General features: G+C 41.4%; 10 protein-coding genes and 4 long non-coding RNA genes across 34 annotated transcripts; 5 read left to right on the top strand and 9 right to left on the bottom strand.

Moving 5' to 3' along the window:
- The first annotated feature begins 3,805 nt into the window (after positions 1-3,805).
- On the top strand, positions 3,806-14,729 carry LOC100694551 (testis-expressed protein 2). 3 transcript variants are annotated; one of them, XM_025906603.1, is made up of 14 exons: positions 3,806-4,522; positions 6,080-6,332; positions 7,415-8,769; positions 8,853-8,879; positions 9,774-9,974; positions 10,279-10,561; positions 10,757-10,944; positions 11,528-11,728; positions 12,527-12,626; positions 13,068-13,200; positions 13,295-13,432; positions 13,552-13,761; positions 13,886-14,006; positions 14,184-14,729. In XM_025906603.1, the coding sequence occupies exons 3-14, from the start codon at positions 7,561-7,563 to the stop codon at positions 14,328-14,330; spliced, it is 2,958 nt and encodes a 985-aa protein (XP_025762388.1). In that variant the 5' UTR covers positions 3,806-4,522; positions 6,080-6,332; positions 7,415-7,560; the 3' UTR covers positions 14,331-14,729. The 3 variants fall into 3 exon arrangements, with proteins under 3 accessions (XP_025762388.1, XP_025762387.1, XP_003456397.1); XM_025906602.1 differs by lacking the exon at positions 6,080-6,332; XM_003456349.5 differs by lacking the exons at positions 6,080-6,332; positions 8,853-8,879 and having other exon boundaries at positions 3,811-4,522.
- Positions 14,730-14,779: 50 nt separating this feature from the next.
- Positions 14,780-18,752, bottom strand: LOC100694819 (60S ribosomal protein L3). 2 transcript variants are annotated; one of them, XM_003456350.5, is made up of 10 exons: positions 18,632-18,752; positions 17,668-17,860; positions 17,152-17,320; positions 16,906-17,041; positions 16,069-16,255; positions 15,812-15,972; positions 15,547-15,648; positions 15,300-15,395; positions 15,089-15,208; positions 14,780-14,892 (listed from the first exon to the last, which is right to left on the bottom strand). In XM_003456350.5, exons 1-10 carry the CDS (start codon positions 18,695-18,697, stop codon positions 14,833-14,835), a joined length of 1,290 nt encoding a protein of 429 aa, XP_003456398.2. In that variant the 5' UTR covers positions 18,698-18,752; the 3' UTR covers positions 14,780-14,832. The 2 variants fall into 2 exon arrangements, with proteins under 2 accessions (XP_003456398.2, XP_013120246.1); XM_013264792.3 differs by lacking the exon at positions 17,668-17,860 and having other exon boundaries at positions 18,632-18,735.
- Positions 18,753-19,661: 909 nt separating this feature from the next.
- Positions 19,662-22,364, top strand: ndufb10 (NADH:ubiquinone oxidoreductase subunit B10). The gene is made up of 4 exons (XM_003456374.5): positions 19,662-19,897; positions 20,174-20,312; positions 21,831-21,970; positions 22,220-22,364. Exons 1-4 carry the CDS (start codon positions 19,750-19,752, stop codon positions 22,306-22,308), a joined length of 516 nt encoding a protein of 171 aa, XP_003456422.1. The 5' UTR covers positions 19,662-19,749; the 3' UTR covers positions 22,309-22,364.
- Positions 22,365-25,863: 3,499 nt separating this feature from the next.
- Positions 25,864-30,597, top strand: LOC100695077 (beta-1,3-galactosyl-O-glycosyl-glycoprotein beta-1,6-N-acetylglucosaminyltransferase). Of its 2 annotated transcripts, none has more exons than XM_005461100.4 (5): positions 25,864-26,280; positions 26,901-27,364; positions 27,474-27,567; positions 28,424-28,828; positions 28,948-30,597. In XM_005461100.4, exons 2-5 carry the CDS (start codon positions 27,057-27,059, stop codon positions 29,431-29,433), a joined length of 1,293 nt encoding a protein of 430 aa, XP_005461157.2. In that variant the 5' UTR covers positions 25,864-26,280; positions 26,901-27,056; the 3' UTR covers positions 29,434-30,597. The 2 variants fall into 2 exon arrangements, with proteins under 2 accessions (XP_005461157.2, XP_005461155.2); XM_005461098.4 differs by having other exon boundaries at positions 25,867-26,280; positions 26,980-27,364.
- A 4,219-nt stretch (positions 30,598-34,816) lies between these two features.
- LOC102080623 (transmembrane emp24 domain-containing protein 6) lies at positions 34,817-78,540 on the bottom strand. Of its 11 annotated transcripts, none has more exons than XR_003219826.1 (5): positions 75,309-78,540; positions 63,873-64,035; positions 39,565-40,215; positions 36,023-36,073; positions 34,817-35,571 (listed from the first exon to the last, which is right to left on the bottom strand). XR_003219826.1 is itself a non-coding variant. In XM_013264794.3 (3 exons), exons 1-3 carry the CDS (start codon positions 39,601-39,603, stop codon positions 35,338-35,340), a joined length of 324 nt encoding a protein of 107 aa, XP_013120248.1. In that variant the 5' UTR covers positions 39,604-39,655; the 3' UTR covers positions 34,817-35,337. The 11 variants fall into 11 exon arrangements, 3 of the variants coding, with proteins under 3 accessions (XP_013120248.1, XP_013120249.1, XP_005461158.1); XR_003219828.1 differs by having other exon boundaries at positions 40,139-40,215; XR_003219825.1 differs by having other exon boundaries at positions 34,817-36,073.
- Positions 35,485-36,553, top strand: LOC112846709 (uncharacterized). The gene is made up of 2 exons (XR_003219844.1): positions 35,485-35,594; positions 35,721-36,553. It is a non-coding gene; the product is annotated as an uncharacterized LOC112846709 (long non-coding RNA).
- LOC109201964 (uncharacterized) lies at positions 44,801-62,553 on the top strand. Of its 4 annotated transcripts, XM_025906610.1 has the most exons (4): positions 44,819-46,643; positions 47,343-47,577; positions 55,594-55,773; positions 60,152-62,553. In XM_025906610.1, the coding sequence occupies exon 4, from the start codon at positions 60,499-60,501 to the stop codon at positions 61,753-61,755; it is 1,257 nt and encodes a 418-aa protein (XP_025762395.1). In that variant the 5' UTR covers positions 44,819-46,643; positions 47,343-47,577; positions 55,594-55,773; positions 60,152-60,498; the 3' UTR covers positions 61,756-62,553. The 4 variants fall into 4 exon arrangements, 3 of the variants coding, with proteins under 3 accessions (XP_025762395.1, XP_025762393.1, XP_025762394.1); XR_002061920.2 differs by lacking the exon at positions 60,152-62,553 and adding an exon at positions 55,878-56,943 and having other exon boundaries at positions 44,801-47,577; positions 55,594-55,835; XM_025906608.1 differs by having other exon boundaries at positions 44,819-47,577.
- Positions 78,541-79,935: 1,395 nt separating the features above from the next.
- On the bottom strand, positions 79,936-82,961 carry LOC109201783 (uncharacterized). Its single transcript, XM_025906607.1, has 2 exons — positions 80,649-82,961; positions 79,936-80,019 (listed from the first exon to the last, which is right to left on the bottom strand). The coding sequence occupies exon 1, from the start codon at positions 82,469-82,471 to the stop codon at positions 80,858-80,860; it is 1,614 nt and encodes a 537-aa protein (XP_025762392.1). The 5' UTR covers positions 82,472-82,961; the 3' UTR covers positions 79,936-80,019; positions 80,649-80,857.
- A 710-nt stretch (positions 82,962-83,671) lies between these two features.
- Positions 83,672-85,469, bottom strand: LOC109201962 (dynein regulatory complex subunit 4). Its single transcript, XM_019358035.2, has one exon. It carries the CDS (start codon positions 84,479-84,481, stop codon positions 83,744-83,746), a length of 738 nt encoding a protein of 245 aa, XP_019213580.1. The 5' UTR covers positions 84,482-85,469; the 3' UTR covers positions 83,672-83,743.
- Positions 85,470-86,161: 692 nt separating this feature from the next.
- LOC112846710 (uncharacterized) lies at positions 86,162-89,678 on the bottom strand. Its single transcript, XR_003219846.1, has 2 exons — positions 88,451-89,678; positions 86,162-87,844 (listed from the first exon to the last, which is right to left on the bottom strand). It is a non-coding gene; the product is annotated as an uncharacterized LOC112846710 (long non-coding RNA).
- Positions 89,679-90,109: 431 nt separating this feature from the next.
- On the bottom strand, positions 90,110-93,253 carry LOC109201963 (uncharacterized). Its single transcript, XR_003219845.1, has 2 exons — positions 92,122-93,253; positions 90,110-90,476 (listed from the first exon to the last, which is right to left on the bottom strand). It is a non-coding gene; the product is annotated as an uncharacterized LOC109201963 (long non-coding RNA).
- A 532-nt stretch (positions 93,254-93,785) lies between these two features.
- On the bottom strand, positions 93,786-96,161 carry LOC109201961 (uncharacterized). The gene is made up of 3 exons (XR_002061911.2): positions 95,703-96,161; positions 95,164-95,264; positions 93,786-95,006 (listed from the first exon to the last, which is right to left on the bottom strand). It is a non-coding gene; the product is annotated as an uncharacterized LOC109201961 (long non-coding RNA).
- A 145-nt stretch (positions 96,162-96,306) lies between these two features.
- LOC109201960 (puff II/9-2 protein-like) lies at positions 96,307-105,516 on the bottom strand. Its single transcript, XM_025906612.1, has 2 exons — positions 105,466-105,516; positions 96,307-97,771 (listed from the first exon to the last, which is right to left on the bottom strand). The coding sequence occupies exon 2, from the start codon at positions 97,766-97,768 to the stop codon at positions 96,980-96,982; it is 789 nt and encodes a 262-aa protein (XP_025762397.1). The 5' UTR covers positions 97,769-97,771; positions 105,466-105,516; the 3' UTR covers positions 96,307-96,979.
- On the bottom strand, positions 98,750-102,199 carry LOC109201959 (zinc finger protein 609). 4 transcript variants are annotated; one of them, XR_003219834.1, is made up of 6 exons: positions 102,065-102,199; positions 101,678-101,955; positions 100,155-100,456; positions 99,175-99,400; positions 98,946-99,065; positions 98,750-98,838 (listed from the first exon to the last, which is right to left on the bottom strand). XR_003219834.1 is itself a non-coding variant. In XM_025906614.1 (4 exons), exons 1-4 carry the CDS (start codon positions 102,125-102,127, stop codon positions 99,324-99,326), a joined length of 720 nt encoding a protein of 239 aa, XP_025762399.1. In that variant the 5' UTR covers positions 102,128-102,199; the 3' UTR covers positions 98,885-99,323. The 4 variants fall into 4 exon arrangements, 1 of the variants encoding a protein (XP_025762399.1); XR_003219832.1 differs by having other exon boundaries at positions 98,946-99,400; XR_003219833.1 differs by lacking the exon at positions 98,750-98,838 and having other exon boundaries at positions 98,885-99,065.
- Positions 105,517-109,876: the final 4,360 nt, after the last annotated feature.

Here is a 109,876-nt window from a genome sequence, read left to right as displayed (position 1 = left end):
AGATCAAAATAATAAGGAGCAGTTATGTGAGGCTGTGGATAGCATCAAGGAGAGCGCTCTCAGTGGTGCTTAATGGACTAGTTTTGAGGGAATTGCTGTTTAAAACTGGCCCCTGGGCTCAGAAGATTACACATGAAAGAGAGGGTCATTTTGATAATAGTTTTTTCAAAGCACTTCTTGACTGCAACAAGATCAAAAAAGCATGAACACTTTATAAGTGTAGAAGAGCTACTAAAGGCACACAACAGCCTAAACACATTCACAGTGTTAACTGAGTGTTGTATTTTGCCCTGGCTCATGTTTCTTATTAAGTGCACCCACCTGGTTAAAACCCTGTTTGCCTTTAGAGCTGCTCAAAGTCACTTAAATCACCTTTCTTCATCTTCCTGATGCTCATTTAGAAACTCATGTTGCAGTTTGAACTGGATTAAATACCCTGATTATTAATTTTCAGTTGGATGAATGAAACACAGAACTTTGGCCCTGCAATCTCTCTCCATTTGGTCATCTCCAGTGAAGGTGAAAGATCAGAAGGGTTATGACGAAATAAACCTGACCTCTCAACTGGAGCAGCTTCTGACAGTGCACGGACTATCCTGTCTTTGCACCTTTGTTAAATGTAGCATTTAGATTACTCCTGAATCACTGAATGTTGTTTTTATATTACACCGTGGGTCTGTTCTCGTATGACAGGGGTAGGGAACTCCATGCGTCGAAAGCGGGTGTCCTACAGGTTTTAGATGTGTCCTTGATCCAACACAGCTGGCTTAATTACCTCCTCAACATGTCTTGAAGTTCTCCAAAGGCCTGGTAATGAACTAATCATTTGATTCAGGTGTGCTGACCCAGGGTGAGATCTAAAACCTGCAGGACACCTGCTCTCGAGGCCTGGAGTTCCCTACCCCTGTCCTATGAGCTCACAGGAGGGGCCGTAGGGCTTTGGTGCTTAGTGGATTGGGTGGCAGTCGGAGGCAGAGGTCTTGGCGCTCCAATCTCTGGCCTCCAAAATTGGCTTGTGGTGCATGGAATGTCACCTCACTGGTGGGGAAGGAGCCCAAGCCTGGTGTGTGAGGTTGGGAGTTAGCAACTATATATAGTCTGGCTCATCTCAATGCATAGCTCAGGCTCTGGAACCAGTGTTCAGGAGATTGGTTAGACTCTGTTCCACTCTGGAATTCACTGGCTGTACATTGGGACACACATGCACAGACAGTCGACGTACGTAGTACCAGAAAGCTACACCGCTGCTGTAACGAAGCAAATAAAAACATACAAGTAAAATATTCACAAAGCATTTTTGCGACGTTTGTGGTAAGACTTTTTGCAATATGCATGGACTCCAGACTCATAAAAAACACACACACACATTAGTGTGCCAGGAATGTGGCAAAACACTTCACCGCAGAGATAATCTCATTGTGCATGTGAGGACCCAATCTGGGGAGAAACCGTACCACTGTGGAGAGTGTGGCATACTTTTTTCCACAAGCAGTCGCCTCAAAATACATATAAGGTACCATTCAGGAAAACAAATGGACCCCATTTTGTTGTTCATTTAAACATTCCCTTGCCAAAAATATATATCACTGTGAAGTACATCCCTACAAATTCATATGCAGTAAGGCCAGCCAGCATGCTGCGTCCATGCTTTTCAGACCCAGAGCTGATGCTGCACCTCGTTACTGAATCCAATAATAGCCTTTTAATGATAAAAGAGGCTTTTTCTGCCCCGTGGACACACTGTATTTAGATTTCCCCTCAGACCCTGCAGGGGAGGTCTGCATACAAGATGCATGCAGACAATCATTTAGCTCCGCACCACCACAAATCATCATGTACTTTGTTTTCCTTCTTCTGTCAGACGTGCAAAATACAATATCGAAATATCTGTCAGATGTCTGTCCAGTACTCTGAGCTGTCAGATATAGCTATAACTTTGACATGAAAAGCATAAGAATTCATAAGTTAAGGTGAGAGTGCATGCAACTATCCCTTAAGGGGGGAAAAGGAATAAGAGAGAGCTGATGAAGATTCTGTTTAGTTTTATTTATATAACCCCAAATCACAGCAACAGTCGTCCTCAAGGTGCTTTATATTGTAAAGACTCTATGGCCCTCTGTGAGCAAGTGCTTGGTGACATGGGGAAGGACAAACACGCTTTTTATGGAAAGAAAACTCCAGCAGAACCAGGCACAGGGAGGGTCAGCCATTTACTGAGACTGGTTCGAGGGTTTGATGAGGAAGGACAAAACACACAACATGGAAGAGAGCCAGAAAAATTATAATAACTAATGATTAAATGCAGAATGGTGTATAAACATCAACTCAGAGAAAGTGAGTGAAGAAGAAATGATAAGTGCATCACTGGAAGCTCCCAGAGGCCTGGGCCTATTGCAGCACAACTGAGGGAAGATTCAAGGTCACCTAATCCAGCCATAACTATAAGCTTTATAAAAATGGAAAGTTTTAATCCTAATCTTTAAAGTAGAGAGTGCATCTGTCTCCCAAATACGAACTGGGAGCTGCTTCATAGAAGAGGAACCTGAAAGCTGAAGGCTCTGCCTCCCATTTTACTTGTGAATATCCTATAGAACCAGATGACTTTATGTTCCTAAAGTTAATCTGACATTTGATCATACTTGCTCAGTTGTAGCTGAATAACGTAAAGTTGACACTTCGGTGAAACGCCCTTGGAAACATATTACAACTCAAAGGATCCAAGAACCTGATCACAGATCTTTCACTCATTACATGAATGTGTAAATTATTAAAATGTGAAGACACATCTTGTAATTATGAACACAAAAGTTAAAGTGATAGGAGACTAAGAAAACAGTAAATGAGTTAAACTTTGCATTTTGACTTGACTGCCTGCTGCCAGCAAACAACAAGTTTTTAAATTTGCTGAAGTCAGGATAAGGTTCACTCAGGACCAGAAACTTACACTTCATTTAAAGACACAGATGAGTGACCCTATAAAGGCGTGGAATTTTCTTAGACACGATGTTCATTCAACAACGCTGCTTTAACCTCCTAGGACCTGGCGTCCACATATGTGGACATCACATTTTGGGTTATCCAGAGCAAAATACTAAATTTTGCTCTACAGGGGCCTGATATCCACACATGAGGACATTGTACTGCCACTGTCCTATCGAAATTTAAAGCAAATGTCCTCATATGTAAAAAATCAGGTAAAATAAATAAATAAAAAAAATCACGTAATTCTTTGTTTTGACATTCATCAGGTCCCAATCAGCCCAAATAGAAATTAAAAATGCATGCCATTTAGGTGTTAGGAGGTTAAATACAGAGCAAATAATGAGTTCTGCTGTTTTCCCAACAGGTGGCAGCAGACACTAAATTTAGGACTTGTGCACTATGTCGCAACACTGTTGTCTTTATAGGCGGTCCGTGCCTCAATACTCCAAGCCTTTAAGACCCCAGTTACTTATAGTTAATGATTGTCAGTGGATTACCCGAAAAGCTATATTAAGCTAGCATCCACCCTTGGTTTGTTTGCATGTTTCCGTACAGGACCCCAAAGTAACTGATATCTGAAGCACAAAAAATAATTAAAAAAAATAAATAATACAACCGTCAAGCACAAATACAGCTGGCAGCCTAAAAGCAGTCGCAGGAAATCAGGTTATTGCCTCCCGGCTGCTCTCGGTTAAAATGAGCAGGAGTTTAATCCTAAACGGAAAGCTTCTCTTTCTAAATGTATATTCCTTTAAATCACACAAGCACAAACCCAATGATGCAAATCATTAATATGGAGCTTTAAAAAAAAATGTTAATGATGTGATCGACTCCATAATTTAAGTCCATTAAGTAATTAGTAAATTAATTAGAAGGGAGTCATGAAAAGTTTCCTGTTTGCACGCACAGATGAGAGCGGGGCTTCAATATTAGCTGGATTGCCATAAAAACAGTCCTTTGAACATTAATCCCGGCGTGAGTTTTCCAGGTCGCGCAATTACATAAGTGTGCGTACAGCGGGGACTGCGGTGTGGAGCGGAGAGGAGGGTTGAGCTCAGGCTCTGTTTTGACGCTGTGGGGAAGAGCAGAGAGGAGGAGTCATTCCGCCAACTGCTGGCCTCTCAGATCTAATCTGGATTACAGTTTGCTCCACTCTGCAGCCAGGACACCAATAATCACATTATTCTGTTTCGGCCTGACGCCTCCCGAAGCGGGCGGAAGTGGCGATGTCAAGTCGTGGCACCGCCGCTGGCGCGCTTGTCTCTCAAAGCTGAACTGCGCGTTTAAACACCAGTCATTTGTTCTCGGGAGTTTGGATGGTTTCCCCAGCGAAGGTGATGTGAGTGAAGTTGGGTGAGCGTTCCTGCGGGAGGTGGTTGGCTGGGTGGCGTGCATCCCCGTGTGCAGAGCACGCATTCTGCAGCACATCCAGACCGATCACTGCAGCCTGCGCTGGAAGCGCAATAAATTACTCTGGACCTCACCCAACCTCTGCCACTGATATATTAGAAGGGCAGATGGTCAGTCATGGCACGTTTAGGTAAGTACTAACGCATTGCTGTTTTTCTTTTGTTTAGGAAAAAATCTCTCTGTCGGTGCAATAGAATAGATTCTTTTGCTACCAAAAAATCAGAGTTGTAGGATTTTGTCTTGAGACACTGATTTTCTCATCCTCATCATGCACTGGTGAATTTGCTGTCTTTTGAAATAGCTCTACTTATCAGGGGGGGACGGTTTAAAAGCTAAAAAACAAAAAAGTTTTGAGGGAGGATGTGCTGAACAGACTCTTTAAGCTCCTGAGGTATTATCTTAATAACCTGCTTCAGTTCAAGTCCACTGATACTTACCGTGTGATACCCAAACAAACACCACCCAGTGCCAAATGTGTCACCGTGGTCAACTGGTTGTTTGAGGGCAAGATTAAGAAGCACAGCGATGGCATGGAAATAAAGGTGTGTGATGCCAGCCTCTAGGGCCAGTCCTCAAATGATCCCAGGTAACAGTTCAATCTATTTTATTTTAATGAATTAAATCCTTCTCAGAAAAAAATAACATTTGAAATATTATTTTGTCTCCTCTTTATCCTATTCCCCCCCACTTAATCCAGGATAAAAAGGCCAAGAGGAGGACAGAGCAGGGGAGACATGACACTTTGGCAGAATTCAAAACCGTTTTGACGTCAGGGATAAAAGTGGGACTCTCTGCTGGTGCCATCATTATTCCCTCTCCGCATTAATCCATTCTGACTCATATGTTGCTGTCTGCTGATTTGAAGAATATACTGGAAGAATCTATCACATGCACAGCATTTGATATCGCTTTTAGTGTCAAACGTGAACTTTGTCATCTCAGCTGTATGCAAGTGTTCAGAGAGATGGAACTGCAAATTTCGGAGACCCCAGTGCATACACATAGTGCAAATAAAACAAAACATTTTGCTTCAACATGAAGAATAGTGCAAATACTAAATACACACAAGTAGACAATATGCCCCTAAATTTAAACTAAATGATGTGGTTAATATTTACAGAGAATATAGGACGATGGTTGCATTGACCAAACATGTTCTGAGTGTACGGGCAGGTCTAAATGACGTGTGCAATACAGAAGAAACAGAAGCTTAACCTGAAGATAGAGTCTGAACTTACAAACCTATGAAATACGACATGTGCATTCTTAGAGTTCAGTGTGTGACTTTTTTCCATCAGTGTCCTTGTGCGCGAGTATAAGATCTTTTAGCTTGTGACATTTTTAAAAAACACATTTATAGAAAGTTTTCAGGTCTGATAGTTTGTCATGGTTTAGCCTTTATGCTGAAAGGCCGGGAGTCGCCCAGCTGTTGACAGCTTTTTAAAGAACTGCATTTTCAGTTATCAGTTCTCTATTATTTTCTTAACAAGCTACTAAACTGTTATAACAAAGGATTTATTGCTGTCTCAGTTTCTTTGCATTTTACTTTCTCTTACAAAATGAGCTTGTTTCCTTTGAACCGTGTTTTTAGTTCTTTTTTTCTGCTCATTATTTCTTTCCTGTGACAGAAAAAATTTTGGTGTGTAGAATCTAATTTTAGCTTCTAATCCTTCATATTTTTTTCCAGAGGAATATCTGCTCCACTTTCCACTCCCAAACGACAAACCAAGAACACGAGGTCTAGGCTTGCCCGTACCTTTGTCTCCAGTCCTCTGAGGGTTACACCTCCTCACTCTTACTTGTGCAAAATTTCATCCACAGTCCTGCCTGGAAAGCTGCCAACTCCCTGCTGACTCTATATTCCACTGAGCAGCGGAGGTTTTCCTCCTCCTGTCAGCACGAACTGATCCAAATTGACTTGCAAGTGGAAATTGATTAGGGTAATGCAGTACTGTCTAGGGCAGCTTAAGCACTCACAGAGCAGCACTTTTGGTTAATTAGATTTGACAAACAGCCCGGGAGCTTGGTGCTAAAATTAATATCTTGCCTTATGAGCGTCGTGCAGAAACGCGGAAAGATTTGGTGGCACCCAAAGCAAGTTAACCGGTTTCTTTTTCAGGCCCTGAAAATTGGTTTCATCAAGATCATTTATAACACACAGGACCAATTACTAATCACGTTGTTCAAATATTGCTTCTTATTTTGCTTGCATGAGTGTATTTGCTCACTAATAGCCACATTTCTTAGTTTATTATGATGCAGATGAGCAGGGTCACATTACATTGCTCATAAAGCTTGACTGATACTGCAGATCACACTGTGTTGTGTGTGTAAGCTAGTTTATTGATGCATTTGAAACTGACTGATTCATCAAATGCAACTTGTGCCCTGAGTGATTTAGTTCCCTGTTACAAAAGCTTCTTTAATCAGGAAGATTACAGCCGCTTGATGTGTTGACTCTCAGTGAATTAGACTGTACAGTCTGCCTGGCAATGATATATGCTCCTGATTGATTTAAAGGGTTTTTAAAGATTGTTGAGAATTTAAAGCTCTAGCTTATGGAAGGAGTGTTTTATTGTTGTGCTTTTAAGGCAAACTGGGCAGTGGTTGGAAAAAAATAGCTGTATTGTAGAAGACTGTTATTGCGTTGGGTATCTTTCAGAGCATCTTAAAAGCAGGACTGATGTCTCACAGTGGAACACTGCATCTAATTTGGGATTAGCTGACACTCTGTGCTGATAACTCCTTTCCAGAAACGAACCGCTCGTCCACCCTCTCCACATTACTAGACTCAGACATTATGTGAACTGACATCACAAAGTGAAGCCGAGTTCCCTTTATGCCCGCAGAGGAGTAGTTAAAGACGAAGGAGAAGGTGCAGAAAGGACTGAGAGAAAAAACAAGTGACAAGAGAAAGGGGAGAGAACCTTTTAAAGGTTTTGAAGAGTGGAACAGAGAGAAAGGAAATAAAGGGCAGGTCAGAGCAGGAGATTTAAAAGTATATTTTCACTATTTTTTTCAGGGTCCAACACAATGAACTGCACCCACCCTGAGAAGGATTTTCCAGTTGTCCATGCAGTTACAGTCTCCCATGCATTCGTGTCTCGGAGGGCTACAACTCCATCTGTTTGACCACATCCTCATCTTCGCTCCTCATTAATAGCCATCATGGAGGACAGCAAGCTGATCTTCAGTCTGGACCGCCATGAGGAGGGTCCTTCTGTGACCTTTTCCAAAGACAAACCAGAAAGCAGGGAGAGCCAGCCTGAACCCAGTTTGTGGATCAATCTGGACCTTAGCCAAGGGCAACGCTCCCAGCCTCTCTTCCTGCCTCACTCCCCCTCTTCCCCAGGCTCGTTAGCTGATCTATCAGAGTCATCAGCAGGCCTGCCTGTCACCACCAACCTAGTGAAATCTTCCTCCACGGATCTGGAGCCAAGGGAGAGCAGCTCTTTAAGAAGCAAGCCCCTCCTCAGTCTGGTCAAGTCTCTGAGCACAGAGATCTCCCGCCGTGTAGAGCCAGAAGTCAACCTCTCCAAGTCTGACTCCAAGCTACATTTGCATCCTTTTAAGCAGCTTACATATCCAAAGATCCTGGAGGCCAGACCTGAAACAGGAGGAATGGATGAGAACGACGCCTGGGTTTCACCTCCCTCCATGGGCAGCATGTCTCCCACGGAGCCACGGGGCAGTTCGCTTATCGCTGAGCTGGAGGACACACGGCGGAAGTTCTCGGAGGCCATGCAGGACCCACTGAGCATGCTGAGTAAGATTATGGGGGATGAAAGCTCTGGAAGCCCCAAGCAGGGGAGGACTTCTGGTGCAGGAGAATCACCAGCCTCCCACAGCACTGGTGGAAGAGATGGAAGCAGCGACGAAGCAGGCCTCAGGTGTCGGAGGAGAACTGATGGTGAGCACAAAGGGGTGTGTGACACTGCCGTCAGACGACTCCAAAAGGATTCATTAATGAAATCCTCCATCTCCCCAGAACGGCACACCCACAGCAGAGACAAACATTTGGAAATCTGCACCTATGGGGATATGATTCAGGTGGTGGAGCGCCAGAACAGCTCCAGAGAGACACATCCTAGAACTTACCCTCAGTGTCAAGTGACAGTGCCGGGTTCATCTTTGCCTCTTCACTGGCTCTTTCCTGTGGGCCTTCTAGCTTATGGTTTCTTTGTCCTGCCTCTTCCTCCCTACGTGACAGGTCTGTCCGTGGGGATTGCGTGTGGCTTTATGCTGGGCTTGGTACTGGTGTTCATGTTTGCCCCACAACGCTCAGCCGCCAAAAGGAACTGGGTCTTACATAGCAAACTCAGTGCCATGAACGACAATCCACTGGACGGAGAGCTTGCAAATCTACACAACCTACAGGTAATAAATGAGTTTTAAAAATTACTCTATACATAAGCTTGGAAGTAGACTAATCTAAATGTTACCTCTAAATCCTTATGCAGTCTAACTGTGGCAGATCAAGACGACAGGTACCCAGGAGGACTGTTGTTTTCCCTCTAAAGGAAATTGTGCAAAGTTTGTATCATCACAATCAAGCTGTTTTAATAGCTTTCCACCTGCTTTTGCTGTGCTTTGTGTTCATTTGCAACCATTAATATGATAAAGATTAATACAGCATTTCCATCACAAACATGTTGCAGTTTAAGAAGCCATTGTTGTGATTACGCACACTCCAATCTGGCTCTGTATGCAAAATAATCTCTGCAGCCACTCCTTTTCTGTTTTCCCTATTGCTAATTTGGCTACATGGAAATGCTCAAATGTTTGTTTTGCAGGATGAGAGATCAAAATATCAAAGATCAGCAGGCATGTGAGGCATTAGATAGCATCAAAGAAAGATAGTGCTTTGAATGGTGCTTAATGGAATCGTTTTTAGGTAATTGCTGTTTTAAAAGTAGCCCCTGGGCACCGATTATTATCCATGAAAGAGAGGTGCAGTCTGATAATAGCTTTCTCAAAGTACTTAAGTGTCAGTCTGACTAGAACAGTGATACTTAAAAAGATTTAAAAAAGACAAATTTTATCAGGATAGAGGACCTACTAACAGCACACAATAGTCTAGACTCATCCGCGGTGTTAAGTGAGAGTTGTATTGTGCCCTGGCTCGTGTTTCCTCTCCTGCTGAGCTGTTTGTCACAGTTTGCACCACTTGCTGTGGATCTAATTTGCCACAGTACAATCTTTGCCTCGCTTGCCGTATTTAACGCTTAAATGTTAACTCTTAGTTAAATGCAGCCTCAATACAAATACAAATATAGATGTAGTTTAGTTTTACCAAGAAAACATAAAGTGGTTTGTGGCTGCAGAGGTTTCTGCTTGAATTCTGTCCTTTTGGATTATATATTCTTATTACTCACTTTCAGGGCTGGATGAATGAGACACACAGCTATGACCCTGAGACTTTCCACCCCTCCATCACACACTCTGTCTATGTTACACTGGAAGGCAGCCGGCTGCAACTAGCATACCCACGTGCCAACATCGCCCGGTGGGCTTCTTTCGACGAGACACCCCACAAAGCCGTGTTTCTGCATTCACGCACTTACCAGCTGGCTAACTGTAAGGTCAGTTCATTTGTGAGAAAGCAGGCCTGCCTTTCAGAGGGAAATTAAAACCACCTGAACCCCTTGCTCTTATTTCTCTGCAACCACTGAAACAGTTATGACTAAAACGAATAAACCTGACCTCACCTGCCCACTGAGGCAAGCTAAAGTAGCTCTCCCTGTATGGTAACAGAGTAAAGTTAACACACATTCACTGGCAGTGCTTTCAGTGCTGCCAGTATCTCTTTTGAGTATGTTGTATAAATGCAGATAGAACAGAAATGAAATGAATAGTTTGTCCTTCTGTTGAAAATTTTTACTTCAGGTGTCTCTGGTGCCTCCTGGTTTGGCTCGTAAGAGGGTATGGAACAGGAAGTACCCAATCTGCATCACTCTGGCTGAGGGGGAGGAAGGGGAGGAAAGCGTGGTTGAAGGGCAGGAAACCGAAGAAGAAAGGGCAGAGAAAAACACAGATCCCCACCAGCAGTTTCCCGTCACCCTCTACCTGTTTGGGCGCACTGGAAGAGAGAAGGAGGAGTGGTTCCAGCATTTTGTGTCAGCCTCCAGAGCCGGAGCCCAGACCAGTGTGAGCGATGAAGGAAACACAGGTAAGAAGACGTCTTGTTTGAGTGATATGGAGAAATTCACCTGGTTGCGATACTATTTGTAGCCCGGAAATGTCACGTCTTTCATTTAAAATACATGTACTACAAGTTACTCAATGCCAAATTTGCCTTTTTCTATCATTCTTTCAGCAGTATTTTTAGATTCACCAACTCTTTACTTTCAAATGTGTCACACAGAAACACTAAGCAGTGGAGAGACCATTAAAGAAAGCACAGAGGAGCTGCCTGATTTCCCAGGAGCAATGAAAGCAAGAACCCTACTGGACTACAGCTCCTACATGATTCAGCTAATGGGCTCAGAAAGTTGCAGTCCCACCCCCAGCCCCTGCCACAGTGACAAGGGAAGCCCCACGACTTCCAAGAAGGTCAGTGAAAAAGCTTTAGATCGACTATCATGCATCTCTCCAAGTGATGTAAACTGTAAACTTCCCATCACTGTTTTTCAGGTTCCATTTAAATTGGGGGGGGTTTTCCATCGGGGGGAGATATAGCAGTGTTTCTTAGCCCTGTTTAACTCATGTCACAATACCCCCCACTGATCAGAGCTGCTTTATGTCCACTTTTCTTTTATAATGTTCTCTGTGCTCACATGAGCTTTGTATAGAATGCTGGCTCAGCTAAATACATCCCTGCTGACTGGACCAAATTTTTCTATTCAGCAATATCAGATATCACCTGGCTGGAAAACTATAAATAGTAACTCATTGTGACTGGAACATACTTGTCTGTGCTTCTAATGCTGGCTTAGGCGGTTTGGGATTGGAACCCCCACAGAGGGACAGTCTGTTCAGATGTTTAGAGGAGGTGGCACAGAAAGTGAAAGTGGGGTTTATTTTAGAAGACAGTGGGAATGTGTATTTCGTTTCTCAGTCCTATTTGGTCATTTTACTCCTGAACAATGTTTGTGCCAACATATATGTCTCATTTTTAAAAAAATATTTCCTGCAGATTGACGCCAAAGAGCATGGTTCTGGAGGTCAGGGTGGAGCTGAGGCTGGTGCAGGTAGTGGGCCGGGGGAATGCTCTGCAGAGAGTGAGCCCACCTGGGTTAACTGTCTGGTGGGAAGAATCTTCTGGGACTTTCTCCGGGAGAAATATTGGGTCGATCAGGTGGCGCACAAAATCCAGAAGAAACTCAGCAAGATCAAGGTGAGGGTGTATGAGAATGTGTGTAAGTTAGGTGTTTTTTAGCAAACTAAAGGAAAGAGAAACATAAAAAATCAAATGTTTGGCCCCTGCATGCTACCAGAACTGCTGTGATGCATCACGCCTGTGGTTTACTGCTCTATAAGGGGATGTGCACCCCAATCATACTAGCAAACAGAGGTAACAGATACACTAACCATAGAGGTTGAGTGTTGCTCATTCTGTGCTGCCTTTCATGGATCACAAAAAGATAGCAGTTGGCACGGGGGAGCTGAAAATGTTATTTATTTTTTCAAGCTTAGTCAGATACCACAGCATCAGCAGTGTCACTGTGACTAGTGATGTGGCTACTTAAAGAGATGGAAACTAAATAAACTGTAGGACAGCCTGAACATCAGGTCAGAGGTCAAAATACATGACATAAAGTGCACAAACGCTGCATTTCTCTTTTTCTGTGTGTGTGTGTGTGAGAAAGAGAGTGAGTCTGCTGATAATGCACTCCCTCTGGCTCCCAGGGCAATGGGTGGAGAGTGCTTAGAGGAGCACTGATGGTCCTGCAGCATCCCATTGCTCATTGCATGCACTCCTCTGTGACCCAGACCTTCTGGGTTTTTTCTCTTTTGCACAGACACACACATATTCACACAGTGTAGTTTCCCCTACTCGCTCATTTCTTGGAGGTAATTAGCGCGCCTTGTAATACTTCTGCTGTGCTTTTGCCTGACTATATTTTAAGAGGTTTCTGTTACTGACGTGAATGCACTAATAAACTAATAAAAGACTCCCTTTGTCTCATTATAGCTGCCGTACTTCATGAATGAGCTGACTCTGGCTGATCTGGACATGGGCACCTGCCTACCTCATATCCTTAGCACATCCAAACCTACGCTGGACTCCAGAGGTACACCATGGTTGTGTTCATATCCTTCATTTGTCAAGTACTTTCTAATGCACTAATTTTAACTGCACGCGAGGAGTAGCCAGACACAGGGGTTACTTAACAGCGTATACCCAGATCTCTTTCTCAGTCGCATTCCTGCTGTGAGTACAGGCCAAGATCTCATTTGTTTCATTACTGAGTTTGGTTTGTCATGGCCGTCCTAAAAGCTTTCCATTGTCTCCCGCTGAAGCGATTAGCAATCCTCTTAGCCCGAGCTATCGTCGACCAACAATAACCAGCCGAAGCTATCATCCACCAGTCTAATGTCCCTTCTGCACAACACTGTGCCAAACCGGATTAAGAAGAGAGACCAAACCAAACTCAGGGTTTTGAACTAATTAAGAATTCAGCTGCTGTAAGCTTTAAGCCCTTCCTTTTTTTCTCCACACCTTTATCCCCAAGGTCTGTGGCTACAGCTAGAGTTGGTGTACACCGGCTGCCTTCAGATGACCCTGGAGACCAAGATGAACCTGTGTAAGCTGGGTAAAGAGGGAGAGGATGAGGCTCACAGTGTACCAGAGACCCAGAAAGTGGGGTGAGACCCACTTTAGCATTTCAGTGTTTGCGAAGAAATGTGTTTTTAACCTATGCAGGTTGATATGATGACTAGAACTGTTATGTTTTTTCAGCTCTAAGATGAAGCTGTGTATACTGGCCGATAGTGATGAAGAGTCATCCAGCGCAGGGTCATCTGATGAAGAGGAGGTGCCTCCGTCTGAGCTACAGGGATGCGTGGGAGACAAGAGTCCTGTAATGGCAGCCGAGGGGTAACTTAAAAACTTATTTAGAATGTTTCCACTTAGAAATATCAAGGCATGGTGATGACAGTTCATCACTACAAGGCAGTCCCTATTGATTTGTGGTTCTTGGTCTTTATCCCTTACAGGCACACAGGTGGCAGGACAAGCAGGAAAATCTTGAGATTCGTGGACAAGATAGCAAAGTCCAAATACTTCCAGAAAGCCACAGAGAATGAGTACATAAGAAAGAAGATATCTGAGGTCTCCAACATGCCCCTGATGCTAAGCGTTGAGGTCCTGGAGCTTTCTGGGACACTGGCCATCAACATCCCTCCTCCTCCTACTGACAGGATATGGTGCTGATTCTCTTTGCTCTCTTGGCACTTAATTAAATTTAATTACCATCGAGAAATTCAATGCAAACTGCAGGTTTTGTTTCTTTATCCATTATACACCATGCTGATAGCCGCTCTCTTTCAGGTACAGTTTCCGGTTGCCTCCCAGGTTGGACCTTCACGTGCGTCCCATGCTGGGGGAGAGGGAGGTCACCTTCACTCATGTCACTGAGTGGATTGAGAAAAAACTGCAGTGTGAGTTCCAGGTCAGTCCATCAGTGTTTCCGTTTGCTCACAGGGATGATTCTGATTAATAATTCATGCATTTATGTTCTGACAGATTGATATCAGCGTGAGCAGAAATTTCCTGTGTCTTTGACAATAACATCTAATGATTGCATTAATAATTAAATATGGTTGTGTTGTCCTTTGTCTCTCAACAGAAAGTGTTTGTCATGCCCAACATGGATGATCTTTATCTGCCCCTCATGACATCTGGACTGGACAACCCACCCGCATCCCACCATTCCTCAATCCATTCCTCATCCCAGCAGTCGTCCATGGAGTCTCAGGAGTACCTGTCAGAGTAGGCGCGGCTGACGCCTCAGATGTTGAGGCTAAATTGCTGATGTTCAGCTATTATCCTGAATCTCTAATGGATTCAGAGGCTGCTGCAGCTGGGTCCCAGCTTGAGTGGGTTCTCTGTTACCAGTGCAGGACAAATGTCTCCTGAAGCCTCGCTGAGCTCAGCAGTGACCTCGTGACTGTGAGAATGATGCTGCAGTGCCCCCTACTGTGAAGTTCATTACTGACAAGAGAAGTGTTTTTTAAAATGCTGACAACCGCTAACTGCACAAAATTAAAGGGTTATTGATGTATTTTTAAAAGGGAATGCTGTTTGAGCCAACTATCATCCATCCATCCATCCATCCATCCATCCATCCATCCATCCATCCATCCAAGAAAGAATAAAATTTGATGAAAACTTCCATATGTGTTCCTTATTGATTAGAAGCAGAAATGCAGTTAAAACACAAAATTCAAGTATAATTTACATATTTTATTATTTTGTAGGGTTCATAATCCACACTTTCAGGCCTCCTCTGGCAGAGGACCTGGCATTGTTTTTTGGGTGTCTTTCTTCAGAGGCCCCTGCAGGTAAACAAGAGGTCAGGAGTTAAAATACAGCAGAATAATTACAGATTTTATTATGTCATCAGTGGATAGTTTGAAAATTTGAATCGTATTGTGCAGTTATTTTGCCTCACTCGTCCAAAATCTTTGCTTCCTGGTATTCAGTTGGGTTTTTTTCTTTGTTTTTTCTTTTCGGTTGTTTTTTCACACTCACCATAAATGCTCTCTTCTCCTGGGCAGTCTGGAAGCGCCCATGGCCAAATTTGGAAGTGGTGTCAATGAACTTGAGCTCGATGCCTTCCTTGTACTTGCGCGATGTTTGCGTGAGTAAAGACTGTGAGGAAGAGCAGCCAAAAATGTTAAATAGTACGCTTACACGAGTGATACCTGTAAGAGATGAAGACTTTTTAAATTCCTCACCCTACCTTTCGAAGGGTGAGGACACGTTTTTTAGCCCCAATAACGCAGCCTTTCACCATGACAAAGTCATTATTCACTTCACCATAGCGAGGAAAGCCTCCCTATGACATAAATGTAGTAATAAAGGTTAAAATATCTCACCTGATGCAAACACTTTGTTTTACATTACTGCTGATACATTATAAATATCGACTTTGGATACAAGAAAACTTTCATGCACAGTATGACATTGTAACACAAAGGTGGGAGTACCATGGGGGTAATGGTTTTCTGGCTGATGTCATAGTTTGTAGACGCATTGTTCCGGATCACTTTTCCATCCTGGATGTGAAGACCCCTACCAATACGGTAGATCTGAGAAAACAAAAGAGGACATCAAGATTTCAATTATGGAAAACCCCTCATACTAACCATAATAATTCATAATACTCCTTATTTAAAGAGATGTTTAGGCAGCTGACAAACATTTTTAGAAATGTGACTAGGTGTGCACAAATAAGTTCTTAAAGCTATAAACCTTTTTGTTGATCTCAGTGCGGTGATGATAGCCTTTCTGACCAGCACGAGCTTCAGTGAAGCCCACACGGGCAGGATGCCAGGCTCCAATACAAGCCACCTTCCTCAGACCCTTATGAGTCTTCCGTGGGAGTTTCTTTGTGTGCCAGCGGCTTGTTACGCCTATCAGCCCAAAGATGTAAAAGTCATGGTTGGACCTTAGGGTTTATTTCTGATTAAACTTTTCAACGGCTGGGGCTACCACAGCACATTTCCTACCTTTGAAGCCGTGACCTTTCGTGACACCGATGACATCAATCATCTCATCCTGGTAGAAGACGGCAGACACGGGCACAGCCTGCTCCAGGTGCTCCTTCGCCCAGTCCACCTTGTCTGAGATGGTACCCCCATTTAGCTGCACCTCCATGACGTGAGCTTTTTTCTGTCTTAAGGGCAACAGTCGCATCTGGAGGCAGATGAAAACTAATTAGGGAAGCCTGCAAGCTGCAAACAGAAGCAGCTCCCAAATCTAAAACAACTATGTTGTTAAGTGCAGAGCTTGAGAAGCATACTGAAAAGCATCTTGCTTTCAAGTTACTATAATTAGATTTATTATTCAGCATGTGGCCATGTTTGAACTCTCAGATGTAACACCAGTCACTCGGAACAACTCTGATATTTAAATGTGCATGTTAATGTTTTTCTTCATGAGCTGAGGAGGCTTGATCTTAGCAGGATTTTAAGAACTGAAATCTTGGCTGATCTTTGGCTTCATGCTGCCAACATAAAGGCAAAGACTCTGTGAGTGGTCTTCATCCCCCGTGAAAATTATTTATAAACTGCTATTTGAAACTGCCCTCCAGTGCTCCCCACAGGGTGATCGTTGTAGTCAGAGCCATCCAGCTACCGACAGCCAAGAGCTTTGGGATTTGGAGGCTTTTGTCTCTGTTGCATGTGGGCAGTTGGATAACTCTGACACCTCTGCCCCCTCCAAGAGAGAGATTTAACAGAAGGAGATCAAGTAAATAACTGTCAGTGATTATACTAGCCGATGAAATCAGATGGAAAACTAAAAACTGAGCTAATGTGATACAGGATGGTGATTTTAGAACCTACCTGTGAGTGAACAATAACCCTGATAACTGAACAGTACTTCTTCATGGCATTGAAGTCTTTGTCAAGCTGCTTCTTGCCTGTCTCGTCCTGCCACTTCTTAGCATACTTAGTGAAGGCTTTCTTCTTGCTCTTATACCTGAAACACAGAAAAGCTCAGCACATATTGAAGGAACAACAGTGTGACAAGAGCGTATGTGCGGGTCAATTACTTCTATGCACAGGAGAGCTTTAAATGATCACACATACCAGTTTTTATAAAATCTGCGCTTGCACTCGTCACTCAGGTGCTCAGCAAAGATGGTTTTCAGGGCGCGCAAACCACGGATCGTTTTGATGTATCCCACAACACCCACCACAATGACAGGCGGAGTCTCGATGATGGTCACCGCCTCAACTTCTTCTCGTTTTGATTGCTCTGTGGGAGACAGAAGGAGGCAGATCCTGCTAGGAAAACTGCCAGATTCAAGTCAGTGAAGCATGCAGCAGGTAAACAGAGGGTGACAAAAAGGTAAAAATATGCAAAACAAAAGAGACATGAAGGAATGCATTTTAAGTTTAACCTCAGCACAAAATCAAAGCAGGCTTTCAGTTTTTAACACTAACAGCTTGAAAGCAGCCTGAGCAACGCTCAGTTTATTCTTTCTGTGTCATTTGATTTTATTTAACTTTCTATTTCTATTTACATCTCTAAAATAATGCATGCTATATACTAAATAGACAGCAGATTTTTCTAACGTCTTGTATTCATCAATGTTTACATACTGAGGCCAGTGCGGTGCACCTCTCTCAGCGTGTGGGTCATGCCTGCCTTATATCCCAGGAAGGCAGTGAGGTGGACGGGATGGCTGGGGTTATCTTTGGGCCATGAACGCACCCTCCCCCTGTGCTTCTTGCTTCGTTTGCAAGGCAGGAACCCCATGTGCCCGTGGCGAGGAGCGTGGAATTTGCGATGAGACTGAAAAGCCACAATGGAGTTGGTGCAAGCCCAATTTGATGACATTTAGATAATCCATGGGTGTTTAGTGTTACTTTCATTTTTAGTTACCATATCCTTTGGATTATTTGTCAGGTCATAAACACACTGCCAGTGTACAACATAAGCCGATGTCCACACGTGTCCAGATGTGTACATTTGAATATACACATCAGTGGTGGGAGACACCCACATCACTCTATACTAAAAATGTAGGACACATTTACATACCAAAACAAATTATTCCTTATAGTTACTTATTAAATGGTGACATCAGTCATGTTTTTGAGCAACTGTTTGCAATCATTTCCTCATTTTCTTTAAATTCCTCCAAATCTTTAACAGTGTTAAGTTAGCGGAACACAAAAAGAGTCATCTTCCATGATCTTCCAATCTGTTGCCTTTGTATTCAGGCCATGTGCTTCTGCTTCACTCTGTTTCTGTTTCATATCTCATGTAATTCAGAAATCCAAATAAAATAATTAAGAAAACTTGAAACGATGGTGTCTTGTTATAGAAAAAAATGGTCACCAGCGCAGTGTTCCACGTGCTCTCCTAAGCGTAGCCATTACTAGATTTCAGTGTGCTTCATACACTCTTATAAATTCAAAAGGTCAAAGAAAGTGATAAATCATCAAAAAAACACACACACACACACACACACACACACATGTAGGAGGCAAAGACATGCCAAAAGTGCAGCTTTAACTATCATTTAAAAAAGAAAATGACCAAAACACAAGGAGCACTGACCATGTCTGCGGATTGTCCCAGCGACAGATAGAAAGAGACAGAAACCAGTGCAGATGCTAGGGTCATACATAAGATGATACACAGGGCTCTAATTTGGTGTTTGGCCCAGATGAGGGGACGTATTCGCTTTCAAACAAGACGATCTCTGCCAAGTCCTGACCAGATAGGAGGAGGGAAGATGGTAATGTCAGAGGTCTGAGGTGGTGGGGAGGCCTAGTGGACAGGAACCGTACAACCAAGAAAGGAGAGGAGGAGGAAGAAAGTCTTCGCTGTCATGTGATCATGTGACCAATGTTGACCTGATTTAGTTTTTTCAGGCCAGGACCACTCCACACCGATGATTTCAGAAAGTCATGTCCTTAAGAAACAGAGGGGGCAAGGGGATCCAGTAAAGAGCTGACACAGGACCTGAGAGATGCATCTGGCCCTTCAGCTAACCCATCTACTGTTTGCTGAAATGGTCTCAGTGGAAGGGGTGACTGTCAAGAGGTTATTTTTAGTTAAGGTAAAAAAAGGTTGAGGTATGCCAAAATACACGAGAACTGCACTAAAAATCTGTGGCAACAGGTCTGGAATAGCATAGAATCCAAATCTGAAATTCTTGTTCAAGTCAGGTTCAAATCTTGGTTCATCAGAATAGACTGGATAGAAAGCTTACCTAAGAAAGTTCAGACTATGTTAAAGAATAAAAGTTGTCATGCCAAGTACTGACGAGTACAAGTACTTTCAAGCACAATTTCCAGTTTTCCTAGCAAAATATTAAGAAAAGAAGGGTGGTTCAAGACTTTCGCACCCCACCTTAAGTTATCATAGTCGGCTCTCTGCCGCCCCCTACTGTAGCTAACTAGTACAACAGTCCAACCTGCGACCTTTACCCTTCGATCTTCATATTTTAAGAAAACCGAAGTGAGCTCGTTCCAAGTTTTCCTTTAAGTTTTTCTTATTTGTAATAATTCTAATTCAATAATAAAGACTGGCATAAGGACGTTCAAACACTTATTTGCTGACCTCTAATTCGCCATGATGTTGCTTTTCCTGCGCATGCGCTCCGTCTAAAGGAGACCTGTCGAGGTCGAATTGTAGGGTTTTTTCAGTTTTGCTCAAAACAGGGCACAAAAATGCCTGCAGACTACGATAAAGGGGCATACCCAGAGCCTCCTCGGCAGACTCCGGTTGTGGACAAACAAACAGCACTGCCAAACCCAGCTCTGATTTTGTCTAAGCTCTTCTATTACTCCGTGGACCTGCCTGTCACCACATTTAGAGGTAACTGGAAGCTAACTAGGCTAACAGGGTAGCTCAACAACATAGCATAAGAACTGAGGACGCTGTATACGCATGCTGGTTTATTTAAAGTGGTGCTTTTTCTTCCACTGAATTATTTAAATCTAGATAAGTTACAAGCTTTGTTTTGTGCGAGTAGATGTCAGGTTTTGCGGTAGAAGTCCGCGGTTAGTGAGATGTTTATGCTAGCAATGGTACAACCTACTCACCCTGGACTCAGTTTATATGAGCTTTGAACCCTTTCCTTCCTTCGCCCAGATGCTGTTGACAGTATTCGGGCTAAAAACAAGATCGTGTACTACCACCAGAAGTTCCGTCGTGTTCCTGACCTGACGGAGTGCAAAGAGGGAGATTACCCCTGCTACTACGAGGCAGAGATGCAGTGGAGGAGAGACTAGTAAGTAACATACGAGTGAGATTCAGAGGGATGAAAACTTTTCACATGAATGCATTTTTTGTCCAACAGTCTGCACTTTGTAATGTTAATGACAAAGGAAAACATAGTTTTAGAGTTGTTTTGTAAACTAATTAAATTTAAGCAACTGAAATGCGTTTTACAAATATATACAGACATCGTTTATTGTGCATGAAAAGTCCTAAAGATGTTTCAACTTGACTGGAGGCATAAGTGTAACACACACACTGTTAATGAATCACACACATATTACATTATGCCTGGATAATCTCAACATATAAGTGGTAAAATCGTCTACAAAAACGCAAAATACTCACATCACAACTTCATCTTTTGGGCTTCAAGGTTTGTGAGCGTTTTGAATAAATAACATGGTGCAGGTCAGGAAGTACAGGTTTTTGTTAGCATGCCCCTCTGCCATCAAAAAACGTTCATTCTCTGTTTTTTGTTTTTTGTTTTTTTAATCAGTGGGGTGGAAAGTGACTGAGTAAATATTTACTCTAATTCATTTTATAAATGAAATGTTTACTGCATTAAATAAATAAAAAATAAGGTTAGGCTTTGGTTCATAAGCTAGATGAATGAATATATAGTGAAATTGCATGCAATGTCCTCTCAATACAAAGCTCTGGGGGACAAGAGGCTTACAATATGTCTATTTAAAAAAAAAAAAAAAAAAAAACTGTATAAAGCCTATAAATATATGTACAAGCCTGTAAAAGTAAACACAGAATTTCTAAAATTTCTAAGTAAAACATACATCATGCCGAAACAGGACATGTCATGTTCTACAGCCATTTATTGCACCATTTTTTTTTTTTTTCACTTTACAAAATAGCTTTTGGTTAAAAAAAATTTTTGTTTTTGTTTTGTTTTTTTTCTCACTGTTTTTACTGTTCTGAAAAGTTAAAACAGTGTCTGGGGTGGGGTGGATCTTTCACGAGGCTCTGGGCTTTTTTCTTTATGTGACAGGATACTGACAGACTTCTTTGAGTTTGTGTTGATGCTTCTAAATGACTCAGAGAGCATGAAGCAAAAGATGTAACTGGCCAGAAGTCCCAGCATTCTGGCAGAGCAATACCTACAGCTCATCACCTGGCTAACACACCTTCTGCAAAAAGCATGGTGGTGACAGGATCAAGCACACATCCCCAAGCATGCTTTGGAGATGTTTTTAGGTTGTTGTTTTTTTTGCAGGGATTGCATGAGTGTAGCCAAATATAGGAGGACCTTAAAGAAACTGTGTTCACCAGAGTCCAGTAACATGAATAAGGGGCAGCAGTTCACCTTGTAGCACAATGACACAAAGCAAACTGCCAGTATGGTGCTTGCTGGCTTCAGAAACGGTCTCAAACGGCATTAGAGCATTCCAGTCAGCCAGACTGAAATACACGTAACAATTTCGGAGAGATCAGAAGATGGCAGCTCTGTTTAAAAAGTCTGTCTGACAGACTTTGACAGAAAATGAAAATCCCCTTGTGTCGCTGTCTTGTCCCTCAGCAAAGTGGATCAGGAGATCGTGAAGGTGATCCAGGAGCGTTTGAGGGCCTGCCAGCAGAGAGAAGGACACAGCTACCAGCAGAACTGTGCTAAGGAAATTCAGCAGTTCAATGAGGTGACAAAGAACTTCCAGTCACGCTGTAAGTACTGAGCTGTTCCAGAGCTTTGATGTGTGCAGTTTATAAGCAATAAGTGTTCAGTAATGGCACACAACATTTATCCTTAAGTGTCATTGTCTCCAGCTTTTGAGTTTGTGAGTTTGCTTTTCTTTTCCTATGTAAAGGAGATTTGGGTTTTTGCATATTGTGATTTCCTGATTTTTGGAGAGCTTTTTCTGTTTTGCTGCACAGCCGCTTCATGTATTAAATTGTCATCTTTCCTCTTTGTAGATGGAGACCTGGGAGCTTATGCCAGTGCAAGGAAATGTCTAATGAAGCAAAAAGAGCGAATGATGGCAGCTCAGGCCCAGAATGCTTAAGAATCTCTCTCTCTCCTATGTAATAACTGTAAAATAAAGTTTATGTTAAATCACAACTTTCTACTTTGCATTTTGTCACACAAATTAACTAAAGTGAATGTCCTGCCGCAGGAAATTTAACTAATGTAACTAAAAGGGATGGAGTTTTAGTATTGATCTGCTTGGGTGGCATTAAACCATACTTTGCCTTTGAGATGTTCTCTTTAATGCAGGTTGAAAGGCAGAGAGCAAAAGTAAGTGAGAGATGTTAACCGAGCAACTATACTGTCAGTAAAGGTGCAAAAACTAGTCTGAAGCCAGAAATTTGTACCATACGTATATCTAATTTTCTCTAAATCCATACAGAACATTATATCTTTTATTCATTGCGCATGCGATGGGGGAGAAGAGTCTTTCCAATTAAGTAAAATAGCTGGTCTGGCCAGCAGTAATGAAACATTTAATGCTCTGTCTGAAGTTGGGCAACTTCAGATTCTGGTAAGCATCAAACGTAGCACAGAGTGTCTCTGGTTTAATTTGATGCAGCAGGACTTCAGGCATTGTATGGAAAACAGAGTTCCAAAAGTTGGCCAACGAAGGACAGGACCAGTACATATGAAGTACACACTGATATATTGTGAACTTGGCCAAGGATAGAGTCCCACAGTTCATAGAATAGAATAGAATAGAATTCAACTTTATTGTCATTGCACATGTCACAGGTACAAGGCAACGAAATGCAGTTTGCATCCATCCAGAAGTGCTTTAGCCATGATACAGATATATTACAAATATATATTAGCAATAATATAGATATGTAAGTATATTACAGAAATGGGTCTATTATGGTATGTTATAATGTACACGGTATGAAGGTATGTAATGAGTATGCTATAACTATAAGTATGTACAGGCTGTAGTGAGCCATGATATCATCCATGATATGAAAGTTAAGGTCCTGTTCCCATTTAGATTTGATGGCAGCTACTGAAGGACACTGTAAGTTGGAAATTAAATTGTACAAGGCTGATATTATGCCCCTAGAGGTTGGATTGATGATTAAAAAAATCATCTACTAGATTATCTAGAGGTTTTAGGGGGAATTGTGCTGATATAGTCTGCCTGACCTGCAAAAAATGAAAAAACTGAGCTGCAGCAATGCCAAATTTGGTAGATAATTGAGAAAAACTTGCAAATTGTCCTTCTACATGTAAGTCTACAAAAGATTTTAGACCCTTTCTGTGCCAGATGTTGAAAACACTATCTGTCATTGAAGGAACAAATAGGTGGTTTGCTGCAATTGGGCTTTGAAGTGAGAAAGCCCAGAGACCAAGACTCTAAGAAATTGCTGGACTACTCTATTATTACTAGGTAAATGCAAGGCCAGAGGGAATGATAAGCCCAAAGATGCAGGTTGAGGGTGCGCAAAAACAAGATAAGCCCCACCCAAGAAATATATTGCAATAACATGTCACAATGTAAAGGAAAGTAAAACAATACCAACCACCAATATTACCCCAGCAGGTTGCATTGAACAGCAACCGCATAAGCCCATGCCCTCTTCCCATACTAGCTAAGTACTCCCTGTACCACTAGCTTTGTGCCTGTACCGTTAAACGTTAACCCCTAAGCAGAAGGGAAGGTTGGAGGCCTGTCCTATATAACTCAGCCGTAACATCCTTATACTGGGCACGCTGTTTTTGGATGTCGATGTTGTTGGGTTTATCTAGGCACAAACCCCGCTGGAACACAAGCCCAAATTGCACGACAAAACAAGACAAGACAGAGCTCTTTGTCTTTGTGGCTCGCGAGGGAAGTCAGCCCAGGCCTTCACCTGTCCTTAGCCAACTTCGACTGATTCCTTTGCTACAGCCCTTTTTATTGTCACATACATGAATATGCAATTACAAATACACGTGACATTCTTAAGCAGGCATATCTGAACAACATCAGTGTCTGTATTCTGTGTGTGTGTGTGTGTGTGTGTGTGTGTGTGTGTGTGTGTGTCCAACCATACTATACATAGACATACGACCTTTCAATGAACGTAAACTGTGTGTATGCAGAAAAGCAGAAGTAAGCGTCCCGCTAAATTATAAGAACAGGAACTTGCAATGGGTCGTGTCAAACGAACATTTGAAGGTGTAAAGTCTTGCACTTTTAAGAAACAGAGCAGTGTAGTTCCTAAAGCTATAATGGAAATTATAACGTCGAGGCTGCTTCCTCTCATCTCATGGTACACAAGTGCACACAGAATCTTATCAGACCTAATAAGGATATGATTTTTATCAGCATTATTATGTATTTCTAAGCATAAATGATAATATGTTCCTAAGCACAAATGACAATATAAAAAATATCAATTCCAACAGACGTTGTAGTCCTTATAAAACTGGAGCTTGCGTCCACAGTACTCCAACATCCCTCAACATCTCCGTGCCTCCCTCGTCAGCAATTCCTTAATCTGAAAGCAGTGGAAGCAGATAATGACCGAGTAGGGTTTCCTGTCAGGGCCCGGTTTGGGCATTAGGCTACGGTGGGCTCTGTCAAGCTCTGGGGGGGATGGCAAAGTTTGTCCACCAAGACTTCCAACAGCAGCCGGGAAAAGACCTCAGCTGGCCATGGACCTAGATCCACTGATTCCAGCAAACCCACCAGACGAATATTCTGCCTTCTGTTTCTACTCTCCAGGTCAGAAAGTTTAGTTTTGAAAAGTTTGTTCTCCTTTTGTAATGATTCACATTCAGAACAGGGAACAGTTCTGGCACCATTCCTCTTCACCGTTCCTCTTCACCATCTACACTGCAGACTTCTCCCACAACTACACTCAGTGCTTCCTGCAGAAGTTCTCTGACGACTCTGCAATATCATCACTGATGGGGACGACGAGTACAGAGAACTGACCCAAGGCTTTGTGGACTGGTGCCAGCAGAACTACCAGATCAACACGGGAAAAACCAAGGAGCTGGTGGTAGACTTCTGCAGGCACAAACATCCTCCACTGCAACCACTAAATATCCGAGGTATGGACATTGACGCTGTGGATAGCTGCAGGTACCTCGGTGTTCATCTGAACAATAAGCTGGACTGGACTCACAATTCAGATGCTCTATATCGAAAAGTGCAGAGCAGGCTGTACCTGCTGTGGGAGCTCCCCGCAACAAGAGAATCACCACAACATAACCTAACAGACCTACAACTTACTGCACACATTCGATTTTTATAGGGTTTTTTCTTCTTTTGGGATTTCGCACAACCCAGGAAAAATCATTAATACATAATCGGCTTGGATTGACAACATTATAAATTAAATGTGCACTATTCGGAAGCAGCCTGCCCCCATCAGGATATGTGTGTGTGTGTGTGTGTGTGTGTGTGTGTGTGTGTGTGTGTGTCTTTAGGATAGGTTGTGTGTGAGACTTCAACACAGCAGCAAGCAGGCGCACCGAGGACCCTCGCGCTGACTTTTTGCGTATATGTGTATGATAGAATTTAGAAAACACATCGGTGCAAATTATAAGCCTGTGTCATAATGTCTTCTGTTTTTGTGTTTGTTGGTTTGTTTTTATTTTTATTTTTTATTTTTTTTTGCGAGCTGGTTATCAGATGAATCCAGAAGCCAGGGAATCCCCCGCCCTTCTCTGTTGGTCTCCACCCTGTGCAGCAAGCAGTAGGCGCACCTCGTAAATGGAGGGCGCGCTTACTCCCCGCAAATGGGCAATAGAAAACCGATGCTTATGCAATCCCCCAAATGCTCTATAACTCTTGTAATGGCTACAGATCCTAAAGTGTGAAACTAAGTTGTTTACTTAAATGTATTCATCTGAAAAATGCTGACAGGATGTGTTGATTTGCCTCACTTTTGCCTCACCGGTTCAACTGAAGGACTAAAATGTTCCGCGGAGGTTTCATGCACCAGAAAACTTAAAAGGACAGGGCCAGAGCAAACTATGATAACAAAATAAGGATTTTCTGCGACAACGAGGTTCTCAGGTAGGAAGTATTCACTTTTTTTGATTAAGTCAGGAAAAGTTCAAAATGACTATCATCAAGATCAAGAACAAGAACTTTATTAACATAAATACTGTGAAACAGTGGTTACGCCGAGCAAGCATGTCATGATTTGCACCACTTTGGAGTATAACTAATTTACATTACACATTGTTTTTACCTTACAGAATGTTTCATTTCTTAATTTTTTAAAAAATGCGTTTAACTTTCAAGTAATGCAAATTCCTGTTATCTTACTGTACATGTTGCCTAAATCTATTTTTAATGTTTTTAAACTATTTTTAAAAATTAAAGTTTTATGTTGGCTCTTGTTCTAAACTCCAGATTTTTACATTTTCCCAAGTTTAAGATGTTAAACTGAAAGTCATACTAAAAGAAAAAACACATAACATGGAAGAAAAAAAAATGTGGATTAAAATGAATCCACTGAGTTTTACGATGTTAAACGACAGAGATTTCCAAACATATAGTGTTGCTTGGCATTTGAGTCCAACATCTGATTATTTTGTTCTAAAGTTCCAAAAAGAAGTAGCGTTTCACATGAAAAAAAAAAAAGTGTGTCTGTGTATGTTTTCCTTACTCACATCATCTCTTGGTTCCAGGTGCAGTAATGGATGGACTGATTTGCATACCTTCATGAAAGGAACAAACATTAATCATTTTTATTTTGTTGTTTCACAGGTGTCTGACAGACATTTTTAGCAGCTCTCACAAGCTTTACTATTATTGTATTTGAGATTTTCTACTTACTATAAATAATGCGATATTTAAAACGAGGCTGCTGGCTACAATTATTCAAGTTCAGTGCTGTACTGGGATCACTATGGATACTTTTCCTACTTAGTCAACTAAAAACAGGCAAAAGTCCTGCCTACATCCTCAAGTATCAATGGCTAGTTTATACCGATGAAGATGAGAGCCCAGAGAAAGTTTGCAACTGCTCAGCAATCCTGCAGGGAGAGAAGGAGGCATTGCTGCAAGCCAAATTACTGACCATCACCAAAGACTTCCAGAAGGTTATTCAGATCCCTGATGAGTATTATATTAATGCAACCCAAGACTGCAGGTTTGTTGCTCTAAATGGGAGCCTTCAGTAACTCTTTAACTCTTAGTCATGATTTTAATATATGGACTTTTAAAAACAACATTATTTCTTCAAAACTGTGAATTTACAGGAAATTCCAAAAAAGTAGGAAATACATAACATTCCCGTTAAACAAGGAAGAAGAGGACTTTCCTCTGGCTTACTCTATGGTTGTCCATCACAAGGTATGTATTTTGTATAATCAAATTTTACTGCAAATCTTAGCAGTAGATCTAAATAGTGCTTACATTTGGAATGTTTACATTTTAAATTTCAAAATTTTCTACACACAGACACACACACACACACACACACACACACATGCATATATATAGATATATATATGATGGCATGCAAAAGATTTCCTATTTTGTGTGGTTATCACACGTAAATGTTTCAGATCCATCTTCCGCTTATCCTTATCAGGCTCACAGCGGGGCTGGAGCTAATCCCAGCTACCATAGGGCAAGACCATCAAACAAATTTAAATATTCGTCAAAAATAACACAAGTAAAAAAAAAAATGCTGTTTCTAAATTAAGGTGTTTATTATGAAGGGGAAATACAGTCCAAACCTACATGGCTCTGTGTGAAAAATTGATTGCTCCCCCTCCCTGTATTACCATTAATTAACGTGGTGTATCACATCTTAGGAAAGCTGGTTTCAGCTTAAATTTACTCTTTACAAAATACACCAAGCGCAGTGATGACTCATCCAGGAGGTCACAAAAGACCCCAGAACAACATCCAAAGAACTGCAGGCCTCACTTGCCTGAGCTAAGGTCAGTGTTCATGACTCCACCATAAGGAAAAGACTGGGTAAAAATGGCCTGCATGGCAGAGTTTCAAGACGAAAATGACTGCTGAGCCAAAGGAACATAAAGGTTCATTTCAGTGTTGCCAGAAAACATATATATATATATATATATATATCTATGTATATATGTGTATGTATCAATCATTCTTGTCCACTAAGTCATTAGTACAGTACAGTTCCAGCAAAAACATTTTACAAAGAGAACTACATTATTTTTATCCATAGGTGCAGAACTTTGAGCGACTACTGCGAGCTATTTACACACCTCAAAATATTTATTGTGTCCATGTGGACAAAAAAGCACAGGCCTCAGTCTTTGCTGCCATCAAAGCCATTACTTCCTGTTTCTCAAATGTGTTCATGGTCAGCAAAGCTATGAATGTGGTCTACGCTGGCTGGACACGTGTCCAGGCTGACCTTAACTGCATGGCTGATCTCTATAATACCAGTACAACATGGAAATACTTCATCAACCTCTGTGGTCAAGATTTCCCTCTAAAAACTAACTTGGAAATTGTGCAAGCTTTGCGTGCACTAAAAGGAGGTAACAGTTTGGAGTCAGAGGAAATGCCTGAAGGAAAGAAGGGAAGAGTGTCTAATGCTCACCAAGTAGTTGATGGAAAAGTCCAGGTACTTCATTTGGAGATTTTTTACATTGTATCATGTAGGTATTAATCAATTCACCTTGCTATTGTAAAAAGCTTCAATTCCACTTACTCACCATCATATTAACTTTTCAATTGTCCCAGCCAATAGGAAAAACAAAGGATCCAGCTCCCTTCAATCTGCCCATACTATCAGGAAATGCCTATATTGTGGTCAACCGAGGTTACGTTCGCAGTGTGTTCGAAGACAAGCGAATACAGGCCCTCATTGAGTGGGCCAAAGACACCTACAGTCCTGATGAGTTTCTGTGGGCAACAATACAACGAATACCTGGTGTTCCCGGCTCAACATGGCCCAACCGTAAATTCGACATGACAGACATGAATGCAATTGCCCGGATGGTCAAGTGGCAGTGGCACGAGGGGTCGGAGGGTTCCCTGCAAGCAGTATACCCAGAATGTAAAGGCCACCATGTCAGATCAGTATGTGTGTATGGTGCTGGAGACCTGCAGTGGTTGATTGAACAGCATCACCTTTTTGCGAATAAGTTTGATGCAGACAGAGATCCCATTGCTATCTACTGCTTGGAGAAATATCTGAGACACAAGGCACTGACTGATTTAGTTTAGGTGGAGTCATCATCTATTACTAAAGATAATTCCAATAGACACTTAACTATAAACACATTCTTTCAATGTTTATTTTAAATTAAATTGCTATCATCATAATTAATAATATTAATAATATTAAAATGATTTAGGTTTTGGCTGTAATTATGTAGAGGACAAAATACACAGGGAACTTGCAGGGAAGTTGATTGCAGTCTATGTAGAAAGAAAAATCTGGGTAAATGATCTAATTTCCAGAAGAACTTCAACTCTAAACCTAAAGCCAAACCTACATCAGTATATCAATATGACCAAAAATACTCTGAACTATGTGCCCCTGTAGCTTGCATAGATATAAACATAAAATATATGCAGTTTTGAGGCGTTCTCTTAAATTAAATTAAATTTTATTTACATGGCCCTTAAATCACCACAACAGTTACCAATATTAGAGACACAACTCCAACAACTAGGCGACCCCCTATTAGCAAGCACTTGGCAGCACTGGGAAGGAAAAATAGCAGGAAGAAATAGAAACAGGCTCAGGGAGTGTCTGTCTGCACTTCCTTCCATTGTACAAAAATAAAGCCAAAATCTCTTCTTTGTGGGAGCTGCTATGTTGCACTTTTGGAACCAGAGCCTGCGCAAGAGTAACTTGAGGGGGAGTGGCTGTGTCACGCTCATTCCCTGGACATCATTGGTGTGTCACAGTAATTTCAAACTAAAAACATGAAACTTCTGCTACAGTTCAACTCTGCTACTTTATTCTCACAGGGACAGAAAGTGTGACAGCCTTGTAAAAACTTGATATAAAGACTTACTGGGGTGCTAAATGAGATGAGAAACCTTGCTGTAAAAAACTATTTCAAAACCAGGTTGGCTGTTCTGTTTTACGTCTGTGTGGGCAAAGTTTTTTGTGTATGTGAACAGCAGACAGGATTTAATACATGTTGAAGCAGTAATGGAAATAACATGCTGAATTCATGTTTTCTACTATTTTAGGACTACACGTATAAAGATAAATACTTGATGTATGCTGTCTGTTGTTTACCTACTGTGTCATAATTTGATTTGGAAATACTTCAATAAATGTTTTTAACCTAGATTACATCTCCTGTGGGGTTGCTGTGGCGTCCTGGCTGTCTTACAAAAGTGTATGGAAATAAACACTGTCTAGAACATTCACATTCATTCCTCTAATTTGTTTTTGATTAAAGTATGGATAATGGTAATAGAAGTCTATCAATATAAAACAAACAAACAACAAAAACAAAACAAACAAAAACACTTGTCAGTATTATTTTAGTCAGTGATTAAACAAATCCAATGAGATATGAGATGTTTATTTTAAAACTGTTGCAATGTTTTCATAATAGCAGATTGAGGGAACAGTTGAGTTGGAGCCAGGCCTGGGGAGGGTGCCTCAGGGCTACAATATTGTGTGATCAGGGGTGGTACCTCTGGATTGGCAGACCGGGGTGGTGGTTCCCATCTTTAAGAAGGCACACCCCACTTTTCAGTTATTTATTTGTAAAAAATGTTTGGAATCATGTATGATTTTCGTTCCACTTCTCACGTGTACACCACTTTGTATTGGTCTTTCACGTGGAATTCCAATAAAATTGATTCATGTTTGTGGCTGTAATGTGACAAAATGTGGAAAAGTTCAAGGGGGCCGAATACTTTTGCAAGCCACTGTATATTAACGTGTCCTGGAGAAACTCCACCCCCTCCTGATCACTAATTGCACACACCTGGGAGTTCACAGAGGCCAATAAGAGGGCCTGGCAGGACAGAGAGCAAGAGAGATGGCAAAGTAGCTGGTGGCAAGCGGCAGCGACAGACAGGTCGGAGGACATTCTCAGTGGAGCTCAACTGGCGGCGACAACAGGCTTGGAGGCGCTGGCGAGTGGGCTGCAGAGAGGCAACTGGGAATATTCTGCAGCGGTGGACTTTTTATAGTAACATTTTGTATTGCTCTTTTATTCTATTTTAATAATTGTTGTCCCTGGCCAGGGTATTTTATTGTGTTTTATATGCGAGATAAATTATTTATTTATTTTTAAACGTAATTTTAAAATTTCCTATTGTTTCTGGCTCCGCTACTGCTCTTCCTGTTTAAGAAGGGTTCCCCTTTTTAAAGTAGAGCCTGTGCTAAACCATGCTTTTTAACAATTACAGATGGTTTATTCCAAGATCGCCAACAGGATCGCTCATTGTCGTCATCGTGAGAACTAATTAAAATAAAGGCAATTACATTTAGAAACATCGCTGTATCTTAAACATAAAAATATAATGCTACTTTAGCTTGTCTCACATATTCAGTGAAATGAAATAACTTAAACCATCATGTGACATGGTCTGCAATAGCACTGTTATCAAAATAAACCCAGCAAATAAAAGTGTAGAAACATAAATATCTGTTTATCGGGTTTCATGGAAACTCAAATTAACAGAGACACATTAAATTCACCTGATTACCTGCTGTAGCCAAACGGGAGAAAGGACTTTCTTTGTGATGAAGCTGCACTTCATCACAAAGGCAAGTTAATGAATTGGATTTAACCTAACCACAATACTTTGGCATGGGTTCTTTACAAACTTGAGTCCAGGTGGCAAGATGCAGCAAAACCCGTGATGCAGCCTTGCTTTACTTGCTTTGTGTCACTAAAGAAAACAGGCGGTGCTGAGCATTACTTGCGCTAGTTTCAAAACAAAGTCGCGCAATTAAAGGAAAATGACAAATGTTTCTAACAAATACAATGAAGAACATTAAAATAATTCACCGTCAGGTACAGTCGGTATGGTTTTGACAACAGAGATGCCACTGTGAAACCTGACAGCGGGTCATTTGCATACTAACATCTATCTTATCTTAATGACCTTGTAGTACCATATCACCCTATTAGAGCACTTCGCTCTCGCACTGCAGGCTTACTTGTTGTTCCTAGAGTATTTAAAAGTAGAATGGGAGGGAGAGCCTTCAGTTTTCAGGCCCCTTTTCTGTGGAATCAGCTTCCCGTTTGGATTCAGGAGACAGACACTATCTCTACTTTCAAGATTAGGCTTAAAACTTTCCTTTTTGCCAAAGCATATAGTTAGGGCTGGACCAGGTGACCCTGAATCCTCCCTTAGTTATGCTGCAATAGACGTAGGCTGCCAGGGGATTCCATGATGCATTGAGTTTTTTCCTCTTTAGTCACTTTTCTCACTCGACATGTGTTAATAGACCCCTCTGCTGAATCACACTTGTTATTAATCTCTGGCTCTCATCCACAGCATGTCTTTCATCCTGTCTTCCTTCTCTCACCCCAAATGGTCGCAGCAGATGGCCGCCCCTCACTGACCTTGGTTCTGCCGGAGGTTTCTTCCTGTTAAAAGGGAGTTTTTCCTTTCCACTGTCGCCAAAGTGCTTGCTCATAGGGGGCCATATGATTGTTGGGTTTTTCTCTGTATCTATTATTGTAGGGTCTACCTTACAATATAAAGTGCCTCGAGGTGACAGTTGTTGTGATTTGGCGCTGTATAAATAAGATTGAATTGAATACAGATGCCTGTCAAGTACTATTATCCTCATTTTAGGTTTAACAGCATTTCTAGTAGATAATGGCAGATGGCTTGAGATTGAATTGAGGCTGTGGTTTGAGGAAGGCCTCAGAGGAGACTGGAAGCAGGTCCCAGGCTGTGCAGATACTAATGAGAAGTGAAAGACTTGGAAAGGGGAGATGGGTGTGGCATGGAAACAATAATGAACAGGTTATAGTGCCTGCAGGTGGGGGGGTCATATATAGACAGAGGAGTGGAAGTGGCGTGTATGGAGGTGTGGTCCCACTCCTGAAATTCACATCAATTATAACTGCAGTGTTCAGTCTGGGTCATTATTATGTATAAAGTCTGAAGTCACATATAAATGCTGGATCTGGTAACATTTTAACAGGAAACCACAATTCCAGTTTCTACCAGCACACTTTATCAGCAAAGTGACATTAACCACTGATTTCTGGACTTTACAGTTTTTCAAACCTCAACCTTGACATTTTGTTTTGTTAACATTTAAAGACTAACCACCCCTGCATTTTTAAAACATGCTGACAGTTATATTATACTTGGCTTCTAGTCTACTTCCTTAAGCAACATCTGCCTTTAGATGAACTTGTTCTGCTTCTCTGCCTTTCCAATCATATATTTTGTGTTCTGGTGGTGGATGTTCATGTGAAACATGGTTTAACATTCTTAGTTTTACATTTTTAATAATAATGCTAGTGTATGTAAGCTAAAAGCTCAGGCTTCAGACTGCTCAAAACACTCAATTTTGCACTTTTTTTTTCTTGGACTTTAATGATGTCATACAGAGCAGATGTGAACAAAGAAGCCCCATAACCTACTTGTGACACAAAGACCTAGAGACCTGTAGGAAACCATCTAACCACCAACCATTCCCAACCTGTTGTAAGTCCTTGGTGATTAGCTGCTATTGCCCAGTCATGCTGGCCTAGAGACCGGTCATTAACCCCTCGGTTAGGGGTGGGCGATATAAACGATATACGATAGAAACGATATAGATTTGGCCAACGATAGAGATTTTGACTATATCACTCTATCGCGATAGCGCATGTTGATGATGTCATCAAGCTGCGCCTGTTTTGGTCGAAAGTATCGCAGCGGCTACAACCATTATCATCTGTAAATTATGTTCTCCTGACTGAAGTTTGGCCCGTGTATAGCATCCTGCTCTGCGATTGCATTTGTCCCAAACCACCAGAATCCCTCATGTTAACATTTAACGAGTGGAAAAAAAGTTGCCGTTCATCCACCAGCTTCACTGTGCTAATGTTATGCTAACATAGCTGTGTCGCTAGCAATCACGTTGCACAACATTATATACCAGGTAGTCTAACTTCGGTAACCCTGCAAACGCCACTGCTGTTTAGTTTTCTGTCTTCATTTATGTTGGAAATGATACCAGAGCTGTACGTTTGAATTAGTTTAAAAAATCTCTCAATCAGAACATGGTATGAAGTGTTTAGGTATAAACTAGCGAGCTAACTTCCTGTTAACTTCTAACTCCGTTAAATTTAATAAATTCTGTTTTCATGGATGCATGGATGTTAAACTTAATTGTTACACCCGATAAAGCAGCAACGCTGATGATTTAATTAAAGATGAAAGAAGTTAGACTGTTTTTAGCTCTCAGTGTTCGTATGACGTTTTGGACCCAGATTACTCCTTACTACGGCAGCCGTAATGCTCTGACAATCCATCAAGCAGTCCATCGGCAGGCTTACCAAAGTTGTACTAAAACATTTTTAACAGATTTCTGCACGCCAAAATCGGTTCAAGGTCAGTGAACACAACCAGAATTCATACATAAGGCACACTCTCGATTTTTGAGAAAATTAAAGGATTTTAAGTGTGCCTTATTGTGTGGAAAATACGTTATACAGAAGAAAAGAATATATCGTGATATATATCATTACCGCATGTGCTTCAAATTATATTGCGATATGAATTTTAGGCCATATTGCCCAGCCCTACCCTCGGTAACCGCCCATTGCTATGCCAACGTGTAGATTTTGCAAACAGCTGATGAATGGTTTCTGGAGAGTACTGGTAGCTGTCAGTATAATATGTTTCAATATTTTTAAAATCACCATCACATATGTTATTGTTTTTGTGTTATCAAACTGTATCAATGCAGTATACTGTGGGGAGAAAAAAAAAAAAAAAAAAAACGTGTTAAGATAACTGATCCAGTCTCTTTGGAAAAGCATCACAAAGTCTTAACATGAGTATTTCTAATATTTATTCATTCAAGGAGAAAGAACCATCACTGCTTTGAATTTGTTCGTGTCTGCCGTTCCTCCACACAAATCCAGACATTTTTATTTTTTAAATTCTTTTTCTTTTGGTTTTCGTTTGAGTCTATCAGCATCGAGGCTTCTCGCCCTCTGTGCCGGTATTGCTGACAAAGAGGCTTTTGAGGAAGAGTAGCCGCAGGTACCCAGAGGTGACGATGAGGAGGCTGAGGGCCATCGACCACCAGGTGATGTACTTTGAGTTGGACTGCAGCAGGAAGTAGTCGACGCTCTCTCTCTTCCAGCTGAAGCCGTAGTGCCGGAACATATGAAAGACGTAGGTCTCCACTTTGTGGGTCGTAGCCTGACACAGCAGAACAGACGCAGGTATAAAAATCTGTTTATTCACTTTTGATGTGTCAAACTCCAACAATCCCGCCTCTGCTACCAGTTACTGTTTTTAATTCATTATGTGAACCACTGAAACGGAGTTTGTCCTTAATGTTTCCATAGGAATTAAAATCAGTTGTATTTGATGGGTGTATCCAACAGCAGGTGTGAGAACCTTTGCAAATGCAGACGTTTTTGCAGTTTGCTGGTCTGCAGCATTCAGTTGTGTGTTAACACAATGCTACAATCATCTCAGGAGTGGATGTTCCAGCAAATTCAACCTAAGACCATCCAAACGCTCAGAAAAGCTGCAAAAACCCAAGAATTCTCATTCTCAGACTCTACAGGCCTCATGTTAAATGTTAAAGTTCATGAGAGTACAAATAGAAAGAGACTGAGAAGTGTGACTTGTTTGGAAGGGTTACCAGGAGGAAGCCTCTTCTCTTTAAATGAACATTGCAGCAGGGCTCAGGTTCCTTTGGACAGAAAAAACCAAAGTGGGCATGTTTGTCCATAAAGGAGAAAACGAAACACATCACACCAGCTGTCAGCACGGTGGTGGAGGGATGATGATCTGGGCTCCGTGCAGTGACTCAGTAAACCATGAATTCCTCTGTATACAAATGTATTCTAGAGTCAGATGTGAGGCCATCAGCCCCACAGCTAAAGCTCAGGCCAAACTCAGTCATACACATGACAATGATACCAAGAACAGTGCCAAATCTCTAAAAGAATGGCTGAAAAAGAAAAGAATCAAAGTGGTGCAATGCTCCAGTCAGTCCAGACCTCAGCCTGACTGAGAAGCTGTGGTGGGACCTTCAGAGAACAGTGCTGAAACTGAAGAGTTGAGACTGAGGAAATTCCTTCATAATGATGAAACTAATAACATCTACAGGGTGCATGCACGAGGCATTGACGATGACATGACCATCAGCAGAGACAAACAAATAATGAGACGATGAGAAACGGGTGAAAACACGGCTGGAACAAATCTAACTAATGAAACAGGAAGTAAACTCAACATAACGAGCACAGGACAAAAGATAAGATAAGATAAGATAAGATAAGATGGCCTTTATTAGTCCCACAGGTGGGAAATTTGTTTTGTTACAGCAAAAGTGCAAAGTTATGTAGCAGAAATTAGAAAACACTGGAATGCAATAAAATACAATAAAATAAAATAAAATACTATATACAATAGAATAAAATAGAATAGAATAATATATACAATAGAATAAAATAGAAATACAAATACTATATACAACTGAGTAGGAAAATACAAAAACACAACTTCGTCAGAAGAAGAATTGCACGTATAGCAGTCTTATTGCACATGTGTGGGTTTGTGTGTTTGATCAGCTGCAAAAGTCTTTATTGTAGAGTCTGACAGCAGTGGGGAGGAAAGACCTGCGAAATCTCTCCGTCCCACACCGTGGGTGCCGCAGTCTCCCACTGAAGGAGCTGCTCAGTGCCTTCACAGTCTCATGCATGGGGTGGGAGATGTTGTCCAACAGGGATGACAGCTTAGCCACCATTCTCCTGTCACTCACCACCTCCACTGGGTCCAGAGGGCATCCTAGAACAGAGCTGGCCCTTCGGATCAGCCTGTTCAGTCTCTTCCTGTCCCCAGCAGAGATGCTGCCCCCCCAGCAGACCACACCATAAAAGATGGCTGAGGCCACCACAGAGTCATAGAAGGTCTTCAGGAGTGGGCCCTCCACTCCAAACGACCTGAGTCTCCGAAGCAGGTACAGCCTGCTCTGCCCTTTCCTGTAGAGGGCGTCTGAGTTATGAGTCCAGTCCAGTTTGTTGTTCAGATGAACACCAAGGTACCTGTAGCTGTCCACAGCCTCGATGTCCATACCTTGGATGTTCAGTGGTTGCAGTGGAGGATGTTTGTGCCTGCGGAAGTCTACCACCAGCTCCTTGGTTTTACTGGCGTTGATCTGGAGGTAGTTCAGCTGGCACCAGTCCACAAAGTCCTGAGTCAGTCCTCTGTACTCCTTGTCGTCCCCATCAGTGATCAGGCCGACTATTGCAGAGTCATCAGAGAACTTCTGCAGGAAGCACTGGGTGGAGTTGTGGGAGAAGTCTGCAGTGTAGATGGTGAAGAGGAACGGAGCCAGAACCGTTCCCTGTGGGGCCCCCGTACTGCAGACGACCCTGTCCGACACACAGCCCTGAGTCCTCACATACTGTGGTCGGTCGGTGAGGTAGTCCAAAATCCAGGTAGTGAGGTGATGGTCCACTCCAGAGTTCTCCAGCTTGTCCTTCAGAACCGAGGGAAGAATGGTGTTGAAGGCACTGGAGAAATCAAAGAACATGATTCTCACAGTGCTCCCAGCGGTCTCCAGGTGAGCGAGGGAACGATGTAGGAGGTGAATGATGGCATCATCCGCTCCAATGCCAGGCTGATAGGCAAACTGAAGTGGGTCCAGTGATGAGCTCACAAGGCGCCGAAGCTGAGCCAGGACCAGCCGCTCCAGGGTCTTCATCAGGTGGGATGTCAGAGCCACCGGCCTGTAGCTGTTGAGGTCCTTGGGGCGTGAAGTCTTTGGCACTGGAACAACACAGGAGGTTTTCCAGAGCTGTGGGACTCTTCCCAGCCTCAGGCTCAGGTTGAAGAGGTGCTCCATCACACCACACAGTTGGTCCGCGCAGGACCTGACGACCCTCGAGCTGATGCCATCTGGACCCGCTGCCTTCTTGGCTTTAATCCTCCTCAGTTCCCTCCTAACCTGGGTGGTTGAGAGAGACAGGCTGGAGCCTTGTGTTGAGTGTGTATTGGATGCTGTTGTTGGGGGTGGGGAGGAGTGAGCAGGGTGAATAGAGGAGGTGTGAAGTGTCTGAGGTGTCAGAGGTGGAACAGCAGCAGTGGGGGTGGGTGAGTCTGCAGCCGATGTTGGAGACTGCCTCATGGCTGAATCAAATCTGTTGAAGAAATGATTCAGTTCATTTGCCCACCTCACATCCCTCCCAGGCAGAGAGTTCTGATGTTTGTGGCCTGAGATGGTTCTGAGGCCTCTCCAGACTTCACCAACATTGTTTTGCTGAAGCTGGTTCTCCATCTTCTGCCTGTAGCTGTCCTTCCCATTCCTTATCAGTCCCCTAAGCTCTCTCTGCACCCTTTTCAACTCCTCTTTGTCTCTGGATTTGAAGGCCCTCCTCTTCTGCTTGAGGACAGCTTTAATTTCTGAAGTAATCCAGGGTTTGTTGTTGGAGAAACACCGTACAGTCCTGGTAGGTACGGTGTTATCCACACAGAAATTAATATAGTCAGTAATGCATGTAGTAAGGCTGTCGATGTCCTCTCCGTGGTCGTCACAGATCACCTCCCACACAGTCGACTCAAAACAATCCTTAAGAGCCTCCTCGCTCTCCTCCGACCATCTCTGCACTGTGCGGGTGGCTGGTGGCTCCCTGCGCACTAAGGGCTCATACACAGGGACAAGGTGCACCAGGTTGTGATCAGATCTGCCTAGGGGAGGGAGAGGTGACTATCATAATAAAACAGGAAACAGACACAGGTAAACTAAACACCGACAAAATGTCCAAACTTAAAACACTGGGTCAACCACCCAGACACCATTACAGAAAAACATGATGAAAATTAGAAGATTTTATTAAATATTTCTGTAAAAATCCTGCAGGGTGAGATGCAATTGGACGACATGTATCATGAGAATAAAAGAGGACTGAAAATTGAACCTCGCTGTTCTCAATGGAAATCTCAAATGCTAATCTACCTGCTAACTCTAACAAGCTGTTTTTGTGTTGTTTTTATAATGTTTTAATAATTATTTGGCTGCTCACCTTTAAAACATGTATCTCTCTGACGAGAGTTTGTGTTGTATCAACATTTAATGTTAAAGTGAATTACTAGTCATAATTTCCTACAATCTGTTCATCGCATTCAGCTGAAGTGAAATAACAGCGTGGAAGAGCTATCCATCAGACAGACAGCTACCTGATTCTGCAGCCTCAAAGTTGATCTGGCCTTTTGCATCAGTGGACAACAGTGGACAGCAACAGATCACTCGGAGTGCTGACGGTGACAGACAGGTGTCTGTCATGGCCAACTCCCATCACCCACTGGACCTACAAAACCAATACAGAGTTAAAAACCAGACAGGACATCCACACACTGCAGGAATCGTGAGCAGCTCTGTCAGTGTGAAATATCCTGTTTGATGTTCCCACTGTGAGCTCTTTTCAACAGATGGTACCGATGCTGGTGTCCATGCTAATCTGACATTTGTGGAAAAACAGACTACATGTCAGGTGGCTTCACTTAGCTTGACACAGTGTTTTCTTCTTACCATGAAGTTCAAGTAAAATCTCTCTCCACCGTGAGCAAAGTGCCAGAAAAACTCCAACCCAGCAGCAGGAAGCACTATAGCAAAGTCGTACTGGTCAGAACGCCAGAACAGCTCCTGGTCTGTGACGTTGGGGCTGGCGTTTGCCTGGGAACCCCATGAGCTGATCCCCAAAATAGTAGATGCTGTGTTGCAGTGTGAATAGATCAAAAATGATTAACCAACCCTGAAATGTCTCCTCCTCTGGTGGGAAAACTGGATGGGCTGCACAGATGGAAGCACTGCTGATAGAGAGGAAACCCCTGCAGGAGAAAGGAGGGAAACTCTCCAGGTGATCCAAAACAAATGATCCTTGAAACTATTCCACAGACAGATCCTGACTGCTTAAAGGCATCCTGTGGAGATTTGGACCACCAGTTCAGTAATATTTGACCATGTGGTGGATGTACATTTAGATTATTCTCATGGCCATGAGTCATATTTCAACATTTACATGAATCCATTGATCCACTGGTGAACAGGAAACAGCAGAAATATGCCAACAGGAGAGTGGGTGTATAGTGCTGGGAAGAAGGTTTTTTCTTATTGTTTGAGTATTTGTCTGTTTGATACATGTTTTAGATTATAAAACTTGTTTGCATTTTAGACAAAGATAATAAAGATAATACAAAAAAGTATTGTTTAAATGATGGTTTCATTTATAAAGGGAAAAACACTCTCCAAACCTGCCCTGTGTGCAAAAAGTTACTGCCCCCTAAACCTAATAACTGGTTGTTCCACCCTCTGCAGCAGGAACTGCAATCACGTGTTTGTGATCCTTCACTGAGTCTTTCACATCACTGTGGAGGAACCTTGGTCCATTCTTATTTGGAGGATTGTTTGAATTTAGACACATTGCAGGTTTTCCACCATGAACGCCTATTTAAGGTCACGCTGACGCACCTCAGTCTGATTTAAGTCCAGGCTTTGACTCGGCCACTCCAAATACTTCATTTGTTTTTGGACTCATTGGGAAGTGGACTTGCTGCTGATCAGGGCCGTGCAGAGACGTTTATAGGGGCGGGTGCTCAAAGCTAAAAAGGGGCACATTGAACCAGGCTGAATAACAACAACACACACAATATGGGATCGCATCATACTATATCACTGTTGTGAGGCAAAGCAAACGTAGCCTATGTTTTACCTGATGGGTACAATGTTGCTGTTGAGGGGTTGCTGCTGCTCCTGCTGCTGATAGTGCTGGAGGGCAGGGCTGTGTTGATCTGAGACTGTAGACATTAAAAAGTCCATAGGAGAGATGGTAGCTGATTAAACAAGTGTCATGAGATAATAACAAAATGCAAAGATTGGTGACAGCGCTTGGAACCATAAGGCAACAAAAAACTGAGAAATAAACAAGGCTCTGCCTGTGAATCACTCTTTGCCTCTCTTCCTCCTTCATCCCCTCATTTCATCTATCACTCTCCACTTGCTGTCCATCTGAGAACAAGGCACAACTTGCTATTGCAATAAACTATTATTTAATTATCCACACTTAACAACTCTTACACTTAATCTATAATAAAATGATGACAGAAAAATGTTATAGAAGCAAAACATTTCAGTTGTGCTTATTATTATTTTTATACTGGAATACCTCTCCAACAACTGGTACATGTGTTAATGTTACCTGTGCTCTTTGTAATCCAGCTGCTGAGGGATCCACTGCCTTTAGTAGCCTCACACAGCTGCTACTGTTTCCTCCTCATGTCCTTACCAGCCATGTCTGGACAATGTTATATTATGAGTAATAATTCAAAAATCCATACACATAAAACAAACACATGCACACACAGTGACATTTTAGACCTTCTTCAGAATACTGTATATACTGTGGGCACAAGTTTCCATCATGGTGCTGATCCAGAATCCTTCCCTTATTATTTATTGCTAGAGCTACAATAATAAAGCAATGAGGGGAAAAAAGTAATAAATTTATAATAATGTATTTATGATGATTCCATTTGTTTCACTATCCACTCTGTGCAGGCAGAAAGCTTATTACATTTTTAAACTGTAGAGATACAATAATTTTGCTGCTGTAAAATCTGCATTTTGTCATATTTAAAATATAAATCTAATATAATCTGTTTCTTAATGTATGTTCTTTAAAATACAGCGTGTTTTTTAAAAAAAATATTATAATTATAATAATCCATTATTATGTGGACATGCATATTAGATCGTTTTAAGTGAAATATAATCCCTCCAGAAAGGCAGGAAAAGCCCTGTAACTTACTTTAAAACTAAATATGTTCCCTAAAACGGTGGACAGAGCTACAGACCCATGACAGCCTTACCCAGTGAGCCAGCAGCTATGACCAGCACTACTTGTGCAGTTAATAAAAGGACAGGTAAAGTTTGTCGCGCTGTTGCACACACAGCACGCTCATTTGTTTCAGTTCGTCAGTTGCCACAAGACAGCTTAAAAACGTGTACGTAATAAGCTAATACTGCTGTGTGCTTTAGACTACAGTGTGCGCTGTACACCTACTTACTGTTTTTGTCGCATCAGTCTGTGTCTCTGAGTTAATTTGTGTTTCTCCTACAGCTCCGGACCAGTGTTGCCAACTCCTCAGTAAGGAAAATCGCTATTGGCTGTCCTAAAAGTCGCTAGAAGTCGCTAAATGACGTCATCACCTAATTTGCATAATTGGTCACGCTAATATAATTGTAACCTATGTTGTTGGACAGAGAAATAACATCGTGGAAGAGACCTAAAGTGAGTAAAAAACGTCCTACATGCATTTAGAATTTATTTAGAACTACAAATTAAATTTCTTTTAGCAATTATTGTTTTTTTAATGTCACAATTCCAACCCTGCTCCTTTACCCGGGCTTGGACCGGCAAAAGTGACCCGAAATAGGCACTCTGGTGGAGTTACTTTGTGTTTGTGTGTGTTTATAAGTAGTTTTAAACCTTGTGATCCACAAAACAGCATAAGAGTAAAAGATTAAAAGAAGAACTGACTGCGTTACAGCACTCGCTGCTTGTTGAGAGTAAAAGCGATACGCGCTTTCACGTCTTTTTTTAGCGACTTTTTATAGAAAAAAAGTCGCTAGGGGGTCTGAAAACTCGCTAAATATAGCGACAAAGTCGCTAAGTTGGCAACACTGCTCCGGACCGCAAAAAATGCGCGTGCACTTTGTGAGCTCGTTCCCGGCTCGTAACCAGCGCGTTCTGCCGTCAAGGGCGATCATTGGTTAATGGTGATCATGTGACTGATGCAAGCCAGATCCTTTTATTTAGCAAAAATGTGATTAATAGTTAAATATTATTGTTGAGGGGCACAGACAGGACTCCACACGCACACACACATTTAAAAAAAATAATTAAAATTTTTTAAAAAAATTGCCTCAACAAAAGGGCACTTTGGGCACCCATCAGGAAAGGGGCAGGTGCTCAAGCCCCTTCCGCCCCCCCCTCTGCACGTGCCTGCTGCTGATCATGGCCCTGCTGCATAACTAGAGTGCTTTTGAACGTCAGGGCACAAACTGATACTCAGACATTCAGGACTGTCTGGTAGAGAGTAGAATTCAAAAGGGCCAGAGCCTCTTTTTAAGAACTGTCACTTGACATCTGCAGCACTCAGTCTGCTGTGGCAAGTGTGCTGCTGCAGTCTGGTGGGGGGGCATCATCAGAAACAAGGATGCAAGGAGAGGAGACAAACTAGTGAGGAATGCTGGCTCTATAATTGGAGCTGCCACACACACACACACACACGCACACACACTAAGGACAGACTCTGTGTGAAGCCCGTCTATATTACATTTTCTGATCTATCACACAGGTTAAACTTATTCCTGGTTATATTCTGATCAGTGCTGAGCAGTTAAACATAATTAACTATCAATAAAATCATATATGAATTATGATTCTGTGATTAACAATGAATACACTTAATATCACTTCTCATTTTCAAAATCATGTCATTTAGCTTTGAAATGTCTGCATTTGTGAATAAAACATTTTCTTAGTAACAACATTTGTTAAGATCCCACCATGCAAAATATGATTTTTGCCATTTTTCAAGTGGTCTTAAACCTTTTAATCAGGACTGTATCTTATATCACTTCCATTTAATGTGAAAAAGCTGCATCAGTGTTTTGCCGGGATGTGTCTGCTCCTCTGGCTTTCCTTTTAGCAGTGAGTGCAACTATGTCATTGAGGTTTTAGTGCAGCATAAACTCCAGCAGATATTTTTGTCACTCTGGAACACATTTTAGGAAAATAACAAGAAGTAAATGAAGGAAACCGACAGAAGCAGACAGGATAAGACGAGTGTCATATCTGAGACAATAACTAAGGCCGGACCGTTTCTGACACCTGCATCATTTTTACTGTGCAAAAACATGGCAGCAGAGGATGATTTGATTTGTCTTGGGAATAAATCACTACTGGAAATCACAGGACTCAGATCAACGCACGATCTGCTCTCCAGAACCAGAACAACGTGCTGAGATCACGGTGGGCGACAAATGTTCATCCGCAGAACGATGAGACAGAAACACAGAAGAGCCGTTTGTAAAGGCAAGAGGTACAGTGTTAACAGGCTGCAAGAAATATAAATACAGAGTCACGTCTGTCTTTATCAGTAATTATCATACAAAAGACACGACCCATGTGTACAAAGAAGTGTCCAGGCAACAAAAAAATGTGGTAAATAAACTAGGCTCTGCCTGTGAATCACTCTTTGCCTCTCTTCCTCCTCCCATCTCCTCATCTCATCTATCACTCTCCACTTGCTGTCCATCTGAGAACAAGGCGCAATTTGCTATTGCAATAAACTATTATTTAATTATCCACACTTAACTACTCTTGCACTTAATCTATAATAAAATGATGACAGAAAATATAATGAAATATATTTGAAATAAAAACTTTATTTTGATTTGCTGCTAACTGCAAGGTTTTTATCTGTAGTCTTTGTAGTAGGAAGCACTGCAAAAACTACAATAAAAAAAGTGCAGTTAACAAATGTAGTGCTCTCCACTATGTAAAACCCTCACCTGAATTTTTAGGTTTTTCAGTTCAAGACAATTAAATGAAACCCAAAAATTCAACCCCAACAATCAAATGATCCCCTATGAGCAAGCACTCTGGCAACGGTGGAGAGGAAAAACTCCCTTTTAACAGGAAGAAACCTCTGGCAGAACCAGGCTCAGGGAGGGGCGGTCTTCTGCCATGACTGGTTGGGGGTTGGGGGGTGAGGGGCAAAATAAAATCAAACATAAAGGAGAGCACAGCATATTTATGACAGGCTGGTGGGCTGTGGCTCGAGTCCAAAAGATGCTCGAGTCCCACCTGAGGTGGTATGGACACGAGAACTCTGTAGCAAAAACGGCTATGAGGATCGACCCAGAAGGACGCCGGCCTCAAGGCAGACCGAAGAAACGGTGGATGGACAAAATCAAGGAAGACATTAAGACTGTCAACGCATCACCTGAGGACGCCTTGGACAGAACCAAATGGAGAAACCTTCGCAAAGAGCGGACCCTGCACCAGCGGGAACAACGCCAGGATGTGGCTGGAAAACATCATTACTGTTTTTAAAGGGTAACTGGTCCACATCCACAATTACAGCCCTACTGTAATTGTGGATGTGTAGCGATCCCCGCTCTTTGGAATCATGATCCCACAGAGCAGGGACATTCACTTCAGCCAAAAAGCTTTGAGATGGCCCAGCAAGCTGCAGGAACAACAATGGCCGCTGTGGCAAGACCTACTTTAAGTAGGTGTTTGGCACCATGACACCACGAACCATGGGTCTCAGCCTCCTCAGGTTCAGGAGCATTTCTATTTATTATACACTGCGCTTCTTCCACTAGGTGCTGATGGTTTTCCACAGTTTTCCTGAGTTCTGTGATTTCCTTTGTAATATTTTCGTACCCTCTTCTGAGTTCTGCGTTTTCTTCCCTGAGTTCTGTGTTTTCTTTTGTAATATTTTCGCACCCTCTTCTGAGTTCTGCGTTTTCTTCCCCGAGTTCTGTGTTTTTTTTGATAATATTTTCGTACCCTGTTGTGAGTTCTGCCTTATTTTTCAAAATTCTTTCGATCTCTTCCGTGTGAGCTCTCTCACTGTTTTCATACTTTTCTTTGATTTGATCTCTGTCCCTTCTAACGTCAGACAGCTGAGTAGTGAGTTGATCTCTGTCCCTTGTAACGTCAGACAGCTGAGTAGTGATTTGATCTCTGTCCCTTGTAACGTCAGACAGCTGAGTAGTGATTTGATCTCTGTCCCTTGTAACGTCAGACAGCTGAGTAGTGATTTGATCTCTGTCCCTTGTAACGTCAGGCAGCTGAGTAGTAATTGTACTGTTGGGCTCAGAAATTTGCCTTACGAGTTCTTGAACGTGAGACAGTGTGATCTCAACAGCGTGAAGCCGCAGCCTGAATGATTCCAATCTATTATTGCTTCCAAAAGGTAAGATGTTTAATGAGTCCTGTGACATTTTTTTAAAGGTTTAAAGCACGGTGTCACAGGTTAAATACGTATTAGCTTTGTCTAAAACAACTAGCTGTTTCTGAAAATGCTCCAATGTTAACTGTTAAAGGAGCTCCCCTATTTAAGGACTCGGTTTAGCAGAGAACGTGACGTCGCCCGCGGCGTCATAATGGTCCTTTGAGAAGATCAAAGAGCGCTGTGGATGGAGGAGGAGCCAAGATGGCGACCTGTGTGGACGCTTCTCTGTAAGCTCGTGAATCTCTGATGAGTACCAAACGTTTTAAATGATCTAAACTGACTCAGATAATTCCTTTATTAGAAGTGACTCATTGCACTTGTGTTTTGCGCTCGTACAGGACATCTTTATAACATAAAATCAGGCGAAACTGAGTTTCTTTTCTTTTTTTTCCTGCCGAATTCCGACACGGTGAAGTGTTAGCTTGTATAGAAACATTTAGCTAATAGCCACGGGATAAGCTTGCAAAATGGCCAAAAAAGAGGCGCGAAGAAAGGAAGGACTGATAATGGACTTGGAGCCAGATAAAACCTTTGCAGGCTTATGCAAACCTCTCCCTCAGACCCCTCTTAGTGCAACGTCTACGGTGTCTGTAGACCATTACGTCTTTTCATTGGCCCGGAATCTACGGTGAGCGTAGACACTGTAGACTCGGGCCAATAGGAGCGCCGAAACCCACTGTAGACGACCAATCGTCTGGTCGACGGAAGTTGCGTCACCAAAACAACAACAACACACAGCGAAGAAGCCGGAAAGTCCGCTATTTTTTTGAAATGGAAACTGGCATTTCTTCTATGTTTACGTGAAGTTACAGACTCTGGATTTAGCGGAAATTACACGACGCTGAATAGCGCATTTAAGGCTTTTTCTTTGTGGTAAATGTTAGCCGCGCGCTAGCCGACATCTAATGTATTACGCCCATTTCTAGTCTTTTCAGTGGCTACAACTGATGATCGCGACATTAGCAATTCATGTTGTAAATCCAGATGCCCATGCACCTCGTCAGCAGGCCTGGTGAGAACTGTGGTCTTCACCAAACCTGCACACAGCAGCTGCTCAGCCGAGCCGCTGCCTTCACTCACGCACGGAGGGTATCCACGCGCCTTCAAGTCAACATGATGCCTTCCGTGGCTCGTTACAAACCATCTGAGATATATTAAGTAGTAAGTGTATTTAATATCATACTAGGCAGATTTACCGCACTGCCATTTACTACACATTTACCCGTGTTTGGCTATTGTCAGTACATCTCGCTCGTTGTAAACTTTCTTTAAGTACGTGTAACATTCACAATGATATTGTTGATGGTAACGTGTATGATTCCAGCCTACCTGATAGGCACTTTTGACTTTTTGTAGTTCAGTTCACTGATTGACTACCCTGCAGTGCTGTTTTCCTGTATTCCTGTTTCGTCCACTTTAATAAAGTGTCCTGTGTTACAGTAACAGTGAGTTGTGGATTTACTTAATGAATGTCTAAGTTGGGCTTTAATCTGCCTTAGGCATGTAGACACAACTATGTAGAAACACATAACAGACCTGAACCAAAGAAGCAATGTGTACAAGCAGGCAAAGACAAGTTTTGGAAGTATTTGTACAACACATGCCTCCACAACAACTTCAGTGTATCCTGGAATTGTTTAGTAAACACATTTCCCCAGAATAGTCTTGGTTGACGTCAGGTGACTGTGAAAGCCATGGTGTATGATCACGCCTTTTTCATAATCAACTACTCAGTCTATTTGTCACGGGACAAACATAATCTGTCATAGCAAGTTTGTAATGATTTTACAACTCTTTTACCTTTGACAAGTGAACCCTAACATGGCAGCAAAGTGCAACAATGTCTCTCTGTGTAGGGGTCAAGAGTTCAGGGCATGCCTTTAATTTCTTGCCTGTCTGTAAATGACAGTGTCATGGCATGAATAATCCTTCAGATTTTACCAGTAGAAAAGTAAAACAATTACATTGTCTCATCAGGAGAACCTAAAAGACTCCTCTTATGGCTAGTCTTTGCACATAATAATCACAGAAGAAAAGAAAGGAATTGATTTTCAATTGCGCTTAGTTTCAGGAGACTTTCCAACCTGTTGGTTCAAAAGAGCCAAAAGAAAATCCTCATCGATGTTGGAGTAAAAACTCGATGCTTTTATTGGAATATACACTGATAATGCTTACTGTCCTGTCATTGTAAACCAGTCAAAATACACAAATAACACATTGTGATCATGCTGAAGACCACAGACGGCATTCCAGGCGTCAGGTGAGATAAAGGAGCTGGAAACATCACCTGACAAAGAAAAAACAGACAACAGACTGAATGAATGAAAGAAGGCTTCTTCATTGAACATTTTCCACCAATCACAAGCCTCTTCTTTCACTCTAGACTTTTGACCAATCACCGATCAGGATGAATTGCACTACTGTACTGTGCATCCCCCAACCCAAAGAAGAGCCACATCGAAGTGCATGAGGTGAGAGAGGAAGCTGTATCCAATGCCGACATCTTGAAAGCTATTAATGGGCTGAATGACAGATTCTCCAAATCCGAACAAAAACACGGCGGAGATTATTGCCGTGCGGGATCACGTGAAAGGTCTTGAAATACAGAGCAAAGAGACAGAGGTTACTGTGAAGAAGCTGAAAGATCGCATTGCTGCACTTCAGGAGAAACAAGAGGAGACGAGAGATATAGTCGGCGGTGGAACCTGCGTTTGCTGAATCTCCCAGAGCATAGTAACAAAGATATAAGAAAAGAGGTGATGGATATAATCGCCCTGATCATCCCAGAGGAAAAAAACAAATTCGAGTTCATGATAGATACTGTTCATAGAGTTGGTCGAACAAGAGATGAAAACCGCTCACGCCCCCATCATCATACAGTTCACCATGCGCACCTTCCGACACAAAGTGTGGAGAGCTTCCCTCAACTCTGATGTGATGAAGAAGAAGAATCTCAGGTTGGCTGAAGATCTCACCTACATGGAGAGACAGTGCAGAAATAAACTGTGGCCAACTGTCAAACAAGCCCGTGACGAGGGAAAGAAGACCAAATGGATTGGTCCTGTGGCCATCATTGATGGTGTAAGACACACTGCATAAATAAGAGGTTATTAAAAGATCAGCAAGATGACTGAAATACTTTAAGTTCACTCTGTACGTTACCTAACATTAACAACAGGTATTTCAACTACCTCAGGCTCCCAATGTTACTGTTCAATATTTAATAATTTTGAGGCACTTGTATATTGTTTTTGTTTTTTGTTTTTGCTTGAAATACCTCAGGTTCATTAGGTAATATGTTTACAACCAATAATATCCTCTTTAAATTTTCTATAAAACTTTTATACCTCCAAGTTAGTTGTACCAATATCTGGCAAACATTATTATGGTTATGTTTGAACTTGCTTATGTTTTACAGTGTGAGTAGTTAAATATCCTACTTTTATTGGTGTATAAATGTTAATTTGCTTAAGCATTTGGGTCACTGCATCGGGGGGGAAAAACCAAAGAGTCTGAAGAATTTTACTTAGGTACTCAACACTTAGTGTTCCCTTTTGAGAGTATCTTCTTTAGGTGTTTATACCTTAGCACCTTATAAGTTTCTAGTTAGTTTAACAGACATCCAGTTCACTTTATTCATTGCCTTCTTTTCTTATGACAGACTTACATTTCAGTTCCTTAAAAATACTATCCCTTAATGTTCGAGGTATTCGTGACAGTACCAAAAGAAAGTCAATTTTCATTTTCTGTAGACGGAAAAATGCTGATTTGATTTTTCTACAAGAAACTCATTCGAGTGATAATGATGTAAAATTCTGGAAAGCACAGTGGGGTGATCAGTGTTATTTTTGCCACGCCTCTCAACATTCGGCAGGCGTTTTTTTAAATCAAAATATAAGGGAGCCCACATGATTCTTGGAGGAGATTATAATGATGCTCCAGACGATCTTATAGATAGAGTACCAATAAGAACATCTCAACACTCAAAATTTAAAAGCACTGCGTTTCTCTGTGAACAAGTTGCAGTTATAGATGTATGGAGATTCTTAAACTCTGATACAAAAGAGTTTACCTGGAGCAATGCAAATAGATCTCTACAATCTAGAATTGATTTGTGGTTAATATCTTCTTCATGTTTACGTTTAGTTTCAGAATCTTCTCATGATTTTGCTCCATTAACTGATCACAAATTGATTACAATTCACTTAGTTGGCAATAAACAAAGTCAAAGTAAACTACGTGGTTTTTGGAAGCTAAATAATAATTTATTGAATGATGATACATTTTGTAGTACAGTGGAAAAAACGGCAGAACAGATATTCGGGGATGCCAATATGAATCACACACTAAAATGGGAATTTTTCAAATTCAAGGTAAGGGAAGCGGCAATAAGGCGAAGCAAAGAAATTAAAAAAAAGAAATGACACAAAAGAAATCAGTATTATGAATGAATTAAACATATTAATGAAGAAAGATGCTCTATCAGATGATGAAGAAATTAAATTAAAAAGGAAGAAATAGATAACGCATATATTAACATGGCTAAAGGGGCTTTTATAAGGTCCAAAGCAAAATGGCTAGAACTAGGTGAAAGAAATTCTAGTTACTTTTTTGCTCTTGAGAAACGAAACCAAAGAAGAAACAATATATCTGCTCTTAAGATTGATAATAACATAACCACTAATCATTTAGATATCTCAAAACATGTTGGTTCATTCTACAAAGATATATACAAATCAAATTGTAATATCAATGATTGTGATAGATTTATCGAGTCAGTTAAAAATTTTGCACCAACTATCTCAGAAAACTTTAAAACTAATTGTGAACGTCCCATAACAAAATCAGAAATTTCAGAGGCAATTCAATCAATGAAAAAGGGCAAATCTCCAGGCAATGATGGTTTGTCAGTGGAATTTTATTTACAGTTCTGGGATATCACTGTTGATCCTTTATTAGAATTATTTAAGGAATGCCTTGATAGAAAAGAAATGTCCGGAATTTAACAGCGATATGGGTCTGTAAGAACCGCTTTCGGCTTTAGGCTCTGGCTATGAGGCTGGAGAGGGCTCTTCCAGCCATTATACATGGAGATCAAAATGGTTTCGTTCAAAATCGTCAGGGGTTCCACAACGTGAGGAGAGTTCTCAATATAATCCACAAATGTGAAGAGTCACCTGATACTGCAATACTATCACTCGATGCGGAGAAGGCATTCGATCGAGTTGAATGGCCCTATCTAATTGAGGTGCTTAAGCGTTTTGGATTCGGTGATCACTTCCGTAGATGGGTTGAAATTTTACTTGCTGATTCGGTTGCAATGGTATCTACCAATAATCTCATCTCTCATCCTTTTGAGCTATTTCGAGGCACCAGACAAGGGTCTCCAATTTCACCTCTGCTTTTTGTACTAGCCATGGAACCTTTAGCAATAGCAATTAGATCACATCCCTCAATCCATGGTATTACGATTGGGGAGACGCTACACAAAACAGCAATGTACGCTGATGATACTATTGTGTTTCTATCACACCTCGCAGAATCAATACCATCTCTCCTGAAGCTATTTGATCAATTTGGCAGTTTCTCTGGGTTCAAAGTGAATAAAGAAAAATCATCCATTATGTTTTTAAATGTAAATGAGAGGATGAAACCAGTTGTGTCCCATCCATTTGTGAATGCCACAGAGGGATTTAAATATTTGGGCATCAGAGTAACCCCAAAGATAAGCGATCTTAGCTCAGCCAATTATGAGCCCATGGTAATAGAGGTGTCGGAAGAGATCACTAGATTAATATCATTGCCTCTTTCTTTACTGGGAAGAATAAACATAGTAAAAATGACTATATTACCTAAATTTCTATATATCTTTCAGTCAATTCCGCTGGCCCCTCCTCCTTCTTTTTTTTCCAAGACCAGAAAGCTCCTCTCTAATTTCATCTGGAACAATAGGAAGCCAAGACTCAGACTCTCCCTCTTGTATTTACCATATGATAGAGGAGGGCTACAATTTCCAAATTTAGAATGGTATTATTGGGCTGCTCAGCTGAGGACCACTATGTTTTGGTTTTCAAACGATATTTTCCTTCCCTGGTTAGAAATTGAAAAAATGTCCTCAAAGGGTTTGTCATTACATAGCTATCTATACTCAGCACCCTTTAAAACTTTAAAGAAAACTACTACTAATCCCTTTGTAAAAAACACTGTTGTTGTTTGGCATGAAGTACAAAAAATGTTGAATGACTCTCCAAGGTTGTCCTGTTTCTCCCCAATTTGGGGAAATGAACTCTTTGCTCCGGCTAAAAATGACTTGGGCTTTAAAGAATGGCTTAACAAGGGCGTTGCGAAATTACAGGACTTATATGAGGAATACTCTCTAATGTCATTCAGTGAATTAAGGGCAAAGTTTAATATTCCACAGAAACACTTCTTTAAGTATTTACAACTTAGAAGTTTTATTCTGGCACACTTAAACAACTCTGTGCATCAACCCCCACTCTCCATCCTAGAAACTCATGTTACAAAAAACTATTTTGGTAAAAGACTGGTGTCCCAGTTGTATAGCATGTTAGTTGAAAACCATAAGGACAACTCTGATAGTAGAAGACGGGAGTGGATTAGTGACTTACAAGAAGATATTTCATCTACTGAATGGAGTAAAATATGTTTAAAAGCACACACTCAAACCATTAACACTCGTTTGAGAATGATACAATTTAACTGGATAATGCGAACATACATATCCCCTGTGCAATTGAATAAATTTGATCCTAATATAATTGATCTATGCTATAAGTGTAATAGTCATCAGGGTACACTATACCACTGCCTGTGGAAATGTGAAGAGATTCAAAAATTTTGGAGCTCAGTGTTACAATATATCTCTCAGATCACAACTTCCCCTGTACCGCTTTGCCCTAAGTTATGCATTTTAGGCTTGTACCCAGATGACTGTACTCTGTCGTGTGAGGAAAGAAAAATGGTCGATCTTTGTTTGCTACAGGCCAAACGCTGTATTGCATTATGTTGGAAGAATGTTGGTTGCCCCTCTTTTAACCACTGGTTAAACAACTTAACATCGAGTTTAGCTCTTGAGAAACTGACCTATATTGTTAGAAAGAAGGCTTCTGAATTTTACAACATTTGGAAGATATTTCTAGATCTACTGAGGAGTGGGGATTTGGGGGGGGCGGTGGGTGAATAAGATAACTAGATAATGATGAATAATGTCTGAATTGCTGTTGGGAATATACTGTGTAACCTACGTTATGATTTTTTTTTTTCTTTGTTTTTTTTTGTTGTTGTTGTTGTTTTTGTTTGTTTTTTTTTAAATTGTATTTATTTGCATTGTTTGCTATTTTAAATTATTTAATTATTCACTTATTTTGAATTTTTTATGATTAACATTTCAATTATTATTATTATTACTATTATTATTATTATTATTATTATTTTAATACCTGCCATATGTTCATTATATTTTTGTGTTGGATACTGTTGAAAACAAAAAAACAAAAAAAAAACAAATAAACATATGTTTAAAAAAAAGAAAAGAAAAGAAATGTCCACAAGCATGAAACAGGGTATTATAACTTTAATTCCTAAACCTGATAAAGATCTTCTTGTTATAGAAAATTGGAGACCTATCACGCTTTTGAACATAGATTATAAGATTATCTCTTTAGTTTATGCCAAAAGATTAAAGAAAAATCTTGATGAGATCATAGCTGAAACGCAAACCGGATTTATGACCAACCGCCATATCAGTTCAAACATAAGGCTTATTTTTGACCTATTAGACTACTCTGACAATATAGATGATGATTCCCTTATTGTGTTTCTTGATTTTTATAAAGCTTTCGATACGGTAGAACATTATTTCTTATTTAAAGCACTCCAAACCTTTGGTTTTGGTCCAAACTTTGTGTCAACTATCGAGATGTTTTATAAAAATATTGACAGTTGTGTTATACTATATCAAAATACCACTAAAAGATTTCCAGTCATGAGATCTGTTCGCCAGGGTTGCCCAATTTCACCCTTTTTATTTTTGATTGTGGCTGAACTACTTTCATTACACATTTTGAATAGCCCAGTTATTAAAGGTTTATCTATTTTTGGTAAAGAAATCAAGAGTTACTCAACCAGCAGATGACACCATTTCATTCTTAAAAAACAAAGATCAGATTGAAAATGCTATTTCATTAATAAACAAATTCTCAATTGCCTCTGGATTAAAACTAAATAAATCTAAATGTGAAATTTTATGTTTGTACCAATCAAATGTCAAATCCTTATACAATATTCCTGTCAAAGACTGTGTTAGATACCTTGGTATTCATGTCTGTAAGAATGACACGGAGCGTCAACAACTCAACTTCTCTCCCAGGATGGAAAAAACTAAAACTATACTGAACTTATGGCTCCAAAGAGACCTATCAATTTTTGGTAGAATCCTTTTGACTAAAGCTGAAGGTGTTTCCAGATTTGTGTATCCAGCCCTTTCCCTTAATGTGTATGATTCCACATGTAAAAATGTTAATAACTTATTTGTTAACTTTGTATGGAAGAATAAGCACCATCATCTAAAAAAAATCATTGCTTTGTGGACCTAAAGATAAAGGTGGTTTTGGCCTTCTGGACTTCATGGATGTCAATGGAAAATTGTCAGTATAATCTTTTACTAATATAAGTTTGCATATGATAGAATACTGCATGATGACCGCTTTATAACTCAGACTGTTTTGATTCACTGTGACCCGTTATCATGCAGGGAAGGAGCAGTACCTGCTAGATAAGAGCTTAATGAGCAGTTTCACTTTGTACCAGGTAGAGGAGCCTCTCCTGGCACACGCACACACGCCACACACACACACACACACACACACATATCCGCACATGCTCACGCATCAACATTCCACTGAACAAACGTATTCACTGTTGTATTACTCTTCTTGTGTATAAATAAAGACCAGGGCAGTGGCAGAGCGCGAGTCTCGGAGCCCTCACTCCAAGTGCAGGTGCTCTGTGGCTGCCCTTGCATGCAAGTAAAACTGTGTGTTTCTCCTCTCTGATTCTCAGCTGAAGAAGTGTCTTAGAGTACATCTCTTGACATTTATTTTGGTCCTTCGAGCCGGATCAGAAACATCAGAACTGTTATCTGTGACTCTGTTCCAGGATCTGACACACTGTTTCCTGACGCCGTGGGAAGCCAGCACCGAAGTCTGTGCACAGCCCTCTTAGATGAGGCCGAAAGACCTGGGACGTTAAAATTCGGGTCCAGGCCGGTGTTTTTAGTCTGGTCCACGGCGGTGGGATTCAGTCTGACGATCCGAACCACCAGTGAAACGTCTGAGGGTGAGAAACACTATTTTGATATATAAAACTGCCGAGAAGGTTTTAAGAAATGCGCAAAATAGGTTTACTGTAGCCGGAATTACTTTGTGAAATGCGCAAAATAGGTTTACTGTAGCCGGAATTACTTCGTGAAATGCGCAAAATAGGTTAGCTGTAGCCGGAATTACTTCGTGATACGCGTAAAATAGGTTAGAGGTAGCCGTCAAATACCTCGTGACAAATAAGGTTTAAGTTCGCCACAAGGAACTGTGTTTAGAGTGGTTCTAGAAGTGACCGTGAAATACTTCGTGACAAATTAGCGCGCAAATGTCTATCTGTGTGTATGTATATGTGTGTTTGGAAGTAAGTTGATTTTACAGCACAATACGCTGCTGAACTACTTCCATTTTATTTTATTTTGTTTTATTTTGTTTTTCTTTGCTTGAGGCTCACGTACTGGTGACAAAGGAGAACGGTTGAGCTTCGTCTCATAAAACTGATACCGCTTCACTGTTAGAAGTGAAGTCGAAGGCCGTATCAGCAACCACTCTGAAGTCAAGCGTGCCAGTGAAGGCCCAGCAAAATCTTTGAACATGGAGAATACACAAGCAAAATTAACACCTGATGAGGAATGTTTAGAAAAACAACAAACCGGAGCAGGAGTAATCCACAAGAAAGGGAGAGGAATGCACAGGGCAGGAGCAGGGGGTAGAGGCAGGCCTAGACAAACACCAAGCAGTGGTTTTAGTACTGCATGCTGGAGATGTGGAAAAGAGGGACATTTTGTACGTGACTGTAAGAAACAGAGAGCAGTTCAGACTAGGAAGAACATAATAATCCCTCACCAAGTAAAAAATTAGAGATCTAAGTATAAGTTTAAAAAGGACTGGAAACAGACCCAACTGAATACATATAAATGCAAGAGGAATAAAGTAAAATAAACAAAAGGCTAAATTGATTTAGAACTTAACTGTAATGTATTCAAGTTGATGATAGCAAGGATAACAACCTGTAAACTGGTATTAACAATGAAATATAGTTGGGATGAAGACCGTGCCCAGACTGAATAGAATGAAAGAAAATACATGATTCACACAAACACATATTAAATGAAATAGAGAGATGCATAAGGTATATTAAGGTTGTGTCATTGTTCAGCCAAGGAAAGCGTGTGATAAGGGAAATTTGTCTCCAGCTTGGGAAAGGGTGAAACTGCAGATCACCCTCAGCCCTTGGTGGACACAAATAAAATATAAATAAAATATTGTAATATACTATTGCTGATATATGATAATAATAATAGCATTAATAATAACATAATATTAATATGAAGAGGCACCTCAGTCAGCTATGATGTGAGGTGGATAATTGTTAGAAGTAGTCTGCATCAAGCTTAAGGTTTGCTCAAATTCAGTACAATGACATATGAGATGAAGAAAATAAAGAAAATTTCTAAACTAATCAAGTACATAGAGGCACTTGACCTGCTTGAAAACCTGTCATCCTAGATGAGACATTGCTGAAATATAGAGCACACCTATACTAACAACTAACAAGCTAAACCCTGTATACAACAGCTAAAGCTGCACAATTGAGAAGCTAAATTAAATATATGGACACTGCTAAGCTGATGAGCAAGTTACACATTTTTTTTAGAACAGGAGTTGCATAAGAACACATCAGAGGGAGGGAAACAGCTATTAAAGCTCAAACATGCAGCTGTCTGTGAGCTCAGTTTTTTCCCCTCACACTTCTGATTTGTTTTTGGCAGCAGCCTTTTTTTGCATCCTGCCTTACGTGTGTAAAGTGTTCAAGCCATCAGTAACTTGTTTTGTTTTGTTTTTGTTTTTTGTTTTGTTGGTTTGAAAAATGAATAAATTTGTGATCATACTTGTGGATCACAGTGGCACATAATGATTAGGCATATGATTTACTAATGCAGATGTAATAACTTTATATTCTAAAATTCAAGGAGAACAAACAAGAACAACACCTTCAGTTGTGTCTTGTTGTTGTTCTCTGTGTAGTGTGCTGAATTTTGTTTTTTGTTTCTTTTGTTTTTTGAAATGTTGCTTGAGTGATGAGTACTGTAACTTCTGAAGTAGCTCTCACCATGCGTCCTTGATGATGATAAGTCCAGAGCCAGCTGAGAGCTGGGTTGTTTGTTTTGTTTTAGGTGACAAGGCAGAAAAGTTAAAACTTAGTTTCTTGTTTTGGGAAAAAAAAAAAGAGGAGGTTTTGTGTTTCTCAGCCAGGAACAACTACATTTTCATTTTCTGTCTTTGAGAAAGGATGATAATAATAATAATAATAATAATAATAATAATAATAATAATAATAATAAAACAAAGAGTGATGTTTTGTTTAAGTGTTGAAGAAGGCTAATACTGCAACATCTAGTGCATGATCTGCGAGCAATAAATGAAATCTTATTTATCTTTAAATAAGCTCCAATTATGGAGACCTGAAGTCACATGCTTAGGGCACACCCTCAGGTGAAGGCAGAAAGCTACTAAACAAAGAAAAGAAGCTATACAAAATGCGCCACAGCCACAAAACTAAGCATTCACGTTCTTTCTGACTCTTAGAGAGCCTGAGTTATGACCTTGGCTCCCTGTTTTTCTGCCTCCACCAAAGGTGGGAGTGAAGCTCCCGTGCAATGTGCTCCGTTCTCCTTACTATCATAAAAAAAAAAGAGGCCCTGACTCTCTGAACACAATATTCTCTTCATAACTCAGCAGTATGAAATGTCATGAAACAGTATAACTCACTCACAGTAAATCAGCAGTATAGGATAATACAAACCTATCTAATAAATCTAATGATTTTCACATTCTTTTAACTCAGAAGTATGATGCAAACTAAAACTACATACTGTTTACACAAGAAGTATGATGTGGCCTACAGCAGTATCATGATTAACTCAATTTGATTAATGTAATATATAACAGCATAATAATCTCACAACTGCTACAAGTACATTTACCTTTCTTAACACCCGCGAGAGAAAGGCAGCTGTTAAGAAAATGCCCTTTTGGGTGAGACAGGCCCAGAGGCCCTGCATGCAAGCGTACTAACACACATACATGCAATGAAGAACAGCTTATACTATAGCACACACTATACATGCGCTTGCATCTTTCATTGGTGTACACACAGGAAAAACTTAACAGAGTTTTGTTATCAAATGCTGAATTTATCTACTGCTGACAATTAACTCTCCAGCAGGACAATAGGTGAAACGTTTGAGAAAACAGAGAAGACAAAATAAAGTCAGAGAGAGTCTGGTATGACCAAGCAGTAATCAGACAATAAATTTAGTTGGTAATACAATAAATTGTGAGATGCTTTCTGTTTGATTGATGCAACACAAGTAATTTACTGTATGAAGGAAATTCTGTTTTGTGATAATATTTTGAACATGCATTTCTGTTGACCTATCATCTTAGCACATTATAAGCTGATATGCAAATTCGTTGATTGATAGTAGATTTGAAAAAATAACTGGAATAACTTATTCACTTATTCTTATATAAGTGAATAAGATGTAACAAGGGTTGAAATTAGTTTCTTATTTCTAGTGTGTGGAGCAAGATTTTATCATGGCACACATCTGTTTACATGGGAGGAAACTCCTTATGTGATACGACATTTAGCAATTTGCTTCTGATGTTCAGCACATCAGAAGGATGACTCTGAAATTACAAAGGGAAACAATTTTGCTGACAAAGCTGCAAAAACAGCAGCCATAGTAACCACAGTCTTATTAACAACTCATGAACACCACACCATTCCACTATCTGTACTGCAGGACGAACAAGGAGCAGCACCACCTAAAGAACAAAAACAATGGCTAAAACACAGAGCAGTACCAGACACTCATGACATATTGAAAATAGCAGGAAAGCCCATTCTTCCCAAATCATTACACAAAACAACCGCTCTGGTGAGCCATGGTTTAAGCCATGCCCTCATCAGGAGGGAGGATCTGAGTAGTGATCTTTATGATAAACCGTTAATTCTACATTATGATTTTTGAAACTTCAGCAAAAGAATACGTGAGAACATGTATGACCTGCCAAAAACACAATACCCAAGGTAACTTAATACCAAACAGAGGACATTTTCCTACACCACCTCACCCATTTCATACAATTTACATAGACTTCATTGAATTGAATGAGTGTCAAGGCTCAAAATATGCTCTAGGAAATAACAAACTGTCCCCATTTGAAATCATACATGGGCGACCTTTTCCACTGCCAGTTATTAGTGAGCCACTAGATAAATCAATCCGTGAAACCACTCTGGCAGATTGGATGACTCAATTGTTGACAAACAGAGAAGTTGTTTTAAACAATAAACTGCCGCAAGACTCTTTTTCACCTATTTCTTGCAGGTTGAAGCCAGGTGATTGGATCCTGGTCCGAGTACTCCAAAGAAAAAATTGGAGCTCGCCACGGTGGGAGGGTCCATACCAAGTGCTTCTGACCACTCCAACTACCTGCAAAATAGCAGAGAGACCCTCCTGGATACATCAGAGCCACTGCAAAAGGGTTGAGGTCCCAGGAAACCCCGGCACCTCCAAGACAGCACATTAGGGAAATCTCACCCACACTTGATTGCTTCAGTGGTGAGGGGGGAGTGTTGATTGGGCCCCCGTAGGGTAAGCTCGCACTCCAACCTCCAGCCTCTGATCAACTTTAGGGCAGCCAAGTGTGAGGTGTGACGTATCTGTGTGCAACCATGGGAAGGTGGACCCTCTTGGTTACCTTGACTACGATGCTCACCCTTACAGGACCCCAGCTGATGCCAACAACAGCTGAACCACAAGGCAGACAGAAAAGGTGGACGCATGACAACTCCCACCTAAGAGACATGACACAAGACCACATCCACCCTTGGATGAACAATGCCTGGTACCGCTACATCCACGACAGGACCAGAGCAGAATCGGAAAACACAGACTGTTATGTCTGTTCTTATATGCCCAGCACGTCGACACACCCCACACTATATGGCAAGTATATGAACAACACTCAAGCAAAGTGTGCAGCTAGCTTCGCTGGCATCGGACTCCAACACAGCCAAATCATCCTCGAAGACACAAACCCATCTACCTTTTACACTCTTCATGTCAACCTTCAAGGAGGGTTACAACGCAAGAAAATCACAGTTGAAGACGTGGGACTTGATAAAGGAGTATGTGATCAACTTTTCTGGATCAACTTCAATGTGACAAACCGCAACACATCCATCCATTTTCCAGTGTTCTTGGACCAAACTCCAGGGAAGAACCACTCCATGTGTTATAAACAAAGCAAAGGTAACAGGCCGCTTGGAAACACCACCAACTGCAACCGGACCGCTGGAGGAGGAGAAGGTGCCCCTGTGGACACGACTGGACCATCTAATGGCACATACTGGGTGCAAGGAATGGCCTGGCTATGTGGACAACGGGCGTATTTCATACTGCCCCCAAGCTGGACAGGAACATGTGCTCCTATATTCCTGTCAGACCACACTTTCAGAATGACCGCAGTAAACACCACTTCTACAGTACACCGGAAAAGAAGATCAACGCCTCCTGAAATTCAGCCACATGACCCAATATGGGGAAGCGACGTACCCAAGGAAGGTGGACTTTGTGTCATCTTTAACAACACCTGCTGCACTTACATACCAGACAATGTACACTCATCAAACATGACTGACGCACTGAACGCCTTGAGACAGATCCAGCAGGCCCAAAATCAGGACTATGTGAGTGATACGGGTGACTGGTTTTCTTGGCTTTACACTGGCTCCTGGCTACAGGTGCTAAAAAGACTACTCATCGGAGTTGGAATATTTTTACTTTTATTTTGTGTTTTTGCAACATGTATTCTGCCATGTTTAAAGCTCATGATTAACCGCATAATTGTTTCCACTGTTGCTGCATACATAGCCGTGACAAATGATGACGATGACTCCGACCTGTTGGAACATGAAAACTTTGTGTGACTAATGATGGTGTGACAGAAAATATACAACAAGATGTTACACACTGATATTTCACTTAAAAGTTATACGTGACAACAGGAGGGAATGTCAATGGAAAATTGTCAGTATAATCTTTTACTAATATAAGTTTGCATATGATAGAATATTGCATGATGACCTCTTTATAACTCAGACTGTTTTGATTCACTGTGACCCGTTATCATGCAGGGAAGGAGCAGTACCTGCTAGATAAGAGCTTAATGAGCAGTTTCACTTTGTACCAGGTAGAGGAGCCTCTCCTGGCACACGCACACACGCACACACGCCACACACACACACACACACACATATCCGCACATGCTCACGCATCAACATTCCACTGAACAAACGTATTCACTGTTGTATTACTCTTCTTGTGTATAAATAAAGACCAGGGCAGTGGCAGAGCGCGAGTCTCGGAGCCCTCACTCCAAGTGCAGGTGCTCTGTGGCTGCCCTTGCATGCAAGCAAAACTGTGTTTCTCCTCTCTGATTCTCAGCTGAAGAAGTGTCTTAGAGTACATCTCTTGACAATGGACCTGAACTATACATTTAAGGTGAAATGGCTAAAAGAATGCTTAAAATCTCCTGGATCATTATGGCATTTCATTCCACATAACATTTTTAGAAATGTTGGAGGTTTACAGTTCTTATTGTCTTGTAATTACAGTATATCAAAGTTACCAGTTAAAATGTCTGCATTTTATCAACAGGCATTGTTGGCTTGGAAATTATGTTATTCACATAACTTCTCTCCACATAGATCCATTATCTGGAATAACGAATCTATTACTAAGAGGAACAAATCACTATATTTGCAGAATTGGATTGATAAAAATATAATCTATTTAAAAGACTTATTTGACTCTGAAGGCAAACTACTTAGTTACAATGACTTTATTACAGAAAAAACATTCCCTATCAAATTTAAAGATTTTAGCTCAGTAATAAAGTCCGTTCCCAGCGGACTGACTGAGTTGATGAAAAGCTACAAAAAGCAGAACACACCGCATGCATCCGTTAACACTCTTTATATAAATGGTATTGATCTCTTAAGCAAGAAATGCACCAATAAACATATTAGAGAATGTTTGTATAATGAGAAGAAAATAACTCCAAGAGGGAAGTTTTTTTGGAATGCTATTTTTGATAATATCAATTGGGATAAAGCGTGGCTTGTTCCTTTTAGATTTTGTATTACAAACAAAGTTAGAGAATTACATTTGAAAATATGACATAATATATATCCATCCAACACATACATTTCAAGATTCTGTGACATTGATAGAAAATGCACCTTTTGTAAAACTGAACTTGAAAGTGTTACTCATTTGTTTTATGGCTGTTCATATAGTGCTACATTTTGGAGAGAGCTTGAAAATTATATGCTGTGCAAAACAACATACGAAATCAAAATTGAAGGGAAGAACATTATCACTTATTTTGAAACTAAAGAAAAAAAAATATGTACCATTGTCAATCTTTATATCTTATTAGGGAAATTCCATATACATAAATGTAAATTTCAAAACTCAACCCCATCATTTAATTTGTTTTTGATTGAAATTGAATATTACTTTAACCTTTTTTATTGGAAGTTAATTTAAGAGAGTTTATCATTGATTGAAATTCATTCAGAAATGTTTAATGAATGAGCTGTCACAGATACAACTTTCAAGTACAAAGTTGGTATGAAGTCTGTCACATTCCCCCTTTTTTTTCCTTTATTTATTTATCCTTCTTATTTCATTGTACTGTATATTGTTACTCTTATTTGCCCTGTATGTCTACTGTACAAATTGAACTGGAATGACTGACTGTTCGCTTTATAATTTCCAATAAAGTTGGGGGGAAAAAAAAAAGAGCGCTGTGGATCATTCTGCGCATGCTCAGATCATACATAATGAAATGAAATTTATTTTTAAATACTTCGCTATCTAACAAAGGTGACTTCCCTCTAACAAAGGTGAATTTTGCAACACCTGGTGGTGATTCACCGTTATCAACCCTTAAGCTCGTGAATTGGCTCTCTAGCTTTTACGTTTATGATCGATTGCTACTGTTGTCTATCGCATATGTATTATTTGGAACCCAGCTTACCTGTAAAAACAGAGAAACAGCAGGTAACAGGAACTACCTGGTGCGCCAGCTCTGCACTACTCTTCTTCTAGCGAGGTGTCAGCTACTGATGCGTAAGACACCGAGCGCCCTCTGCTTCCAAATATAGGGGGATCACACTCCTCAGGCTTCATGGGAAAGTGTGCTGGAAAGGAGAGTCTGGACCTCAGATACAAGAGGAACAATGCAGTTTTTGTCCTGGGGTCCGTTCTTCGTACCTCGCTTACTACATCCAAGATCAAATGACACATCCAAGATCAAATCATCGCGCCAACTTTGAGCTCGCTAATCCGGTTCTCCGAACACACCTGTTGTTGACGATTAGTACAGCTGGATGAAGTAATCTGAGATCACTGGGTGGCTTAAAAGGGGCTACGCATCGATAGTAGAAACATTGATCGGCAACCCTTTGATTGGTCGGCGAAGATGTCGAAGGAGCGCGCTCAGTATTTTTCGGCAGCAGAGCAAGAACTCTTGATTGAGGGATTTCAGGAGTTTCAGAGTTTAATTAAAACGCAAGGGAACACTGCAAAGGCTGCAAAAGCAAGGAGAGAGGGCTGGCAGAAAGTTGCTGACAAATTAAACTCGTAAGTAATTTATTATATTATATTACATTATATCCTCTTTCACATTAGAGCCACAACAGGACCCACTAGAACATGGGAACAAGTAAAAGTGAAATATAAGAATATTCTACAGAATGGTAATATTTATCACTTATATTGCTTTTAGTCTCTTGAAAAGAGACCCTGAAATAATCTGTTTGTTTGTTTATAACAGCAACCAAGAAAAGGGAAGAGCAAATAAAGACAGGTGGTGGTCCCGCACCCCCTCGTTGTTAAGTAAATAATACCCTCATGGGAAAATCAATATCTCTTGTTAGGGTTCAATGTTGAGAGAGGAATCCATAAATAACCACAGATCCAGGCGTGTGCAATTAGACAGTATTTTAATAAACACATGTGTGAGTTCAACAACCCAATCAGTGTTGAACTGTCTTTCTCATATTCAGACAACTGTTTTATGGGGTTAAGAATTGTACAGCCCCCTTTTCTGTTACTAGGCAGATTTACGTCACACCAAAACCACAATGACTTTTAACATAGAACATCATCTTCGTGTCTACGGCTGATGCTTCCTGTCAGCCCGCCTTCGCTGTCGCTTATCTCCCTGGAACATCAGGTGCACTTCCTGTAGAAAATGTCACTCATACAGGCACAACTTTGCAGTCTAAAACTCATTTAGTAGGTAAGAGTTTATATCTGTGTGTGTGTGCACGTGCGGGGGCGCGTGCATGCTGTGTACTGCGTACGTGTCATGACCTCTCTCACTATTTGTGTCTGTATGTATATGTCTCGCCCTTAAATGCTCTCACATCAGCCCGTTACACTTCTGACCTTTCACCAGAACAGAGGCTCATCCCTCCCTATAATAACCTAACTGGAACTATATATTTAATCTACTGAATAAACACCCTACTCTTTGGGTTGCGCTCGCTCTGCTTTCGGTTTCACTTCTGCAGAACCTGCAACTTCAAACACATGTAACTTCCTATCCCTGCAGTCAGCTTCTCCCCCACTGAAGACTTCAGTGTAAGAATATAAAAACATTCAAAAACCTTTAAATTATAGATTCAACTGATTATAACTGAACCTGTAATAAAGACTAATATAATACCAATATATTTGAACATCTGAATGCATCTGAATGCAACATCACATGAAATGGTAATGATGATTATAAAATAGCAGCAAATAATAGCAGTAAAATATTTCTCCCCTTCACACTCCCACTCTCGACCTCTGGCACACCAGAGGTCGCCATACATTATGTTGGGTCACTCCTTGGCCCATTCAACTGCTTCCCTGTCCACCCCTGACGTCATGGACATTAGGATCACTGTTCTTAGCTCTGACCCTCTCTTGGCATCCTGTGACTTAACAAATCAGACAACCTCATGTCATCTAGGTGGTCTTAGTTATAAAATGCCCGCTCCCACTTGAGAACACTTCATGCTTAAGTGGTCTCTGCTCCTCTTCTGGGTCCCACTCTAGTGGAAATCTTCTCCTGTAAAGGATAGAAAACACTTTCTCCCTAGTACGGCTTCCCTGCCTTATGTCCCTCAGTTGTCTTCTTTATTCAAACCTAATGTTACTCAACCTAATGTTACTCAAAACATGAACCTAATTTTGTATTTGGTTTTTGACTTTTATTTTTATATCTCATTCAACCGTACACAGCATTTGTAAAACTCTCCAAGCACTGCCTTTAAGAGAATCGAAGGAAGCACGTCTCTGCATGTGCTTCCTCTTTGCTCCTTATCTGATCATCAACATCCTGTGCACAAAACTGTCGCTGCTGCAAGTTCCTCTCATCTAAAGTCACCTATTACAAGCAAAATCCTAAACACTTATTCTACTAAAGGATCAAAGAAAAACAACCACTTTCATCATTACGTGTAAACACATAGTTAATTGCTCCTAGATAAACTTCATCATAGCTAAAAGCTGAACTCTAACTGTATTTTGAACTCCCATTTCCTGGGTGATAACCTGTTTGAATATATCATTTTATTTCATTTTGCTGCTTTTAATGTAATGACTCCTTCTAACTTAAGCTTTATCAGAACTGCATTTTATATAAGAGGACTAATTTAGAGCTGCATGTGCTATCTCAATATTTTACATGTCACCCCATTTAGTTACAACCGAAACTCCTATTCAGTTCCTCTTTTCTGTCACTTGTTACCGGGCCAACTCAAATTCAGTTAAAAGCTAAAGGAATTTCAGGCCCTAGGCCTCACCTATGTTTAAACCATATGTGTTTGTAAGCGTGAATGCTGTTTATCCTTCTGTTGCTCCAAGTCCCCTACAATATATCGACTGAGACATAACGCTCATCGAAGCTTATGACCTTTAAATGGACCGAACCTCAACTCTGTTAATGAGCACGATTGCAATGTGTAAGAAAAAATCATTTCTACATATATAATCTCCAATATTATTCATTTGAGTCCATAACACTTTTAACATCCTCATAAAAAGCTCTCCTCTTACTATCTGTTTCTAAAGCCTACATTATAACAACATTCTAGCATTATGTCACTGTTACAACTTATCCTAAAAATCAAAAAGAAATCCCACATTTTCTACTCATCAAATGTTCACTATTTTCCCCAAAGCATATCCTTTATTCCCACGGTTCCCCTTTAAGTTTTATATACCACTTCTTATTAACACCAGCAATTTATCTTCTAAACCTAATTCAGTTCATTTTAATCCTCTCTTTAAAGAATTTAAAGGATTTTACCATCTCTAAATTATCAAAAAACCCAATCGTTATAAAATCATACTAAAACCCATTTCAAATTAAACAAATTAAATCTTAAATCCCTCTCTTTTTTGACACATCTCATGTGGCAAAAAACTCAAAATGCTCCACCCAAGCTTAGGAAATTAACAAGGGAAAAAAGGTTAGTCATATCATATCATTTCTCAGAACACTTCAGCCATCCACCTCTCCGGTATTTTGCTCCAGCCCTGAAAACCTGTGTTTAAGGAACAAAATCAATTTAATCATCATGTCAAATCTTCTCAAAGTCGTTGCTCCATCGAACTCTGGATCCTTGGAACTTCCTGGAAACAAAACCTGTACTTAACTAGAACTTCACATTTCATACTCAATTTCCCCACTTATGATCCAACCTGTGTCATAACACAAAATAAACTTAAACAAAACAGTTATTAATCATGAGTTACCTCAGTTCATGGTAACTTGAATTTCATCAACCAATGTTTTCCCTTTTAGCATTTAGCATTCTATAATGTAATAACATAATCCAACCCCAGTAAATAATTTTCTCAAAGCACACATCAATGTCCCAAAATCAGCATCCCCAGATTTAAGTCTCCCACTTGTCCTTTCATTTATTTCCCCCTTGGTCCCATCACTCACATTCACTCCCATGCATTCACACATGATATTTTTTGCTGATACTGCAGCCTTCTGCGCACGTCATCAGATGCTCCACATCAGCAAAATGAGCTCAATCATTTGTTTTATTTCGTTTTCCTTTTTAGGAAAATAGTTCTCTATACTTTTGACTGGATTGAATCGATCAATCCATTTTTAGACAGAGACTTGCCGCCACTCAGTCTCTGATTGTAATCAATTATAATTCTGTAATGCCCACCTGATTTTCGTACTTGGTAATTTTGTCAGCGCCGTCCGTTCACTCTCTTCCAGGCCTGCTTAGAACAAAAATGAAAAAAGAGAGCTGATTATTAGCTCATCAAAGTACCAAACAAAATCACCTGACAGGTTTTTTCCCAAGTGCACTTACTACTACAAAAAATTTTTGGGGCCCCTCTCAGACATATCCATGTCTTAATCAAACACCCTCTCTGGAAATAAAACAACAGCCTCAAAAATCTGAAACAATCTTAAATTTCACCCATTCAACACACCGAAAACCTCGCCAAAAGCTACACCGTTTTGTACACAACAATAACCCCGGTTAAGCACTTTACCATACTCAGATTCAGCCTAACACCTTACAACAATGTGTCAACACTAATTTATAAACCTCCTAATCAAATTTGCACCTCTGAACAATCTACCCCTCCTTTAAGGCCTCAATCACACACACACAGCAAGCTCCTCTGTCCACATTCACACAAGTTCTCAAACTTTTTCCATCCTCAGCCATATCTCAACAATTTAACTTGGCAAAAGAAATACATGTTTAAACTTTATCACATTATTGAATTATTTTCATTTTCTTTCTGTACTAATCACTTACTTTGATAAATCAGTGCAAGAGCACTCCTAAGTAATTACTCCTCTTTTGTTTTTGTTTTTTTCCATAACTCACTCCCTTGTCATACAGCTTCGTTTGAGTTATTCCACAACAACTCTATTTTATCCAAGTGTGTTTTAAGTGTATTTTCTTCAACATTCACACCATTTTAACCCTCATGAAATTAACAGGCTGATTTAATTACATATGTTTGTGTTCTTAGCCAAGTTTTAATCACTATCTATGCATTACTCTTCATGAGCTTATCTCTGTAAGGTTAGTGCATTTTCTGTTTGTATGTGTGATTTTTATAAATGTTTCTTTATGATCTTTGTGATCTTGTAAATGTTTCTTTTGCAGTGTTTCAAACTCCTTTTGACAGGGTGTATTTTCTCTCTCTGGTTCATCACTGGTCATTGTTAATGACATTTCCCCTCGCCTGTGCCCAGTGGCCTTACCTGTTAAATCCCGTCTCCTCCAGTGACTCCAAGGTCACTCCGGGACTTAGGTTCAAGCAATCGTGACTGCGCCTTGCCTTAGGTTGTCCCAGGGTTTCGAGGTGGGATCTTACCCGTCATGGGCTGTCCAGCCTTCCATGCCCGCCTACTACAGTGGCCAACTGGGCAAGGGTGTTATCAGGCCTAGGGGACACACTGGTTCTGGAAATTAAAGGAGTGTAAACTGCTTTCTTTATTAAACTTTCCAACAATAATTTCACATGTAACAGTTTGTGTACGTGCGTTTTCAATTCATTAATGTAATTGTTAGTTCATGTATTTATTTCTCTCGGTCTAAAACCTGTAATTAATATAATTTTATTACTTTCTTACTTTTTCTTAAAACATGCATTCGCTTCATCTTCTTAGAATTCAACTCGGTCTATTTCTCTGGGTGCTCCCCTGACATCATCAGTCACACACACACACCTTCCTCTCACACACACTTTTAAATAGAGCTCTTCCAAACATCAGGACAACTAACACTTCTCCACGCACAGGACCATTCTTTAGGTCAGTTTTATAGCATCAGTCACCCAATAATCTCTTAACTGGGTTTCCCAAGTATATATACTTATGTATTTTCAATCGGAAAAAATAAACTCAACCTGTCATAACATCTCTCATGGATTTCTTGAATTAAAAGCACTTTCAAACTTTAAAACATCCTACTTTTCCTCACAAAAGAAATATATTTCCCACTCCTTTATTTCATACACACGTTTAAAAGTTCTAACCTCTTTAGTCATTCAGTAATCGTCTCACACACTGCCTTTTCTTTCAAACTCCCCCTTTTCACTTACTCAGACAAATCACACAGTCACTCAAATCAAATACTGACAGCATTCACACAGTTAAAATCACACAAAATACGCTTTCATACGAGTATTTTGGACATGGCTTCCATGATCAGAAAGAGCAAGTCAAAAGAAAAAAGAAAAAGAAAACTGAAACCTCTCATCGTCTCACACCCCGCTTCTCCACACACACATAACTGAAAAATAAAACACACCAACATTTATGGCTCACGAAATATACATCTATCAAAATTCAGTCATTTACTATACATCCACACTAATATATTCACACTGTATTTACACTCTCATAATAAGCAAAACCAACCTCTTATATACAGGCATTTAGCAAAAAGCTCAATACTGTCGAAATTGAAACCACCCTCTCTGCGCGTCCCCGCTGCTCATTTGCATTTACACACACCATCAGTGCACATCCGGCTGTGCATCGCTGACACAGAGACTGATCTTACTCATAGATCTCATATTTTATATTACAGACGTCTTATTAATTACAACTGCACAGATTTTTTAGGCCTCTTAAATCCTATAAATTTCGACAAATTTACCCATAACGGTCCGACCGATAAAGTCCCTGACTTTTTTGCGACCAATTTTAGCCAGTATTCCGTCCCTGACGGTGGCCCGATTGCTAATGCCCTAACCAAATTTATCGTAGCCAAAAAAGCACAGATACCGTTCCAAACGGTAAAGTGGTCCAACCACTGGCTTATCTCAGGATGCCCTGTACCCCACGGTCAAGCCAAACCGAGCTAACCCTACTCTGTGATAGGTCAACAATGCGCGTCCACATCGAGGAGGGATCGCAACGTCCGGGCTATGCGCTTCTTAGCAGCCCAGCTGCCGTTCTTGAAAAATTTAGAGTAATTTGAACCAACAATCTACATCCAAACCAGGATTAAGATTAAGGACAACCCTCAACAGTTTTAGAGATTCCCCAGTCCTCTTCGGATGTTGCCCGAAACTATCCCTAGTCATCGCTAGGTGAAGGATAAATTTCTCTATCCAGCAGGGAGCGTCACCTCCGAGAAACTTCTTAAAGGTTGCATAACCAATGGGACTTGAACCCACAAAATGACCAAATTCCCTATCATTCTAAAAGTTCACTTAGCAGCTCCAACTGCTTTAATTCTCTTTTCATTCCTTTATTCTCATTACTCAGTACTGTCACTTATACTTCCTTAACCTGCAACTTCAAACACATGTAACTTCCTATCCCTGCAGTCAGCTTCTCCCCCACTGAAGACTTCAGTGTAAGAATATAAAAACATTCAAAAACCTTTAAATTATAGATTCAACTGATTATAACTGAACCTGTAATAAAGACTAATATAATACCAATATATTTGAACATCTGAATGCATCTGAATGCAACATCACATGAAATGGTAATGATGATTATAAAATACAGGGTTCGTATGCTTTTTTCAGGGTCAAATTCAAGCACTTTTTAAGCACTTTCAAGATCCGTTTTTAAGCTTTTCCAGCCCCCCCCCCCCCCCCCCCCCGCTACCCGCCCCCCAAAAAAGAATGCATGTTTCAATTCGCATCACCTCAGTAAGACCATGTGAAAAGACACCTTAGCTCCCCTTTTGTTAGGACTCAGAAAAACGCACCACACAAAAATACTGCAAAAGGAACGGTCACCTTTTATACTTAGTGTATAAACTCAAAAAGCACATTTCACTTAAAAATTAAGATGTGCAAATGTGAACAAATCAACTTGTTAGAGATATTCTTCTCCTGTTGAAAAAAAAACAAAAATAAATAAGTCTAGATATTGATGTTTCTTTCCTGTGTGCCAAAAAAATAGGAGACAGATGTTTGTTTGTTTTTTAAGTTATTTCCCAATAAAACTGTTTTATTGCTAACTACATTGCTGTCTGTATTATTGCTGAAGTCCTAAATGATCACCTTTAAAGTGTTTGTGCTAATAACATCAAGTCAGTCAGGCATGGAGAACAGCACTGACTGTTTAACTAGTTTAATGTGTCGGTGGCGATAAACATATTTTGAATGAAAGCCGGGGAACTTTGGTAGCACAGAAACAAGTGGCTATTCTTTGTGACCATATGGATCACTCATATTACCATTATTTCACCCAAAGGTACCAAATTAATACTCAAAAAAGCTGCAGCAATACACACAAATATAAACAGTACTTGGTGACAACTTTGCCTTTAGCCGTTAACCCTCTGGTGTCCAGGGTATAATTGGCCGTTTTCGACTACTTTTGATTTGGCCTCTATATTTCACCATTAAAAACTGTTTATCTTGCCAATCTGTTATTATCTCATTTTGACATAATGTGTCAGTACAATTGATCTAAATTCAGACAAAATTTAAAATACAAGTAGAAAGTGATATTTTTGACTGTAAAAACCACAAGCATGTTTAAAGAATCATTTTCACAACTTAGTAATAGAAATTGGACATTTTTAAAAAATATGAACAAGTTTTGCAAACAACAGAGTTATATGGTACTATTTACCTAAAAATGCAGCCAAGGCTCAGACGTTTTTTATATAACCATTCAAAACTATTTACAGAACAATCAGGTGTTCTGCATCAAATAAGAAGGCACACAAATTATTTATGCAACTCCAAAACATAGTTTGTGTCACTATAACACAGATGAGAACAGCACAGGGATAAACCTGCAGGTCTGACAGCAGGTGTGTCACTCAGCGTTTACACTGCAACCTGCCTTTGGTGGCTTTTTTGCAGCAACTGTAACGTTCACTAGTAGAACTGACACACAAAACACAACTACTACACTACACACTAACTACACAAGACAACACACTAACTTGAGACTCCAAACACGATAAACGTCACAAATCTCGTATCAAAACTCTCTCTCTCTCTTTCGCTCACTCGCTCTCTCTCTTCCCTCTCTTCCCAACAACCAAATACCACATGTTGCTGTATCATTTTTTTGATTGGTCGACATGGTACATTTTTCCACCAATAGGGAAGGAGTGTTTTTCTTTTTTCACTCACAAGCAAAGCGTCTTTGCTAGCGCTCTCCATAAAAAACAGTTTTTGCCGTTTCTTCCCGGAGTAAACGCCACTGTTGTATTCAGACCCCCCTCCCCCCAAAACAAAACAAAACAAAACAAAATAAAAAACAAAAAACATCGGTTTTACGTGACCTATCAATACAATTTAAAAAAACTGGTATATAGTTTGAAGTCCGCACATTTGACCCAAGTTGAAATGGAGGATCTGGGTCCGTCGACCCCAGAGGGTTAATCAGAAAGCCTTAAGTTAGCTAGTTATGTATCGGGCTAATGTTTAAAGCTTTCACTTGAGTAAATTACTCATATTACTGCTAAGTAATGTTAGCTAAGTTCACAGCATATTCCGTAATAGCGCTGCCATACTGCATCACACTCAGTGCATTTCAATCATGTCTCCAGCGAGTTTGATAGCTAGCTAAATAATAATCTTTTTTTTTTCTTTTTCTTTAAATAGCATGTGTAACGTACGCGTCGCGTACTGGAAAATTATTTACTAGGACTCACCTATCATGCGACCAGAGAGCGCAAACTCCGCCATTGTTGTTTTCCATCATTAAAAACATTAAAAGCATTAAAACAGCAACCTACAGGTATGTTAGCGCACTCATCCCCAACTGTCCGAGGGAGGGGCGGGGTCACATATTAAAACAGACGCAAGGCAGCCCACGCGGGGGAAAATTGCTTTTGCTTTTTGTTACTCATTTTATTTCTCTATCTGATCAGAAAACAATTCAATCAGATAGCTATTTATTGTGAATGAAATACAGTTACATTTTCATGCACTTTTAAGCACCACATCTGAAATTCAAGCACTTTCACAACCTTGAAAAGAGGACATCAGAATTCAAGCACTTTCAAGGATTTCAAGCACCCGTACGAACCCTGAAAATAGCAGCAAATAATAGCAGTAAAATATTTCTCCCCTTCACACTCTCTATGAGCACACTGTCGCGCTGAGCTAAAGGATCCTGTCTATCCCGCAATATCCGCTGAATTCTGAAAACTCTCCTTATCAATCTTGCACCTTCCGCAACGGGTTGCTCGCGTACAAACGGACAGGACATGGCTGCGACAGACTTCCCAAATCCACCTTCGCTTTTATAGCCGTGGTCTCTCATCTTGATTACACGAAGTGTTTTACTATTACTACTCTAAAATATGAATTACATCTGAAATAATCAAATACATGAAATGGAATGATTAATAGTACATTTCCCTTTTTTTAGGAAATGACCTGTATGTATCTGTATGAAATCAATAAAAGAATCAAATACTGCATTATCTTTAGTTACATTGATAATATTTATTTATGGAAAAACAGTGGAGAAATATCGCTGTTGCTTTCGTATAAATGAAGCGGACATACCTGAGTGGCCGCGATCTAATCCTGTTTACATAAAGTAAGCCTGCTCCCAAGCAGGTTTACGCTTACGGATCTGTTGCTATGACAGCAAGTCCCGGATGAGCTTCGGAGAACCGAACGATCCAAGATCACGCGAAATCGTCAACAATTAAATCCAGCTAACTTACTTAGCGAGGTACGAAGAACGGACCCCTGGTCCTGACCAGCTCTTTACCCACTTAAGGATACTTGTGGGTGCATGGACGTTTACCCAAATAGTCTACATGTGCTTTGTGGACTTGGAGAAGGCGTTTGTGTCCCTCAGAGTGTCCTGTGGGAGATGCTTGGGGAGTATGGGGAGTCTGACCCATTACTACAGGACATTTGATCCTTATACAACTGTTGCAAGACCTTGGTTGGTTGTGCTTATGAATTCTGGGGTGATGGTGAGTTTTATTTTTTTAATAAAATTTATTAAAATTCAGTTCAATTAATTTAAAACATTGAATAAAGTATTCATTTGTGAATTTATTTCCACTTCTAACTAATTAGTGTCACTGTAAATGGCCTCGCTAGAAGTCTGACTAGCTATCCAAACAGCTAAACATGAACCCAGGAAGTCCAGACAATAGATGAGATCTTATGAAGTTTACTGGTTCTTTCATTTTGTGAAACTGTAACAATAAAGCATATGTGGAAATGCACATTACTCATCTGTACTGTTAACAACAACATACAGCCTTAACGGATTGTACAGCCTTAAACCAATGACCTAACAATGCATTTGAGAAGCTAGCATGACGATTAGCACCGCTAATTAGCATATGAACTGGCGATCTCATTTACATATGAATAGCACATTGAAAACTTGTTAACTGTGATCCATCACACATAAAGACAACACTTGGGAGTGTCTCGTTGCTTTTTACCATTAAATACTTACGGACAATGCTTTAACAAACACCCAAAGGAAGGACATGAATGTGGAGCGGCCATCTTGAAACAGCATAGCAAGAAAACATCCACTTCCTGTCTAACTCTTCTTCTACTGTCATAAAATATCGACTTAAAGGGGCCACAGAGTGGCACATTTTACTAACATCTGAAACATGAAATTAACTAAGCAGTAACATAACACTCCCCACCTGGGATTATAACAATCCCATATTAAATTGTCAGTCACTAAACTTTTCGGGGGACAGCAGCAAAACTACTTCTGTTACAGGACGAGAGAAAGTCTTCTTATTGCCTGAGTGAGAAGTAGTTACTTCGACTTTCCTGACAAGTCCATCTCTGCCTGGGAAAGTCTTGGTTATGACACACATGGGCCAATCGCTCCTCTTCACCTGAATGTCTTTGAGCAGAACGATGTCCCCTTCCTTGAGACTTTGTTTCTTGTCCTGCCATTTGTGTCGCAACTGAAGAGTATGAAGGTATTCCCGTCTCCATTTGGACCAGAACATGTCAGCGAGACTTTGTACTCTTTTCCATTGTTCTTTCAGAAGTATCCCCTTTCCAAAGTCACCAGGGGGTGGCGTTGCTGAGTCTGGTTTCATCGTGAGCAGCATTGATGGCGTGAGGATGAGGATCAACTCGATATGGACTGCTCTTGTTGACAGACATGAGAACATCACGGCCCACCTTTTAGAGCTAGCTTGTCCTCCTCTCGTGCGCCGTGTTACAATGCCACGGCTACACCCACATATGTGAAGGGGGGTGCAACTCGCAATCGTTCAGATGGTAAGTTTCCCCATTTGCTAACATTCTGCTTTTCCTCTCAATTTCTTGCATGTGACACACTTAAAAAAGCACTGTACTGATAGCCCTTTGGGCCCTACCATCCAGAACCCTGCAGCTCTAATGGCACCTTCTGTGAAATGTCTTCCTTGGTGTTTCACAGTCTCGTGAAAGTGTCGTATTAAGAGCGTTCCCAAGTGGTGTCGGGCAGGGATGACGAGAGGGTGAGTGGTGTCGATGCCCAGTTCAGATTGTATGATCCGGCCCCCAACTCTTAAGAGTCCATTACTGTCTAAAATCGGATGCAGTTTCCAGAGACTGCTTGAGGAGAAAATCTTGATTCCTTCCTGAATACACTTTATTTCCCTTTTGTAGCACTCACTCTGAACACTCTTTATGCAAACCTTCGCATTTTCCAATTCTTCCACCGTGGGTTGACAGAGATGCCAACCACGACAGCTGGATGCTTGGTTGGATAGACCAAAGGAACGAGCAATGTGGATCAAGCGGGCAACTGCTCTGAGGAGAGGACTGTAGTTGGAAAACTTCTCAAAATGAGATGAACTTACTGTTGATTTTGTGGCTTGTGTCAGATTTGCTGTCACCAGCGGACGCATTTCCGTATCAAGGGCGGGATCCACAAGGTCAAACGTGACTGGAGATTGTGGCTGTGCAGACGGTTTGAGGAGAAAGGCCGGCCCTTTAAACCATGTTGTGCTGCTCAGTTGCGCTGCTGCAACAGAGCGGGACCCATAATCTGCTGGGTTGAGTTCGGATGGAACATGTTTCCACTGGTTGGAGCATGTTGATTGGAGGATGCGTTGGACCCTGTTATGCACGTACACATAAAATCTTCGTGACTGATTGTGGATGTAGCCTAGCACGACTTTACTGTCGGTGTAGTACTCAATGTCGTCAAACGTGATGTCTATTTCCGCTACTATCAGCTCCGCAACTTCAACTGCAAGCATTGCGGCACATAACTCTAGCCTTGGAATCGTGAGGCCGGCTTGAGGAGCTAGCTTTGTTTTCCCAAACACAAAGCCGATTTCTGTTTCGTTTGAAGTAGACAGTTTGATGTAAGTGACAGCTGCAATGGCTTTCACGGATGCATCAGCGAATACACAAAGTTTTTTGGTTTGAGCGCCAGATGTAGAGAGAGAAGTGTAGGGGCGTGGTATTTGGAGACCTTCTAAATCTCGAAGTGAGTCCTTCCAAACCCTCCACTCTGCTTTCATGTTGTCTGGGAGTGCTGCATCCCAGTCATCCGTCAAGCTGGTAAGTTCTCTGAGAATCAGCCTGCCTTGAATTGTGATTGGAGCGAGAAACCCTAGGGGGTTGTAGAGACTATTAACAGTAGAGAGGACACCTCTACGCGTGAAGGCCTTTTGCTCGTTTTCAACTTTGAATGTGAAAGTGTCCGTGTTAACATTCCACAGCAGCCCTAAACTGCATTGCACTGGCAAGTCTTGAGCGCACAGGTCCAAGTTTCCAATATTTTTTGCCCTGTCTTCTGGTGGAAAAGCCTCTAGGACTGTAGGTCGGTTGGAGATGACTTTGTGTAGTCTGAGATTTGAGGAAGCAAGAGCCTGTTGAGCTTGGAGAACTTGTATAGCCCTTTCTTCAGTAGAAAATGATTTGAGAGCGTCATCGACGTAGAAATCTCGCTCAATGAATGTCCGCACCTCACTCCCAAAATCTAGCTCACCAGTCGCTGCTGCTTTCTTCAACCCATATATGGCGACGGAGGGGGAGGGACTGTTCCCAAAAATGTGCACCCGCATGCGATACTCTATAACTTCAGATGACATGTCGTTATCTTTGTACCACAAGAAGCGGAGAAAGTCTCTGTGGCTCTCTTTGACAACAAAACAGTGGAACGTGTTCAATGTCCGCCGTTATGGCCACCTGCTCCTTTCTGAATCTTATGAGCACCCCAACAAGACTGTTGTTGAGGTCGGGGCCTGTTAGCAACACGTCGTTGAGAGAGACTCCTTCATATGGGGCGCTTGAGTCAAATACGACCCTAATTTTGGCAGGTTTCTTCGGATGGTAAACTCCAAACAAAGGGAAGTACCAGCATTCCTGGTTCTGACTGAGAGCTGGTGCCACTTCGGCATGTCCTCTGGTAAGCATGTTCTTCATAAACTCCAGAAAGTGTGTTTTCATTTCAGGTCGTTTTTCAAGAGTGCGCCGGAGTGACATAAGGCGATCGTAGGCTAGTTGTCTGTTGTTCGGGAGCCGTTGTCGTGGCGATCGGAAAGGCAGAGGACCAACCCAGCTATTTGTCACTGCCCTGATAGAACTCTGAGTCCATTATTTGGAGAAACTGCATATCCTCAACTGATGGTGCAAGTCTGTGATCATCCGCTGTGCGTGTGAAAACCTGCTGACCAATGCTGTCCACATTACATCCTGATACATGAAGGCTTGAGGGGTTGTGACTAGTGCTGGGCGATATGACGATATATATCGTGTGGACGATAGAAAAGTTTCTATCGTGCCATTTGTCTTCTATCGTTTCTATCGTTTCTAACCCGAATTTTACAAATTATTACATAAAATATATCATTAACCCTTTAAAACCGGTCGGAGCAGGCAAACTCCGTTTTCCCTAACTATTTTTAAATCCCTGTAGAACTGTAACCACGTAAGGTAGCGCAATAATGGTTTTTTTTGCATATGAAACGGTAGGAGTTGTACTTACATCTTATTCCATTAGCTTGCCCTAGGTCACGGTTTCCTTCCACACATAGCTTTGCAAAAATTGCATAAAAAGCACTTCCAGCAACAAAAACATAATATTCCAGACTTGCAGCAACAAAAACATAATATTCCAGAAACAGGTTTTGCCGATCCGATCAGCTGTTCATAACACTTCCTACACTGGAATATAACTCAGCGCGAACTATCGCATGTCCGCCATTACATGTCCGAAACCGGAAGTGATGTCATTTTCGCGGAAAATGTAGTTTTTTAAGCTTCAAAGCCTATGTTGGTGTTTTTAAAAGTCATGTTTGACTTTATGTTCTTCTGTATCGTTTCTGGGATGCTTAGAAGTCAAATTACACTGCTGTAAATCGTTTATTTTGATGCACATGCTGTGTTTTTGCAAATTTGCATTTATTTATTTTCATTTTTCCTGTAGTATATAAAAATTTGTGTATCTCAAAAATAAAACTATGAAGACACTCAAAATAAATCAATTTTAAGATAAGCTCTGGTGGACTTGGTTCTATGGTAGGTCTTAAAGGGTTAAATAGCCTGTGCAAATATATTAATGTTGTCTTCTCACTTTACATACTCTTAACTTTATGCAAGAGAAAATAAAGTATAAAAAAATGACATTTTTCACAAAGAAACTCTGTCTTGTTGTTTTGCAACATGGTGCTGCTTTACATGCACCCGGATTTGCGACATGCTTTACAGTAACTCAAAACAAAGACTGCACCCTCTCCACTCGCTGTTTAAAGACTGCATACTTTCCAGATGACCACAGGTCAGGTGGTATATCGTGATATATATCGTTATCGTGATATAAAATAATTCATATCGTGATAAATATTTTTTCCATATCGCCCAGCACTAGTTGTGACTATGCTCAGGAGCTTTTGTGAATGTCTCTTTAACAGTTATTTGACTGCTGCATGGCTGAAAATGGCTTGCACGGCCATTCTCCAGTATGAAAGTTGTAGTGGAGATATCAAAGATAGGCACGGCTGTGGCACTGATTCAGACTTTGAGCACTACGGTCGCCCCGGTGTGTCGGCCAGAACACCACTTAAGGCCGAATTGTCCCAGAGTAGGAAAGAAGAAGGGAGCTTGAGGTTCCGTTTGAGGCACTTTATTGTCACCACTCAATTTCTGGGGCTGTAAACAGCGGGTGTACATAGGTGTGTGTGTGTGTGTGTGGTTTCCTACAAAGGAAATACACAAGGGAAATAACGATAAATAAAGAGAATAAACAAGTAAAACAGTCAAATATAAACATGATACAACATAGTTGACATAATCACATATATAGAAATAAGACAATACAGTACACTTCAAACTGCTCACACTATGCAACTAAACAGCATTAGTGCGAGGTTAAGTTACCGTCAGTACACAGGAACTACTTCCGGTAGTTGTACAAAATAAAAGCGCCCCCATTACAATCTGCCGTAATGCTCTTATTGTGAAGGGCAAGCGGGAACGCGATCCTTCCGGTCAAACTACGATCGCTATTTTATTAATCCTCATACCTAATTGTACACTACAAACTCCGCTACTTCAAAGTAAACAATCACAAGCATCACATACAACATACAGAGAAGGTTTGATAACACAGGAATGACGTTATGGACATACGAGCGACCGTACAAGCGTCAACAAAGCTAAACCAGGATAAGCTGACGACATAAATTGCCATATGAAATGAGGGTGAACTCACGCGTTGCATGCGTGGCCTACCGCTCCAACTATGGACTACATTAGCTCCTAAATGGTAAACATACTACAGTACTGACACAAACAAAGGCAAAATACAACACCGGTCAATACTCACTTGTCATTTACGCACACATAACATTCCCCAGGAATCAGTGCACCACCTCCAGACCAACACTGCTCATCCGACATTAAACTGCCCACCTTACTAACCGGATGATGTCACTAGAAGGTGGGCTGGCCCAAACTGACAGAAGAGTGAATATTAAATGAACTTATATAAACTTATAAACACCAATAAAACTATTCTATGAACTTTGGGGCCTTTTATACAAAAGTCTTATAGCTGTTCACGTGTGGGGGTCTGTGCACTCCATCAAGACAGACATCACCTACCACAACCCAACCCATGTCGAGTCTCTGAGCAAATGGGGCGTCGTCTGGGCCGTTTATTTGCTCCCGGACTTTGTGGACTCGAAGCATGTCTCGTCCCAGCAATAGTAGTATGTTGGCGTTTGGGTCTAATGGCGGGATCAAGTTAGCAATCTGTCGTAGATGGGCGTGGTGATGGGCAGCTTCTGGAGTTGGTATCTCAGAGCGGTTATCTGGAATGTCGTTACATTCGAGGAGTGTTGGCAGAGGAAGACTTGCCTTTCCATTCACTGACTCTACTATAAAGCCAGAAGCACTTCTTCCTGATACTCCTGTGAGTCCGGCACACATCTTTAACATGTACGGGCGACTCTCTCCTTGGATCTGAAAAACATCAAAGAACTGGGAACGTGCCAACGATCGATTACTCTGATCGTCCAAGATTGCATACATTTTCTTTGTTTGCTCTCTGTGTCCAGCAGGATATACATTCACTAGTGTGATTTTTGAACATTCTCTGGCGCTCACTCCTTCTCCACACACCTCAGTACACCGAGACGTGACTTCTTGGGTGTCTGCTTTGTCACTCTCCCCGCCTTGCTGTGGGGAAGGGGGCGATTTAGACTCCCGTGGTGCTGGACCTGGGTGGAGGGCAGAAATGTGATTCTTGCTGTCACACTCAGTGCACGTGATTTCTGATTCACAGTTCTTGGCTAGATGGTCAGTAGATGAGCAGCAGCGAAAGCAGACGTTTAATTTTTTGAGAATCTGTTTGCGCTCTTCCAAGGGTTTCTCTCTGAACCCTCTGCACCTTTTCAGGGGATGAGGCTTGTTGTGAATTGGGCACTGTTTATTTGGATTCACAGCACATTTGGATTTTTCTGCATCTGCCTTGTCCTGTACTTGAGTTTTGTGAACAGATATGGGCTCTTTGGGGAACCTTTCATGCATGTGTCTTCGTTCTGTTGTTATGGGTTGGTTAGGGCTGCGAACGCTGAAGCTAGGGTCAGTTCGTGTTCTGGCTTCAGTGCGAATGAAGTTGACAAACACAGTAAAGGGGGGAAAGCTGACGCCATAATTGTGCTTGTACTTTGAGCCAATATTCATCCACTTTTCTTGTAGATTGTACGGCAATTTTTCGACTATCGCTTGGATCCCTCTTGATGTGTCTAAGTACGACAAGCCAGGTAAGTAACCATCCAGCTTAGCTGCCTCTAGCTCTAACATTAGGTCAGCAAGATCACGGAGTTTATAAGGCTCTTTAAGTGTGATTTTAGGGAAGCTGTCTACCTTTTGAAAGAGAGCTTGCTCTACAGCTTCTGGGAAGCCATATACTTCTTCAAGTCTGTCCCAAGTCATAGCTAAACCAACTTCAGGGCATCTGATATTGACAGCTCTCATTTGTTTGGCTTGTTTGGCTGAATCTTTACCAAGGTAGCGCACCAGCAAATCCAGCTCTCCTCCTGGTGAAAGGTCTAACCCTGCAATTGCGGTTTTGAAAGATGATTTCCAGACATTTTTATTTTGTAAATTCTTTTTCTTTTGGTTTTCGTTTGAGTCTATCAGCATCAAGGCTTCTCGCCCTCTGTGCCGGTATTGCTGACAAAGAGGCTTTTGAGGAAGAGTGGTGAAAACACGGATGGAACAAATCTAACTAATGAAACAGGAAGTAAACTCAACATAACGAGCACAGGACAAAAGACTATCATAATAAAACAGGAAACAGACACAGGTAAACTAAACACCGACAAAATGTCCAAACTTAAAACACTGGGTCAACCACCCAGACACCATTACAGAAAAACATGATGAAAATTAGAAGATTTTATTAAATATTTCTGTAAAAATCCTGCAGGGTGAGATGCAATTGGACGACATGTATCATGAGAATAAAAGAGGACTGAAAATTGAACCTCGCTGTTCTCAATGGAAATCTCAAATGCTAATCTACCAGCTAACTCTAACAAGCTGTTTTTGTGTTGTTTTTATAATGTTTTAATAATTATTTGGCTGCTCACCTTTAAAACATGTATCTCTCTGACGAGAGTTTGTGTTGTATCAACATTATCAGAAACAAGGATGCAAGGAGAGGAGACAAACTAGTGAGGAATGCTGGCTCTATAATTGGAGCTGCCACACACACACACACACGCACGCACGCACACTAAGGACAGACTCTGTGTGCACTTAATCTATAATAAAATGATGACAGAAAATATAATGAAATATATTTGAAATAAAAACTTTATTTTGATTTGCTGCTAACTGCAAGGTTTTTATCTGTAGTTTTTGTAGTAGGAAGCACTGCAAAAACTACAATAAAAAAAGTGCAGTTAACAAATGTAGTGCTCTCCACTATGTAAAACCCTCACCTGAATTTTTAGGTTTTTCAGTTCAAGACAATTAAATGAAACCCAAAAATTCAACCCCAACAATCAAATGATCCCCTATGAGCAAGCACTCTGGCAACGGTGGAGAGGAAAAACTCCCTTTTAACAGGAAGAAACCTCTGGCAGAACCAGGCTCAGGGAGGGCGGTCTTCTGCCATGACTGGTTGGGGTTGGGGGTGAGGGGCAAAATAAAATCAAACATAAAGGAGAGCACAGCATATTTATGACAGGCTGGTGGGCTGTGGCTCGAGTCCAAAAGATGCTCGAGTGCCCTGCACCAGCGGGAACAACGCCAGGATGAAGGTGGACTGTGGCTGGAAAACATCATTACTGTTTTTAAAGGGTAACTGGTCCACATCCACAATTACAGTAGGGCTGTAATTGTGGATGTGGACCACAATCCACAATTGTATCGATCCCCGTTCTTTGAATGATCCCCGGGACATTCCCTTCAGCCAAAAAGCTTTGAGATGGCCCAGCAAGCTGCAGGAACAACAATGGCCACTGTGGCAAGACCTGAACCTACTTTAAGTAGGCGCTGATTATTTTCCACAGTTTTCATGAGTTCTGCATTCGCTTTCCTGCTATTTTTGAGCTGTTCCCTGAGCTCTGCGTTGACTTTCCAGCTAATTTCGAGCTCTTCCTTGAGCTCTGCGTTGTCTTTCCTGCTTTTTTCGAGCTCTTCCCTGCTATTTTTGAGCTCTTGGTTGTCTTTCCTGCTATTTTCGAGCTGTTCCCTGAGCTCTGCGTTGTCTTTCCTGCTAATTTCGAGCTCTTCCTTGAGCTCTGCATTGTCTTTCCTGCTATTTTCGAGCTCTTCACTGCTATTTTTGAGCTCTTCCCTTCTATTTTTGAGCTCTTCTCTGAGCTCTGTGTTGTCTTTCCTGTTATTCTCGAACCCTTTCCTGAGATCTGCGTTTTCTTTCTCAATATTTTCGAGCTCTTCCCTGAGATCTGTGTTTTCTTTCTTAATATTATTGAGCGTTTCCTTGAGATCTGTGTTTTCTTTCTTAATATTTTCAAGCTCTTCCTTTTGTTCTGCAGTTATTCTACGGGTGTACTCAAAATGAAGCCCTATGTCTCTGTAAACCTGAGACAGGCTCATCTCACTAGCCTCAAGCTGCAGCATTAGTGATTCCTCTCTACTATGGCTTCCAGAAGGTAAGTCATTTAATGATTCCTGTGACATTTTTTTAAAGGTTTAAAGCACGGTGTCACAGGTTAAATACGTATTAGCTTTGTCTAAAACAACTGGCTGTTTCTGAAAATGCTCCAATGTTAACTGTTAAAGGAGCTCCCCTATTTAAGGACTCGGTTTAGCAGAGAACGTGACGTCGCCCGCGGCGTCATAATGGTCCTTTGAGAAGATCAAAGAGCGCTGTGGATGGAGGAGGAGCCAAGATGGCGACCTGTGTGGACGCTTCTCTGTAAGCTCGTGAATCTCTGATGAGTACCAAACGTTTTAAATGATCTAAACTGACTCAGATAATTCCTTTATTAGAAGTGACTCATTGCACTTGTGTTTTGCGCTCGTACAGGACATCTTTATAACATAAAATCAGGCGAAACTGAGTTTCTTTTCTTTTTTTTCCTGCCGAATTCCGACACGGTGAAGTGTTAGCTTGTATAGAAACATTTAGCTAATAGCCACGAGATAAGCTTGCAAAATGGCCAAAAAAGAGGCAAGAAGAAAGGAAGGACTGATAATGGACTTGGAGCCAGATAAAACCTTTGCAGGCTTATGCAAACCTCTCCCTCAGACCCCTCTTAGTGCAACGTCTACGGTGTCTGTAGACCATTACGTCTTTTCATTGGCCCGGAATCTACGGTGAGCGTAGACACTGTAGACTCGGGCCAATAGGAGCGCCGAAACCCACTGTAGACGACCAATCGTCTGGTCGACGGAAGTTGCGTCACCAAAACAACAACAACAACACACAGCGAAGAAGCCGGCAAGTTCGCTATTTTTTTGAAATGGAAACTGGCATTTCTTCTGTTTACGTGAAGTTACAGACTCTGGATTTAGCGGAAATTACACGACGCTGAATAGCGCATTTAAGGCTTTTTCTTTGTGGTAAATGTTAGCCGCGCGCTAGCCGACATCTAATGTATTACGCCCATTTCTAGTCTTTTCAGTGGCTACAACTGATGATCGCGACATTAGCAATTCATGTTGTAAATCCAGATGCCCATGCACCTCGTCAGCAGGCCTGGTGAGAACTGTGGTCTTCACCAAACCTGCACACAGCAGCTGCTCAGCCGAGCCGCTGCCTTCACTCACGCACGGAGGGTATCCACGCGCCTTCAAGTCAACATGATGCCTTCCGTGGCTCGTTACAAACCATCTGAGATATATTAAGTAGTAAGTGTATTTAATATCATACTAGGCAGATTTACCGCACTGCCATTTACTACACATTTACCCGTGTTTGGCTATTGTCAGTACATCTCGCTCGTTGTAAACTTTCTTTAAGTACGTGTAACATTCACAATGATATTGTTGATGGTAACGTGTATGATTCCAGCCTACCTGATAGGCACTTTTGACTTTTTGTAGTTCAGTTCACTGATTGACTACCCTGCAGTGCTGTTTTCCTGTATTCCTGTTTCGTCCACTTTAATAAAGTGTCCTGTGTTACAGTAACAGTGAGTTGTGGATTTACTTAATGAATGTCTAAATTGGGCTTTAATCTGCCTTAGGCATGTAGACACAACTATGTAGAAACACATAACAGACCTGAACCAAAGAAGCAATGTGTACAAGCAGGCAAAGACAAGTTTTGGAAGTATTTGTACAACACATTATTGGGTTCAAAATATTGGGAAGAAAACACAGGAGGAATGCAAGTAACCACAATGGTCCAAAAGATGAATTCAAGCGATGACTTTAATGAAAATCACACGTGTGGGAGACACACCCTGCAGAACATCAAAGGTGGATCTCTCAAACAATAAACAACATAAAGGTTTTATATGGGCAGATTAATACAACGCCCCTTCATGTCTTAAACAGATACAATATTTGCATACGTCAAATCAAACCCACAAAACCCCAGTTAACTTTTGACCCCTTTTTAAAAGAACATTGGCTTCCATCCTTCTCTCGGTGCAGTCCCCGCACCCACAGTCCCCACAAGACAGTTAGACATCCTGTACTCTTATCAAACCATCACCTACACCCACAAAAACTGCAACCTTAGCAAGCATGCTTACCTTTCACCTAAATAAACTCACTTGTATGTCTGTGTACGTGTGGGTGTGTGTGTATGTCTGTGCATATGTTACCCTTGCCTTGCACCCTATGTGACCTCTCTGCTTATGCAACCAGGCTGAAGCCATCCTATGTGTGATGATCTTGGCTTATATGTAAAATATATAAAAAAGGTATTAAACAAATGTCTCAATCTGATACCACTACTTAAAACTTAATAAAAAGGTATACATGAATAAAAATAATAAAAGAACAGAATACAAATGTATTGTAAGCATGTGCAATCCTTCAATAACTCAGGTCATCCTCACAGTAGATTGGCTAATCCTAACCAAAAGTTTATAACCCTCAAGAGACGACTTCTTGAGTCACAACTCCTTTAAGGCACAAATGCAATGTGTAAAATAATCATAGGTGCTCCTGCAATGACAAATTATCATATGATTATACTGGCACCTGTACATAAAGTAAATAAAGTAAATAAAAGTGAACTTAAAATGAATGCAAACTTTAAGGTAATATCAATAAATGCATCAATGCAAATGCTTGTTATATGATTATGATGCGATAACAATATCCAAATAATAAAACTGAAAATAGTAAAATGAACTGATAAAAAATGGCAGGAAAAATAACATCTCTTTTCTCCACAACATGCCTCCACAACAACTTCAGTGTATCCTGGAATTGTTTAGTAAACACATTTCCCCAGAATAGTCTTGGTTGACGTCAGGTGACTGTGAAAGCCATGGTGTATGATCACGCCTTTTTCATAATCAACTACTCAGTCTATTTGTCACGGGACAAACATAATCTGTCATAGCAAGTTTGTAATGATTTTACAACTCTTTTACCTTTGACAAGTGAACCCTAACATGGCAGCAAAGTGCAACAATGTCTCTCTGTGTAGGGGTCAAGAGTTCAGGGCATGCCTTTAATTTCTTGCCTGTCTGTAAATGACAGTGTCATGGCATGAATAATCCTTCAGATTTTACCAGTAGAAAAGTAAAACAATTACATTGTCTCATCAGGAGAACCTAAAAGACTCCTCTTATGGCTAGTCTTTGCACATAATAATCACAGAAGAAAAGAAAGGAATTGATTTTCAATTGCGCTTAGTTTCAGGAGACTTTCCAACCTGTTGGTTCAAAAGAGCCAAAAGAAAATCCTCATCGATGTTGGAGTAAAAACTCGATGCTTTTATTGGAATATACACTGATAATGCTTACTGTCCTGTCATTGTAAACCAGTCAAAATACACAAATAACACATTGTGATCATGCTGAAGACCACAGACGGCATTCCAGGCGTCAGGTGAGATAAAGGAGCTGGAAACATCACCTGACAAAGAAAAAACAGACAACAGACTGAATGAATGAAAGAAGGCTTCTTCATTGAACATTTTCCACCAATCACAAGCCTCTTCTTTCACTCTAGACTTTTGACCAATCACCGATCAGGATGAATTGCACTACTGTACTGTGCATCCCCCAACCCAAAGAAGAGCCGCATCGAAGTGCATGAGGTGAGAGAGGAAGCTGTATCCAATGCCGACATCTTGAAAGCTATTAATGGGCTGAATGACAGATTCTCCAAATCCGAACAAAAACACGGCGGAGATTATTGCCGTGCGGGATCACGTGAAAGGTCTTGAAATACAGAGCAAAGAGACAGAGGTTACTGTGAAGAAGCTGAAAGATCGCATTGCTGCACTTCAGGAGAAACAAGAGGAGACGAGAGATATAGTCGGCGGTGGAACCTGCGTTTGCTGAATCTCCCAGAGCATAGTAACAAAGATATAAGAAAAGAGGTGATGGATATAATCGCCCTGATCATCCCAGAGGAAAAAAACAAATTCGAGTTCATGATAGATACTGTTCATAGAGTTGGTCGAACAAGAGATGAAAACCGCTCACGCCCCATCATCATACAGTTCACCATGCGCACCTTCCGACACAAAGTGTGGAGAGCTTCCCTCAACTCTGATGTGATGAAGAAGAAGAATCTCAGGTTGGCTGAAGATCTCACCTACATGGAGAGACAGTGCAGAAATAAACTGTGGCCAACTGTCAAACAAGCCCGTGACGAGGGAAAGAAGACCAAATGGATTGGTCCTGTGGCCATCATTGATGGTGTAAGACACACTGCATAAATAAGAGGTTATTAAAAGATCAGCAAGATGACTGAAATACTTTAAGTTCACTCTGTACGTTACCTAACATTAACAACAGGTATTTCAACTACCTCAGGCTCCCAATGTTACTGTTCAATATTTAATCATTTTGAGGCACTTGTATATTGTTTTTGTTTTGTGTTTTTGCTTGAAATACCTCAGGTTCATTAGGTAATATGTTTACAACCAATAATATCCTCTTTAAATTTTCTATAAAACTTTTATACCTCCAAGTTAGTTGTACCAATATCTGGCAAACATTATTATGGTTATGTTTGAACTTGCTTATGTTTTACAGTGTGAGTAGTTAAATATCCTACTTTTATTGGTGTATAAATGTTAATTTGCTTAAGCATTTGGGTCACTGCATCGGGGGGGGAAAAACCAAAGAGTCTGAAGAATTTTACTTAGGTACTCAACACTTAGTGTTCCCTTTTGAGAGTATCTTCTTTAGGTGTTTATACCTTAGCACCTTATAAGTTTCTAGTTAGTTTAACAGACATCCAGTTCACTTTATTCATTCCCTTCTTTTCTTATGACAGACTTACATTTCAGTTCCTTAAAAATACTATCCCTTAATGTTCGAGGTATTCGTGACAGTACCAAAAGAAAGTCAATTTTCATTTTCTGTAGACGGAAAAATGCTGATTTGATTTTTCTACAAGAAACTCATTCGAGTGATAATGATGTAAAATTCTGGAAAGCACAGTGGGGTGATCAGTGTTATTTTTGCCACGCCTCTCAACATTCGGCAGGCGTAGCCATTCTCCTTAACAACTTTAAAGGTAATATTATTGTATCATTGTCTTCAGATGAAGGCAGATGGATTATTCTGGTTTTCAAATTGGACAACGCCTTCTTTATAGTCTGTAATTTATACAGTCATAACAACACAACTCAGGCGGAATCTACAGGGAGTGCAGAATTATTAGGCAAGTTGTATTTTTGAGGAATAATTTTATTATTGAACAACAACCATGTTCTCAATGAACCCAAAAAACTCATTCATATCAAAGCTGAATGTTTTTGGAAGTAGTTTTTAGTTTTAGCTATTTTAGGGGGATATCTGTGTGTGCAGGTGACTATTACTGTGCATAATTATTAGGCAACTTAACAAAAAACAAATATATACCCATTTCAATTATTTATTTTTACCAGTGAAACCAATATAACATCTCCACATTCACAAATATACATTTCTGACATTCAAAAACAAATCAAAAACAAATCAGCGACCAATATAGCCACCTTTCTTTGCAAGGACACTCAAAAGCCTGCCATCCATGGATTCTGTCAGTGTTTTGATCTGTTCACCATCAACATTGCGTGCAGCAGCAACCACAGCCTCCCAGACACTGTTCAGAGAGGTGTACTGTTTTCCCTCCTTGTAAATCTCACATTTGATGATGGACCACAGGTTCTCAACATGATTATTTCTAATATTTATTCATTCAAGGAGAAAGAACCATCACTGCTTTGAATTCGTTCGTGTCTGCCGTTCCTCCACACAAATCCAGACATTTTTATTTTTTAAATTCTTTTTCTTTTGGTTTTCGTTTGAGTCTATCAGCACCGAGGCTTCTCGCCCTCTGTGCCGGTATTGCTGACAAAGAGGCTTTTGAGGAAGAGTAGCCGCAGGTACCCAGAGGTGACGATGAGGAGGCTGAGGGCCATCGACCACCAGGTGATGTACTTTGAGTTGGACTGCAGCAGGAAGTAGTCGACGCTCTTTCTCATCCAGCTGAAGCCGTAGTGCCGGAACATATGAAAGACGTAGGTCTCCACTTTGTGGGTCGTAGTCTGACACAGCAGAACAGACGCAGGTATAAAAATCTGTTTATTCACTTTTGATGTGTCAAACTCCAACAATCCCGCCTCTGCTACCAGTTACTGTTTTTAATTCATTATGTGAACCACTGAAACGGAGTTTGTCCTTAATGTTTCCATAGGAATTAAAATCAGTTGTATTTGATGGGTGTATCCAACAGCAGGTGTGAGAACCTTTGCAAATGCAGACGTTTTTGCAGTTTGCTGGTCTGCAGCATTCAGTTGTGTGTTAACACAATGCTACAATCATCTCAGGAGTGGATGTTCCAGCAAATTCAACCTAAGACCATCCAAACGCTCAGAAAAGCTGCAAAAACCCAAGAATTCTCATTCTCAGACTCTACAGGCCTCATGTTAAATGTTAAAGTTCATGAGAGTACAAATAGAAAGAGACTGAGAAGTGTGACTTGTTTGGAAGGGTTACCAGGAGGAAGCCTCTTCTCTTTAAATGAACATTGCAGCAGGGCTCAGGTTCCTTTGGACAGAAAAAACCAAAGTGGGCATGTTTGTCCATAAAGGAGAAAACGAAACACATCACACCAGCTGTCAGCACGGTGGTGGAGGGATGATGATCTGGGCTCCGTGCAGTGACTCAGTAAACCATGAATTCCTCTGTATACAAATGTATTCTAGAGTCAGATGTGAGGCCATCAGCCCCACAGCTAAAGCTCAGGCCAAACTCAGTCATACACATGACAGTGATACCAAGAACAGTGCCAAATCTCTAAAGAATGGCTGAAAAAGAAAAGAATCAAAGTGGTGCAATGCTCCAGTCAGTCCAGACCTCAGCCTGACTGAGAAGCTGTGGTGGGACCTTCAGAGAACAGTGCTGAAACTGACTGAAGAGTTGAGACTGAGGAAATTCCTTCATAATGATGAAACTAATAACATCTACAGGGTGCATGCACGAGGCATTGACGATGACGTGACCATCAGCAGAGACAAACAAATAATGAGACGATGAGAAACGGGTGAAAACACGGCTGGAACAAATCTAACTAATGAAACAAGAAGTAAACTCAACATAACGAGCACAGGACAAAAGACTATCATAATAAAACAGGAAACAGACACAGGTAAACTAAACACCGACAAAATGTCCAAACTTAAAACACTGGGTCAACCACCCAGACACCATTACAGAAAAACATGATGAAAATTAGAAGATTTTATTAAATATTTCTGTAAAAATCCTGCAGGGTGAGATGCAATTGGACGACATGTATCATGAGAATAAAAGAGGACTGAAAATTGAACCTCGCTGTTCTCAATGGAAATCTCAAATGCTAATCTACCTGCTAACTCTAACAAGCTGTTTTTGTGTTGTTTTTATAATGTTTTAATAATTATTTGGCTGCTCACCTTTAAAACATGTATCTCTCTGACGAGAGTTTGTGTTGTATCAACATTTAATGTTAAAGTGAATTACTAGTCATAATTTCCTACAATCTGTTCATCGCATTCAGCTGAAGTGAAATAACAGCGTGGAAGAGCTATCCCAGAACCGCTCCTGGTCTGTGACGTTGGGGCTGGCGTTTGCCTGGGAACCCCATGAGCTGAGCCCCAAAATAGTAGATGCTGTGTTGCAGTGTGAATAGATCAAAAATGATTAACCAACCCTGAAATGTCTCCTCTGGTGGGAAAACTGGACGGGCTGCACAGATGGAAGCACTGCTGATAGAGAGGAAACCCCTGCAGGAGAAAGGAGGGAAACTCTCCAGGTGATCCAAAACAAATGATCCTTGAAACTATTCCACAGACAGATCCTGACTGCTTAAAGGCATCCTGTGGAGATTTGGACCACCAGTTCAGTAATATTTGACCATGTGGTGGATGTACATTTAGATTATTCTCATGGCCATGATTCATATTTCAACATTTACATGAATCCATTGATCCACTGGTGAACAGGAAACAGCAGAAATATGCCAACAGGAGAGTGGGTGTATAGTGCTGGGAAGAAGGTTTTTTCTTATTGTTGCATATTTGTCTGTTTGATACATGTTTTAGAAATGAGAGGAGACAAACTAGTGAGGAATGCTGGCTCTATAATTGGAGCTGCCACACACACACACACACGCACACACACTAAGGACAGACTCTGTGTGAAGCCCGTCTATATTACATTTTCTGATCTATCACACAGGTTAAACTTATTCCTGGTTATATTCTGATCAGTGCTGAGCAGTTAAACATAATTAACTATCAATAAAATCATATATGAATTATGATTCTGTGATTAACAATGAATATACTTAATATCACTTCTCATTTTCAAAATCATGTCATTTAGCTTTGAAATGTCTGCATTTGAGAATAAAAAATTTTCTTAGTAACAACATTTGTTAAGATCCAACCCTGCAAAATATGATTTTTGCCAGTTTTCAAGTGGTCTTAAACCTTTTAATCAGGACTGTATCTTATATCACTTCCATTTAATGTGTAAAAACTGCATCAGTGTTTTGCTGGGATGTGTCTGCTCCTCTGGCTTTCCTTTTAGCAGTGAGTGCAACTATGTCATAGAGGTTTTAGTGCAGCATAAACTCCAGCAGATATTTTTGCAGGAGGTACAGTGTTAACAGGCTGCAAGAAATATAAATACAGTCGAACCCCAGCTAACGAAGACCCCATTTAACGAAAAATTCAAGTTACGAAGGCACTTCACGGCAATATTTCTGCCCGTGGTACAGCAAAATGCCCGCGTAACGAAATCCGCTGGCTGAGCCCAGAATGCCTTCCGAATCATGTGATAACCCTCGGCTTTCGTACTTGCATTTCGCTGTTCCACGTGAAAGACGTATTGTTGTTGCAGTGCGCTATTTCGTGTGCTTTTCGTTTGCAAATAGCCTATCGTTCATTCATAATGGGGCCGAAAAAACTTTCTGCAAGTGATTCGAGTGAAAAGAAGAAGCGTAAAGTGCTCTCAATGGAAACAAAGAGAGAAATTATTGAAAATATGAGCGAGGTCCTCCTCCACCAAGAACTTCGTCTTCAGCCAGCATCGCCTCACTCAAAATGCGATGGAAAAAGGTGCTTCGACTTACGAAAATTTTGACTTACGAAAGACCCTCTGGAACGAATTTATTCCATAAGTTGGGGTTCCACTGTACAGAGTCTCGTCTGTCTCTATCAGTAATTATAATACAAAACATACGACACACATGTGTACAAAGAAGTGTCCAGGTTCATCCTGACCATCAACCTTTCTGGCTGAAGGTCATTTCTGCCAGCAGGACTTTCATCAGCACCACAACACTTAATGCTAACACAACCTTACAAAACTCAGTTCACAACTACGCATTCTGATCTACAAAATATCAGTCATGGTCTGGCATTCCCAGAGCACAAAGCCCGGCAGGACATAAACAGTGTGGAATCATCAACATAATCAAGAAAAGGCAGAAGAGCTTTGAATGTCCTTCAAGAAGTCTGGAGAAGTGTTCCTGCAGGTCCTCACAGAGACGACAGAGAGCTGCTCAGAGAGTTCAGAGTGAGCTGAAGGATGAAGGTCAGACCAAACATTCACGTTCAAGCTCGTTACAACTGTAAAGACTTGATTTTTGCCTCGTATTCTGTATTTTTAATGAATATTTGCACGTTTCAGTGAATCGCTGCACCCGTTTCCAATTCTCCTGCAAAATGTAAAGAAACGAGGGCTCAAGACTTTTGCACAGTGCCGTCTATATTAAAGTAAAGCTGGATTCATTCTCATTTAAACACAGTGAAGGTGTTGCTGGTCCATCAGGTAATAAATCACAGAGCTTACAGTGATCACATGGTTTCAGACTCCATCACCTCCCAATCAAGGGTTCATACGCCTTTTTCTGGCTCCAATTCAAGCACTTTTTAAGCACTTTCAAGGTCCATGTTCAAGCTTTCCCAGCACATGGCCGAAAAAACAAACAGAAAGCATGTTTCACTTTGCATCACCTCACTAAGACCATGTGAAAATGAAAACGAATCATCTTAGGTTGACTTAAAAAGCCTTTCTTCCCCACAAAACAGGAAAACTGCACCAAACATCACATATTTCATGCACCCGTATGAACCCTGTTTACAGATAAATACAGATTCAATGAAACTGCACATTAATCCCATAAACATGAAGCTCTGACCTCCTACGTGACTGAAGGTTGATCAGTGACTAAATCAGTGGATCCTAACAGTGAGTCCGGAACACACTTCCTAGTTACCCTGCACAGTGCCTCAGGACTCCACTGCTGATGTTGTCAGGGCCAAGATGTCCAGATGAAGGGGTGGTGAAAAGCCAGCAATGTGTAGCGTGCTGTTGTCGTCGTTGTTGTTTAACCACGATTCCGTAAATGCCAGAACGGAGGCAGTTCTGTACTCATGGAAGTGGTTGATGCAGGCTTGCAGCTTGTCACATTAGCACATTAGCAAAGATAATGGACGGCAGCGCTCGTTGTTTGTGTGTCTGCCTCTTGAGTCTGGCTCTCACCCCACTCTTCTTTAATCCCCTCCTGGTCAGGGCCATGCAGAGATCTTTAAAGGGGCGGGTGCTCAAGTTAAAAAGGGGCACATTGAACCAGGCTGAATAACAACAAGACACATTCATCAAGAATCTAATATGGGATCGCATCATACTATATCAGTGTTGTGAGGTGGCGATAAGGCAAAGCAAACATAGCCTATGTTTTACCTGATGGGGTAAAATGTTGCTGTTGAGGGGTTTCTGCTGCTCCCGCTGCTGATAGTGCTGGAGGGCAGGGCTGTGTTGATCTGGGACTGTAGACAGTAAAACTTCCATAGGAGAGATGGTAGCCGATTAAACAAGTGTTATGAGATAATAACAAAATGCAAAGATTGGTGAAAGCGCTTGGAACCATAAGGCAACAAAAAACTGTGGTAAATAAACTAGGCTCTGCCTGTGAATCACTCTTTGCCTCTCTTCCTCCTCCCATCTCCTCATCTCATCTATCACTCTCCACTTGCTGTCCATCTGAGAACAAGGCGCAATTTGCTATTGCAATAAACTATTATTTAATTATCCACACTTAACAACTCTTGCACTTAATCTATAATAAAATGATGACAGAAAATATAATGAAATATATTTGAAATAAAAATTTAATACAATCAGTTTCTTAATGTATGTTCTTTAAAATACAGTGTGTTTATTAAATATCATAATTATAATATCCATAATTATGTGGATATGCATATTACATATATACACACAGAAGCGGACAGGATAAGACTAGCGTCATATCTGAGACAATAACCAGGGCCGGACCGTTTCTGACACCTCCATCGTTTTCATTGTGCAACAACACGGCAGCAGAGGACAATTTGATTTTGTCTTGGGAATAAATCACTACTGGAAATCACAGGACTCAGATCAACGCTCGATCTGCTCTCCAGAACCAGGAAAACGTGCTGAGATCACAGTGGGCGACAAATGTTCATCTGCAGAACGATGAGACAGAAACACAGAAGAGCCGTTTGTAAAGGCAGGAGGTACAGTGTTAACAGGCTGCAAGAAATATAAATACAGAGTCACGTCTGTCTCTATCAGTAATTATCATACAAAAGATACGACCCATGTGTACAAAGAAGTGTCCAGGCAACAAAAAACTGTGGTAAATAAACTAGGCTCTGCCTGTGAATCACTCTTTGCCTCTCTTCCTCCTCCCATCTCCTCATCTCATCTATCACTCTCCACTTGCTGTCCATCTGAGAACAAGGCGCAATTTGCTATTGCAATAAACTATTATTTAATTATCCACACTTAACAACTCTTGCACTTAATCTATAATAAATGATGACAGAAAATATAATGAAATATATTTGAAATAAAAACTTTATTTTGATTTGCTGCTAACTGCAAGGTTTTTATCTGTAGTTTTTGTAGTAGGAAGCACTGCAAAAACTACAATAAAAAAAGTGCAGTTAACAAATGTAGTGCTCTCCACTATGTAAAACCCTCACCTGAATTTTTAGGTTTTTCAGTTCAAGCCAATTAAATGAAACCCAAAAATTCAACCCCAACAATCAAATGATCCCCTATGAGCAAGCACTCTGGCAACGGTGGAGAGGAAAAACTCCCTTTTAACAGGAAGAAACCTCTGGCAGAACCAGGCTCAGGGAGGGGCGGTCTTCTGCCATGACTGGTTGGGGGGGTGAGGGGCAAAATAAAATCAAACATATAGGAGAGCACAGCGTATTTATGACAGGTTGGTGGGCTGTGGCTCGAGTCCAAAAGATGCTCGAGTCCCCTGCACCAGCGGGAACAACGCCAGGATGAAGATGGACTGTGGCTGGAAAACATCATTACTGTTTTTAAAGGGTAACTTTAAATCCACAATTGTAGCGATCCCCGCTCTTTGAATGATCCCCGGGACATTCCCTTCAGCCAAAAAGCTTTGAGATGGCCCAGCAAGCTGCAGGAACAACAATGGCCGCTGTGGCAAGACCTGAACCTACTTTAAGTAGGCGCTGATTATTTTCCACAGTTTTCATGAGTTCTGCATTCGCTTTCCTGCTATTTTCGAGCTCTTCCCTGAGCTCTGCGTTGTCTTTCCTGCTATTTTCGAGATCTTCCTTGAGCTCTGCGTTGTCTTTCCTGCTATTTTCGAGCTCTTTCCTGAGCTCTGCGTTGTCTTTCCCGCTATTTTCGAGCTGTTCCTTGAGCTCTGCGTTGTCTTTCCCGCTATTTTCGAGCTGTTCCTTGAGCTCTGCGTTGTCTTTCCTGCTATTTTCGACCTTTCCCTGAGCTCTGCATTGTCTTTCCTGCTATTCTCGAACTCTTCCCTGAGAACTGTGTTTTCTTTCCTACTATTTTTGAGCTCTTCCCTGAGATCTGCGTTTTCTTTCTTAATATTTTCGACCTTTTCCATGAGTTCTGAGTTGTCTTTGCTACTATTTTCGAGCTCTTTCCTGAGATCTGCGTTTTCTTTCTTAATATTTTTGAGCTCTTCCCTGAGATCTGTGTTTTCTTTCTTAATATTTTCGAGCTCTTCCATGACTTCTGAGTTGTCTTTGCTACTATTTTCAAGCTCTTTCCTGAGATCTGCGTTTTCTTTCTTAATATTTTTGAGCTCTTTCCTGAGATCTGCGTTTTCTTTCTTAATATTTTCAAGCGCTACCCTTAGTTCTGCAGTTATTCTACGCTTGTGCTCAAATTTAAGCACTACGTCTCTGTGAAGGTGAGACAGGCTCATCTCACTAGCCTCAAACTGCAGCATTAGTGATTCCTCTCCACTATCGCTTCCAGAAGGTAAGTTATTTAATGATTCCTGTGACATTTTTTTAAAGGTTTAAAGCACGGTGTCACAGGTTAAATACGTATTAGCTTTGTCTAAAACAACTGGCTGTTTCTGAAAATGCTCCAATGTAAACTGTTAAAGGAGCTCCCCTATTTAAGGACTCGGTTTAGCAGAGAACATGACGTCGCCCGTGACGTCACAATGGTCCTTTGAGAAGATCAAAGAGCGCTGTGGATCATTCTGCGCATGCTCAGATCATACATAATGAAATGAAATTCATTTTTAAATACTTTGCTATCTAACAAAGGTGACTTCCCTCTAACAAAGGTGAATTTTCCAACATCTGCTGGTGATTCACCGTTATCAACCCTTAAACTCGTGAATTGGCTCTCTAGCTTTTACGTTTACGTTTCGATTGCTACTGTTGTCTATCACATATGTATTATTTGGAACCCAGCTTACCTGTAAAACAGCAGGTAACAGGAACTACCTGGTGCGCCAGCTCTGCACTACTCTTCTTCTAGCGAGGTGTGGGCTACTGATGCGTAAGACACCGAGCGCCCTCTGCTGGCGGAACTTATATTACAGCAAAATAGACATTAACAGTAGTTTTTCCCAAAAGAAAAGTTACTTGAAGCATCAAAATAAAATGGGGGCTGCATTTTTCATGTATTCATCTATATCATAGTGCCACACATGCCCAAAACTTAATTTAGCACATTAAATAAATGTGAATGACTAGAAAAAGTTGTTTCCTAAAGAAAACTGTGCAAAATCAAAATATGAAACTCCAAAATAAAGTTTATTTAAAGCCACTGAGGTTACAGTGATCCTGAAATATATGTACATGTGCTTTGCAGTACATTAGGCAGGTCAGTTCTCTACGAGGCCACATATTACCGAATAAAGTGAATAATCGATGGATCGACATCCATAAGCACACTTCTCCATTTGTTTTATGTTTTTAAACCAGGAAATATTTTATTCTACACAATGAAACCAGAATCTGCAAGCTTTTTGTTTGAAAGAAGAACCCTTTAATCTGAGCGAATTCCTCCTGCCTTCCATCATCCCAGGACCTGAAGACATTTCACGACATCAGCTTCTCTCTGGTGTTTTCAGGGAATAAATGAGGACACTGAGCTTGAGCACTGCTCCACCAGCTACAGGTTTAATATCAGATCAACAACAGTAGAAAAACAGAGGCACAGCCTACCAGACAAAAAGAAGAGTAGGAGGCCGGCCCCCCTTCATCCACAGTGTTCTCTTTATTTCACGTGAAGCTGAAATGCATCCAGGTAATGGTGTGATGTCATCCAGAGCTGAGCCCGTCCTTCTAAAAGAGGTCAGACGTCACCGCAGGACATAAAAACCCAATCCGAGTGCCGTAAAATGACAGAGTGCCCAGTCGTCCCTGCAGGTACGTCACTGTGAATTCTGCCCACCTGCATCCCAGCAGCACCTGTTGGCTAACGGGACCGCCCAGAACCGGCAAAACCAAACGGGACCAGGATCCGGTCCAGCAAGGGTCAGAGCAGTCGGCTGGACGTCCAGGCAGAGATGTCAAACATACACAGAACACCATGAACTGATGTCACGGAAACAAAAACGCTTCTTCACTTGATCCAGTCACATGACTGAGAGGCATAGAGGCTGGCCAATCAAGTGTGCCTGTAGAAAGTGAGAGGAGATCACGGGTCATAAGATTTTACCAGGGAATGGTTTGAAATTAAAACAACAACAACAGAAGAAGAAGGTGATGATGATGATGAAGAGGAGGCTGACGTCTTGTTCAGTAACACTGTTTTTTTTATACTGAGATTCAATGATCTGACCAGTAGGTGGAGACACGTGAAACAGGGCAGGTGAATTTAAGTACAGGTGCAGAGGAGCGGCACAGAAGTCCAAGCATATTCATGGATGTGATGAGCACCTGCGCATTACTCACGCATAATTGCTTTTTATTAATTGCAAGTTTTTGGTGTGTTTAAAAAAAGAGGAGCAAGAAAAAGCAATAACAATAATGTGTGGGGGTCAAACTGTGACCCCAGGAAGACTCCCCAGAGCCGTCCATCTAAACAAAAGGCACTTAGCCTAAAACAGATATAGATACGTTTATCCTACCATAAAACAATCAAACAAGGTACGACCTCTCCCATGCTCCCAGGATGTGGGTGTGAAAGTCAGAGAGCTCTGGAATGCACACAAAGCTTGCAGACTATTAAGGATCAAACCTCTACCAATCTACACCTAATTATAAAACTCTAAGAATATATAAGTAGATATTTCTAAGCATAAATGACAATCACAATACAAATCTAACAATCACCATGGCTGTGTGGCTGGTCACTAAACTGAGCAGGTTGTCCTCCAGTCTGAGAACACCTGAGCTAAAGAGGATCTAAAGGCAGCAGGCGAGGCTCACCTGAGGGGTAGGACAGGTCGTACAGAGGGTATCCCAGGTGGTGATGGGACTGATGCGTTGCGAGGGCGAGGAGCGTGGCTGGTCGCCCTCCCTTTCTCTCCCGCTCCCGCTCATGCGGCGTCTTGCTGTCCTGGATGGACAGCGACTTGCTTTTGTACTGGCTGTCGTGCAGCTGCAGCAGGTCCAGATCTTTGGCCTCACTGGACAGCTTCACAGACGGACTTGACCTGGAGGGCTTCTCGCCGTCCTCGCCTGCGACCACCTTCCCGCCGTATGAGGAAGCGTAGTAACTGGCTGGCAGCCTGGAGAGACCAACATAAAGAAACAACACGGATCCGCGGACGGTTCGACATGATGACGTGACGGCAGCTTGAGGCAGTGAAGTTTCAGGCAGCAGCTCTAAAGGTACAGTACACCATTTTTCAGGTTATTTAATGAAAAGACAACAAAAAGTGGTGATTTGTGTGTAACTGTGTTCTCCAACAAACTTAGGAATTCTCACAAACTAAGAATGAATCCACTAAAAATACAAAGGAGCTCCGTGTTACCCCCACCAGCTTTGACTACAATGGCTGAGATGGATCCACCCAGTCACGTTTTATGTATGTGGCTAGAGACTGCCCACAAATGCATGACGCCAAAGGCAGAGGAGAAGAGAAATCGTAGGCGTTTGTTTGCCTTGGAGGAGCTTTTAAATTCATGCCTGCATCTTCAGACTTGAGATATGAAACAAGAGTGTTTTATCCTTCACCAAACACATAACAACAGGAAGGAAAGAGACAACGCCACTTTAATAAAATGTCATCCTATTCCTTCTCACCTCAAACTATAGCGCCAAATCACAACAACAGTTTCCACAAGGCCACTTACAGTGCAAGGTGAAGAGCCTACAACAGGCTACAGTAACACTGACTTTGATGCGTCTTTGTTGACTTGGATGTTTGTCCCACAGTGGCCACCGTAGCCAGGATTAAACATGCAGTGGTGAGATAGCTTAAAGATCTTTAAACCTGTCAGAGTTCGGTTGAGCTTTCAGCATCAACTCCTCTACAGCGTTTTTAAAGCTTCACGCTTCTTTCGGGGGCCAGTGAAAGTCTGATCATCTGGGGCCGTGCGCTGCATTCGTCTAATTTTATATTAATAATGTGAATGAAAATGAACAGAAGTAAATTTTAAGCGTCTGCTGGTCTAAAACAGCCTGATCTGATTTGTTTACACAGAAATGTGGAAAAAAGTGAAAATTGGTGGTTTTTAGAGGAAGTTGCACATTGAACTGTGGCTTCCTGAAGTCTTATCACCGTGAACAGTTGACAGGTTTGGTACCGGCGAGCCTAAACAGAAACCAAAACCAACAGCTGGCATTCGCTCGTCCCTCAGAAACCACAAAGAAACATGACTTTTTACATTTCGGTCAAACCAAAACACTCGCGCTCCTCCCTGGTTTTCACTCTCCAGTCCTCGCCGCCCTCATGCTCTCTTTGGTGCAGCATGCGCCTGCTTTATGTCGTGTTTGAGTTTCTCACCTGGGTAATTCTGCATCATGACCGAGGGCATGCCTCTGTACCCGGGGTGGCTCGGCGCGCCTCCTTCCCGCCCCCGTGGAGCTCCTCGGAGGCCAGCTGTGTCCTGCCCTCCGAGCCTCCTTTGCCGACTCATCTTTCTGGAGGCTCTCCTTGGGCCGCAGCCTCTCTTCCTTCACCTTCCTGTCCCGCTCCTCCTTCCACCTGTCGTCCTCCTGCGGTTTCGGAGCCTCCGAGTATTTGCTGGGGTAGACGGAGGACCACAGACGCGAGTTGGGCTCCTGCAGAGGGGGAGAAACCTAAGTCAGCATCAAATTAACCTCAATCAATCTTAAAACACAAGCGAGGCAGAAAGAGCCGTGACAGAGGGAGGAGACTGGACACCTTTACCTGTCTGTACCACATGGCGGCTTCGACACTCTCCGCTCGGCCCGACTCCACCCCTGTTGGCATAGGTGGGGGAGTAGTAGGCGTCGTAGCTGGGGTAGTGCGGCGAATCTTTATTGGACGCCTGAGGGGGAAACAGCGTCTTCTTGACGCCCTCACGAGGTCCCTGGTCAGGCTCTGGCTTGACCTTTACCCCCCCCCCCGCCTTACCCTCGCCGTCCTCCCCAGCATCAGAGATGTCAGAGTGGGCAGGGCTACCGGTCTTGACCGACGTGTTGTCGGCTCCGTTCTGGTCCATGTGGAGCGTGGGCGCCAGGCCAGCCTCCATCCTGCTGGCCACGCCGATGGACGGGCTGGGTGCGTTGTCAGAGAAGCTGTACACCTTGTCGGCTTCGGCTTTGATGCTGGCGAGCCGGCTCTGCTGAGATTCTGAGGAGCCGTTTAAACATATTAAGGATTGGCCATTAACATTAAAATGTTGTTTTATGAAACATACACACACACACATATGAAAAGAGACAGAGTATGTGTTGCCCCCCTGGTGTGACAGGTGCCTGGGAGGGGTGCAATCCTAGATCCCGCAGCTGTATATTGAAATAAAGAGGCACAGATCATTAACTTGTTTACAATTCAACTGCAGGATTTATTCTGCACATCAACAGGGGAACAAGTCATTAATCGCCTCTGATAAGAACCAGCAATTCTTTGTAACGTGTGGCATAACAGCTGTCAGCGCATTGTCAAAAGTACAGGAATAATAAAAAAAAAAAGTACAGGAATAACCTTGGCGAATATACATTAACCATCATACATATAGATAACATTGGCTCGCAGTGACCAGGTTGCCTCAGCCTTTGTTCCGGTTACACATACATATCACTTGCATCAAGAAATACAATGTACTGTAACTCACAGCCCATGAATAGCAAATAACTATTCATATACAGCACATGAGTGGCTATGCAAGGATCAATTACAGCCTTTGCATCCTGTCTTACTTCAACAAGACATATAGAGAACACACAACTGAGAACGTGCATTAGCATCGCTACGGTACTTGAAACTCACTTTCCCCGCTAGTTAGTCCCTTAGCCTAGCATGATCACGTTCACATCACGATCAAAACACAACAGTACTTAACTTATAACGGTATACTTTCATTCACGAGTTCACAACAGTCTTATTGCTTCTACTGTGTTACCTATTAGTCATTTTGAGGACTAGTAACCCACCTGTATATTGAAATAAAGAGGCACAGATCATTAACTTGTTTACAATTCAACTGCAGGATTTATTCTGCAGATTTGCCTCCCAGGGGGGTTTACGCTTCTCCTGGCCACTATGCGCCACCTAGTGGTATTTTTAAGTAATGCCATGGAAGATGTAAAGTATAATTAGAAAATACTGAATCAACACCGAAAGATATAACAAAGACCAAAATATAACTGGGGTGTTCCCTTTTTTTCTTTGTTTGAAGACATAAACTGAACTAACATCCCCATAAGTCTTTTTATCTCTTAACTTTTTAACTATTGGTGTAATCCAGATTTACCAGCCACACATTTCAACTTAAACACATATGTTAACCTATTACATATGCATAGTATGCGTCTCGTTCCTCTTTGATTTTGTCCTCCGATGGGTGTAGATGAATAACTTTTACTCTTTGATTTTTCATGATGCGGCACGATTTAAGCAGAAGTTGCCTAAACACTCAGGAGTTCACCTCTTTGCATCTGTGTGAAGGCTGGAGGCTGGTGGTGAGGAGGGGCTTTAATAATTGTACGCTTCATCTCATAAATCATCTGCACATTTTGAATGTTATCTTCAAATGTGGTTTTCTTTATATTATTAAATTAAATTATCTGTGTACATTTTTGGAACACACTGATTTAAAAACAGAAGAGTTTCCATTAACAGTTTTTTACCTGCAGTTGTACAGCTGTTCATTTTTACTCAATAACTCACATAGCTGGACTGGCCATCGGGCATACCGGGCATTTGCCCGGGGGGCCGCTGGCGATTTTTGTTTTTATGGGCCGATGGATTTTTTTTTAATTTTATTTTATTTATTTTTTTTAGGAAGGGTATATATAATGAAAGGTGTTGGATTGGCCAATTGGTCATGATCGACTCTGGGCTGGACCAATTACAGCCGAGGAGGCCGGATGCACCCTCCCCCTTGTTTAGCAATCTTATAGACGAACTAAAGAAAATGGAGAACAAAACAAGGAAAGGAGGTGTTTATGAAAATATCACTAAATCTGTCATTTATTAATTTTAATTTTAATTAATGATCATGTCTCACCTCTAGTGTTCTTGGTCTTAATTTAAGGTTTTTCCTATAGCGATTGACAGATCACGTGACTTTCGCGCATTGCATGCCGGGAACTCGAGGCAAAACAATCCAAGTACCGCATCAAATGCAAGCATTTGCAGCACCGCAAAACGTTCATTCTCTCGTTCCAGTACCTCGCCGGCCTCGAGGCAGACTGCCCGCCTTTGGAATCATGATCCCACAGAGCGGGACATTCACTTCAGCCAAAAAGCTTTGAGATGGCCCAGCAAGCTGCAGGAACAACAATGGCCGCTGTGGCAAGACCTAAACCTACTTTAAGTAGGTGTTTGGCACCATGACACCACGAACCATGGGCCTCAGCCTCCTCAGGTTCAGGAGCATTTCTATTTATTATACACTGCGCTTCTTCCACTAGGCGCTGATGATTTTCCACAGTTTTCCTGAGTTCTGTGATTTCTTTTGTAATATTTTCGTACCCTCTTCTGAGTTCTGCGTTGTCTTCCTTGAGTTCTGTGTCTTCTTTTGTAATATTTTCGTACCCTCTTCTGAGTTTTGCATTTTCTTCCCTGAGTTCTGCGTTTTCTTTTGTAATATTTTCGTACCCTCTTCTGAGTTCTGCGTTGTCTTCCTTGAGTTCTGTGTCTTCTTTTGTAATATTTTCGTACCCTCTTCTGAGTTCTGCGTTGTCTTCCTTGAGTTCTGTGTCTTCTTTTGTAATATTTTCGTACGCTCTTCTGAGTTCTGCATTTTCTTCCCCGAGTTCTGCGGGTTTTTTTGTAATATTTTTGTGCCCTCTTCTGAGGTCTGCGTTTTTTCTTTTTATATTTTCGTACCTTGTTTTGAGTTTTGTGTTTTCTTCACACATTTTTTTGATCTCTTCCCCGTGAGCTCTCTTACTGTCTTTATACTTTTCGCTGATTTCATCTCTCTCCCTTATAACGGCAGACAGCTCAGTAGTACTTGTACTGTTGGACTCAGAACTTAGCCTTACGAGTTCCTGAAGGTGAGACAGTCTCATGTCATTAGCCTGAACCCGCAGCCTGAGTGATTCCAATTCATTATTCCTTCCAGAAGGTAAGTTATTTAATGATTCCAGTGACATTATTTTAAAGGTTTAAAGCACGGTGTCACAGGTTAAATACGTATTAGCTTTGTCTAAAACAACTGGCTGTTTCTGAAAATGCTCCAATGTAAACTGTTAAAGGAGCTCCCCTATTTAAGGACTCGGTTTAGCAGAGAACGTGACGTCGCCCGTGACGTCACAATGGTCCTTTGAGAAGATCAAAGAGCGCTGTGGATCGAGGAGGAGCCAAGATGGCGCTCTGAGCAGTCACGTATTGCTGAGCTCTGCGAACCTGGCCTTTCTTAAAATATATATTACACACAGTGAACAGAGACTTTATTTACGCCTACGCAATAGTCATCCTTTACTTCTAGTTTTGGTATCTATTTGTGAACCAAAATGAGCAAACCCGAGAAGAGAAAGAACGAATCTAAGAAGCTCCAAGCTATTAGCAGCTCCGTTAGCAAACTTGCTAATGTTAGCCAAGCTGCTCAGTCTTCTCTCGCTACTGAGAAGCCCGGCGACACTAAAAATACTCTCATCGACTCCATGCACGACTATTTGGAGGCAGTTTCCGAACCGCTTCAGTATTCACGGATGGAAGAAGAGTTTCCCCCTCTCCCTATCACTCCATGTGCCTCTCCCGCTGGTAAGCTGTTAAGGGATTTTATTAATACCATCATGACATGTGTATACATATTTGTTTTTGCTTGCGTGTGTGAATATGTTTACCCATTTTAAACATATCTGAACAGTGCGTACCTGGGAGCAGTGTGTCATGCACCCATCTTTCCCAGCTGTCAGCAGTAGATTACACACACTCACTCAGTTTCTGTTTATTAATCATTGTACTTCTGCTTTATCCTCGCCCAACTGAAACCAGCATGAACTGATTTTACAGAAACCAAGATCAGCACACGCTCAGCATTTCTTGAGAGCTATCTATATTCTGAAAACAGGCGGAGACTGCCTCCGTCTGCTGTGTAACCTACATGCCTATATAACCTGCAATAAAGAAGAGTACTGTGTGACTCTCTGACTCTTTAGAGAGTTCACCCATGTACATATGATTTTTTATATTGTCTCACTGTGTCTCTGTTTTACTTTGGCAGCTTTCTATTTGGGAAATTTTCCCCTGACATTTCTTGGTCCTTCGAAGCCGGATGAGACAGCCTATTTAAAGCAGCTCTCACAGAAAGCACCTCACCAGGTCCCGTCGGTACGAGAAGCCCACGTTGCAACGTTTTACAAGCGGTCCGCACCGTCGGGGGCTGATCAGGTGCATCTGAAGAAACCAGCGCCAAGGTAGGACAGACTACTTTGAGATAATAAAGGTTTGCGCAAAAACGAAAACGAAACTTAAGACTCGTCCAAGACAGACTGGAAGCATTAAGCTCGTCCTGAGGACTGGTAGTCAGCTCGCCCGCAGAGGGTTGGAAGCAGACTCGTCCAAGACAGACTGGAAGCATTAAGCTCGTCCTGAGGACTGGTAGTCAGCTCGCCTAAGAAAGGCTGGAAGTCAGAGACTCGCCTGTAAGACGGAATTGGTAGTCCTGCCTGGACTCATTCCGCAGTTTAAAAAGGCTGGAAGTCAGGGACTCGCCTGTAAGACGGAATTGGTAGTCCTGCGTGGACTCATTCCGCAGTTTAAAAGGCTGGAAGCACTACGCTCGCTTTAAGGAAGCTGGTAGCGTGAACGCGCGTTAAAACTGTCTGTTTTTATTGTTTTTTTGGTGGAATAAGTTGATTTCTACAGCACAATAAGGAGGCTGAACTATTCCACTGATTTGTTTACTGTCGGTTGCTGAAGTACTGGTGAATCGAGAAGAAGGTCGTGTTTTATCACATAAAGTTGACACCGCTTTTGAGAATAGCTCAAAAGTAGAAGGGCGTGTCAGCCACCTCTCTCTGTTCTCGTGCCAGTGAAAGCGCCGCAGGTGTGTGTGTGTGTATTACTAAGCGCTAAATACATAAAGAATTATCAAATAAAATAAATCAAAATTAAATATGGGAAATAAATCTACAAAACCCGAATTGACTGCAGATGAACAATGGTTAGAGAAAAAATGCCCTGGTGCAGGAAAGATAAGCGCAAATAGGTGGAGAAATCCCAAAAAAACAAACTGCACCGCCTGGGAGGGGAACTGTAGCCCTGGCCAAATACAGCAATTAAGTAAATGCCTACACGCAGAGATAGAAAAGACTAGTGGTAAAAAGAAAGTCCTGCGCATGTTCGAATACGTAAGTTTCTTTGTACCATGGCAGGAGGAAAGTAAAAAGCGTGAAGAGAAAAGAAACAAAAAGCAAAATAAACAAAGCGAAAAGCCACCTACCGAAACCACCAATCCTCCTCCTTGTCAACCACTTCCCTCAGCCCCGGGTCCCCCTGAGACTGAGCAACCATACCCCCCAAATCCTTATCCCCCTGTTTCAAAAAATCCCTTTGTGAAACCACAAGACCCTTATGTCTCAGCGAGACAACAACTGGACCTAATGACCCGCGAAGACCCACTGCCATGGCCTCCATGCCCGTTAGGGCAATTTCCATTAATTCAGGCGCCAAACCCAGATTACGGAAAAATAGGAGAAACAAAACAAAAAGAAAACGAGTCTGCCTCTGACTTCCTAGACAGACTACGACCAGTCTTTAGACAAAACTCAGGTCTAGAATATGATGAGGGCGTGAACACCCCTTTCGAACAACAACTAAAAAACGCGTTTCTAAAAGGCCTCCTCCCAAAGGTCCGCGCCCACGTAGATAAACATTGGGTCACTCAAAATACCGGAAGTCTAGCTGATGCTTTACAGCATGCAGAGCATGCAGTAAAGGTACAGAAAAACAAAACAGCACTGCCAGACTATGAGAAACCATTTCATTTGCATGTGGATGGCAGCTCAGGCTATATGAAAGCAGTATCGACCCCAGCAGAGCGGATGACAAAACTACTGGAAAACAAAGAAATAGTTTTGAGCAACCAACTGCCGCGTGATTCTCTCCCAGTCTCTTCCAGGTCCTGCTCACAACACCCACAGCATGCAGGATTGCTGAACGACCTTCGTGGATTCATCAAAGCCACACAAAGAAGGTTGAACCAATCCAAGACCCACCAACATCTCCTTAAAGTGAGTGATAAGTTTAGACTCTGGTCCTCCCCAACCTCTAGTGTTCGCTCGGTGGGGGGTAGGGTGATCAGTGGCAACACTCGTGATCCCACTCCTCTGGCTGAGGTCTACTCATTAGAGGCTACGGGTATGTCTGGTGGTCGAGAAGAGGAGAACACTCACAGGAATGGAGATGCTAGACAAAGAACCCAAGATTCCACTGAGGGAGAAAGGAGAGACGGACATAGACGACGTCAATATTGGACAACAGGATGCCAGCTAACAGCAGTCACAACCCTGTGCTTCATGTTTGTGTTCTCAGTGTTCCTGACAACAGCCATCGTATCCATGAACATGGCCAGCACCAATAATCCCTGTGATCCCCACTGCCAGCAGTCCCGGAAAAAGCGCAGTTTCTGTAGAGGATACTGCTACGGAGTGGCAGGGGCCAGGAAATATGACAACCCATGTAACCAAACTGCAACCCTGAAGAAGACCGAAGATCTATACCTATGCTACCACAAAACCAGTTTTTCCTCCACAGTATGGATCCCACTAAACTCATTCCACATTGGAGGCTATCGAGGTGACGAGTGGAACGAATACGACTGGTACCTGTCAAGCACGGACTGGGACCAAGGCTGGGACACTGTCTTCACCTATACTGGCAACGACTGGACACCCTACAGTGAGCACTGGCTGGCAAACTCGGCAAAGAACTGGTCAAAAACTATGAATATGACCAAGACATCAACCCATCTGATACTGAATTTCCATACGGAAAAGCTCCCTCTGGCTGAAACCCCGCTAGCCATGTCCGTCCAAACTTGGGATCAGTTTACCAACTCCCCTTGCTACCACCTGACACTGTCTGTGTACAGAAAACATGCAAATGATCCACACACCTACCTGTCAATATGCAGCAACATCACAAAAACCGGAACCAACGACACGACGAAAGACACCAAGAATGCTCCTGTCCTGACAGTGGGTCCTCACACATATATGACGAGAGTGGTGATAGTAGGACCCGACTTGGAAGCAGACGACTGGTTCAAAATAACCACAGGCATCTCTGGACACTCAAACAACTGGCTACTGCTAGCAGAACAAGCAGCCCAGGATGCAAATGATGACTGCATGGTCTGTTTAGGACCCCGCCCGACGTTAAGGGTGGTACCTTCACCAGTAGAAGAACACTGTCTGGTACCTGTAATGAACCACACCAATGTTCCCAGAGCTAACTGTTCGAGATGGGACACAATCTTCCCAGTGACGGGCCTGGAAAAAACAAAGCCCATATTTTCGCGAGACGTGACTGGCACAAACCACACGTGCATTAACATGACAG

This window comes from Oreochromis niloticus, linkage group LG4 (genome assembly GCF_001858045.2).
Source record: "Oreochromis niloticus isolate F11D_XX linkage group LG4, O_niloticus_UMD_NMBU, whole genome shotgun sequence".
In the NCBI taxonomy this organism is placed as follows: Eukaryota; Metazoa; Chordata; class Actinopteri; order Cichliformes; family Cichlidae; genus Oreochromis; species Oreochromis niloticus.
The sequence above is the reverse complement of the archived record's forward strand: the minus strand, read 5'-3'. Positions and strand labels throughout refer to the sequence as shown.

What these genes read in the sequence shown, in the direction of transcription:
- LOC100694551 (XM_025906602.1), top strand. Translation starts at nt 7,561, where the DNA reads ATGGAGGACAGCAAGCTGATCTTCAGTCTGGACCGCCATGAGGAGGGT. An exon ending in GAGCGATGAAGGAAACACAG is followed by an intron (nt 10,562 to 10,756) that starts GTAAGAAGACGT and finishes TGTGTCACACAG; the next exon opens with AAACACTAAGCAGTGGAGAG. An exon ending in ACCTACGCTGGACTCCAGAG is followed by an intron (nt 12,627 to 13,067) that starts GTACACCATGGT and finishes TTTATCCCCAAG; the next exon opens with GTCTGTGGCTACAGCTAGAG.
- LOC100694819 (XM_003456350.5), bottom strand. Translation starts at nt 18,697, where the DNA reads ATGACCCTAGCATCTGCACTGGTTTCTGTCTCTTTCTATCTGTCGCTG. An exon ending in CGCAGATTTTATAAAAACTG is followed by an intron (nt 17,042 to 17,151) that starts GTATGTGTGATC and finishes TCTGTGTTTCAG; the next exon opens with GTATAAGAGCAAGAAGAAAG. An exon ending in AGAAAACCATTACCCCCATG is followed by an intron (nt 15,396 to 15,546) that starts GTACTCCCACCT and finishes TTTATGTCATAG; the next exon opens with GGAGGCTTTCCTCGCTATGG.
- ndufb10 (XM_003456374.5), top strand. Translation starts at nt 19,750, where the DNA reads ATGCCTGCAGACTACGATAAAGGGGCATACCCAGAGCCTCCTCGGCAG. An exon ending in ATGCAGTGGAGGAGAGACTA is followed by an intron (nt 20,313 to 21,830) that starts GTAAGTAACATA and finishes CTTGTCCCTCAG; the next exon opens with CAAAGTGGATCAGGAGATCG. An exon ending in AAAGAACTTCCAGTCACGCT is followed by an intron (nt 21,971 to 22,219) that starts GTAAGTACTGAG and finishes TCCTCTTTGTAG; the next exon opens with ATGGAGACCTGGGAGCTTAT.
- LOC100695077 (XM_005461100.4), top strand. Translation starts at nt 27,057, where the DNA reads ATGCGATATTTAAAACGAGGCTGCTGGCTACAATTATTCAAGTTCAGT. An exon ending in CTATGGTTGTCCATCACAAG is followed by an intron (nt 27,568 to 28,423) that starts GTATGTATTTTG and finishes TTTTATCCATAG; the next exon opens with GTGCAGAACTTTGAGCGACT. An exon ending in TAGTTGATGGAAAAGTCCAG is followed by an intron (nt 28,829 to 28,947) that starts GTACTTCATTTG and finishes CAATTGTCCCAG; the next exon opens with CCAATAGGAAAAACAAAGGA.
- LOC102080623 (XM_005461101.3), bottom strand. Translation starts at nt 36,133, where the DNA reads ATGTGTTTCGTTTTCTCCTTTATGGACAAACATGCCCACTTTGGTTTT. An exon ending in AGAGAAGAGGCTTCCTCCTG is followed by an intron (nt 35,572 to 36,022) that starts GTAACCCTTCCA and finishes CTGCTGTGTCAG; the next exon opens with GCTACGACCCACAAAGTGGA.
- LOC109201964 (XM_025906610.1), top strand. Translation starts at nt 60,499, where the DNA reads ATGGGAAGGTGGACCCTCTTGGTTACCTTGACTACGATGCTCACCCTT.
- LOC109201783 (XM_025906607.1), bottom strand. Translation starts at nt 82,471, where the DNA reads ATGCTGATAGACTCAAACGAAAACCAAAAGAAAAAGAATTTACAAAAT.
- LOC109201962 (XM_019358035.2), bottom strand. Translation starts at nt 84,481, where the DNA reads ATGTCACAGGAATCATTAAATGACTTACCTTCTGGAAGCCATAGTAGA.
- LOC109201960 (XM_025906612.1), bottom strand. Translation starts at nt 97,768, where the DNA reads ATGTCACAGGAATCATTAAATAACTTACCTTCTGGAAGCGATAGTGGA.
- LOC109201959 (XM_025906614.1), bottom strand. Translation starts at nt 102,127, where the DNA reads ATGCCAACAGGGGTGGAGTCGGGCCGAGCGGAGAGTGTCGAAGCCGCC. An exon ending in CCGCCATGTGGTACAGACAG is followed by an intron (nt 101,956 to 102,064) that starts GTAAAGGTGTCC and finishes CCCCCTCTGCAG; the next exon opens with GAGCCCAACTCGCGTCTGTG. An exon ending in CATGATGCAGAATTACCCAG is followed by an intron (nt 100,457 to 101,677) that starts GTGAGAAACTCA and finishes TGGTCTCTCCAG; the next exon opens with GCTGCCAGCCAGTTACTACG.